General features: G+C 46.3%; 4 protein-coding genes across 11 annotated transcripts in view; 2 read left to right on the forward strand and 2 right to left on the reverse strand.

Moving 5' to 3' along the window:
• The first annotated feature begins 21,752 nt into the window (after positions 1–21,752).
• Positions 21,753–30,117, forward strand: LOC129813287 (enhancer of rudimentary homolog). The gene is made up of 4 exons (XM_055865610.1): positions 21,753–21,844; positions 28,714–28,801; positions 28,955–29,075; positions 29,644–30,117. Exons 1-4 carry the CDS (start codon positions 21,842–21,844, stop codon positions 29,744–29,746), a joined length of 315 nt encoding a protein of 104 aa, XP_055721585.1. The 5' UTR covers positions 21,753–21,841; the 3' UTR covers positions 29,747–30,117.
• A 2,065-nt stretch (positions 30,118–32,182) lies between these two features.
• On the forward strand, positions 32,183–70,820 carry si:ch211-168d23.3 (BRD4-interacting chromatin-remodeling complex-associated protein). Of its 3 annotated transcripts, XM_055865613.1 has the most exons (16): positions 32,183–32,898; positions 34,711–34,940; positions 40,759–40,874; positions 41,055–41,097; positions 42,105–42,173; positions 44,477–46,047; positions 52,168–52,405; positions 52,929–53,690; positions 56,635–57,844; positions 58,977–59,209; positions 61,221–61,276; positions 61,677–61,825; positions 62,351–62,445; positions 63,237–63,339; positions 64,814–65,495; positions 65,538–70,820. In XM_055865613.1, exons 2-16 carry the CDS (start codon positions 34,920–34,922, stop codon positions 66,199–66,201), a joined length of 6,012 nt encoding a protein of 2,003 aa, XP_055721588.1. In that variant the 5' UTR covers positions 32,183–32,898; positions 34,711–34,919; the 3' UTR covers positions 66,202–70,820. The 3 variants fall into 3 exon arrangements, with proteins under 3 accessions (XP_055721588.1, XP_055721587.1, XP_055721589.1); XM_055865612.1 differs by having other exon boundaries at positions 64,814–70,820; XM_055865614.1 differs by having other exon boundaries at positions 40,829–40,874; positions 64,814–70,820.
• Positions 70,821–78,935: 8,115 nt separating this feature from the next.
• exd2 (exonuclease 3'-5' domain containing 2) lies at positions 78,936–104,521 on the reverse strand. 2 transcript variants are annotated; one of them, XM_055865616.1, is made up of 11 exons: positions 104,412–104,521; positions 102,953–103,581; positions 102,513–102,641; positions 100,940–101,067; positions 97,018–97,144; positions 95,994–96,319; positions 88,516–88,622; positions 86,044–86,179; positions 85,736–85,898; positions 84,431–84,633; positions 78,936–81,746 (listed from the first exon to the last, which is right to left on the reverse strand). In XM_055865616.1, the coding sequence occupies exons 2-11, from the start codon at positions 103,352–103,354 to the stop codon at positions 81,530–81,532; spliced, it is 1,938 nt and encodes a 645-aa protein (XP_055721591.1). In that variant the 5' UTR covers positions 103,355–103,581; positions 104,412–104,521; the 3' UTR covers positions 78,936–81,529. The 2 variants fall into 2 exon arrangements, with proteins under 2 accessions (XP_055721591.1, XP_055721590.1); XM_055865615.1 differs by having other exon boundaries at positions 102,926–103,581.
• Positions 104,522–114,567: 10,046 nt separating this feature from the next.
• The window catches only part of numb (NUMB endocytic adaptor protein), a 73,580-nt gene continuing 43,968 nt past the window's right edge, over positions 114,568–144,179 (reverse strand). For 2 of the 5 annotated variants that reach the window (XM_055865618.1, XM_055865617.1), the window contains exons 5-12: positions 143,976–143,993; positions 142,812–142,886; positions 136,735–136,875; positions 124,400–124,601; positions 123,679–123,993; positions 119,693–119,851; positions 116,503–116,664; positions 114,568–115,366 (exon numbers count right to left, since the gene is read on the reverse strand). In XM_055865618.1, coding sequence (XP_055721593.1) covers positions 114,630–115,366; positions 116,503–116,664; positions 119,693–119,851; positions 123,679–123,993; positions 124,400–124,601; positions 136,735–136,875; positions 142,812–142,886; positions 143,976–143,993 — 1,809 coding nt within the window. In that variant the 3' untranslated portion in view covers positions 114,568–114,629. The remainder of the gene's footprint in view (positions 115,367–116,502; positions 116,665–119,692; positions 119,852–123,678; positions 123,994–124,399; positions 124,602–136,734; positions 136,876–142,811; positions 142,887–143,975; positions 143,994–144,179) is intronic. The other 3 variants (XM_055865620.1, XM_055865619.1, XM_055865623.1) reach the window with 3 other exon arrangements.

A 144,179-nucleotide genomic window follows, 5' to 3' on the forward strand; every position in this document is an offset into this window, starting at 1 on the left:
TCAGTTAGTTAGTGAACAGAGACGATCAGTTAGTTAGTGAACAGAGACAATCAGTTAGTTAGTAAACAGAGCGGTTATTTTGGGTTTTAAAAAACAGGAAACCACCAGAGCCCATACAAAGACTATTTATATGAAAACTACCTCCATGTGTTTCCAGAACCGCCCCCCCCCCCCCCCCCCCCACGTCTCTTTCAGGGGTGAGGTTCCTCTCCTCTCTTTGGTTTGAGGTTGTTTTACGAGCACAGTGATTTTAGCTTCAACTCGTTTTTAGGCAGAAAACAAACGGTTATTATGGCCAGCACAGTAGTACCTAGCAACACAGCCTCACATTCAATTCAGCCATACATGTACATAATGCATTTCAGCAAATTTCGTGCGTAGGTTGGGCTGTACCTAGAGGTACATCTGGTCTGTGGAATTATGGGTAAAAAATCACATTTTTTAATTTGTCGCATACGCCAAATACCTTACCCGTGAAATGCTTACTTACAAGCCCTTAAACCATCAATTCAAGAGCCACTATGAGATTTTTCCCTCCGCATGTAAACAGAATGAGCAATATAACATTCTCAATAAAGACCAATGGTAGCTGTCTGTAACGATCGTCTTCGGGAGAAAGAGAGGAGGACCAAAGCGCAGCGTGGTAAGTGTTCATGATGATGTTTTTAATTCAACTCAGAACACTAAACAAAACAATAAACGATGTGAACAAACGAAACAGTACCGTGTGTCGACAAACACTGACACGGAAGACAAACACCCACAAACCAAAAACACAAAACAGGCTACCTAAATATGGTTCCCAATCAGAGACAACGACTAACACCTGCCTCTGATTGAGAACCATATCAGGCCAAACACAGAAACAGACAAACTAGACATACAACATAGAATGCCCACTCAGATCACACCCTGACCAACCAAAACATATAAACATACAAAGCAAACTATTGTCAGGGCGTGACAATGTCAAATATTCATCAAGATCTTTATTACTATCTTTCTCTTCAATTACATTTTTTTGTTGTTGAATCGTTTACTCGATCGTAAGAGCTTGGAACTTTGATACATTTGTACAGTTTGGGACCTGGACGTTTTCCCGAAATTATGTCATTGAAATTTAAGGGAATTAAGTCATCAAATTGTAGAGAAAGCATGTATTGGTCTCTGATGAAAGACCAAGTAAGACAGTAGTACTATAAAGTCGTCATCACTCAGACTTGGGTCTATGATAGCTAGAGGGGGAAGACTCGGGTCTATGATAGCTAGAAGGGGAAGACTTAGGTCTATGATAGCTAGAAGGGGAAGACTTGGGTCTATGATAGCTAGAAGGGGAAGACTTGGGTCTATGATAGCTAGAAGGGGAAGACTTGGGTCTATGATAGCTAGAGGGGGAAGACTTGGGTCTATGATAGCTAGAAGGGGAAGACTCGGGTCTATGATAGCTAGAAGGGGAAGAGTCGGGTCTATGATAGCTAGAAGGGGAAGACTCGGGTCTATGATAGCTAGAAGGGGAAGACTTAGGTCTATGATAGCTAGAAGGGGAAGACTTGGGTCTATGATAGCTAGAAGGGGAAGACTCGGGTCTATGATAGCTAGAAGGGGAAGACTTAGGTCTATGATAGCTAGAAGGGGAAGACTTGGGTCTATGATAGCCAGAGGGGGAAGACTCGGGTCAATGATAGCCAGAGTAAGGAATGGGGATGAGGGAGAGAGCAATCAGGGTCCATATTCACAAAGTGAATCATACTCTATGACTAAGTAGAATAGCCATTGTCCATTTTTGCCATGTCTATCCTATGTATCCCCCAAAGACTATAAATAATGAAACTCTGTGGTTGCCAAGTGTCCATCTGATCTCCTGTATACCCAAAGCAGTTCCACGGCCGGGCCTGGCTCAATGCCCATCAGTGATGTAATCCTCTGTTTTTTGGGCGTGTCTTGATCTCCTTACGCCGCCGTCTGAGCGTGCATGGCATAGAGATGGATAGAGGGTGCATTTGATGGTAATCTAGTATCTGGGTATTCAACTCTTACCCTACAAGGTCCAGAGTACAGCTAATTTATTTGTTCTAGCGGATTGTTAATATCACCCCACCTGGTGTCCCAGGTCTAAATCAGGCCCTGATCATTAATATCACCCACCTGGTGTCCCAGGTCTAAATCAGGCCCTGATCATTAATATCACCCACCTGGTGTCCCAGGTCTAAATCAGGCCCTGATCATTAATATCACCCACCTGGTGTCCCAGGTCTAAATCAGGCCCTGATCATTAATATCACCCACCTGGTGTCCCAGGTCTAAATCAGGCCCTGATCATTAATATCACCCACCTGATGTCCCAGGTCTAAATCAGTCCCTGATCATTAATATCACCCACTTGGTGTCCCAGGTCTAAATCAGCCTAGTTTAAATAAAGGTTACATTACAACAACAGCAAAAATATATAGAAAAATGAAAAGGGGGAGAATTAAAGGGGGAAAAAAGAAGTGGAACTGGCTTAGAGGTCCAGATGTGAATGAGGGCTCTAGTATATCTCTACAGAACAGGACCTCACGTGTTCACGCACCAGGGGTGTGGTTATCGTCGGGCAGTGAACACATGATCACCCAATCCAGTATCAGATTTACATTTACATTTACATTTAAGTCATTTAGCAGACGCTCTTATCCAGAGCGACTTACAAATTGGTACATTCACCTTATGATATGTTTTTTTGTTTGTTTGTGTGTGCCTAATCAACACTATCACACTTACCAACCAACCCAGCCACTGTCATTTGATAGATGCTCAAGCTTTCGTTTGAGGATCTTCCAAACTGGCTGTTACTAACTACAGGGTTTATTTGATTTCCTGTAGAACACCATGTGAGCACAATGACAGTGTCCCAAATGGCACACTATTACCTATTTAGTGCACTACTTGTAGGGTATCGGGTGCCAGGTGGGACTATAGGCCCTGGTCAAAAGAAAGTGCACTATATAGGGGCTAGGGTACCATTTGAGACACTCACGCGGTACCCTTTTTAAATGTCTCCGTTACGGTTTACCTCAGAGCTCTCCAGCCCTGTTCCCAGAGAGATACCCTCCTGTAGGTTTTCACTCCAGCACTGTTCCCAGAGAGCTACCCTCCTGTAGGTTTTCACTCCAGCACTGTTCTCAGAGAGCTACCCTCCTGTAGGTTTTCACTCCAGCCCTGTTCCCAGAGAGCTACCCTCCTGTAGGTTTTCACTCTAGCACTGTTCCCAGAGAGCTACCCTCCTGTAGGTTTTCACTCCAGCACTGTTCAAGCGCACCTGATTCCAATAATTAGCTGGTTAAAAAGATGAATCAGGTTAGTTACAACTGGGGTTGGAGCAAAAACCTACAGGAGGGTTGCTCTCCAGGAACAGGGTTGGAGAGTCCTGGTGTAAACCTACAGGAGGGTAGCTCTCCAGGAACAGGGTTGGAGAGTCCTGGTGTAAACCTACAGGAGGGTAGCTCTGCAGGAACAGGGTTGGAGAGTCCTGGTGTAAACCTACAGGAGGGTAGCTCTCCAGGGACAGGGTTGGAGAGTCCTGATGTAAACCTACAGGAGGGTAGCTCTCCAGGGACAGGGTTGGAGAGCCCTAGTTTGGTATACCTCATAAACCATGGTGGCCACAAGGATGGGCCCTCTGCTAGAATCCACAGTCCCCACATCCTCTCCTCATAGAAATCCCCAATCTGCTGTCTTGGTCATTACATCTAAATACAGCTTTGTAGTTTTATAGTACACACTAAGCCACATAATTTAAGTTCACATTGGAATTACTTTACTTTACATTCATCCCATCCTTGACGTCGGTTAAAATGCACAAACACACACACACACACACACACACACACACACACACACACACACACACACACACACACACACACACACACACACACACACACACACACACACACACACACACACACACACACACACACACACAAATATATTATACAGTCTATACATTTAGAAGATCAAACCACACCAACCCTACATGACATGCCAAACCGCTGTCCTAATTCATTTGAACAACTCAACCCCCCCCCCCCCCCCCACCCCCCCAAAAAAACAGTAATTTTTCCTTTTTGCATATAACACAATCCATCCTTATTTTTTTCCGACATTTTACCCACTTTCTCCCATCCGTCTAATAACCCACCCTAACCTTCTCACCCACCGTCAACCCTTCCATGCTCCCTTTCACACAGTTCCTTCTCCCTCTCCGTTGATTGTTTCCAGTTCGTTGCCCCAGTAGGATTATTCCTCTCTCTCCCCCAGATCCTCAGAGCCCATTTCAACCGCCATCTCCTTCGCTCTTTCACACAGTTCCTTCTCCCTCTCCGTTGATTGTTTCCAGTTCGTTGCCCCTGTGGGATTATTCCTCTCTCTCCCCCAGATCCTCAGAGCCCATTTCAACCGCCATCTCCTTCGCTCCTTCTCACAGTTGCTTGCTGAGTTTGCGTGCCTGTCTCTCCTTGGCGTCGAAGGCGTACTTGGTGTCCTGTAGTCGTTCTATAATCTCCTTGGCTTCCTTCATGTCCAGAGTTAGCTGATTATATTTCTCCAGAAGCTCCTGGTTCTCTCGGCGGAGGTCTACCACCAGCTGGCTGAGATCCTCACTCTGCTTCCCACAGTGGAGCTTCAGAGCCTCCATCTCCATCAGGGTCAACTCCATACGCTTCACCAGACCCTCCAGCTTGTCCTTCGACGACATCTTGTTGTCCTTTGTTGGGTCAAAGCTTCTTCTCAAGCTTTCTTGTACTCAACGTGTAGACGGAGAGTTTCTACAGGTGATCGTTCAGTTTGTTTTCGTCAAGCTTCGTGATAAGCTTTCTTGCACTTGTATAGAGGTTCTTGAATTCCTCACTTTTGTGGCCTAAGCTTCTGCAGGTGGTCGCCTGATTTGGCGGAAAAGACAAAAGGTGTCGACGAAAGCTGCTATCCCAGGTGGTAAATTAGGATATTCGTCTCCTCTCAGGTAGACCAACGTCTGTGATGGTACACTGTCCTGTCCTGTTCCGGGGGGGGGGGGGGGGGGGGGACTATTTAAAGACTAATCCCCTAGTACCTGCGTGGCTCACATGGGCCGCTCCCTCCTCCATCCCTCTATCTCTAATCCCGTTAGTGGAGAGCTATCCTGGGCCACGGCCCACGTAGGGTTACACGTAGACAGACATCACAATGACAGTCACAGCCCTTACAGGACCTACTCCCTCCCACAACGAGTCTGATCAGAGCACATTCTGTCTACAGAGGAAACTGTCACACCCCTGTCCTACCAACAGCCTAGTCCATCTACAGAGGAAACTGTCACACCCTGTCCTACCAACAGCCTAGTCCATCTACAGAGGAAACTGCCCCCTCCCAGAGAGAATGACAGCTTACTTCTTATAGCCTGCGCCTGAACCAGACAGCACTAAGAGGTAGAAGGGGCAGAGGGCATGTGAGAGTTAAAAGGAAGCCATGATAGCCAAATGTAAATCAAGATGTTCATATGGAGTGTGAAAGAAAAAGTGAGTCTCACGAACTCACTCTTCTTCGCCAACTCGTATGAGCGTAGCGCCTCCACATTTGGATGTCGCCGCTGTCCTATTCTGGGCCGGGTACCAGGCTGACTTTTGGGTTTCCAGTGACTTCCCAGTACTGTCTCAATGGATTGGTAGGAGGGCCCAGTACTGTCTCAATGGTTTGGTAGGAGGTCCCAGTACTGTCTCAATGGTTTGGTAGGAGGTCCCAGTACTGTCTGAATGGTTTGGTAGGAGGTCCCAGTACTGTCTGAATGGTTTGGTAAGAGGTCCCAGTACTGTCTCAACGGTTTGGTAGGAGTTCCCAGTACTGTTTCAATGGTTTGGTAGGAGTTAATCCCCTAGTACCAACACCAGGTTGTGTCACAGCCGGCTGTGACCGTGAGATCACAAGGGCGGTGTACAATTGGCCAGCACCATCTGTAAAAAAAAATGTAATAGTACATTTACATAAGAATTCAGACCCTTTTTACTCAGTACTTGGTTGAAGCACCTTTGGCAGCGATTACAGCCTCGAGTCTTCTTGGGTATGACGCTACGAGCTTGGCACAGCTGAGTTTGGGGAGTTTCTCTCATTCTTCCCTCCCCACAGGTGTGATTACTACCTCTGTGGGCTTAGAGCTTGGGAGTACTTGGGAGTATGGCTAGACGAGTACTTGGGAGTATGGCTAGATGGTACACTGTCCTTCTCTCAGCACATATCAAAGCTGCAGGCTATGGTTAAATCTAGACTTGGTTTCCTCTATTGTAATCGCTCCTCTTTCACCCGAGCTGCCAAACTAAACCTGATTCAGATGACCATTCTACCCATGCTAGATTACGGAGACATAATTTATAGATCAGCAGGTAAGGGTGCTCTCGAGCAGCTAGATGTTCTTTACCATTCGGCCATCAGATTTGCCACCAATGCTCCTTATAGGACACATCACATACTCCACTGTAAATTGGTCATCTCTGTATACCTGATGCAAGACCCACTGGTTGATGCTTATTTATAAAACCCTCTCAGGCCTCACTCCTCCCTATCTGAGATATCTACTGCAGCCCTCATCCTCCACATACAACACCCATTCTGCCAGACACATCCTATTAAAGGTCCCCAAAGCACACACATCCCTGGGTCGCTCCTCTTTTCAGTTCGCTGCAGCTAGCGACTGGAACGAGCTGCAACAAACACTCAAAATTGACAGTTTTATCTCAATCTCTTCATTCAAAGACTCAATCATGGACACTCTTACTGACAGTTGTGGCTGCTTTGTGTGATGTATTGTTGTCTCTACCTTCTGGCCCTTTGTGCTGCTGTCTGTGCCCAATAATGTTTGTACCATGTTTTGTGCTGCTACCATGTTGTGTTGTCATGTGTTGCTGCCATGATGTGTTGTCATGTGTTGCTGCCTTGCAATGTTGTCAAGTTGTGTTGCTACCATGCTGTGTTGTCATGTGTTGCTGCCATGATGTGTTGTCATGTGTTGCTGCCTTGCAATGTTGTCAAGTTGTGTTGCTACCATGTTGTGTTGTCATGTGTTGCTGCCTTGCTATGTTGTCATGTTGTGTTGCTACCATGTTGTGTTGTCATGTGTTGCTGCCTTGCTATGTTGTCATGTTGTGTTGCTACCATGTTGTGTTGTCATGTGTTGCTGCCTTGCTATGTTGTCATATTGTGTTTCTGCCTTGCTATGTTGTCGTCTTAGGTCTCTCTTTATGTAATGTTGTGTTGTTTCTCTTTTCGTGATGTGTGTATAGTCCTATATTTATTTATTTTATACATAAACTCAGCAAAAAAAGAAACGTCCTCTCACTGTCAAATGCGTTTATTTTCAGCAAACTTAACATATTTAAATATTTGTATGAACATAACAAGATTCAACAACCGAGACATAAACTGAACAAGTTCCACAGATGTGACTAACAGAAATGGAATAATGTGTCCCTGAACAAAGGGGGGGGGGGGGGGGGGGGGGGGGTCAAAATCAAAAGTAACAGTCAGTATCTGGTGTGGCCACCAGCTGCATTAAGTACTGCAGTGCGTCTCCTCCTCATGGACTGCACCAGATTTGCCAGTTCTTGCTGTGAGATGTTACCCCACTCTTCCACCAAGGCACCTGCAAGTTCCCAGACATTTCTGGGGGGAAATGGCCCTAGCCCTCACAAATCCTCTGCAGATGCTCTCAAGCACTGTCAGGTTGGATGGGGAGCGACGCTACACAGCTATTTTCAAGGCCTCTCCAGAGATGTTCGATTGGGTTCAAGTTCGGGCTCTGGCTGGGCCACTCAAGGACATTCAGAGACTTGTCCCGAAGCCACTCCTGCGTTGTCTTGGCTGTGTGTTTAGGGTTGTTGTCCTGTTGGAAGGTGAACCTTCACCCCAGTCTGAGGTCCTGAACGCTCTGAAGCAGGTTTTCATCAAGGATCTCTCTGTACTTTGCTCCATTCATCTTTCCCTCGATCCTGACTAATCTCCCAGTCCCTGTCACTGAAAAACATCCCCACGGCATGATGTTGCCGCTACCACCATGCTTCACCGTAGGGATGGTGCCAGGTTTCCTCCAGACGTGACGCTTGGCATTCAGGCCAAAGAGTTAAATCTTGGTTTCATCAGACCAGAGAATCTTGTTTCTCATGGTCTGAGAGTCTTTAGGTGCCTTTTGGCAAACTCCAAGTGGGCTGTTGTGCCTTTTACTGAGGAGTGGCTTCCGTCTGGCCACTGATTGGTGGAGTGGTCATCTTTCTGGAAGGTTTTCTCATCACCACAGAGGAACTCTGGAGCTTTGTCAGAGTGACCATCGGGTTCTCGGTCTCCTCCTTGACCAATGATTTATATGCCTTGTATACTGTTGTTCAGGGCAGCTCTCATTGTTTTATTTTGCTGCGGAGCCCCTAGTCCTGCTCAACATGCCTCAGATAGCCCCTTATTCCCACCCCACCCACACATGCGGAGACCACACCTAGCTTATCTGGCGCCTCTAGAGATGCAACCTCTGTCATCATCACTCAACGCCTAGGTTTACCTCCACTGTACTCGCACCCTACCATACCCTTGTCTGTACACTATGCCCTGAATCGATCCTACCACACCCAGACATCTGCTCCTTTGATTCTGTTCCCGAACGCACTAGACGACCAGTTCTTATAGTCTTTAGCCGTATCCTTATCCTACTCCTCCTCTGTTCCTCTGGTGATGTAGAGGTTAACCCAGGCCCTGCAGCCCCCAGCATCATTCCCATTCCCCAGGCGCTCTCATTTGTTGACTTCTGCAACAGTAAAAGCCTTGGGTTCATGCATGTTAACATCAGAAGCCTCCTCCCTAAATTTGCTTTATTCACTGCTTTAGCACACTCCGCCAACCCTGATGTCCTAGCCGTGTCTGAATCCTGGCTTAGGAAGGCCACCAAAAATTCTGAAATTTCCATCCCCAATTACAACATTTTCCATCAAGATAGAACTGCTAAAGGGGGCGGAGTTGCAATCTACTGTAGAGATAGCGTGCAGAGTTCTGTCATACTATCCAGGTCTATGCCCAAACAGTTCTAGCTTCTACTTTTAAAGATCCATCTCTCCAGAAATAAGTCCCTCACTGTTGCCGCTTGTGATAGACCCCCCTCAGCTCCCAGCTGTGCCCTGGACACCATATGTGAATTGATCTAGCTTCAGAGTTTGTTAACACCCCGGCCGTCCTACAATCTAAGCTAGATGCCCTCAATCTCACACAAATTATTAAGGAACCTACCAGGTACAACCCCAAATCCGTAAACATGGGCACCCTCTTAGATATCATCCTGACCAACTTGCCCTCTAAATACACCTCTGCAGTTTTCATGGTTATTCCACCCCACCCCCCCACAGTCTTTCCTCTGCCCCCACCCCAAAGGATATTTATTTATTCATTCATCACTGCCACAGTTATGTATATAGTCCTAGTTCTATTGTTTTTAAACACCATTTTTTCATTATTTTTTATTTCACTTGGTCCTGCATGTTTGATTTTGGAGCCTAAGATTTTCTACCCTGCTATCACATCGGCAACCCCGTACATGTGACCATTAAACAATCCGAATCAAGCCTCGACTGGTGCACCAAGCATCACACACCATCATCAGAATTCCAATATGTTTAAATATATTCCACATGTTAGTGTTCCAACTATCTTACAACTGGGGCGTGGTCATTTCATGACTAAATCTTGAGTTTCTATTGGACAAATTCGGTTAAGTCCCTCCCTGGTTTCATTCCGTTTAAGAAACATTTTGCAACATAATCGACAGGAAGGAATACACTCCTGACTTGTTAATAACATGCTGTTGTTGTTACCAAACAAAATGCCTCTCGACATTAAATAACAATATTGTAACTAAGGGAAAGTGTTCTTCTCTCTCAAAACTCATACATTCTTCAAGAAATACTACCATTGTTTTTATTCTTGATTTTTATTTTTTTTCAAAGGAACATTTGAAATTAATAACCTAATAACTTAATAACATAATGCACATCATCGTTTGCATGTGGAGACAAAGACAAGCCAACGTCATAATTTCCCAGAAAGGAAAGAAAACAATCTCAGCACAATGACATCATCTCTTCATCATGACATCATCTCTTCATCATGACATCATCATGATGTCATCTCTTCATCATGACATCATCTCAGCACAATGGCATCATCTCTTCATCATGACATCATCTCAGCACAATGACATCATCTCTTCATCATGACATCATCTCAGCACAATGACATCATCTCTTCATCATGACATCATCTCAGCACAATGACATCATCTCTTCATCATGACATCATCTCAGCACAATGACACCATCTCTTCATCATGACATCATCTCAGCACAATGACATCATCTCAGCACAATGACATCACGGTACTGCTACTCTCTGTTCATCATATATGCAGTCCCTTTAACCATATCTACATGTACATACTACCGCAATCAGCCTGACTAACCGGTGTCTGTATGTAGCCTCTCTACTGTATATAGCCTATCTACTGTATGTAGCCTCTCTACTGTATATAACTTCTCTACTGTATATAACCTCTCTACTGTATATAGACTCTCTACTGTATGTAGCCTCTCTACTGTATATAACCTCTCTACTGTATATAGACTCTCTACTGTATGTAGCCTCTCTACTGTATATAACCTCTCTACTGTATATAACCCCTCTACTGTATATAGCCTTGCTACTGTATATAACCTCTCTACTCTATATAGCCTTGCTACTGTATGTAGCCTCTACTGTATTTAGCCTCTCTACTGTATATAGCCTCGCTACTGTATATATCCTCTCTACTGTATATAACCTCTCTACTGTATATAACCACTCTACTGTATATAGCCTCTTTAATGTATATAGCCTCTCTACTGTATATAGCCTCTCTACTGTATATAGCCCCTCTACTGTATATAGCCTCTCTACTGTATATAGCCTTTCTACTGTTATTTTTCACTCTTTTTACTGTTGTTTTTATTTCTTTACTTACCTATTGTTCATCTAATACCTTTTTTGCACTATTGGTTAGAGCCTGTAAGTGAGCATTTCACTGTAAGGTCTACTACACCTATTGTATTCAGCATTTCACTGTGAGGTCTACTACACCTGTTGTATTCAGCATTTCACTGTAAGGTCTACTACACCTGTTGTATTCAGCATTTCACTGTAAGGTCTACTACACCTGTTGTATTCAGCATTTCACTGTAAGGTCTACTACACCTGTTGTATTCAGCATTTCACTGTAAGGTCTACTACACCTGTTGTATTCAGCATTTCACTGTAAGGTCTACACACACCTGTTGTAGTCAGCATTTCACTGTAAGGTCTACTACACCTGTTGTATTCAGCATTTCACTGTAAGGTCTACTACACCTGTTGTATTCAGCATTTCACTGTGAGGTCTACTACACCAGTTGTATTCAGCAGTTCACTGTAAGGTCTACTACACCTGTTGTATTCAGCATTTCACTGTAAGGTCTACTACACCTGTTGTATTCAGCATTTCACTGTAAGGTCTACTACACCTGTTGTATTCGGCGCACGTGACAAATAAACTTTGATTTGACCTCTTGTCTCAGGTGCAGGTCTCTCTGCAGCAAAGCATTTAACCTGATGCAACATTTAGGCCCAGTTTCCCCAGACCCATATTAAGCCTAATCCTGGAGTAAAAAAAAATATTTCAAAATGGGGGAATTGTTTTTTTTGTTGTTATCCAGGAAACCTGCCCCCTGAAGATCTAGTTAGTGTGCCTCATTCAGTGCTACACCAGTCATGATCAACTTGTTTGCTTTCCCTTTAAAAAGCAGAACAGGAGAAGCCCTGTCCCAATACATTTGGTTTGTCATGCCTCAGAGTGAGCAGAAATAGAACAGGCAGCCAGGCAACAAGAGAGGTACGGTAGACTTCTACACATGATATAGAGTATACACAATAACAGTGAACCTTGTTAGTAAGTATTTCGCAGCACTATGTACTTTTATGTATTTTATACGACAAATAAAAAAAACTTTTAAACTTATGAATCTAATGTAGATCAATCAATATAGCCTGGTCCCAGATCTGTTTGTGCTATATCACGTTAATTCCTTGTTAGTCATCGTCATTGCAAAACACTTGGGACCAGGGTCTAGTATCAACAGAGTCTAGATTTAGACGTAACTCTGAGAGGACAAAACATGGCCGAACAAACCGTTGTGAGTGTGTGTGTGTGTGTGTGTGGGGGCGAGGGGGGGGGTGTTGAGGCTGGCGACAAAACTCAAAGCTGTTATATAAAAAATGCTGTTCTAAAACAGTTAAGTTTCAAAATATCTTATTGAGTAAAAAGCAGCATTGTGTGGGGGAGGGGGGGGATCAGGCCAGCATCACTGTGTAAAACTCACAGGGCTTTGGTTTCGTGGTCTGAGTGGTTGACTGAGTGGACAAAAAAACAAAACAATTACTCCTGGGATGCAGGACACACGGCAACACTATGTTCTATGGAGTGCACTCCTTTTGAGCAGTGCCCTAGGCACTATATAGGGAATAGGGTTCCATAGAGCTCTGGCCTAAAGTAGTGCACTATATAGGGAATAGGGTTCCATAGAGCTCTGGCCTAAAGTAGTGCACTATATTAGGGAATAGGGTGCCCGTTCAGGGCACGGCTCTGGAGTTCTGACGGATGGACAAACCGAAATTCTATGCTATTGAACTGGAACGATGAAAAAAAGGTTTACCCGTTATTCTAATTACCATCAGTCACATCACCATGTCATGTGACAGGTCAAGGCCTAAACCGTTAGTTCAACAAAGTCCCCTTTTTGTTAAAAAAGTCCCCTCTGAAGTCCTTTTTCAGGCGGTCGGTCGTTGGAGAGTGCCAGGGTTCTTCTCCACCTCTGTTTTGGGTGTTTGTGTGCGTCTCCAAGACGACATTAGAACAGCATGACGATAGTAACCATAGAAATAGAGTTATCATTCTACACAGAACAAAATAAAACATCAACACTTATTTCTCTCCAATGTTGTGCACACATTTGTTTACATCCCTCTTAGTGAGCATTTCTCCTTTGCCGAGATAAATCCATCCACCTGAGAGGTGTGGCATATCAAGAAGCTGATTAAACAGCATGATCATTACAAAGGTGTACCTTGTGCTGGGGACAAATAAAGGCCACTCTAAAATGTGCAGTTTTGTCACACAACACAATGCCACAGATGTCTCAAGTTTTGAGGGAGCGTGCAATTGGCATGCTGACTGCAGGAATATCCACCAGAGCTGTTGTCAGAGAATTTAATATTAATTTCTCTACCATGAGAATATTTGGCAGTACGTCCAACCGGCCTCAAGAGCGCAGACCACGTGTAACAATGCCAGCCCAGGACCTCCACATCCTGCTTCTTCACCTGTGGGATCATTTTTGGGGGAGGGGGCTTTTTTGTAGGGAAAAACTCATTCTGATTGGCTCCCCAGTGGCTGGGCCTGGCTGTCAAGTGGGTCGGCTACGCCCCTGCCCAAATGTGAAATCCATAGATTAGGGTCTAATGGATTCATATCAGTTGACCGATTGTCCTCACGTGAACTGTAAACTCGGTAAAATCGTTGAAATTGTTGCATGTTGCGTTTATATTTTGGTACAGCTCTGTGGTGATGGTACGCACTCCTGTACAACGTGACCTCGCCGTGACCTCCCTATAACTTTAGAGGACTGTCTGTGGTGAAAACATGCAGCTTCGGGAAGAGGGAGGCATATACATCACATTTTAAAACGAGGACAGTATGAACCAATCTAAAGCCATCACGGTTAAGACCTTGAACCACAACAAGAGATGCCGTGGGGTCTGGGGGACCTGGATGAAACCTGGCACCATCCCTACGATGAAGCAAGGTGGTGGCAGCATCATGCTGTGGGGATGTTTTTCAGCAGCAGGGACTGGGAGACTAGTCAGGATTGAAGGAAAGATGAACGGAGCAAAGTACATAGAGATCCTTGATGAAAACCTGCTCCAGAGCGCTCAGGACCTCAGACTGGGGTGAAGGTTCACCTTCCAACAGGACAACGACCCTAAGCACACAGCCAAGACAACGCAGGAGTGGCTTCGGGACAAGTCTCTGAATGTCATTGAGTGGCCTAGCCAGAGCCTGGACTTGAACCCGATTGAACGTCTCTGGAGAGACCTGAAAATAGCTGTGCAGGAACGCTCTCCATCCAACCTGACAGAGCTTGAGAGGATCTGCAGAGAAGAATGGGAGAAACTCACCAAATACAGATGTGCCAAGCTTGTAGCGTCATAACCCAAGAAGACTCAAGGCTGTAATCGCTGCCAAAAGGGGCTTCAACAAAGTAGTGAGTAAAAAAAAAACAGTTTTTAGAGATAAAAAGAAGAGAGAGGTGTGTTACTGTGGGAATGAGTAGTTGTGTACTCACGATGAGTATGGCTACGAAGCTGGCCAGAGTAGTGTTCCAGTCTCCACTAGCTGCAGCGGAGGCCTTCACCACCAGCATACTGTAGAAGATAAACTCTCCTGGACCCAGCTTCACTCCCCCTGGGAAACACAACCATGTTATACCACACTGATCCTAACCTGTAACCCTGTAACCCCGTAACCATGTAACCCTGTAACCCTGTAACCCTTAACCATGTAACCCTGTAACCCCGTAACCCTGCAACCCCGTAACCCTGTAACCCTGTAACCCCGTAACCCTGTAACCCTGGAACCCCGTAACCATGTAACCCTGCAAACCCGTAACCCTGTAACCCCTAACCCTGTAATCCCGTAACCCTGTAACCCCCTAACCATGTAACCCTGTAACCCCATAACATGTAACCCCGTAACCCTGTAACCCCCTAACCTCGTAACCCTGTAACCCCATAACCCTGTAACCCCGTAACCCTGTAACCCCATAACATGTAACCCTGTAACCCCATAACATGTAACCCTGTAACCTCGTAACCCTGTAACCCTGTAACCTCGTAACCCTGTAATTCCCTAACCCTGTAACCCCGTAACCCTGTAACCCCATAACATGTAACCCTGTAACCCCATAACATGTAACCCTGTAACCCCATAACATGTAACCCTGTAACCCCATAACATGTAACCCTGTAACCTCCTAACCATGTAACCCTGTAACCCCGTAACCATGTAACCCTGTAACCCCGTAACCATGTAACCCCGTAACCATGTAACCCTGTAACCCCGTAACCCTGTAACCCTGTAACCCCCTAACCATGTAACCCTGTAACCCCATAACATGTAACCCCGTAACCCTGTAACCCCTAACCCTGTAACCTCGTAACCCTGTAACCCCATAACATGTAACCCCGTAACCCTGTAATCCCCTAACCCTGTAACCTCGTAACCCTGTAACCCCATAACATGTAACCCTGTAACCCCATAACATGTAACCCTGTAACCCCATAACCATGTAACCCTGTAACCCCATAACCATGTAACCCTGTAACCCTGTAAACCTGTAACCCCATAACATGTAACCCCGTAACCCTGTAACCCCTAACCCTGTAACCTCGTAACCCTGTAACCCCATAACATGTAACCCCGTAACCCTGTAACCCCATAACATGTAACCCTGTAACCCCATAACCATGTAACCCTGTAACCCCATAACCATGTAACCCTGTAACCCTGTAACCCCATAACATGTAACCCCGTAACCCTGTAACCCCTAACCCTGTAACCTCGTAACCCTGTAACCCCATAACATGTAACCCCGTAACCCTGTAACCCCATAACATGTAACCCCGTAACCCTGTAACCTCCTAACCATGTAACCCTGTAACCCCATAACATGTAACCATGTAACCCTGTAACCCCATAACATGTAACCCCATAACATGTAACCCTGTAACCCCATAACATGTAACCCCGTAACCCTGTAACCCCTAACCCTGTAACCCCATAACATGTAACCCTGTAACCCCATAACATGTAACCCCGTAACCCTGTAACCCCCTAACCTTGAAACCCTGTAACCCCATAACCATGTAACCCTGTAACCCTGTAACCCTGTAACCCCATAACATGTAACCCTGTAACCCTCTAACCCCATAACCATGTAACCCTGTAACCCCATAACCATGTAACCCTGTAACCCCATAACCATGTAACCATGTAACCCCATAACCATGTAACCCTGTAACCCTGTAACCCTGTAACCCCATAACATGTAACCCCGTAACCCTGTAACCCCCTAACCCTGTAACCCTGTAACCCCATAACCATGTAACCCTGTAACCCCATAACCATGTAACCCTGTAACCCCATAACATGTAACCCCGTAACCCTGTAACCCCCTAACCTCGTAACCCTGTAACCCCGTAACCCTGTAACCCAATAACATGTAACCCTGTAACCCAATAACATGTAACCCTGTAACCCAATAACATGTAACCCTGTAACCCCATAACATGTAACCATGTAACCCTGTAACCCCCTAACCATGTAACCCTGTAACCCCCTAACCTGTAACCATGTAACCCCCTAACCTGTAACCATGTAACCCTGTAACCCCATAACATGTAACCCTGTAACCCTGTAACCCTGTAACCCCCTAACCATGTAACCCTGTAACCCCCTAACCTGTAACCATGTAACCCTGTAACCCCATAACATGTAACCCTGTAACCCCCTAACCATGTAACCCTGTAACCCCCTAACCTGTAACCATGTAAGCCTGTAACCCCATAACATGTAACCCTGTAACCCCCTAACCCTGTAACCCTGTAACCTCGTAACCCTGTAACCCCCTAACCATGTAACCCTGTAACCATGGAACCCCGTAACCATGTAACCCTGTAACCCCATAACATGTAACCCCGTAGCCCTGTAACCCCATAACATGTAACCCTGTAACCCCATAACATGTAACCCTGTAACCTCGTAACCCTGTAACCCTGTAACCTCGTAACCCTGTAACCCCGTAACCCTGTAACCCCATAACATGTAACCCTGTAACCCCATAACATGTAACCCCGTAACCCTGTAACCCCCTAACCTTGTAACCCTGTAACCCTGTAACCCTGTAACCCCATAACATGTAACCCTGTAACCCCATAACATGTAACCCCGTAACCCTGTAACCCCCTAACCTTGTAACCCTGTAACCCCGTAACCCTGTAACCCCCTAACCATGTAACCCTGTAACCCCCTAACCTGTAACCATGTAACCCTGTAACCCCATAACATGTAACCCCATAACTCCCTAACCATGTAACCCTGTAACCCCCTAACCTGTAACCATGTAACCCTGTAACCCATAACATGTAACCCTGTAACCACCTAACCCTATAACCCTGTAACCCTGTAACCTCGTAACCCTGTAACCCCCTAACCATGTAACCCTGTAATCCCCTAACATGTAACCCTGTAACCCCCTAACCTGTAACCATGTAACCCTGTAACCCCATAACATGTAACCCTGTAACCCTGTAACCCTGTAACCTCGTAACCCTGTAACCCTTTAACCCTGTAACCTCGTAACCCTATAACCCTGTAACCCTGTAACCTCGTAACCCTGTAACCCCCTAACCTGTAACCATTTAAGCCTGTAACCCCATAACATGTAACCCTGTAACCCCCTAACCCTGTAACCCTGTAACCCTGTAACCTCGTAACCCTGTAACCCTGTAACCATGTAACCCCGTAACCATGTAACCCTGTAACCCCATAACATGTAACCCCGCAACCCTGTAACCCCATAACATGTAACCCTGTAACCCCATAACATGTAACCCTGTAACCTCGTAACCCTGTAACCCTGTAACCTCGTAACCCTGTAACCCTGTAACCCTGTAACCCCATACATGTAACCCTGTAACCCCCTAACCCTGCAACCCCGTAACCCTGTAACCATGTAACCCCGTAACCCTGTAACCATGTAACCCTGTAACCATGTAACCCTGTAACCCCGTAACCCTGTAACCCCGAAACCCTGTAACCCTGTAACCCCATAACCCTGCAACCCCGTAACCATGTAACCCTGTAACCCTGTAACCCTGTAACCCCATAACCATGTAACCCTGTAACCCTGTAACCCTGTAACCCCCTAACCATGTAACCCTGTAACCCTGTAACCCTGTAACCCCATAACCATGTAACCCTGTAACCCTGTAACCCTGTAACCCCATAACCATGTAACCCTGTAACCCCATAACCATGTAACCCTGTAACCCTGTAACCCCATAACCATGTAACCCTGTAACCCTGTAACCCCGTAACCCTGTAACCCTGTAACCCCATAACCATGTAACCCCATAACCATGTAACCCTGTAACCCCATAACCATGTAACCCCATAACCATGTAACCCTGTAACCCCATAACATGTAACCCTGTAACCCCATAACCATGTAACCCTGTAACCCTGTAACCCTGTAACCATGTAACCCTGTAACCCCATAACCATGTAACCCCATAACCATGTAACCCTGTAACCCTGTAACCCTGTAACCATGTAACCCTGTAACCCTGTAACCCCATAACCATGTAACCCCATAACCATGTAACCCTGTAACCCTGTAACCATGTAACCCTGTAACCCCATAACCCTGTAACCCTGTAACCATGTAACCCTGTAACCCTGTAACCCTGTAACCCTGTAACCCTGTAACCCCATAACCATGTAACCCTGTAACCCTGTAACCCTGTAACCCTGTAACCCTCTAACCCTGTAACCCTGTAACCCTCTAACCCTGTAACCCTGTAACCCTCTAACCCTGTAACCCTGTAACCCTCTAACCCTGTAACCCTGTAACCCCATAACCCTGTAACCCTGTAACCCTGTAACCCTCTAACCCTGTAACCCTCTAACCCTGTAACCCTCTAACCCTGTAACCCTGTAACCCTCTAACCCTGTAACCCTGTAACCCTGTAACCCTGTAACCATGTAACCCTGTAACCCTGTAACCCTGTAACCCTCTAACCCTGTAACCCTTTAACCCTCTAACCCTGTAACCCCATAACCATGTAACCCTGTAACCCTGTAACCCCATAACCCTGTAACCCTCTAACCCTGTAACCCCATAACCCTGCAACCCCGTAACCCTGTAACCCCATAACCATGTAACCCTGCAACCCCGTAACCCTGTAACCATGTAACCCCATAACCATGTAACCCTGTAACCCCATAACCATGTAACCCTGTAACCCTGTAACCCTGTAACCCCATAACCATGTAACCCTGTAACCCTGTAACCCCGTAACCCTCTAACCCTGTAACCCTGTAACCCTGTAACCCCCTAACCCTGTAACCCTGTAACCCCATAACATGTAACCCTGTAACCCTGTAACCCCGTAACCCTCTAACCCTGTAACCCCGTAACCATGTAACCCTGTAACCCTCTAACCCTGTAACCCCGTAACCATGTAACCCTGTAACCCCGTAACCCCGTCACCATGTAACCCCAACTCTATCCAAAACAACATACTCTGTAGAAGATGAAGCCTTCCACACCCAGTTTCACAATACTAAAAAAACAGATGATACCCCCCCTCCCCCTCCCCCCCCCCCCCCAATTCTGTCCCGTCATGTTGACAGATTCAAATGTCCTGCTGGCAGAGCCTCTGGCTGTTTGTGTGATACCATAACATTGTAACATACTCACAGGACAACACCACAGACATACAGTGGCCTTCAGGAAGTATTCAGACCCCCTTGACTTATTCCACATTTTGTTGCGTTACAGCCTAAATTCAAAATAGATTAAATATATTTTTCTCTCTCACCCATCAACACACAAAACCCCATAATGACAGTGAAAACATGTTAAGACATTTTTGAAAATGAAATAGAGAAATCTCTCATTTACATAACTATTCAAACCAGTCAATACATGTTAGAATCACCTTTGGCAGCGATTACAGCTGTGAGTGTTTCTGGGTAAGTCTTTAAGAGCGATTACAGCTGTGAGTGTTTCTGGGTAAACCTCTAAGAGTGATTACAGCTGTGAGTGTTTCTGGGTAAACCTCTAAGAGTGATTACAGCTGTGAGTGTTTCTGGGTAAACCTCTAAGAGTGATTACAGCTGTGAGTGTTTCTGGGTAACTCTCTAAGAGTGATTACAGCTGTGAGTATTTCTGGGTAACTCTCTAAGAGTGATTACAGCTGTGAGTGTTTCTGGGTAACTCTCTAAGAGTGATTACAGCTGTGAGTGTTTCTGGGTAAACCTCTAAGAGTGATTACAGCTGTGAGTGTTTCTGGGTAACTCTCTAAGAGTGATTACAGCTGTGAGTATTTCTGGGTAACTCTCTAAGAGTGATTACAGCTGTGAGTGTTTCTGGGTAACTCTCTAAGAGTGATTACAGCTGTGAGTGTTTCTGGGTAAGTCTCTAAGAGTGATTACAGCTGTGAGTGTTTCTGGGTAAACCTCTAAGAGTGATTACAGCTGTGAGTATTTCTGGGTAACTCTCTAAGAGTGATTACAGCTGTGAGTCTTTCTGGGTAACTCTCTAAGAGTGATTACAGCTGTGAGTGTTTCTGGGTAACTCTCTAAGAGTGATTACAGCTGTGAGTGTTTCTGGGTAACTCTCTAAGAGTGATTACAGCTGTGAGTGTTTCTGGGTAAGACTCTAAGAGTGATTACAGCTGTGAGTGTTTCTGGGTAAGACTCTAAGAGTGATTACAGCTGTGAGTGTTTCTGGGTAACTCTCTAAGAGTGATTACAGCTGTGAGTGTTTCTGGGTAACTCTCTAAGAGTGATTACAGCTGTGAGTGTTTCTGGGTAACTCTCTAAGAGTGATTACAGCTGTGAGTGTTTCTGGGTAACTCTCTAAGAGTGATTACAGCTGTGAGTGTTTCTGGTTCAGAGCGGTGTCTGCGGTACAGAGCGGTGTCTGCGGTACAGAGCGGTGTCTAGATGTCAGTCCCCCAGGAAATAACATCCTATATGAATTCTACAGACCCTAGTGATTAATCTCAACCTAAACTGAGACTTCTGCACCTATAATAGTTTTCTCTTTATAAGCCAATATGTATTTCATATAGAGTGTATCCCCTTACGAAAGAATATTGCAGTCAGAGTGCAGTATAACTGCAGTTCAGCTGTTTTCTGTCCTGTTAAGCATTCAAAATGTAACCACTACTTTTGGGTGTCAGGGAAATTGTATGGAGTAAAAAGCACACAATTTTCTTTAGGAATGTAGTGGAGTAAAAGTAAAGGTTGTCAAAAATCTAAATAGTAAAGTACAAATACCCTAAAAAACACTTAAGTAGTAATTTAAAGTATTTTTACTTAAGTACTTTACACCACTGCTTTTACTGCAGTTTCAAAACTGCAATCTTTTTTGTTGTTGTAAGGGTTGCAAGGGGAGCATTGATTTGCCCTTGGAACATGTTTAAAATACACATTTTATACAAATGTCACTTAAATATGAATTATTGTTAATGTTTAGACAATTATTTTTCATACGGTATATCATGAATAAATGCAGGTTAAATACCCCTTTTTTTTACTATTACGTGGGCGAGTTTCATTTTGAAATTACCGAAATTCCGTGACCCGGAAGTACTTTCTTGGCCGAGACGGTTTCCTAGATAGCACAGCCACAAAGTCAAAATTGGCTATATCTTAAAAATGTATAAAAACAAAAATAATTTGATTTTTGGTCTTAATTTAAGGCTAGAGTTAGACATAAGGTTAGCCGTGTGGTTAAGGTTAGGTTTTAAATACCATTTTAAGAACATACATTTATTAAATAGGCGGGGTTTATGACTTTGTGGGTGTGGTAACTAGTGACGAGACGCTGATATCGAGTAGAACAAGATACCTTACTTACGCCAAGACCGCGGTGAAGGAATTATCCAAAACATGGTTAGTTTTTGTTTGTTTTAAAATAGCATGTCTAAATTTGTGTTCAAGTGGTTTTCCAGAGTAAAAAAAAAAAAGAGTGGATTGCTAGCTAACCTTTTTGAAATGTTGCGTGCATGTCAATCAACGGATGCTAACTAGCGCGTTAGCTAGCTTGCGAATGTTAGTTTAGTGAGTTGTTTTTAAACGTCTTGGTCATAAACCAGTCTGACATATTATATGGCGTTGTATTAATCTTCATTAATCTTGTTGTAGTCTGCGTGTTCATTGACATGTCTGTGTTAAATTCCGAGTTACGCTAGTTCCAGTACTAACGTTTAGTTAGTGACAACAATAATTGTATCAATGGGGGATGGTAGCAAACAGATACCTGGCTTTTGGTCCTGTGTTGCAGGATGATCCAGCTCATAACTTTAACTGAGGTCGTCTAGAAATATTAATTTACTGAAATTAAAGCATTTTATTGATCTTCAAAGTAATATACAGTTCTACTCGTTACTCAAAGTTAGTGTTAGTCCAAAGGCCGGCAGATGGCGATGTTGAGTCGTGTCATTTAACCGTCCGAAGGAAATGTATGCAGCCGGTGTGGTGAGAACTTGATCGGTTGAAATACCAGCGCTCACTTCAAAAAATGCTCCGTAAGCTACGCCGAAGTGGACAGAGCTAACCATGTTCCACTGGGACACTTTTAAATATTGTGAAAGCCTCTAATTTTACAATGGGTCCGCCGTGGTTCTGTGTATTCAGGTTATGCTAATATTTGAGACCAGTGTATTGCAGTTAATTTAGTCTTTGACTTAAGGCAAGTATCTGTGAGTAGTAGACCTAAAACAGGAGAAACAACGAGTCCCAGACAGTTCACAATAGAATATACCAGAGAGGGATTGTTGTTTACTACCTAAATTATTGGGACCCTTACAAAACAAGAGAGCAGTTTTGAAAGTGCAGTAACTGCAGTCGACTGGTATTTTGGACGCAGTAATTACCGAATTATTAATTTGCAGTTGATCTCCAATTATACTGCACTGTAACTGCAGCTATACTACAAAATGAATGCAGTAAAAATAAACGTATTTTGGATGCAGTATTTGCAGTTATACTGCACTCTGGCTGCAATCTTTTTCTGTAAAGGGATCTGGTTAATTTGGAATACATTCAAAATATAAATGGAGAGATAAATAAATGGTGTATTTGAAAAGATGAGCCTGGCTGAGAATAGAACATTCTGTTTTCTGCCTGAGGGTGGCGCTGTTTACCACCATTTCTCAAAGTCCATAATGAACCTATACTCTCCATTGTCTTACTTACTACAGCAACAACTTTATTATTTGCCCTTTTATAGAAAATCTTTTTATATATATTTTTTTTTAAATAACGACTCAAAGGTGTGTGACCATTAACATTGGCTGCATATCTATTGTCGTTCTCCCAAAGTGTGGACGTAAACATTAAAAAAAATATGTATTTAACTAGGCAAGTCAGTTAAGAACAGATTCTTATTTACAATGACGGCCTACACCGGCCAAACCCGGACGACGCTGGGCCAATTGTGCGTCGCCCTATGGGACTCCCAATCACGGCCGGTTGTGATACAGCCTGGATTTGAACCAGGGTGTCTGTAGTGACGCCTCTAGCACTGAGATACAGTGCCTTAGACCGCTACGCCATATTTCTTCTCATCTCAGGGATTTAACAATGGCTTGAAGTAGCTCAATCCAATGTTTGGATATCCATGAGGAGAGGGATGGACAATTGGTATGCAGCCATTGATTTCAGGTGGCTTCATCAACAGACGGGCTGTGTCCCAAAGGGCACCATATTCCCTATACATAGTGCACTAATGCTGACCAAGGCCCTTAAGGCTGTGGTCAAAAGTAGTACATTATACAGAGAGAAGTTGTAGGCAATAGGGTGCCCTTTGGAACGCATTCTGCCTGTTGAGCCCCACCCAGCCTAAAGGAAACCATTTTTCCATCCCCACCCAGCCTATAGGAAACCATTTCTCCATCCCCACCCAGCCTATAGGAAACCATTTCTCCATCCCATTCCCCCCAGTTAAGCCCCACCCAGCCTATAGGAAACCATTTCTCCATCCCATTCCCCCCAGTTCAGCAAACAAAGGGGAGAGGCTGTGACTAAGTTCATTTTATTTAACTGTCAATGACTATTTGATAAAGTACATTTTTTTTGTAGGTTTAATAAAACTGAATCCATCTTTTCATTGATGGATTAGTCAACCGACTGAACATTCTTGTACCAGTGAGAGGAATTAGTTACATTGTGTTGCCATTCAGCCTCATCTAGCCTTGATATGGAATAACGGAGACAATACCTCTCTGCTTTAGGAAATCATTTTGGGAGGAAAGTATCACTCCCAGTTTGCACAAATCTTTATTTGCCGTTTGTTACCATCTTTATTAATAACAGAGTTACAGACTAGAGGTCGACCGATTAATCGGAATGGCCGATTAATTAGGGCTGATTTCACGTTTTCATAACAATCGGAAATCTGTATTTCTGAACACCGATTTGGCCGAATATTAAAAATAAAAATAAACTTATTTTATTTAACTAGGCAAGTCAGTTAAGAACACATTCTTATTGTCAATGACAACCTAGGAACAGTGGGTTAACTGCCTTGTTCAGGGGCAGAACGACAGATTTTTACCTTGTCAGCTCAGGGATTCAATCTTGCAACCTTACAGTTAACTAGTCCAACGCTCTAACCACCTGCCTTACATTGCACTCCACGAGGAGACTGCCTGTTACACGAATTCAGTAAGAAGCCAAGGTAAGTTGCCAGCTAGCATTAAACTTATATTATAAAAAACAATCAATCAATCATAATCACTAGTTAAATACACATGGTTGATGATATTTCACGTTTTCATAACAATCGATAGGAATGCCTAGGATAGGATAAAGTAACCCTTCTAACCCCCCCCCCCCGTAAAAGATTTAGATGTACTATGGTAAAGTGGTTGTTCCACTGGATATCATAATCATTCCACCCTGCATACCACTGATGGCTTGCTTCTGAAGCTAAGCAGGGTTGGTCCTGGTCAGTCCCTGGATGGGAGACCAGATGCTGCTGGAAGTGGTATTGGAGGGCCAGTAGGAGGCACTCTTTCCTCTGGTCTAATATCCCAATGCCCCAGGGCAGTGATTGGGGACACTGCCCTGTGTGTAGGGTGCCGTCTTTCGGATGGGACGTAAAACGGGTGTCCTGACTCTCTGAGGTCATTAAAGATCCCATGGCACTTATCGTAAGAGTAGCGGTGTTAACCCCGGTGTCCTGGCTAAATTCCCAATCTGGCCCTCAAACCATCATGGTCACCTAATAATCCCCAGTTTACAATTGGCTCATTCATCCCCCTCCTCCCCTGTAACTATTCCCCAGGTCGTTGCTGCAAATGAGAACGTGTTCTCAGTCAACTTACCTGGTAAAATAACGGTAAAATAAAATAAATAAATAAGGTGAATGCACCAATTTGTAAGTCTGCTAAATGACTTAAACTAGTAATATTTGACATTTATCTAGCGTGTCCTGTGTTGCATATAATCGATGTGGTGCGCATTCGCGAAAAAGGTACCTAACCATAAACATCAATGCCTTTCTTAAAATCAATATACAAGTATATATTTTTAAACCTGCATATTTATCTAAAGGAAATTCATGTTAGCAGGCAATATTAACCAGGTGAAATTGTGTCACTTCTCTTGCGTTCATTGCACGCAGAGTAAGTGTATATGCAACAGTTTGGGCTGCCTAATTTGCCAGTTTTACGTAATTATGACATAGCATTGAAGGTTGTGCAATGTAACATGAATATTTAGACTTATGGATGCCACCCGTTAGATAAAATACGGAACGGTTCAGTATTTCACTGAAAGAATAAACGTCTTGTTTTCGAGATGATAGTTTCCGGATTCGACCATATTAATGACCTACGGCTCGTATTTCTGTGTGTTATTATCTTATAATTAAGTCTATGATTTGATAGAGCAGTCTGACTGAGCGGTGGTGGGCAGCAGCAGGCTCATAAGCATTCAATCAAACAGCACTTACGTGCGTTTTGCCAGCAGCTCTTCGCTGTGCTTCAAGCATTGAGCTGTTTATGACTTCAAGCCTATCAACTCCCGAGATTAGGCTGGTGTAACCGATGTGAAATGGCTAGCTAGTTAGCGGGGTGCGTGCTAATAGCGTTTCAGACGTCACTCGCTCTGAGTCTTGGAGTAGTTATTCCTCTTGCTCTGCAAGGGTAATGATGCTTCGAGGCTGGCTGTTGTCGATGTGTTCCTGGTTCGAGCCCAGGTAGGAGCGAGGAGAGGGACGGAAGCTATACTGTTACACTGGCAATACTAAAGTGCCTATAAGAACATCCAATAGTCATAGGTTAATGAAATACAAATGGTATAGAGAGAAATATTCCTATAATAACTACAACCTAAAACTTCTTACCTGGGAATATTGAAGACTCATGTTAAAAGGAACCACCAGCTTTCATATGTTCTGAGCAAGGAACTTAAACGTTAGCTTTCTTACATGGCACATATTGCACTTTTACTTTCTTCTCCAACGCTGTTTTTGCATTGTTTAAACCAAATTGAACATGTTTCATTATTTATTTGAGGCTAAATTGATTTTGATGTATTATATTAAGTTAAAATAAGTGTTCATTCAGTATTGTTGTAATTGTCATTATTACAAATAAATTTAAAAAATCAGCCGATTTAATCGGTATCGGCTTGTTTTGGTCCTCCAATAATCGGTATCGGCGTTGAAAAATCATAATCGGTCGACCTCTAATGATAATGCACATACCCATGGCGCAAGGATCTGCACACAATTCCTGGAAACTGAAAATGTCCCAGTTCTTCCATGGTCTGCATACTCACCAGACATGTCACCCATTGAGCATGTTTGGGATGCTCTGGATCGACAGCGTGTTCCCGCCAATATCCAACATCTAAACACAGCCATTGAAGAGGAGTGGAACAACATTCCACAGGCCACAATCAACAGCCTGATCAACTCTATGTGAAGGAGATGTCGCTCTGCAAGAGGCAAATGGTCAGACCAGACACTGACTGGTTTTCTGATCCACGCCCCTACCTTAAAGGTATCTGTGACCAACGGATGCATTTCTGTATTGCCAGTTATGTGAAATCCATAGATTAGGGTCGTAAGAATTTATTTTATATGTATTTCACCTTTATTTAACCAGGTAGGCTAGTTGAGAACAAGTTCTCATTTACAACTGCGACCTGGCCAAGATAAAGCAAAGCAATTCGACACAAACAACAGCACCGAGTAATGAATGTGCTTCAGTTGACTGATTTCCTTTATACAAACTGTAACTCAGTAAAATCTTAGAAATTGTTGCTTTTTGCGTTTTTTATTTTATTTCTCAGTATAATTAGAACAGATGAAAGTTATTCACCTATCGATCTTCCGGGTTCACAGACTGGCGGGAGCTACCAACGGGCTGGCGCGCACAAGGGCACATTACAACAATTAATCTAGTTTCTATTCTTGTCACTCATCTCTAACAACATCAATACATTTTACTTATTGTTTCCATATAGAGTATACTGAGTTTAAATTCACTAGCTTTCCCCGGTGGGGTTGTCAAATGTTTGCCTGTCGACAGTACCTCTGAACTTAGCACCTCTGAACAGTGTTGGCAGTCCATAGCTGTGTTTGAATACCCATACTAACATACTTTATACTACATACTTGATGAGTATATTCTACAATACTTTATACTATTAGTTCATTTTAGTATACTGTAAACGAAAGGTATTGTTTCAGTTGAGCGTACTAGCGCTTTGCCTGTCTACCGGAAGTTGGTGCTGTTGCTATGCAACCTCTTGCTAGCATGTTAGCATAACAAATTACTAACGTTAGCTAAACATTTTACGGTTTCGGGTGTGTTTTGAATTGACCATCTCGAGTTTTGTAAATCCAGAGCGTTGTCAAATTGTCCGTTCGTAAATCTAGAGCGTTCAGGCAGCTCTGGCTGAGGAGTAGGGTTGATCCCAGCGTTCAACTTTGAACGTTTCTTCAAGTGCAGTCGCAAAAAAACACCAAGTGCTATGATGAAACTGGCTCTCCTGAGGACCGCCACCGGAAAGGAAGACCCAGAGTTACCTCTGCTGCGGAGGACAAGTTCATTAGAGTTAACTGCACCTCAGATTGCAGCCCAAATAAATGCTTCAGGGTTCAAGTAACAGACACATCTCAACATCAACTGTTCAGAGGAGACTGGGTGAATCAGGCCTTCATGGTTGAATTGCTGCAAGGAAACCACTACTAAAGGACACCAATAAGAAGAAGAGACTTGCTTTGGCCCAGAAACACGAGCAATGGACATTAGACCGGTGGAAATCTGTCCTTTGGTCTGATGAGTCCAAATGTAATATTTTTGGTTCCAACCGCCGTGTCTTCGTGAGACGCAGAGTAGGTGAACTGATGATCTCCGCATGTGTGGTTCCCACCGTGAAGCATGGAGGAGGAGGTGTGATGGTATCGGGCTGCATTGCTGGTGACACTGTCTGTGATTTATTTAGAAATCAAGGCACAATTAACCAGCATGGCTACCACATCATTCTGCAGCGATACACCATCACATCTGGTTTGGGCTTAGTGGGACTATCATTTGTTTTTCAACAGGACAATTACCCAACACACCTCCAGGCTGTATAAGGGCTATTTGACCAAGAAGGAGAGTGATGGAGTTCTGCATCAGATGACTTGTCCTCCACAATCACCCAACATCCCAATTTGAAATGAATGATAGTTAGTCTCCACCTGTTTTTGTTTAGGAAGCATGTGACCAATAACATGGGATAATGTGTTGTTGTTGCAGTCTCACACGATCCTGTTGGTCCAGCCCACCAAGAGGCCAGAGGGACGGACGTATGCCGATTATGAATCGGTCAACGAGTGCATGGAAGGTAAATTTGACGGCCACCTAAAATGACAGAGAAGGATATAGAACCCACATCGTCTGTGAGACAGTACTTGACCTAAAAAACAATGTGAAGGAACATTTTTTAAATGCCGTTAGATGGTCAACCAGCTTAATCTAGAAAATCTCTTTTTCTCAGGTGTGTGTAAGATGTACGAGGAACACCTAAAGAGAATGAACCCAAACAGTCCATCCATCACCTATGACATCAGTCAACTGTTTGACTTCATCGATGACCTGGCTGACCTCAGCTGCTTGGTGTAAGTTCTGGTGACGTTCCAGGAAGTCCTGGTGACGTTCCAGGAAGTCCTGGTGACGTTCCAGGAAGTCCTGGTGACGTTCCAGGAAGTCCTGGTGACGTTCCAGGAAGTCCTGGTGACGTTCCAGGAAGTCCTGGTGACGTTCCAGGAAGTCCTGGTGACGTTCCAGGAAGTCCTGGTGACGTTCCAGGAAGTCCTGGTGACGTTCCAGGAAGTGTGAAACTTGTCTGTCTAGGCAACCTGGATCGTCTCCCAGTCCTAGTTATTGTTCTTTCGTCTGAATGAATCTGTCTGAATGATATCAAATTCCATACCTTTTTAAATTTTGGGGGGTTTGAAAATTAATTTATTAATAACCTGGCTATTTTAATTTGCGTTAAGAGTTGTTGTAAGGGTATTATGCATGCCTATAATGTCTTAGTTCACTATAACACCAGCGTTAGATCTGCAGGCATTAAGTGAAGTTTCAACCTCACTTCTGTTAAGAAACATCCTAGGGTTGAGGATTTCTATAGCCTCATAAGGCTACATTTTAATGGGGACACTCCGTCTCTCTTTCTCCTCCTAGGTACCGCGCGGACACGCAGACGTACCAGCCGTACAACAAGGACTGGATCAAGGAGAAGATTTACGTGCTGCTGCGGCGTCAGGCCCAACAGGCTGGGAAATGAGACTTACAGCCCTTAGTTCCAGGCTGACTGCACTGCAGACGCCAGATAGCACAACATGTCACCACGTCATAAAATACAGCAATCTGATGACGACTGCGTATTCAATGACATTGGGTTGATGCAGTGCAACGTCTGCAATGTAGTCTGCCTGGAACGTGACCAATCTATGAAGGAAGAGGTCGTGGGGGGGGGGGGTCGGGCATTTGATAGGAACGGAGAAGGGTTGAGTTATAAGTTGTCTCAGTGAGAACTTTTCTAGGAGGATGGGGTGAAGTGTGTTTTTATTTTTTGAAATGTTTATTTAAAATAGTTTCCCCTTTATGAAGATGTCCTTTGTCTTTACTTAAATAAAATAAAAACAGCAAGAAATACTCTTGTTTTTTTGTGTTACTGTTAAATGTTTGTTCTGTACTCATAGAGATGACTTGTCCACTGTGGCCTTCTTTGAATTCCTACTAAACTCGGCAATAAAAAAGAAACGTCCCTTTTTCAGGAGCCTGTCTTTTCAAAGATAATTTGTAAAAATCCAAATAACTTCACAGATCTTCATTATAAAGGGTTTAAACACTGTTTCCCATGCTTGTTCAATGAACCATAAACAATTAATGAACATGCACCTGTGGAACGGTCGTTAAGACACTAACATCTTAGACTAAGCAATTAAGATCACAGTTATGAAAACTTAGGACACTAACGAGGACTTTCTGCGGACTCTGGAAAAACACCAAAAGAAAGATGCCCAGGGTCCCTGCTCATCTGCGTGAACGTGCCTTAGGCATGCTGCAAGGAGGCATGACGACTGCAGATGTGGCCAGGGCAATAAATTGCAATGTCCGTACTGTGAGACGCCTAAGACAGCGCTACAGGGAGACAGGACAGACAGCTGATCGTCCTCGCAGTGGCAGACCACGTGTAATAACACCTGCACAGGATCGGTACATCCGAACATCACACCTGCGGGACAGGTACAGGATGGCAACAACAACTGCCCGAGTTACACCAGGAACGCACAATCCCTCCATCAGTGCTCAGACTGTCCACAATAGGCTGAGAGAGGCTGAACTGGGGCTTGTAGGCCTGTTGTAAGGCAGGTCCTCACCAGACATCACCGGCAACAACGTTGCCTATGGGCACAAACCCACCGTCGCTGGAACAGACAGGACTGGCAAAAAGTGCTCTTCACTGACGAGTCGTGGTTTTGTCTCACCAGGGGTGAAGGTCGGATTCGCGTTTATCGTCGAAGGAATGAGCGTTACACCGAGGCCTGTACTCTGGAGCGGGATCGATTTGGAGGTGGAGGGTCCGTCATGGTCTGGGGCGGTGTCACAGCATCATCGGACTGAGCTTGTTGTCATTACAGGCAATCCCAACACTGCGTTACAGGGAAGACATCCTCCTCCCTCATGTGGTACCTGACATGCTGACATGACCCTCCAGCAGGACAATGCCACCAGACGTACTGCTCGTTCTGTGTGTGATTTCCTGCAAGACAGGAATGTCAGTGTTCTGCCATGGCCAGCGAAGAGCCCAGATCTCAATCCCATTGAGCACGTCTGGGACCTGTTGGATCGGAGGGTGAGAGCTAGGGCCATTCCCCCCAGAAATGTCTGGGAACTTGCAGGTGCCTTGGAGGAAGAGTGGGGTAACATCTCACAGCAAGAACTGGCAAATCTGGTGCAGTCCATGAGGAGGAGATGCACTGCAGTACGTAATGCAGCTGGTGGCCACACATTTGCTGCTGATTGGTTTATTATGGGGGAAGGTCTGTCAGTCAGTGGCTATTTGATGCTGATTGGTTTATTATGGGGGAAGGTCTAACAGTCAGTGGCTATTTGATGCTGATTGGTTTATTATGGGGGAAGGTCTGTCAGTCAGTGGCTATTTGATGCTGATTGGTTTATTATGGGGGAAGGTCTGTCAGTCAGTGGCTATTTGATGCTGATTGGTTTATTATGGGGGAAGGTCTGTCAGTCAGTGGCTATTTGATGCTGATTGGTTTATTATGGGGGAAGGTCTGTCAGTCAGTGTCTATTTGATGCTGATTGGTTTATTATGGGGGAAGGTCTAACAGTCAGTGGCTATTTGATGCTGATTGGTTTATTATGGGGGAAGGTCTAACAGTCAGTGGCTATTTGATGCTGATTGGTTTATTATGGGGGAAGGTCTGTCAGTCAGTGGCTATTTGATGCTGATTGGTTTATTATGGGGGAAGGTCTGTCAGTCAGTGGCTATTTGATGCTGATTGGTTTATTATGGGGGGAGGTCTGTCAGTCAGTGGCTATTTGATGCTGATTGGTTTATTATGGGGGAAGGTCTGTCAGTCAGTGGCTATTTGATGCTGATTGGTTTATTATGGGGGAAGGTCTAACAGTCAGTGGCTATTTGATGCTGATTGGTTTATTATGGGGGAAGGTCTGTCAGTCAGTGGCTATATGATGCTATGTTTTAATTGCGCTGCATGTGTCATTTGGAAATGTTTCAAAAGTCATTGATGCCTTTAAAACGAATCATTCATTGTAAATGTCTGCAACATGATCTGATTTTAGACCGTCGCTACTGTTTGGACGGAATATATGAGAAATCAGACCACTAGCGGAATTATAGGTATATAAGATTTCGATTTTTTTTAAATTTAACCTTTATTTAACTGGGGAAGTCAAATCTTTATAGGACAGGTATTTCCATTGGCTTCCGTAGTCCTCATACATGCATAGTGAAATACCTCCGCGATGAGAGAAAATTATCCAAGAGAGCTGGGGGATATTTAAAGTAGCGTTTGTAGAACGTCCGCATGATGACATGAGCGACACGAGAGAGCGAGAGAGTGAACATGCAGCCTTCCCATCTCTTCTTCACCACTGAAGGACGTAGCGGCAGCTGGGCCACATCTCTTCTTCACCACTGAAGGACGTAGCGGCAGCTGGGCCACATCTCTTCTTCACCACTGAAGGACGTAGCGGCAGCTGGGCCACATTGCTGCCTTCTACTGTTTTCTACCTTTTGTGTTCTGGTCGGCTCTCTCTCTCACTCTTGTTTCGCACCCACCCCAGTCCCACCCCTCCTCTTAGCATCTCAAAAGACCACTGAGAGAGAATCGATGGCGCAGAGGCCCGCCTTGCTGACAGGACAATAAAACCACAAAAGAAGAAAGGGTGAGTTTTTTTTTCCTAAGTTGAATTGCGGGAATTTTCTCTAATGGCAGAAGGAGACTGTGGACGAAGGAGTCTGTGGCTATATTTACACGGCATCCTTTGTTGTTTTCCGCTGCCCCCCCCCCCCCCCTCTCTCACCTCTCGAAAGAAATAAGCATCACCAGCAGCACCTCACCATCCATAGCAACTATCTGTACATTATTTTAGATGTGAGATCTAACTCTCACTCCCAAATGTACAGTGTATAGCCTATGCAAAATATAACGATAAAACACCAGTATATTATTTAAGAAATATTTAGAGCAACATTTAAATTGTGCGGGATGGTTCGAGGTCGGTCGTTTTTAATTCAATGCTCGCTGCGGTAACGTTTTACCGCGGCGGGTGTGTGTGTGTGTTGTGGTTGTAAACAAAACAAAAAAAATATGACAGATCGTTGGAGGAGGTCGGTCTATTTTAAGGGACCTCCCCTGGAAATTGAGCGAGAGGGGTAGGAAATGGAACGAGTAGCCTAATGTTGTTACAATGTGTTATGGGTTAATTCGCACTCGTTTCTCAAAACAGCTCGCTTAAGGAGGGGGGGGGGGGGGTTCGTCATCTCCACTATAATCGCCCAGAATAATCTGTTTTTATATAGGATATTATTTTTCTCACCTACATTTTAAAGCCCATAACATAGGAGCATGACATATAAGCAGAATCATATGAACCATTTCCCACAACATAAAAGATGATGTTAAATGTCATTGATATAGTCTGTTATTGTGTGGTTACTGTTTCTACGGGTCATTGATATGGTCTGTTATTGTGTGGTTACTGTGTCTACAGGTCATTGATATGGTCTGTTATTGTGTGGTTACTGTGTCTACAGGTCATTAATATGGTCTGTTATTGTGTGGTTACTGTGTCTACAGGTCATTGATATGGTCTGTTATTGTGTGGTTACTGTTTCTACAGGTCATTGATATGGTCTGTTATTGTGTGGTTACTGTGTCTACAGGTCATTGATATAGTCTGTTATTGTGTGGTTACTGTGTCTACAGGTCATTGATATAGTCTGTTATTGTGTGGTTACTGTGTCTACAGGTCATTGATATAGTCTGTTATTGTGTGGTTACTGTGTCTACAGGTCATTGATATGGTCTGTTATTGTGTGGTTACTGTGTCTACAGGTCATTGATATGGTCTGTTATTGTGTGGTTACTGTGTCTACAGGTCATTGATATAGTCTGTTATTGTGTGGTTACTGTGTCTACAGGTCATTGATATGGCCTAATGGAAACCCATTCATGTCTGCTATCACCCTACACATCTGTTGCACTTGGCTGTAATGTATCACACATACACACAGCAATGTGTTGGGGCTACCGAGTAGATCAGCGGTCTAAGGCACTGCATCTCAGTGCTAGATGCGTCACTACAGACCCTGGTTCGATTCCAGGCTGTATCACAACCAGCCGTAATTGGGAGTCCCATAGGGCGGCGCACAATTGGCACTGAGTCGTCCGGGTTTGGCCGGGGTAGGTCGTCAATGTAAATAAGAATTTATTCTTAACTGACTTGCCTAGTTAATTAAAGGTTAAATAAAAAATAAAAATAAATGTTTTGGATGCCACACATAATATATTTGGTTGTTGTCATTTCTTTAGAATACAGTAACCAAATTGCAGATTAATTACGAGAGAAGTCAGGAGAGGACAAAGCCCGGACTGTTGTAGTTAACAGACATGGGTCTAAAGCAGGAGACTGGTGCTGTAAGACTTTGGTAGTAACCTTAAACAACCTCTCAACGTGGCCATGTTGTGCCCTTAGGACCTGCACTGCCTTAGTCCGCTCCGTTGTGAGAACCAGTGATGCCCCGTCAGACCGAGGACCTGCCCCACTGTCCTGCCTCCTCAACTGGACACCGCTTTGCTGCCAACCCCCTAATCTCCTGGAGCCTCTGGAGCTTCTGAATCGTCAAACCCCAAGGCAGAGGTTCCCATGAGGCCCCCCAGGAGAACTCAGCGTGACACCTCTGTATGGGGCCTCCAGCATATAAAGTAGGTCTGCGTCCATCCGTGCCCTTCACACCACAAATATAGTATGTCTCACACTCTGTTAGACCACTGAAGGAGGAAGGCTATGGGGTGCCCTTCACAACACAAATATAGTATGTCTCACACTCTGTTAGACCACTGAAGGAGGAAGGCTATGGGGTGCCCTTCACAACACAAATATAGTATGTCTCACACTCTGTTAGACCACTGAAGGAGGAAGGGTATGGGGTGCCCTTCACACCAGATTTATACAGTACCAGTCAAAAGTTTGGACACACCTTCTCATTCCAGAGTTTTTCTATATTTTTTTTAAATATTTTCTACATTTTAGAATAATAGTGAAGACTTCAAAACTATGAAATAACACATATGGAATCATGTAGTAACCAACAAAAAGTGTCAAACAATTCTAAATATAGTTTATATTTGAGATTCTTCAAATAGCCACCCTTTGCCTTGATGACAGCTTTGCACACTCTTGGCATTCTCTCAACCAGCTTCACCTGGAATGCATTTCAATTAACAGGTGTGTCTTGTTAAAATTTAATTTGTGGAATTTTTTTCCTCTTAATGCATTTGAGATAATCAGTTGTGTTGTGACAAGGTAGGGGGGGGGGGGGGGGGTATACAGAAGATAGCCATGACCCCTAGTCCATATTATGGCAAGAACAGCTCAAATAAGCAAAGAGAAACGACAGTCCATCATTACTTTAAGACATGAAGATCAGTCAATGCGGAACATTTTAAGAACTTTGAAAGTTACTTCAAGTGCAGTCGCAAAAACCATCAAGAGCTATGATGAAACTGGCTCTCACGAGGACCGCCACAGGAATGGAAGACCCAGAGTTACCTCTGGTGAGGACATGTTCATTAGAGTTACCAGCCTCAGAAATTTCAGCCCAAATAAATGCTTCACAGAGTTCAAGTAACAAACACAAACATCTCAACATCAACTGTTCAGAGGAGACTGCGTGAATCAGGTCTTCGTGGTCTAATTGCTGCAAAGAAACCACTACTAAAGGACACCAATAAGAAGAAGCGACTTGCTTCGGCCAATAAACACGAGCAATGGACATTAGACCGATGGAAATTTGTCCTTTGGTCTGTAGTCCAAATTTGAGATTTTTGGTTCCAACTGCCGTGTCTTTATGAGATGTGGTGTGGGTGAACGGATGATCTCTGCATGTGTATTTCCCACCATGAAGCATGGAGGAGGTGTTGTTATGGTGTTGGGCTGCTTTGCTGGTGACACTGTCTGTGATTTATTTAGAAATCAAGGCACACTTAACCAGCATGGCTACCACAGCATTCTGGAGTGTTACGCCATCCCATCTGGTTTGGGCTTAGTGAGACTATCATTTGTTTTTCAACAGGACAATGACCCAACACATCTCCAGAATTTGTAAGGGCTATTTGACCAAGGAGTGCTACATTAGATGACTTGGCTTCCACATTCCCCCGACCTCAACCAAATTGAGATGTTTTGGGATGAGTCGGACAGCAGAGGGAAGGAAAAGCAGCCAACAAGTGCTCAGCATATGTGGGAACTCCTTCAAGACTGTTGGAAAAGCATTCCAGGTGAAGCTGGTTGAGAGAATGCCAAGAGTGTGCAAAGCTGTCATCAAGGCAAAGGGTGGCTATTTGAAGAATATAAAATATAAAATATATTTTGATTTGTTTAACACTTTTTTGGTTGCTACATGATTCCATATGTGTTATTTCATAGTGGTGATGCCTTCACTATTATTCTACAACGTAGAAAATGGTAAAAATAAAGAAAAACCCTTGAATGAGTAGGTGTTCTAAAACTTTTAACCAGGAGTATAGATATCCCTAAAATGACGACTGCGGTGTACAACATAGAAGCTTATCAGGTTCTGATCATCTTACAATGCGTCTTCACTTGAGATTGACCCCCCGACCCCCCCCCCCCCCCCGACTGCTAATCAATCAGTTCTTTATTCTCCAGGTTCCGTTTTGTCATCAAAATGGACAACCTTGCAATGAGTGACATGTATCCATTGTGATTTTCCCTGAACTTTCCCTGCTGACCTCGTTAATGAGCAAAACTTGATAAGGATCTTCCCATTTTGGCCCTAATGTCTCTGTTACATATTTTTTCTACCATCACCCACTCTCCTGGTACTACATCATACCCCCCTCGGGAGTTATTCCCCACGCCCTCCTTTACTTGTCTGTCTATGATTTAACTTACTGCATTAGAAAGTTCTATTCAATAGTTAACTTCTCTGGGATAGGGGGCACTATTTTCACGTCCGGATGAAAAGCGTGTTCATAGTAAACTGCCTGCTACTCAGGCCCAGAAACTAAGATATGCATATTATTAGTATATTTGGATAGAAAACACTCTGAAGTTTCTAAAACTGTTTGAATGATGTCTGTTAGTATAACAGAACTTATTTGGCAGTCGAAACCCCGAGGACAAACCATTTCGAATTTGTTTTTGTGGTCACTCTTTTCATTGGGAATCCAGATTTCTAAGGAAATCTCTTGCAGTTTCTTGCAGTTCCTATCACTTCCACTGGATGTCATCAGTCTTTAGAAATTGGTTGAGGTTTTTCCTTTGTGTAATGAAGAAGTAACACTGTTCAGAATGAGGCTCGAGGGCGACTGCACTTGAGGCTCGAGGGAAGTGTACTCTTTGTTAGAGGCGCGTGACCTGACAGCTAGCTACACTTTTTTTTCCCCTCCGATATTAAACACAGATCATCCCGTCTTAAATTTGATCGATTATTTGCGTCAAAAAATACCTAAAGTTGTATTACAAAAGTAGTTTGAAATGTTTGGACAAAGCTTACAGGTAACATATGAGATATTTTGTAGTCACGTTGCGTAAGTTGGAACCGGTGTTTTTCTGGATCGTTTTTCTGGATCAAACTCGCCAAATAAATTGACATTTTGGATATATATCGACGGAGTTAATCGAACAAAAGGACCATTTGTGATGTTTAAGGGACATATTGGAGTGCCAACAGAAGAAGCTCGTCAAAGGTAAGGCATGAATTATATCTTTATTTCTGCGTTTTGTGTCGCGCCTGGAGGGTTGAAATAGGATCGTCTGTTTGTTTACTGGGGTGCTGTCCTCAGATAATAGCATTGTTTGCTTTCGCCGTAAAGCCATTTTGAAATCTGACATGTTGGCTGGATTCACAACAAGTGTAGCTTTAATTTGGTGTATTGTATGTGCGATTTCATGAAAGTAAAATTTTTATAGTCATTTATTTGAATTTGGCGCTCTGCATTGGATGTTGGCCGGTGGGATGCTAGCGTCCCACATATCCCAGAGAGGTTAAGCATTGTGTCACTCATAAAATGTATATCTGCTTTTCTCAAATCTAACGTGCCTGGTAGTGACATGGGTCGACCTCAAACAGACTCAACCCTGTGGTTTTGTTATGTGTTGCCCGTATACTACATAACACCGTAGGCAATGCATCCGGCCATGCTATCCCTTTGAAGTCTCTCTTTCACCACTCTATTTGTGCCTGTCCACTCGATTTAGGATGGTAAAGGGCAGTGTAGTTGTCTATGTTCAGAAGACGAGCTACCTCCTGACACACTTTTCCTGTGAAAATGAGTGCCTTGTTCGGGATCTAATTGTTCCGGAAATCCCCATCTGGGAATGATTTCTGGAATCAGAATTTTAGCTGTGTGTTGTGCAGTTCCTTTCTTAGTAGGGTAGGCTTTAACCCATCGTGAGAAACTATCAACAAACGACCAGCACGTCTTCATGTCCTTTACATTTGGGCAGCGTGATATAATCAAGCTGTAGATGTCTGATGGGTCCTGGTGACGCTCGTCGTGTCTGTACTTTCACTCGTCCCTTGGTGGTGTTTTCCACACAAACGTTGCAATTCGCCACGACAGCCTCAGTCTCTTTTCCGCACACCAGGATTCCACCATTTGCCCACAAAACAATAAACTATCTTGTCCATGTGTCCCAAATTGTGGATCTGTTCACCACGTAGGGTAAGAGTGCATTTGGCGCTACATGTCTCCGGTTGTATTTTCACACACCTTCTTGATTGAGTTTGCACCTTGCAATCATCCATTCCTACACTTCATCTTTTGGTACACTGTTTTTGACACGCCCTGATCAGTTTCACCTGTCCCTGTGATTGTCTCCACCCCCCTCCAGGTGTCTCTTATTATCCCCAGTGTATTTATCCCTTTGTTTCCTGTCTCTCTGTCCCAGTGTATTTATCCCTGGGTTTCCTGTCTCTCTGTGCCAGTGTATTTATCCCTGTGTTTCCTGTCTCTCTGTGCCAGTGTATTTATCCCTGTGTTTTCTGTCTCTCTGTGCCAGTGTATTTATCCCTGTGTTTCCTGTCTCTCTGTACCAGTGTATTTATCCCTGTGTTTCCTGTCTCTCTGTGCCAGTGTATTTATCCCTGTGTTTCCTGTCTCTCTGTGCCAGTGTATTTATCCCTGTGTTTCCTGTCTCTCTGTACCAGTGTATTTATCCCTGTGTTTCCTGTCTCTCTGTATCAGTGTATTTATCCCTGTGTTTCCTGTCTCTCTGTGCCAGTGTATTTATCCCTGTGTTTCCTGTCTCTCTGTGCCAGTGTATTTATCCCTGGGTTTCCTGTCTCTCTGTGCCAGTGTATTTATCCCTGTGTTTCCTGTCTCTCTGTATCAGTGTATTTATCCCTGGGTTTCCTGTCTCTCTGTGCCAGTGTATTTATCCCTGGGTTTCCTGTCTCTCTGTGCCAGTGTATTTATCCCTGGGTTTCCTGTCTCTCTGTCCCAGTGTATTTGTCCCTGTGTTTCCTGTCTCTCTGTGCCAGTGTATTTATCCCTGTGTTTCCTGTCTCTCTGTACCAGTGTATTTATCCCTGTGTTTCCTGTCTCTCTGTACCAGTGTATTTATCCCTGTGTTTCCTGTCTCTCTGTGCCAGTTCGTCTTGTATGTTTACAAGTCAACCAGCGGTTTTCCCGGTTCTCCTGCTTTTTTGCATTCTCCTTTTTCTAGTCCTCCCGGTTTTGACCCTTGCCTGTTTCTGGACTCTGTACCCGCCTGCCTGACCATTCTGCCTGCCTTGACCACGAGCCTGTCTGCCACTCTGTACCTCCTGGACTCTGATCTGGTTTGGACCTTTTTGCCTGTCCACGACCATTCTCTTGCCTACTCCTTTTGGATGAATAAACATTATAAGACTCCAACCATCTGCCTCCTGTGTCTGCATCTGGGTCTCACCTTGTGCCTTGGTAGCTTTACATGTCTATAATGTGTTGCAACGTATCCAAGGTGTATCTCCGAACCAGTTTAGGTGACAGAGGTGTTCTCTTGGCATCTCTGTCAGACAGATCATTACTTTTACTCTCGTCTGTAAAGATTTTCCCCGTGTGTTTTCATTTTCAAAAAATGGCAACTTGTCCAGGTAACTGGAGAGCATTCAGTAGAGCCCTCACCTCTGGTCCGTTCTTCACAGGAACTCCCAGTGATGTCACGAATCCTCTGTTTTTTCGTTATTTCCGCAAAAAAATCCTGGGTAAGGCCGAAAGCCTACATCGAGTGTGTGTAGATATTAGCTGTTTTACATGATTCTGTCAAAGCCACCAGTTCCGCCACCTGTTCGGATGTTCCTGCAGGTAACGTGTCACTATCACATTATCCATTGTAGTAACTACCCAGCCTGCCCCCCCCCCCCCTCCCTCCATAATGTACAATAAAATCTATCTTTTGATATTGGATAAAGTTTTCTCAGCAACCACTTCTTCTTCTAAGTATGATTTTTCTACCGAATGATGAAGTGTGCTCCGATGCTGTGGCTACTTCAAAGCATCTCAATGTCACCAGGTGCCGAAGATGCATCTAGAACGAGAGAGAGAACTATGTGATGTGACCTTCTCCTCCTCCTCTCCTTCAGTTGACATGGAGAATGAAGACGGGACGTGTCTACTTGATGTTTTGTGGTGAGTGCTGCTGACAAGATTTCTCTGCAACAAAAAAAGGACTTTGGTTGCTGATATAGAAATGAAATGAGTTTGATACTCTGAGATAGCATGTTTAATCAGCCAGTCCTCTTCTAAGATTATATTATATTATATATTATATTATATTTTATATTTAACCCTGTTCTATTTTCCATTCAGTGATCCCCAGGCCTTAAATAACTTCCTTCATGGAACCAATGAGGTAATCATTTCTCTTATTATCCAGCGTACATTGACAATGCCAAATGTATTATTGATTTATCAATAGCTGTAGGTGTTGTTTATGGTTACAAGAACGATGAAAAGACAACTTTTGTTGTCACAGAGAACCAGAGAAAATAGCAAATCGGAATACTAGTTTAGTAGGATCTCTATGGCCAGAACTGTCTGTCTGTCATCTCTATGGCCAGAACTGTCTGTCATCTCTATGGCCAGAACTGTCTGTCATCTCTATGGTCAGAACTGTCTGTCTGTCTGTCATGTCTATGGTCAGAACTGTCTGTCTGTCATCTCTATGGCCAGAACTGTCTGTCATCTCTATGGCCAGAACTGTCTGTCATCTCTATGGCCAGAACTGTCTGTCATCTCTATGGTCAGAACTGTCTGTCATCTCTATGGTCAGAACTGTCTGTCATCTCTATGGTCAGAACTGTCTGTCATCTCTATGGTCAGAACTGTCTGTCATCTCTATGGTCAGAACTGTCTGTCATCTCTATGGTCAGAACTGTCTGTCTGTCATCTCTATGGTCAGAACTGTCTGTCTGTCATCTCTATGGTCAGAACTGTCTGTCATCTCTATGGTCAGAACTGTCTGTCATCTCTATGGTCAGAACTGTCTGTCATCTCTAGGGTCAGAACTGTCTGTCTGTCATCTCTAGGGTCAGAACTGTCTGTCATCTCTATGGTCAGAACTGTCTGTCTGTCATCTCTATGGTCAGAACTGTCTGTCTGTCTGTCTGTCATGTCTATGGTCAGAACTGTCTGTCTGTCATCTCTATGGTCAGAACTGTCTGTCTGTCATCTCTATGGTCAGAACTGTCTGTCTGTCATCTCTATGGTCAGAACTGTCTGTCTCTATCTCATCAATATAATAGTATTGTAAACCTTGTGAATATGATATGATATATTCTGAACGTCTCTCAGTATGATCATGGTATTGTCTCTCTGTTTCACCAGTATGATCATGGTATTGTCTCTCTGCTTCACCAGCTGCAGAATGATGACCTGCTCATTACCTGTTCCTCTGGAGAGCCTTCCTCCCTCTTCACTGACACCCCGGTGAGTCTCCCTCCCTCTCTCTCTCTCCCTCTTCACTGAGCCTGCAGTGAGTGTCCATCCCTCTCTCCTTCCCTTTTTCCATTGCTCTCTCCCTCCCCTTTTTCATCCCTCTCTCCCCCATCCCTCCCTCCTTCCTCACTGATCCCCTGGTGAGTCTCCCTCCCTCCCTCTTCACTGACCCCCTGGTGAGTCTCCCTCCCTCCCTCTTCACTGACCCCCTGGTGAGTCTCCCTCCCTCCTCACTGATCCCCTGGTGAGTCTCCCTCCCTCCCTCTTCACTGACCCCCTGGTGAGTCTCCCTCCCTCCCTCTTCACTGACCCCCTGGTGAGTCTCCCTCCTCACTGATCCCCTGGTGAGTCTCCCTCCCTCCCTCTTCACTGACCCCCTGGTGAGTCTCCCTCCCTCCTCACTGACCCCCTGGTGAGTCTCCCTCCCTCCTCACTGACCCCCTGGTGAGTCTCTCTCCCTCTTCACTGACCCCCTGGTGAGTCTCTCTCCCTCCCTCTCTCTCTCTCTCCATCCCTCCCTCCCTCTTCACTGACATCCTGCTGAGTCAGCCTCTGTATGCACAGACAAACCCACTCCTACAAAAAAAATATGCTATCTAGAACATAAAAGGGTCGTCTGGCTGTCCCCATAGGAGAACCCTTTTAAGAAACCTTTCTGGTTCCTGCAAGAACCCTTTCGGGTGGCAAGTTGCCTAGTGTTTAAGAGCATTGGCCCGTAAACGAAAGGCAGCGGGTTTGAATCCTCGAGCCGTAGGTGAAAAATATGTCTTGCTAAATTAAATAAATTACTAAAATGTTAACTGTAAATGTTCCAGGTAGAACCCTTTCCACAGAGGGTTCTACATGGAGCCCAAAAGGGTTCTACCTGGAACCAAATAGGGTTCTCCTATGGGAACAGCCAGAGAACCCTTTCTGAACTCTTTTTTCTAAGAGTTCAAATCAAGGACTAGCCGTTGCCCATTATTTATCCCTCACACTAACTCTAGGATCATTCTGATGTTCTCCTGCTCTTAGGATCATTCTGATGTTCTCCTGCTCTAGGATCATTCTGATGTTCTCCTGCTCTTAGGATCATTCTGATGTTCTCCTGCTCTAGGATCATTCTGATGTTCTCCTGCTCTAGGATCATTCTGATGTTCTCCTGCTCTAGGATCATTCTGATGTTCTCCTGCTCTAGGATCATTCTGATGTTCTCCTGCTCTAGGATCATTCTGATGTTCTCCTGCTCTTAGGATCATTCTGATGTTCTCCTGCTCTTAGGATCATTCTGATGTTCTCCTGCTCTTAGGATCATTCTGATGTTCTCCTGCTCTTAGGATCATTCTGATGTTCTCCTGCTCTTAGGATCATTCTGATGTTCTCCTGCTCTAGGATCATTCTGATGTTCTCCTGCTCTAGGATCATTCTGATGTTCTCCTGCTCTAGGATCATTCTGATGTTCTCCTGCTCTAGGATCATTCTGATGTTCTCCTGCTCTAGGATCATTCTGATGTTCTCCTGCTCTAGGATCATTCTGATGTTCTCCTGCTCTTAGGATCATTCTGATGTTCTCCTGCTCTAGGATCATTCTGATGTTCTCCTGCTCTTAGGATCATTCTGATGTTCTCCTGCTCTTAGGATCATTCTGATGTTCTCCTGCTCTAGGATCATTCTGATGTTCTCCTGCTCTAGGATCATTCTGATGTTCTCCTGCTCTTAGGATCATTCTGATGTTCTCCTGCTCTTAGGATCATTCTGATGTTCTCCTGCTCTAGGATCATTCTGATGTTCTCCTGCTCTTAGGATCATTCTGATGTTCTCCTGCTCTAGGATCATTCTGATGTTCTCCTGCTCTAGGATCATTCTGATGTTCTCCTGCTCTTAGGATCATTCTGATGTTCTCCTGCTCTTAGGATCATTCTGATGTTCTCCTGCTCTTAGGATCATTCTGATGTTCTCCTGCTCTTAGGATCATTCTGATGTTCTCCTGCTCTTAGGATCATTCTGATGTTCTCCTGCTCTTAGGATCATTCTGATGTTCTCCTGCTCTAGGATCATTCTGATGTTCTCCTGCTCTAGGATCATTCTGATGTTCTCCTGCTCTAGGATCATTCTGATGTTCTCCTGCTCTTAGGATCATTCTGATGTTCTCCTGCTCTTAGGATCATTCTGATGTTCTCCTGCTCTTAGGATCATTCTGATGTTCTCCTGCTCTTAGGATCATTCTGATGTTCTCCTGCTCTAGGATCATTCTGATGTTCTCCTGCTCTAGGATCATTCTGATGTTCTCCTGCTCTTTTATCTCCCTCCCTCAGAGCCCAATGTCTCTGTTGGCAGATGACATCACCACCTCGCAGGACATCCCCCCTGCAGAATGCGTTGACCTGTCCTTCCTGGAAGAGGCTCTACTGGGGGGGTCCCCCGAGGGAGGGGGGGAGAAAAGAGAAGAGGAAGAGCAGGAGGAAGAGGAAGTTCCACCCTGTGACATTCTCCAGCAGAGTCTTCAGGAGGCTGACATCACAGAGCACACTATGGCACAGGAGGCGGGGCTCGGCCAACCAGGGTCTGGGGAGGGCCACACCCTGTCTCTCTACACACCTGGCCCCCCACTCCTCCTCCCTCCTGCTGCCGTGCCGTTCCTCTCCAAAACCCTAGCCTTCCCTCACCCTGGCCCCCCCACCCTGCAACACAGGGACACCCAGGCTGCGGTGGAGCCTCCCCAACCATCCCTGCTGGCCGTGGGACCAGGCTGCCCCTCCTTGAAGCCTGCTGCTCCCCAGCTGATGGGCCTCCTCCCTGGGAACATCTTTCCCGCACCCCCACCAGAGACTTCCTTCTCCCTGACCCCAGCACAGGCCTCCAACAGCTCATTTTCCCTCATCCAGAAGGCAGTTCCTAGCCTGACAGGGCGCCCCCTACTGGCCCCAACCCTCAGAGCGGCTGCAGTTCCCGGGATTTTTCTCCAGAGAGGGCCCCTGCAAATCCAGCACAAGCTGCCTATCAACATCCAACCGCGACTTGTTCAGATCAGCCCTAAGCCTCCTGACCCTGGTTGTCCTGGTCAGAAACCCTCCCCAGGTCTCACCTTCCTCCCTGGGACGCCCTCGTCAAACATCCTTCTGTCCCCCCGTCCTCCCCAGCCCAAGCCTGCCCAACACCTCACTGCCCCCCACCTCACCAAGCCCCAGCCTGTCAGCCTGCAGCTGGTCAACCAGGGAGGAGGCTCCTTCCTGATCCAGCCTCAGGGTCTCTTCCATGGCCAGAATCAGTTCCTCCTGCCCGCCCAATCCCCTGTCACCCTGTCCCAGCTCCCTGGCCAATCCCCTGTCACCCTGTCCCAGGTGCCCGCACAATCCCCTGTCACCCTCTCCCAGCTCCCTGGCCAATCCCCTGTCACCCTCTCCCAGCTCCCTGGCCAATCCCCTGTCAACCTGTCCCAGCTTCCTGGCCAATCCCCTGTCACCCTGTCCCAGCTGCCCGCCCAATCCCCCGTCACCCTGTCCCAGCCTGGCGGTTCCGCACGGCCCCTGTTCACCTCTGGCCACCAGGGAGCAACGGTCCAGTCTGTCCAGGGTATGACACCCTCCATGGGCCACCACCTGGTAGATGGGTCCCAGATCCTGACGGCCGTGCCCCACCACAGACAGCTCAACTTCAACCCCCACACAGTCTTCAGCACCACCTCAACAGGCCAGCTCTCCCTCCGCCAGGGAACCCTGCTCTCCGGGCCCCTGCAGTTGCAGTCAGGGTCCCCTACTGTCTTCCAGATGCCAGCCCAGTTGACGGGTGCCTACAATCCCCAGGGGCCCCAGGGACAAGGGTGTCCAGGCCAGCATGCCACCCTGCTCCATAGCCCTGCTCTAGGGAGCCACATCACCCTGATGCAGTGAGTGTGATATATAGAGACATGAGTCCCAATTGGCTCCCTATTCCATACAGGGCCTAGTGAATGTCTACACACCCCTTCCACAGTTCACACATTTTACTGCCTTAAAATATAATCAAAAAAGGGATTACATTTTTTTTTTTTTATCTTACTGATCGACACAACTGGTTCCACATTTTTCAAAGTAAAAGAAAAAGTATAGAAATGAATGAATAGAAAATAAAAGATATCTTGATTGCGTATGTCTTCACCCCCCCCCCAGAGTTCATACTTGGTAGAAGCACCTTTGGCAGCCATTACAGCTGTGAATCATTTTTAATAAGATTCTACCAACTCTGCACAACTCTTAGGGCAACATATATATCCATTGTTTTTGTTATAATTGCTCAAAGCACAGTAAATTTGGTTGGGAATCAGTGATAGACAGCAATATTCTAACCTTGTCTCTGTTAAAAAAAAAATCTATTTAAAATCATCCACAATGTTTACAACAAGGCCCTTAACCTCTCTACGGTATGTGGGACGGTAGCGTCCCACCTCGTCAACAGCCAGTGAAACTGCAGGGCGCCAAATTCAAAACAATAGAAATCCCATAATTTAAATTCCTCAAACAAACAAGTATTTTACACCATTTTGAAGATACACTTGTTGTAAATCCAGCCAAAGTGTCCGATTTCAAAAAGGTCTTATGGCGAAAGCACATCAAACGATTATGTTAGGTATGAGCCAAGTCACAGAAAAAGACAGCCATTTTTCCAGCCAAAGAGAGGAGTCACAAAAAGCAGAAATGGAGATAAAATGAATCACTAACCTTTGATGATCTTTATCAGATGACACTTATAGGACTTCATGTTACACAATACATGTATGTTTTGTTCGGTAAAGTTCATATTTATATAAAAAAATCTGAGTTTAGGCGGGACGCTACTGTCTCACTTGGCAAAAAGCCAGAGAAAATGCAGAGCGCCAAATTCAAATTAATTACTATGAAAATTACTATAAAAATCTAACTTTCATTAAATCACACATGAAAGATACCCAATTATAGCTACACTTGTTGTGAATCCAGCCAACATGTCAGAATTCAAATAGGCTTTTCGGGCGAAAGCAAACGATGCTATTTTCTAAGGATAGCACCATTGTAAACAAAGAGAGATAAGCTATTTTCAACGCTGCAGGCGCGACACAAAACACAGAAATAAAAATATAATTCATGCCTTACCTTTGACGAGCTTCTGTTGTTGGCACTCCAATATGTCCCATAAACATCACAAATGGTCCTTTTGCTCGATTAATTCCGTCAATATATATCCAAAATGTCCATTTATTTGGCGCGTTTGATCCAGAAAAACACAGGTTCCAACTTGCTCAAACGTGACTACAAAATATCTCAAAGGTTACCTGTAAACTTTGCCAAAACATTTCAAACTACTTTTGTAATACAACTTTAGGTATTTGTTAACGTTAATAATCGATAAAATTGAAGTCGGGATGATCTGTGTTCAATACAGGATTAAAACCAACTATAGCTAGCTTTCTGGTCACGCGCTTCTATCTAACAGGACACTTCAAGTGACTCTCGTTCAAGATGGCTGTACTTCTTCATTACACAAAGGAATAACCTCAACCAATTTCTAAAGACTGTTAACATCCAGTGGAAGCGGTGGGAACTTTAAAAAAAAATTTATTTCACCTTTATTTAACCAGGTAGGCTAGTTGAGAACAAGTTCTCATTTGCAACTGCGACCTGGCCAAGATAAAGCATAGCAGTGTGAACAGACTACAACACAGAGTTACACATGGAGTAAACAATAAACAAGTCAATAACATGGTAGAAAAAAAGAGAATCTATATACAATGTGTGCAAAAGGCATGAGGTAGGCAATAAATCGAATAATTACAATTTAGCAGATTAACACTGGAGTGAAAAATCATCAGATGATCATGTGCAAGTAGAGATACTGGTGTGCAAAAGAGCAGTAAAGTAAATAAATAAAAGCAGTATGGGGTGAGGTAGGTAAATTGGGTGGGCAAGAAGGTCGCTGGCAGTTTAATTTGGGCATGCTTTTCATCCAAAATTCCGAATGCTGCCCCAAGTAATACTGCAAAACATCATGGCAAAGAGACATTTCTGTCTTAAATGAAAAACTTTAAGTTCCCTTTCAGTCAGTCAATTTCGGTACAGCATACTATGGGGATCGTACTCTCACGACTTTAGTTAAAGGATCTACAATCACACCTGACAAGGCCAATTAAATCTGTGCCTGGCTGGAACGCCCGGCCTTCCTTCAAGTATTCCGCTCTTCACCTCGGTGTGAACAGGAACGATTCATGCTATTAAAATAAACAATTGTAACATGAGACTGTCTTAATTGCGCCAACTAAACTGTCCCTTAGTGGTAGAGCGTGCTCACCCTCTAAAATGTTTATTTATTTAACTAGGCAAGTCATTTTAGAACAAATTATTATTTACAATGACGGCTTACTGGGGAACAGTGGGTTAACTGCCTTGTTCAGGGGCAGAACGACAGATTTTTACCTTGTCAGCTCGGGGATTCGATCTAGCAACCTTTCAGTTACTAGTCCAACCACTAGGCTACCTGCCTCCCCACTCTAACCACTAGGTTACCTGCCTCCCCCCTCTAACCACTAGGTTTAACAACTTAACGCTACGTATACTAAACAAGAATGCTACCCAAGGAACTCCACTGTGGGGAGGCAGTAATAGCTACGCTCTCTTTGGGGCGACGCGATGTCCCCGGTTGTCTGAACTTGAATGCAGATCTTTTATCCCTCTCTCTCAGGAAAGTTGGGACCCTTTCTCTCTCTCAGGAGAGTTGGGACCCTCTCTCTCTCAGGAGTCTCCCAGGTATTGGACATTTTTGGCCAACGTAGATCTTTACGCATCGCAAGAAAATGCCCAAAAAAATTCACGATGAGGAACCCGAGTGACCTGTTGGGAAACAGACACTCTGGCGCAACAGTGGCCTTGGACCGTCTTTTATGCATTTCTGCCAGTGGTTTCAGATGCAGCCCACATTGGAGAGGGTCCGCCGGGAGGGCTTACCATTGATTCTTGTGGCTCCCCGTTGGCCCAGGCAGCCTTGATTCTTGTGGCTCCCCGTTGGCCCAGGCAGCCTTGATTCTTGTGACTCCCCGTTGGCCCAGGCAGCCTTGATTCTTGTGGCTCCCCGTTGGCCCAGGCAGCCTTGATTATTGTGGCTCCCCGTTGGCCCAGGCAGCCTTGATTCTTGTGACTCCCCGTTGGCCCAGGCAGCCTTGATTCTTGTGGCTCTCCGTTGGCCCAGGCAGCCTTGATTATTGTGACTCTCCGTTGGCCCAGGCAGCCTTGATTCTTGTGACTCTCCGTTGGCCCAGGCAGCCTTGATTCTTGTGAGTCTCCGTTGGCCCAGGCAGCCTTGACTCTTGTGAGTCTCCGTTGGCCCAGGCAGCCTTGATTCTTGTGACTCCCCGTTGGCCCAGGCAGCCTTGATTCTTGTGGCTCCCCGTTGGCCCAGGCAGCCTTGATTCTTGTGGCTCCCCGTTGGCCCAGGCAGCCTTTGTTCGCAGAGATCATTCGCCTTCTAGTTGGGGACCAATGGAAACTCCTGTTTGCGAAGGGACCTGTTTGTTTGAGGAACATGTGCAGGCTTGGCAAGCGAGGCCGGGGATTTGCTTCATATGGGCATGGCCCCTGAGAGGGCCAGTCTGATTCCTAGAGGTATATCTTCCAGAATGTTATTGCTACCGTTCAGTCTGCAAGGGAGGCCTCCACGAGAGGGCTGTATGTGTATGTGGCATGTGTTTTGAGTTCTGGTGCCAAGATAAAGGACTTGTTCCTTTTCAGTGCTCTCTGAAGGACATCCTTATATTCCTACAGGAGCTTTTGGAGCAGGGGTGGGCATTCTCTACGTTAAAAGTGTACATGGCTGCCATCAGCTTGTCATGTGGGAATTGATGGAGCCTTCCCGGGGACCTTACCCCCTGGTTGTGCGGTTCCTGAAAGGTCTCGGACCGGTCTCTAAACCTATTGCGCCCACATGGGACTTGGAACTGGTTTTGGAGGCCCTGTGGGTGGCTCCCTTTGAGACTCTAAAGAGCTAAACCAACCCCACCTTCATTTTATATTAAATTACAAAATGTTTTATACTTTCTTTGACTCTGAAAATGTGAAGCCGGTTGTGTAGATCAGTAGGATTTTTTTTTTAAATTTGTACAAGCGATGTGTAGACGTTCAATAGAACCCTATGGGTCCTGGTCAAAAGTAGTGCACTACTTAACAGAATCCTATGGGCTCTGGTCAAAAGTAGTGCACGACTTAACAGAATCCTATGGGCTCTGGTCAAAAGTAGTGCACTACTTAACATAATCCTATGGGTTCTGGTCAAAAGTAGTGCACTTTACAGGGAATAGGGCGCCATTTGGGATGCAGAGGACAATTTTAACAACACTACTACTACACCCTTTAACAACACTACTACTACTACTACACCCTTTAACAACACTACTACTACTACTACACCCTTTAACAACACTACTACTACTACTACACCCTTTAACAACACTACTACTACTACTACACCCTTTAACAACACTACTACTACTACTACACCCTTTAACACTACTACTACTACTACTACTACACCCTTTAACAACACTACTACTACTACACCCTTTAACAACACTACTACTATTACTACACCCTTTACCAACACTACTACTACACCCTTTACCAACACTACTACTACACCCTTTAACAACACTACTACACCCTTTACCAAACACTACTACTACACCCTTTAACAACACTACTACTACTACTACACCATTTAACAACACTACTACTACACCATTTAACAACACTACTACTACTACTACTACTACACCATTTAACACTACTACACCCTTTAACACTACTACTACACCCTTTAAAAACACTACTACTACTACACCCTTTAACAACACTACTACTACTACTACACCCTTTAACAGCACTACTACTACTACACCCTTAAACAACACTACTACTACTACACCCTTTAACAACACTACTATTACTACTACACCCTTTAACAACACTACTACTACTACTACTACACCCTTTAAAAAATACTACTACTACACCCTTAAAAAATACTACTACTACACCCTTTAACACTACTACTACACCGTTTATAAACACTACTACTACACCCTTTAAAACACTACTACTACTACACCATTTAACAACACTACTACTACTACTACACCATTTAACAACATTACTACTACTACTACACCATTTAACAACACTACTACACCCTTTAACACTACTACTACACCCTTTAAAAACAGTACTACTACACCCTTTAAAAACACTACTACTACACCCTTTAAAAACACTACTACTATTACTACACCCTTTAACAACACTACTACTACTACTACTACTACACCCTTTAACACTACTACTACTACTACTACACCATTTAACAACACTACTACTACACCCTTTAAAACATACTACTACACCCTTTAACAACACTACTACTACACCCTTTAACACTACTACTACTACACCCTTTAACAACACTACTACTACTACACCCTTTAACAACACTACTACTACACCCTTTAACAACACTACTACTACTACACCCTTTAACAACACTACTAATACACCCTTTAACACTACTACTACTACACCCTTTAACAACACTACTACTACTACACCCTTTAACAACACTACTACTACACCCTTTAACAACACTACTAATACACCCTTTAACAACACTACTACTACACCTTTTAACAACACTACTACTACACCCTTTAACACTACTACTACTACACCCTTTAACAACACTACTACTACACTACTACTACTACTACACCATTTAACAGCACTACTACTACACCCTTTAAAAACACTACTACTACTACTACACCCTTTAACACTACTACTACTACACCCTTTAACAACACTACTACTACTACTACTACACCCTTTACCAACACTACTACTACACCGTTTAACATTACTACTACTACTACTACACCCTTTAACAACACTACTACTACTACTACTACACCCTTTAACAACACTACTACTACACCCTTTCACTCTGTCTTCCTCAACAGCTCTGGGATGCAGCTCACCTCAACCCACCCAGACAGTCACATGACCTCCATTTCCATCCTCAACACCACCCCTCCTGCTGTAGTACAGGGCCTGCCCTTCACCCCCCAGACCTCCAGATCCCTAGGGGGCGTTACAGAGGGACAGATCAGTGTTCAGCAGGCGTCTGTAGTGTTGCTGCCTGACAGAGCTGGCCATGAGGAGAGGAGGGAAGAAGCGACGTCCCCACACCTGCCTCAGGTGAGAAGTCAACACTTGATTAAAGAGGTGGGGTTTCAGGTGTCTCCGGAAGGTGGTGATTGACTCCGCTGTCCTGGCGTCGTGGTGGAACAAACTCCCTCACGACGCCAGGACAGCGGAGTCAATCACCACCTTCCGGAGACACCTGAAACCCCACCTCTTTAAGGAATACCTAGGATAGGATAAAGCAATCCTTCTGCCCCCCCCCCCCCCCCCTTAAAAGATGTAGATGCACTATTGTAAAGTGGCTGTTCCACTGGATGTCATTAGGTGAATGCACCAATTTGTAAGTCGCTCTGGATAAGGGCGTCTGCTAAATGACTTAAATGTAAAATGTAAATGTGATTGATTAATTGGTTGGTTGGCTGGCTGGTTGATTACTTGATTTGTTAATTGATTGCTGTTCAGTTAATTGATTGGTAAATTGATATATCCTCCTAAGTCAAATGCTAGGTGGGTCTAGTAACCTAGCAAAACAAATGTACACCAGAACATTCTCTAATCAGTTTGTTGTTCCCCTCAGTCGACAAGGCACCTTTTCCAGCAGCATGCCTCTCTCCAACCCTTCACCGCCAGTCTCCAGTCCACTTCTCCCCCTGTAATGACCCTCTTACAGACCCCGCTGGAGGCCCCACAGGCCCTGGACCCACCTGGTATGCTACCCAAATACCTGCTAGACCAAGTTGGGACGTTACACAAACACCTGCTGGACCCGGTCGGGACGTTACCCAAACACCTACTGGACCCGGTCGGGACGTTACCCAAACACCTGCTGGACCCGGTCGGGACGTTACCCAAACACCTGCTGGACCCGGTCGGGACGTTACCCAAACACCTGCTGGACCCGGTCGGGACGTTACCCAAACACCTGCTGGACCCGGTCGGGACGTTACCCAAACACCTACTGGACCCGGTCGGGACGTTACCCAAACACCTACTGGACCCGGTCGGGACGTTACCCAAACACCTGCTGGACCCAGTCGGAACGTTACCCAAACACCTACTGGACCCGGTCGGGTCGTTACCCAAACACCTACTGGACCCGGTCGGGTCGTTACCCAAACACCTACTGGACCCGGTCGGGACGTTACCCAAACACCTGCTGGACCCGGTCGGGACGTTACCCAAACACCTGCTGGACCCGGTCGGGACGTTACCCAAACACCTACTGGACCCGGTTGGGTCGTTGCCTAAACACTTGCGGGACCAGACGGAGACAGGGACAAAACCAGGGGTGGAGAAGGTTCACAGCCCCATCCAGGCCTTCATCCATCATCTACAACAGGTCAACCAGCCTTTATGCTCTCTATTGACTTATAGGGACAATCAGCAGATGCTCCATCCATTTGTTGATGTATAAATGAATGATACAGTGGCAAGAAAAAGTATATGTGAACCCTTTGGAATTACGTGGATTTTTTTTTGCATAAATTGGTGATCAAATCTTCATCTAAGTCACAACAATAGACAAACACAGTCTGTTTAAACTAATAACACAGAAATTATTGTATTTTTCTTGTCTATATTGAATACATCATTTAAACATTCACAGTGTAGGTTGGACAAAGTATGTGAACCCCTAAGCTAATGACTTCTCCAAGAGCTAATTGAAGTCAGGAGTCAACTAACCTGGAGTCCAATCAATGAGACGAGATTGGAGATGTTGGTTAGAGCGGCCTTGTCCTATAAAAAACACACAAAATTTGAGTTTGTTATTCACCAGAAGCATTGCCTGATGTGAACCATGCTTCGAACAAAAGAGATCTCAGATTAAGAATTGTTGACTTGCATAAAGCTGGAAAGGGTTACAAAACTATTTCTAAAATCCTTGATGTTCATCAGTCCACAGTAAGACAAATTGTCTATAAATGGAGAAAGTTCAGCACTGTTGCTACTCTCCCTAGAAGTGGCCGTCCTGCAAAGATGACTGCAAGAGCACAGCGCAGAATGCTCAGTGAGGTTAAGAAGAATCCTAGAGTGTCAGCTAAAGACTTACAGAAATCTCTGGAACATGCTAACATCTCTGTTGACGAGTCTACGATACGTAAAACACTAAACAAGAATGGTGTTCATGGGAGGACACCACGGAAGAAGCCACTGCTGTCCAAAGAAAACATTGCTGCACGTCTGAAGTTTGCAAACGTGCACCTGGATGTTCCACAGCGCTACTGGCAAAATATTCTGTGTACAGATGAAACTACAGTTGACTTGTTTGGAAGGAACACACAACACTATGTGTGGAGATGAAAATGCACACAACATCAAAACCTCATCCCAACTGTAAAGTATGGTGGATTGAGCTTCATGGTTTGGGGCTGCTTTGCTGCCTCAGGGCCTGGACAGCTTGCTATCGTCGACGGAAAAATGAATTCCCAAGTTTATCAAGACATTTTGCAGGAGAATGTAAGGCTATATGTCCGCCAATTGAAGCTCAACAGAAGTTGGGTAATGCAACAGGACAACGACCCAAAACACAGAAGTGAATCAACAACAGAATGGCTTCAACAGAAGAAAATACAGCTTCTGGAGTGGCCCAGTCAGTGTCCAGACCTCAACCTTCTGGAGTGGCCCAGTCAGTGTCCTGACCTATTGAGATGCTGTGGCATGACCTCAAGAGAGCAGTTCACACCAGACATCCCAAGAATATTGCTGAACTGAAACAGGAGTGGTCCAAAATTCCTCCTGAACCGTTGTGCAGGTCTGATCCGCAACTACAGAAAACGTTTGGTTGAGGTTATTGCTGCCAAAGGAGGGTCAACCAGTTATTAAATCCAAGGGTTCACAGACTTTTCCCACCCTGCACTGTGAATGTTTACACGGTGTGTTCAATAAAGACATGAAAACGTATAGTTGTTTGTGTGTTATTAGTTTAAGCAGACTGTGTTTGTCTATTGTTGTGACCTAGATGAAGATCAGATCAAATTTTAGGACCGATTTATGCAAAACAAAATACAGGTATTTCCAAAGGGTTCACATACTTTTCTTGCCACTGTATGTACCCATTGATTCTTGAAGAATTTAACGTTTAAATGCCTCGTGAGCTTAGTTCAACTGTCGTTCCCCACGAGAAGCTGAAAATAAAAGCTGGTTTTACTGTTGGTAAATAATGTACACTACCGTTCAAAAGTTTGGGGGTCACTTAGAATTGTCCTTGTTTTTGAAAGAAAAGCAATTCCATTTAAAATAACATCAAATTGATCAGAAATACAGTGTAGACATTGTTAATGTTGTAAATTACTATTGTAGCTGGAAACGGCAGATTTAACATCTTAATATTGTCTTTTTATTGGCCAGTCTGAGATATGGCTTTTTCTTTGCAACTCTGCCTTTTTATTGGCCAGCATCCCGGAGTCGCCTCTTCACTGTTGACATTGAGACTGGTGTATTGTGGGTACTATTTAATGAAGCTGCCAGTAGTACACAGTGTTGTACGAGATCTTCAGTTTCTTGGCAATTTCTCACATGGAATAGCCTTCATTTCTCAGAACAAGAATAGACTGACGAGTTTCAGAAGAAAGGTCTTTGTTTCTGGCCATTTTGAGCCTGTAATCGAACCCACAAATGCTGATGCTCCAGATACTCAACTAGTCTAAAGGTGGCCAGTTTTATTCCTTCTTTAATCGGTGCAACAGTTTTCAGCTGTGCTAACACAATTGCAAAAGGGTTTTCTAATCAATTAGCCTTTTAAAATGATAAACTTGGATTAGCTAACACAATGTGCCATTGGAACACAGGAGTGATGGTTTCTGATAATGGGCCTCTGTACGCCTATGTAGATATTCCATAAAAAATCTGCCATTTCCAGCTACAACAGTCATTTACAACATTAACAATGGTCTACACAGTATTTCTGATCAATTTGATATTTAAAAAAATGGACAACAAAAAAAACGTGCTTTTCTTTCACAAACAAGGGCATTTCTAAGTGACCCCCAACCTTTGAACGGTAGTGTAGATGTAAACAAACAATGTATAGCCTCAAAACATGGGTAAAACTACAATGTTGATATCATGGATGATCAGTCCTTGCATCCCATAGCTCTATGAATTTGAGTGGTTACATTTCTCTAGCCCCATCCCTCAGCTTTTTTATCAATAACAGGGTTGTGTTTTGAACTGCTGATTGTCACTTTAAAAGGTTTATTGATTAAATGTTGAAGATATTGTCTTGATTTATACATAACATAACCTTATTGTTTTCCTTCATCGCACCACAATTTCTACCATAGCAAGCACTTACCCCTCCCAATCCCTCCCCATCACCTGAGATCCTGGCTGGGACTGTGTCAGTGGAGGATCACACTGTCTCCGCTGTGGCCAGTGAGATGGAGGAGGCCTCTCCACCCAGCCAGCCAGCAGTTCTAGGACAGGCAGGAGCCCAGTCTGCGATGCCTCTCAGCCCTTGTGTGTTGGTGGCCTATCCAGCTTCACTACACCCATCTCCTACCCTGCTATGCCACTCTCCTACCCTGCTATGCCAATCTCCTACCCTGCTATGCCAATCTCCATCTGAGCAGGGTTTAGTGAGAACACTCCCGAATGGGCAGGGCTTAGGGTCCACACCCTTTACTAGGCAGGGCTTAGGGTCAACACCCCAACAAGACAGTTTATCTTCCCCACCAAGTGGGGCCACCTCCCGGGGACTGGCTGGATCTGGATCTGGGTCTGGAAGTGCCGTCCCTCAAACCCAGACTGCAGTTTACAGAAGCCCCTCCCCTCTGCCTGTCAGCGCCTCCCCCCAGCTCCAGACTGCAGTGTTCAGAAGCCCCTCCCCTCTGTCTGTCAGCACCTCCCCCCAGCTCCAGACTGCAGTGTTCAGAAGCCCCTCCCCTCTGCCTGTCAGCGCCTCCCCCCAGCTCCAGACTGCAGTGTTCAGAAGCCCCTCCCCTCTGCCTGTCAGCACCTCCCCCCAGCTCCAGACTGCAGTGTTCAGAAGCCCCTCCCCTCTGCCTGTCAGCACCTCCCCCCAGCTCCAGACTGCAGTGTTCAGAAGCCCCTCCCCTCTGCCTGTCAGCACCTCTACTCAGCTCCTGACTGCAGTGTTCAGAAGCCCCTCCCCTCTGCCTGTCAGCACCTCCCCCCAGCTCCAGACTGCAGTGTTCAGAAGCCCCTCCCCTCTGTCTGTCAGCACCTCCCCCCAGCTCCAGACTGCTGTGTTCAGCAACCCCAGCCCCTCTCCTCTACCTGTCTGTGTGCATCAGCAGCAGCCTGACCCCCTCCTAGTGCAGCCTGACCCCCTCCTAGTGCAGCCTGACCCCCTCCTAGTGCAGCCTGACCCCCTCCTAGTGCAGCCTGACCCCCTCCTAGTGCAGCCTGACCCCCTCCTAGTGCAGCCTGACCCCCTCCTAGTGCAGCCTGACCCCCTCCTAGTGACTCCCAGCTCCTATGGAGAACAGGCTAACCAGCACCGTGCTGTCCAACAGCACACAAAGCAAAGCAGTGAGTCTGACCACACAGAGGCTGCAACCCAGATGGCACCCTATTCCCTATATAGTGCACTACTTTTGACCAGAGTCCTATGGGAATAGGGTGCCATTAGGGAAGCACACAGAGTATTAATACAAATCATCATGCAACAATTCTAACAATGCTACTCCCGTTCACAATCTTCCTAACCCACTCCTCTCACTCTGTCTCCCTGCCTCACACCCATCATCACCACCACCATCACCCCCATCATCATCATCACCATCACCATCATCATCATCACCATCATCACCATCATCACCATCATCACCATCACCACCATCATCACCATCACCACCACCATCATCATCATCATCATCACCACCATCATCACCACCACCACCACCACCATCATCACCACCATCATCATCATCATCACCACCACCACCATCATCACCACCATCATCATCATCATCACCACCACCACCACCATCATCACCACCATCATCACCACCATCATCATCACCACCACCACCCCCCCCATCATCACCATGATCACCATCACTACCATCATCACCATCCCCATCATCATCACCCCCATCATCACCATCATCACCACCATCATCACCACCACCATCATCATCATCACCATCACTACCATCATCATCACCACCATCACTACCATCACCCCCATCACTACCATCACCCCCATCACTACCATCATCAACAACACTACCATCATCAACAACACCATCATCAACAACACTACCATCATCAACAACACCATCACCACCATCACTACCATCATCAACAACACCATCACTACCATCATCAACAACACCATCACTACCATCATCAACAACACCATCACCACCATCATCAACAACACCATCACTACCATCATCAACAACACCATCACCACCATCATCAACAACACCATCACCACCATCACTACCATCATCAACAACACCATCACCACCATCACTACCATCATCAACAACACCATCACCACCATCACTACCATCATCAACAACACCATCACCACCATCATCAACAACACCATGACCACCATCACCCCCATAATCATCACTACCATCATCAACAACACCATCACCACCATCATCATCACCCCAACCACCATCATCATCTGTATTATAATGCTCAGAACCACCAGCTGCCTTGGCCATGGATGTGGAGGGTAAAGCCTTTACTCTTGATGTCCATCCACCTTCTCCCAGACCCCAGTGGCCACTAGGCCCCCACACAGTCCAGGGGCCCAACACAGTTCGGTGGCTCCACACTGTCCAGGAGCCACAGTACGACCAGGGGCCCCAATCCCACAGAGAGCAGGACCAGTGGCTCAGAGCAGTTCAGACAGCCCAACAGTCAAAGACAAAGGTGAGAAACAATCAAGTTTGCATTTGAAATGGACCCTATTCCCTATATAGTGCACTACTTTTGACCAGGGCCCTATGGAACCCTATTCCCTCTATAGTGCACTACTGTTGACCAGAGCTTTATGGGCCCTGCTTCTGGCCCTCGAGGTCCTGTTGAAGGGAATATGGTTCCATTTCAGATGTGTCCATTCTCAGATTCTAGGCCTTTCATCCAGTATATTGGTCTGAAACCACAATACTCTTCAAAAACCACTATACTTCTCAGATTCTAAAACCACAATACTACTACTCAGATTCTAAAACCACAATACTACTACTCAGATTCTAAAACCACTATACTACTACTCAGATTCTAAAACCACTATACTACTACTCAGATTCTAAAACCACTATACTACTACTCAGATTCTAAAACCACTATACTACTACTCAGATTCTAAAACCACTGTACTACTCAGAATCTAAAACCACAATACTACTACTCAGATTCTAAAACCACAATACTACTACTCAGATTCTAAAACCACAATACTACTACTCAGATTCTAAAACCACTGTACTACTACTCAGATTCTAAAACCACTGTACTACTCAGAATCTAAAACCACAATACTACTACTCAGATTCTAAAACCACAATACTACTACTCAGAATCTAAAACCACAATACTACTACTCAGAATCTAAAACCACTATACTACTACTCAGATTCTAAAACCACTATACTACTACTCAGATTCTAAAACCACTATACTACTACTCAGATTCTAAAACCACAATACTACTACTCAGATTCTAAAACCACTATACTACTACTCAGATTCTAAAACCACTATACTACTACTCAGATTCTAAAACCACTATACTACTACTCAGATTCTAAAACCACTATACTCCTACTCAGATTCTAAAACCACCATACTACTACTCAGATTCTAAAACCACTATACTACTACTCAGATTCTAAAACCACTATACTCCTACTCAGATTCTAAAACCACTATACTACTACTCAGATTCTAAAACCACTATACTACTACTCAGATTCTAAAACCACAATACTACTACTCAGATTCTAAAACCACAATACTACTACTCAGATTCTAAAACCACAATACTACTGCTCAGATTCTAAAACCACAATACTACTGCTCAGATTCTGAAACCACAATACTACTACTCAGATTCTGAAACCACAATACTACTACTCAGATTCTAAAACCACAATACTACTACTCAGATTCTAAAACCACAATACTACTACTCAGATTCTAAAACCACAATACTACTACTCAGATTCTAAAACCACAATACTACTACTCAGATTCTAAAACCACAATACTACTACTCAGATTCTAAAACCACAATACTACTACTCAGATTCTAAAACCACAATACTACTACTCAGATTCTAAAACCACAATACTACTCCTCAGATTCTAAAACCACAATACTACTCCTCAGATTCTAAAACCACTGTACTACTACTCAGATTCTAAAACCACAATACTACTACTCAGATTCTGAAACCACGATACTCTTCATTCTACTCAGCTTCTAAAACCACGATACTACTCAGATTCTAAACCACTATACTACTCAAATTCTGAAACCACTATACTACTCAAATTCTAAAACCACTATACTACTCAGATTCTAAACCACTATACTACTACTCAGATTCTAAAACCACAATACTACTACTCAGATTCTAAAACCACAATACTACTACTCAGATTCTAAAACCACAATACTACTACTCAGATTCTAAAACCACTATACTACTACTCAGATTCTAAAACCACTATACTACTACTCAGATTCTAAAACCACTATACTACTACTCAGATTCTAAAACCACTATACTACTACTCAGATTCTAAAACCACTATACTACTACTCAGATTCTAAAACCACAATACTACTACTCAGATTCTAAAACCACGATACTCTTCATTCTACTCAGATTCTTCAATCTCCAGTAAACCTAAGGTCATATCTCATCCATACCAGGTGTCCGGTCCTGTGGCGAAGGAGAGGGAGCAGAGACTGACTGATGCAATGTGCAGGTAAGAAGCAGGACACGTCAGGTAATCACTCTCTGATGTTGACGACGTCTATATCGCATGACGATGAAGTGCAGTACCAAAAAAGTATCTGAGGTGTGAAAGAAGGATAGATACTCTGCAGTTTTATTGTGCAACGGTTCAACCTTAAAGGGATAGTTCAGGATATTTGGCAATGAAGTCATAGCCCTAACCTTAGTTAGCATTTGCTCATTAAACTACCTCTAACTTCCTTCATATTGGATGCAGAGACATACAAATGGTATCCATGAGTTCAACTGACTCTGGGGAAGTAGATAAAACGTCTTTTTAAAATCTGCAGGAGCATTCACCAGAGTTATCGATCCTCTGGCGACTTTTACGTTCTTGAACCCTAAACTAGTGTCTGCGATTTCATCCTCAGGCTCCAGCAGCAGCTGTGTCAGGACCAGGGACCGGTCCAGAGCCCTTACATCTGTTCTCCCTTCTCCTCATTGGGGGAGGCTGTGACACACCTGTTACCATACCACACCTGTGCCGGACACCTGCCTAGTCAGGACGACTTCAATTTAGGTCAAAACACTGCTTTTAATTCATTCTGTAGAGACTGTCAGTACACTCTTAGAAAAAAAGGATTCCAAAAAGGAACCCTTTGTGGAAAGGATTCTACATGGAACCCAAAAGGGTTTTACCTGGAACCCAAAAGGGTTTTACCTGGAACCCAAAAAGGGTTTTACCTGGAACCCAAAAAGGGTTTTACCTGGAACCCAAAAAGGGTTTTACCTGGAACCCAAAAAGGGTTTTACCTGGAACCCAAAAGGGTTTTACCTGGAACCCAAAAGGGTTTTACCTGGAACCCAAAGGGGTTTTAAAAGGGTTTTAACTGGAACCCAAAAGGGTTTTAACTGGAACCCAAAAAGGGTTTACCTGGAACCCAAAATGGTTCTTAAAAAAGTTATCCCATGGGGACAGCTGAGCAACCCTATGATGTTGTAGATATAACTTTTTTTCTAAGAATGTAGTAAAGGCGGGGGCTTGATGCCATTATCAGTCTCTGTATCTGTGATTATTGACGTGTCCCCCTCTCTCTCTCTCCAGTGGACAAGCAGTTTGACACTGTGTCAGGGTTTCTACTGAAACGCACCAAGGACATGCTCAACAAATACAGACAGCTACTGCTGGGGGAGGCACTGGTATGACACTGCTCTCACACGTCTATATTTCCCATTCCCCCCCCCCCCCCCTCTTAAATCATATCGCAACTGTCTTTGCTAAAAAGTTATCATTTGTTTTCTTCTGTATTTTGCTTTTAAGTTTTGGAGTTCCTCAAGGGTCAGTTCTAGGACCGCTACTGTTTTCAATTTTATATGCTACTGCTTGGTGATGCTATTCGGAAACACGATGTGAATTTTCACTGATACACGGACAATACAAAGCTGGTGACGCAGACTTTATAAGTAGATGTGTTTTGGTTGCGTTTCCGATTTATTTTGTTCCCAATAGAAATGAACGGTAAATAATGTATTGTGTCATTTTGTAGTGACTTTTATTTTAGATAAGAATAACACTTCTACATTAACACTTCTACATTAATGTAGATGCTACCATAATTACAGATAAGCCTGAATGAATCGTGAATAATGGTGAGTGAGAAAGTTAGACGCACAAATATCACAAATACTATTTTAATACACGTGTAAGTGAATTTGGCCCAATACTTTTGGTCCCCAAAAATGGGGGGGGAAACTATGTACAAAAAGTGCTATAATTTCTAAACTGTTCACTTGATATGGATGAAAATACTCTCACATTAAATCTGACGGTCTGCACTTTAACTTTCTAGTCATTGGTTCATTTCAAATACAACATTTTGGAGTTTTATATCCAAAAAAAGAAAACATACTTCAATGTCCCAATAATTACAGAAAGCACTGTATCACACACACTGTATGTACCAATGTCCCCCATTTATCAATATCAACAGCAGGTGATGCCGTCGGCAGAGATGGTGATGCTGGATCGTCTGTTCCTCCAATCAGAGAGGTTTTCCCTGGGGGAGGACCGGCACAGGGCCCGTAGAGACCCAGGTTAGTGCCGTGGGGGAGTGGAGATGCACTATATATATATATATATATATATATACAGCAGTATGTGGACACCCCTTCAAATCAGTGGATCTGGCTATTTCAGCTACACCTGTTGCTGTGTTTAAAATCGAGCAGACATCCATGCAATCTCCATGGACAAACACTGGCAGTAGAATGGCCCTTACTGAAGAGCTCAGTGACTTTCTGAAGAGCTCAGTGACTTTACAACAAGTCAGTTCTTCAAATGTCTGCTCTGATAGAGCTGAAGTGGAAACGTCTAGGAGCAACAACGGCTTAGCCGCAAAGTGGTGGGCCACACAAGCTCACAGAACGGGGTTTAGTGGATGCCAAAAGAACACTACCTGCCCCAATGCATAATGGCAACTGTAAAGTTTGGTGGAGGGAAATAATGGTCTGGGGCTGTTTTTCATGGTTCGGGCCCCTTAGTTCCAGTGAAGGGAAATCTTAACGCTACAGCATATAATGACATTCTAGACAATTCCGTGCTTCCAACTTTGTGGCAACAGTTTGGGGATGGCCCTTTCCTGTTTCAGTGTGATAATGCCCCTGTGCACAAAGCGAGGTCCATACAGAATTTGTTTATTGAGATCGGTGTGGAAGAACTTGACTGGCCCGCACAGAGCCCTGACCTCAACCCCATTGCACACCTTTAGGATGAATTGGAACGCCGACTGTGAGCCAGGCCTAATCACCCAACATCAGTGCCCGACCTCACTAATGCTCTTGTGGCTGAATGGAAGCAAGTCCCCACAGCAATGTTCCATAATCTAGAGGAAGCTTTCCCAGAAGAGTGGAGGCTGTTATAGCAGCAAAGGGGGGGACCAATTCAATATTAATGCCCATGATTTTGGAATGAGATGTTCAACGAACAGGTGTCCACATACTTTTGGTCATGTAGTGTGCGTACAGGTATAGGTACACAGGTACAGGTGTAGTGTACCTACAGGTGTACAGGTGTAGTGTACCTACAGGTGTACAGGTGTAGTGTACCTACAGGTGTACAGGTGTAGTGTACCTACAGGTGTAGTGTACCTACAGGTGTACAGGTGTAGTGTACCTACAGGTGTACAGGTGTAGTGTACCTACAGGTGTACAGGTGTAGTGTACCTACAGGTGTAGTGTACCTACAGGTGTACAGGTGTAGTGTACCTACAGGTGTAGTGTACCTACAGGTGTACAGGTGTAGTGTACCTACAGGTGTAGTGTACCTACAGGTGTACAGGTGTAGTGTACCTACAGGTGTACAGGTACAGGTGTAGTGTACCTACTGGTGTACAGGGGACCTATCTACTGGGCTAAAAGTGAAGCACTGTGATGTTTAACCAGAAACCTTTAATGTTGGTGCAGTCTTTCTTTGAAGTTAAATGAGGTCTTCCGTGAACACAGTCAGTCAGTGTTATGTAAATGCACCGGCGTGTCTCCCCTTGTACCTTCATGCTTTGATCTTCCACAGAGTCCTTCCTGATGACCCTGCATGCATCTGAGTCCTCCAGCTCCAGGTCATCCCGTGTGGGGCTGGATCGGTCTGGTAGCCCCCCCTCCCCCCCGGCTTGGACCAGACTCTCCGACCGACCCCCGGGACTCAGGACCTACCACTCCACCAGCCGCGGAGGCCTTAGGCTCACCATCAAACACAAGGCTGGATCCAGGATGGTGGTTCACAACTCAGCCTGTGACACCGTGCACGCTACCGCCCCCTCTGGCCACAAGCGGTACCACACCGGCCAACTGATCAATGGGAGTGGTGATCTGACTGAGCAGGGCTCCTCCCATAGGACCTCCTGCCATCCAATCGATGAGATGTCGAACGGAGCCCTGCCCTCCAAAGCAGTAGAGGACATCCCACACGGTCACCATAGTGACAGCAGGGAATCTGTAGTACAGATTCAGACAGCAGCACTGGGTTCACAATATATACGTTCCCCAAACTCCCTTACTATGCCGAGCTTAGACCCACAGACTGCCTGTCTAGAGCCTCCCTCTCCAGACCCTGGAGAGATGAGTACCCCCAAACTGAAACGCTTCAGGCCCACGCTTCCGGACCTCCCATCCCAGGCGGACAGGCACAGCTACAGGCCCCAGCCTTTTCCCCAGACCAGCGACAGGCCCCAGCCTCTTCCCCAGACCAGCTACAGGCCCCAGTACAGGCCCCAGCCTCTTCCCCAGACCAGCGACAGGCCCCAGCCTCTTCCCCAGACCAGCGACAGGCCCCAGCCTTTTCCCCAGACCAGCGACAGGCCCCAGCCTTTTCCACAGATCAGCTACAGGCCCCAGCCTTTTCCACAGACCAGCGACAGGCCCCAGCCTCTTCCCCAGACCAGCTACAGGCCCCAGCCTTTTCCCCAGACCAGCGACAGGCCCCAGCCTTTTCCCCAGACCAGCGACAGGCCCCAGCCTTTTCCCCAGACCAGCGACAGGCCCCAGCCTTTTCCACAGACCAGCGACAGGCCCCAGCCTTTTCCCCAGACCAGCGACAGGCCCCAGCCTTTTCCCCAGACCAGCGACAGGCCCCAGCCTCTTCCCCAGACCAGCGACAGGCCCCAGCCTCTTCCCCAGACCAGCGACAGACCCCAGCCTCTTTCCCAAACTAGCTACAGGCCCCAGTCTCTTTCCCAGACCAGCTACAGGCCCGAGGCTAGTCCTAGTCCCCAACCCCCCCTGCCAGAGGACAACACCCTCAGTGAACACCTGCAGAGTGCCATCGACAGCATCCTGGAACTGCAGCGCCTGCAGGGTCCCACGGCTGCAGTCCAGCCCCGGATCCAGGGGGCATGCCCGGCTGCAGGCCCCGCCTCCCTACTGGACCAGACCATCACTAGCATCCTACAAGGAAACCTCTAGACTAGAGACTCCTGAGAGGGACACCTGGAGGGGAAAGATCTCAGCTTGTTTCAAAACGTTCTGGTTTAACCAAGCTAGGAGGACGAGGGGTAGACTAGGCACAAAAAAACAACAGGAAATGCAGAGAAATTTACACCAAGCATTATCTTCTAGATACTTCATTTGATGTACATGTGAGATTAAATCTAATTCAGTAGGAGATATACCGTGTCAGTGGTAGTTTGAGGATCACGACGCCAGGTGTAACCGAACCGTCATCATATTTATAAGTAACAGTGAGAAACAGAGCAACAGACTGAGATTATTCATTTTATACTTTTGTTTAAAAAAAAAAAAAATATGTTCAAATGTGAATTATTATTATTTTTTGCTTTATATATTACTAAGAAAATCCTATACAGTGTATTATTTCAATAATCTGTGCCAACTGTTTTAAAATGTGATTATTGGGTTTCTGAAGAGCAGGAAAGTTGTCTTCGTGTGAATCTCTGTGCCTGGGGGTAGATGGTGAGTTTGAGTGAGTCAGTGTTTTTAGGAACATTGTGAATGACCTGATGATTCTTTCTTTCAACATAACGGTTTAACCCCAAACGGACAGACTGTCGAACCCCAAAGAAACTTATGTTCATCTGGGGTGTATTCACTACGAACAAGCGGAAGCAAAACACGGGAGGGGAAACACCTACCTGACTTCTGTCCAATAGAACCTCTTGTTTCGGTTGCAAAATGTTTTCTGTTGCAAAAAAACAAAACGTTTTGCTGTGGTGTGCACTAATGAATACACCCCTGAATACACCAGCAAAAATGGCAACTTTGCATCTCTGAATGTATCCCATACATTCACACAGGAGCCTGTCAAGAGTCACAGCGAAAAGAGAAGAGATCTGACGCAGGGTGTGAAAGATAGTCCTGCTTTTCGAGAAAAAGAAAAATGGACGTTTTTTCATTCACGCTGGATTCTAACTGTGATTTGAATGTCTTTTCTTTTGGTTAAAAGATGAGAACAGATCCCAAACTTCTTAACAAGCAAGCAATAAGAGGAGAGGGTTTCTGCGTGAGGGTTCTGTAGTGTAGTGAGAGGTCTACAGGTCTCCAAGTACGTCCAAAATGACACCCTTATTCCCTATCAAAACTAGTGTACTACATAAGTAATAGGATGCCATTTGGCACACGCCCGGCACCAGAGACGGACCGGAGCTCACCTGCATCGTCTACCAGCCTTGGACCAAAAACTAGGAGAATCATCAGCTTTATACAGTTGAAGTAGGAAGTTTACATACAACCTTAGCCAAATACATTTAAACTCATTTTTTTTTTTTTTTTTTTACAATTCCTGACATTTAATTCTAGTAAAAATTCCCTGTTTTAGGTCAGTTAGGATCACCACTTTATTTTAAGAATGTGAAATGTCAGAATAATAGTAGAGAGAATGATTTATTTCAGCTTTTATTTCTTTCATCACATTCCCAGTGGGTCAGAAGTTTACATACACTCAATTAGTATTTGGTAGCATTGCCTTAAAATTGTTTAACTTGGGTCAAACGTTTCGGGTAGCCTTCCACAAGCTTCCCACAATAAGTTGGGTGAATTTTGGCCCATTCCTCCTGACAGAGATGGTGTAACTGAGTCAGGTTTGTACGCCTCCTTGCTCGTACACACTTTTTCAGTTCTGCCCACAAATTTTCTATGAGATTGAGGTCAGGGCTTTGTGATGGCCACTCCAATACCTTGACTTTGTTGTCCTTAAGCCATTTTGCCACAACTTTGGAAGTATGCTTGGGGTCATTGTCCATTTGGAAGACCCATTTGCGACCAAGCTTTAACTTCCTGACTGATGTCGCTTCAATATATCCACATAATTTTCCTGCCTCATGATGCCATCTATTTTGTGAAGTGCTCCAGTCCCTCCTGCAACAAAGCACCCCCACAACATGATGCTGCCTCCCCCGTGCCTCACGGTTGGGATGGTGTTCTTCGGCTTGCAAGCCTCCCCCTTTCTTTTCCAAACATAACGATGGTCATTATGGCCAAACAGTTCTATTTTTGTTTCATCAGACCAGAGGACATTTCTCCAAAAACTACGATCTTTGTCCCCATGTGCAGTTAGAAACCGTAGTCTGTTTTTTTTATGGTGGTTTTGGAGCAGTGGCTTCTTCCTTGCTGAGCGACCTTTCAGGTTATGTCGATATAGGACTCGTTTTACTGTGAATATAGATACTTATGTACCTGTTTCCTCCAGCATCTTCACATGGTCCTTTGCTGTTGTTCTGGGATTGATTTACACTTTGACTTGTGGAGGTCTACAAATTTTCTCCTGAGGTCTTGGCTGATTTCTTTTCATTTTCACATGATGTCAAGCATGAGTTTGAGTTTGAAGGTAGGCCTTGAAATACGTCCACAGGTACACCTCCAATTGACTCAAATGATGTCAATTAGCCTATCAGAAGCTTCTAAAGCCAAGACATAATTATCTGGAATTTTCCAAGCTGTTTAACGGCACGGTCAACTTAGTATATGTAAACTTCTGACCCACTGGAATTATGATACAGTGAATTATAAGTGAAATAATCTGACTGTAAACAATTGTTGGAAAAATGATGTCATGCACAAAGTAGATGTCCTAACCGACTTGCCAAAACTTTAGTTTGTTAACGAGACATTTGTGGAGTGGTTGAAAAACGAGTTTTAATGACTCCAACCTAAGTGTATGTAAACTTCAGACTTCAACTGTATATTACTCTGAATTAGGCTGTTTATGTTTATCCTGTATGTTCAAGGCTGAATAATTACTTAAGACACAAATGTGGGGTAAAAAAACAACGTAAAAGCAGTCACTGTTTGGCTTGTACACTTGACAATCTATCATTCATGTGGGGTAGTGTTACACATTTTCAATACTGTTTTTAATTGAGATGTTTGTCTTTATAATATGTCTACCAGTACTCTATTGACCTCTAAACTGAGAGCCCTGAATATGTGAAAGTCAAAGCAATGCATTTTCTGTGTGTAAACTTTTACTCCGGAAACCATTTAAGAGAATTGGGGGAAATTCACCTTTTGGTAGTTCAGGGTTTTTAAAATCACACACAGTTCCACTGTATTGAACAAAATGTGAAATCTGGTATGCAGTAATATTGTTTATACTACAGTGCTGCTAGGCAACGCGATAATTCAGTAGTTCATAGTGATACCAACAGGAGGAATTGATCGATCCAAGGCTTTTTATACCAACAGGGGGGGGGGAATTGATCGATCCAAGGCTTGTTATACCAACAGGGGGGGAATTGATCGATCCATGGCTTGTTATACCAACAGGGGGGGTACTGATCGATCCAAGGCATGTTATACCAACAGGGGGGGTACTGATCGATCCAAGGCATGTTATACCAACAGGGGGGGTATTGATCGATCCAAAGCTTGTTATACCAACAGGAGGGGGTACTGATCGATCCAAGGCTTGTTATACCAACAGGGGGGGTACTGATCGATCCAAGGCTTGTTATACCAACAGGGGGGGTACTGATCGATCCAAGGCTTGTTATACCAACAGGGGGGGAATTGATCGATCCAAGGCTTGTTATACCAACAGAGGGATTTGATTGGTCCAAGGCTTGTTATACCAAGAGGGATTTGATTGGTCCAAGGCTTGTTCAGTAAATTCCATCTATAGAGCTGACGTGATTCTAGCTGCTCTTTTCTATACCGACCCAAAAAAGATAAATTGCAACATGTAAAAGGTGTTGGTCTCATGTTTCATGAGCTGAAATAAAAGATCCCAGAAATGTTCCGTATGCCGGAGTATTTCTGTCTGAAATAAAAGCTCTTTTGTGGGAGAAAAACTCATTCTGATTGGCTGGGCCTAGTTTCCCACGTGGGTGTGCCTGGCACCCCAGTGGGTGGGTTTATGCCTTCAAGGCCCATCCATGGCTGGACCCCTGCCAAGTCATGTGAAATCCATAGATTAAGTCGAACTTATTTCAATTGACTGATTTCCATATATAAAACATAGTAGAATCATTTGACATCTTTGCATTTATATATTTTTTGTTCAGAATACATAGCATATTTCCATCTGAAACGTGCCTCACGTTCATAGTTGTGTCCTCAAGACATTCCACTGTTACGTCTGTTGAGCAGCACTGAACCAAACAAAAACGTTTTTTTACTGTTTTGAATTGAAGAACATTTGGGGCAAATGAGGGAATTTCTGCTGGTTGAGCCATTTTTTTGTAACGTATTTTTGTTTGTTGTTTTGACTGAACTGCAAAACTAGAAGGTGTGATTAGACAGCCCATAAGGCCCTGGTCAAAAGTAGAGCACTGTACAAGGGAAAAAAAGGGGTGTACATTTGAGACAGCACCATGTTATATACCGATTCAACACAAAAAGACAGAAACCATTTGACTAACAGATTGTTTTTAATGGCAATATCAAGAGGCCTTAACACCACAACAGGGGATTGTAGAAACTTCATTAATGTGGACAACATCCAACTAAAAGACTCCTGGGAGCTAAACGACATGAGAAGCGATTCGTTCATTTACAAAATGTAAAAGGACAACGCTTTTGTACAACATTTTTTTTACAGACTATTAAAAATGATTTTGTATTAAAAACAAGTGTTCATTTTGTTTTTCTTGTTCAAATGAACTGATGGGGGGGGGGGGACCACCAACTCATTCTATGGAATGCAGGCTGTAGGTTTAATCACCAAGCCGTCACAAATCAATTGCTAGCACATGTTTTATATCAAGAATGAGATGGGGGGGGGGGGGGGGGACGACCACCATCTCATTCTTGATATGAAACATGTAGATGCAATGTATTTAACTGAACACTATGGTAGAAAAATTACAAGATTATGTTATAATACTGTTAATGCATCAAAATCAGGTTTTTCAGTACTCTCATCTGTGTGAGTGAGTTGGGCCTCTGGCGCTTGGCGCTAGCAATTGATTTGTGACGGCTTGGTGATTAAACCTACAGCCTGCATTCCATAGAATGAGTTGGTGTTCGGGACCCGAGCTAGAGATAGCCTGGAGGAGTAAAACAAACCCCTCGTTGTTTCTAAATCATCTTGGCGTCTGAGAAACACGAAAACGCACAAGATAGCTTGTGACGCACCGAGCTGCAGGGAAGGGGTGGAATCAGCCATGACTAAGCATTTTTAGTGTCAGCTATATAGAAAAAGACCCATGATTCCTTCTGTAAGGTTGGGTTATCAAACAATCAATGATGGGTGGTTGTTGATCAGCTTCATTATTGCAATTCTTAAAAATCAAATCAAGATTAATTGTTTGTAGAAATAACAAAGTCTCTCACTTAACTTCACTAGGGTAGGGGGCAGCATTTGGATTTTTGGATGAAAAGCGTGCCCAAAGTAAACTGCCTGCTACTCAGGCCCAGAAGCTAGGATATGCATATAATTGGTAGATTTGGATAGAGAACACTAAAGTTTCCAAAACTGTTAAAATAATGTCTGAGTATAACAGAACTGATATGGCAGGCAAAAACCTAAGGAAAATCCATCCAGGAAGTACTATTATTTTGAAAGGATGTTTTTCCATTGAAAGCCTATCCACCATACAAAGACTTAGGACCCAGTTCACAATCTCTATGGCTTCTCCTACACGTGGCCAGTCTTTAGCCATTGTTTCAGGCTTTTACTCTGAAAAACGAGGGAGATACAGCACTTTCAATGAGTGGACAGTGGACATTTCCAGACATGAGTCCAGCGCGTGATCGGGAGAGCGCCTTTCTTGTTTCTCCTTTTCTATTGACGAAGCTATTGTCCGGTTGAAATATTTTTGGTTATTTATGACAAAAACAACCTGAGGATTGATTTTAAGAACAAGTGTATCTTTAATTCTATGTAAAACATGTATCTTTCATCAAAGTTTATGATGAGTATTTATGTTATTTGACGTGGCTCTCTGCAATTTCTCCGGATATTTGAGGCATTTCTGAACATGGCGCCAATGTAAACTGAGGTTTTTGGATATAAATATGAACTTAATCGAACGAAACATATGTATTGTGTAACATGAAGTCCTATGAGTGTCATCTGATGAAGATCAAAGGTTAGTGATTCATTTTATCTCTATTTCTGCTTTTTGTGACTCCTGTCTTTGGCTGGAAAAATAGCTGTTTTTCTGTGATTTTGCAGTGACCTAACATAATCGTGTGGTGCTTTTGAAAAAGCCTATTTGAAATTGGACACTTTGGTGGGATTAACAAGATTACCTTTAAAATAAGATACATGTATGTGTTTGAGGAATTTTAATTATGAGATTTCTATTTGAATTTTGCGCCCTGCACTTTCACTGGCTGTTGTCAAATCATCCCGTTAACGGGATTGCAGCCATAAGTTAATGCAACCGCTGTGTCAGATTTCAAAAAGCTTTACGGCAAAAGCACAACATTCAATAATATGAGAACAGCGTTCAGCCACAAAAGGAAGCCATACAGTTACCCGCCAAATTGTGCAGTCAACAAAACTCATACTCAAGCATTTCGTATACATTGTTTGTCTTCAGAAAGGCAGTGAGTTGCTGCGCAACAGCTTTTTCTAAAATTTTGAGAGGAATGGAAGATTCGATATAGGCCGATAGTTTTTTATATTTTCCGGGTCAAGGTTTGGCTTTTTCAAGAGAGGCTTTATCACTGCCACTTTTAGTGAGTTTGGTACACATCCGGTGGATAGAGAGCTGTTTATTATGTTCAACATAGGAGGGCCAAGCACAGGAAGCAGCTCCTTCAGCAGTTTAGTAGGAATAGGATCCAGTATGCAGCTTGAAGGTTTAGAGGCCATGATTATTTTCATCATTGTGTCAAGAGATATAGTACTAAAACACTTAAGTGTCTCTCCCGATCCCAGGCCCTCGCAGAGCTGTGCAGATCCAGGACAGCTAAGCCCTGGAGGAATACGCAGATTCAAAAAGGAGTCCGTAATTTGCTTTCTAATGGTCATGATCTTTTCCTCAAAGAAGTTCATGAATTTATTACTGCTGAAGTGAAAGCCATCCTCTCTTGGGGAATGCTGCTTTTTAGTTAGCTTTGCAACAGTATCAAAAAGAAATTTTGGATTGTTCTTATTTTCCTCGATTAAGTTGGAAAAGTAGGATGATCGAGCAGCAGTGAGGGCTCTTCGGTACTGCACGGTACTGTCTTTCCAAGCTAGTCGGAAGACTTCCAGTTTTGTGTGGCGCCATTTCCGTTCCAATTTCCTGGAAGCTTGCTTCAAAGCTCGGGTATTTTCTGTATACCAGGGAGCTAGTTTCTTATGACAAATGTTTTTCGTTTTTAGGGGTGCAACTGCATCTAGGGTATTGCGCAAGGTTAAATTGAGTTCCTCAGTTAAGTGGTTAACTGATTTTTGTCCTCTGACGTCCTTGGGTAGGCAGAAGGAGTCTGGAAGGGCATCAAGGAATTTTTGTGTTGTCTGAGAATTTATAGCACGACTTTTGATGCTCCTTGGTTGGGGTCTGAGCAGATTATTTGTTGCGATTGCAAACGTAATAAAATGGTGGTCCGATAGTCCAGGATTATGTGGAAAAACATTAAGATCTACAACATTTATTCCATGGGACAAAACTAGGTCCAGAGTATGACTGTGGCAGTGAGTAGGTCCAGAGACATGTTGGACAAAACCCACTGAGTCGATGATGGCTCCGAAAGACTTTTGGAGTGGGTCTGTGGACTTCTCCATGTGAATATTAAAATCACCAAAAATTAGAATATGATCTGCTATGACTACAAGGTCTGATAGGAATTCAGGAAACTCAGAGAGGAACGCTGTATATGGCCCAGGAGGCCTGTAAACAGTAGCTATAAAAAGTGATTGAGTAGGCTGCATAGATTTCATGACTAGAAGCTCAAAAGACGAAAACGCCATTTTTTTTTTTGTAAATTGAAATTTGCTATCGTAGATGTTAGCAACACCTCCGCCTTTGCGGGATGCACGGGGGATATGGTCACTAGTGTAACCAGGAGGTGAGGCCTCATTTAACACAGTAAATTCATCAGGCTTAAGCCATGTTTCAGTCAGGCCAATCACATCAAGATTATGATCAGTGATTAGTTCATTGACTATGACTGCCTTTGAAGTGAGGGATCTAACATTAAGTAACCCTATTTTGAGATGTGAGGTATCACGATCTCTTTCAATAATGGCAGGAATGGAGGAGGTCTTTATCCTAATAAGATTGCTAAGGCGAACACCGCCATGTTTAGTTTTGCCCAACCTAGGTCGAGGCACAGACACAGTCTCAATGGGTATGGCTGAGCTGACTACACTGACTGTGCTATTGGCAGACTCCACTAAGCTGGCAGGTTGGCTAACAGCCTGCTGCCTGGCCTGCACCCTATTTCATTGTGGGGCTAAAGGAGTTAGAGCCCTATCTATGTTGGTAGATAAGATGAGAGCACCCCTCCAGGTAGGATGGAGTCCGTCACTCCTTAGCAGGTCAGGCTTGGTCCTGTTTGTGGGTGAGTCCCAGAAAGAGGGCCAATTATCTACAAATTCTATCTTTTGGGAGGGGCAGAAAACAGTTTTCAACCAGCGATTGAGTGCTGAGACTCTGCTGTAGAGCTCGTCACTCCCCCTAACTGGGAGGGGGCCAGAGACAATTACTCGATGCCGACACATCTTTCTAGCTGATTTACACGCTGAAGCTATGTTGCACTTGGTGACCTCTGACTGTTTCATCCTAACATCGTTGGTGCCGACGTGGATAACAATCTCTCTATACTCTCTACACTCGCCAGATTTAGCTTTAGCCAGCACCATCTTAAGATTAGCCTTAACGTCGGTAGCCCTGCCCCCTGGTAAACAGTGTATGATCGCTGGGTGATTCGTTTTAAGTCTAATACTGCGGGTAATGGAGTCGCCAATGACTAGGGTTTTCAATTTGTCAGAGCTAACGGTGGGAGCCTTCGGCGTCTCAGACCCCGTAACGGGAGGAGTAGAGACAAGAGAAGACTCAGACTCAGACTCCGACTCGCTACATAATGGGGAAAACCGGTTGAAAGTTTCTGTCGGCTGAATGAGCGACACCGGTTGAGCATTCCAACAGCATTTCCCTCCAGAAGCCATGAGAAAGTTGTCCGGCTGCGGGGACTGTGCGGGGGGATTTATACTAACGTTACTATCTGTACTTACTGGTGGCACAGACGCTGTTTCTTCCTTTCCTACACTGAAAATACCCTTGCCTAACGATTGCGTCTGAAGCTGGGCTTGCAGCACAGCTATTTTCGCCGTAAGGCGATCGTTCTCCTGTATATTATGAGTACAGCGACTGCAATTAGAAGACATCATGTTAATGTTACTACTTAGCTTCGGCTGTTGAAGGTGTTGACGAACCATGTCCAGATAAAACGTCCGGAGTGAAAAGGTTGAATGAGGGAAAAAAGTTGCGATGGAAAAACTAAAAATATAAAACGGTAATTAAAAACAGAAACAAAACAAAAAACGTAAAGTTGTCAGCAACGAAATGCTTCAGTCTGGTTTTAGACCCCATCATAGCACTGAGACTGCACTTGTGAAGGTGGTAAATGACCTTTTAATGGCGTCAGACCGAGGCTCTGCATCTGTCCTCGTGCTACTAGACCTTAGTGCTGCCTTTGACACCATCGATCACCACATTCTTTTGGAGAGACTGGAAACCCAAATTGGTCTACACGGACAAGTTCTGGCCTGGTTTAGATCTTACCTGTCGGAAAGATATCAGTTTGTCACTGTGAATGGTCTGTCCTCTGACAAATCAACTGTACATTTCGGTGTTCCTCAAGGTTCCGTTTTAGGACCACTATTGTTTTCACTATATATTTTACCTCTTGGGGATGTTATTCGAAAACATAATGTTAACTTTCACTGCTATGCAGATGACACACAGCTGTACATTTCAATGAAACATGGTGAAGCCCCAAAATTGCCCTCGCTAGAAGCCTGTGTTTCAGACATAAGGAAGTGGATGGCTGAAAACTTTCTACTTTTAAACTCGGACAAAACAGAGATGCTTGTTCTAGGTCCCAAGAAACAAAGAGATCTTCTGTTAAATCTGACAATTCATCTTGATGGTTGTAAAGTCGTCTCAAATAAAACTGTGAAGGACCTCGGCGTTACTCTTGACCCTGATCTCTCTTTTGACGAACATATCAAGACTGTTTCAAGGACAGCTTTTTTCCATCTACGTAACATTGCAAAAATCAGAAATTTTCTGTCCAAAAATGATGCAGAAAAATTAATCCATGCATTTGTTACTTCTAGGTTAGACTACTGCAATGCTCTACTTTCCGGCTACCCGGATAAAGCACTAAATAAACTTCAGTTAGTGCTAAATACGGCTGCTAGAATCCTGACTAGAACCAAGAAATTTGATCATATTACTCCAGTGCTAGCTTCCCTACACTGGCTTCCCGTTAAGGCAAGGGCTGATTTCAAGGTTTTACTGTTAACCTTTAAAGCGTTACATGGGCTTGCTCCTACCTATCTTTCCGAGTTGGTCCTGCCGTACATACCTACACGTACGCTACGGTCACAAGACGCAGGCCTCCTAATTGTCCCTAAAATTTCTAAGCAAACAGCTGGAGGCAGGGCTTTCTCCTATAGAGCTCCATTTTTATGGAACAGTCTGCCTACCCATGTGAGAGACGCAGACTCAGTCTCAACCTTTAAGTCTTTACTGAAGACTTATCTCTTCAGTAGGTCATATGATTGAGTGTAGTCTGGCCCAGGAGTGTGAAGGTGAACGGAAAGGCTCTGGAGCAACGAACCGCCCTTGCTGTCTCTCCAGGGCCGGTTCCCCTCTCTCCACTGGGATTCTCTGCCTCTAACCCTGTTACTGGGGCTGAGTCACTGGCTTGCTGGTGCTCTTTCATGCCGTCCCTAGGAGGGGTGCGTCACTTGAGTGGGTTGAGTTACTGAAGTGAACTTCCTGTCTGGGTTGGCGCCCCCCCCCTGGTTGTGCTGTGGTGGAGACCTTTGTGGGCTATACTCGGCCTTGTCTCAGGATTGTAAGTTGGTGGTTGAGGATATCCCCTAGTGGTGTGGGGGCTGTGCTTTGGCAGAGTGGGTGGGGTTATATCCTTCCTGTTTGGCCCTGTCCGGGGGTTTCTTCGGATGGGGCCACAGTGTCTCCTGACCGCTCCTGTCTCAGCCTCCAGTATTTATGCTGCAGTAGTTTATGTGTCGGGGGGCTAGGGTCAGTTGGTTATACCTGGAATACTTCTCCTGTCTTATCCAGTGTCCTGTGTGAATTTAAGTATGCTCTCTCTAATTCTCTCGTTCTCTCTTTCTCTCGGAGGACCTGGGCCCTGGACCATGCGTCGGGACTGCCGCCCGTGGTGACTCCTTGCTGTCCCCAGTCCGCCTGGCCTTGCTGCTATTCCAGTTTCAGCTGTTCTGCCTGCGGTTATGGAACCGCCACCTGTCCCAGACCTGTTGTTTTTCAACTCTTAATGATCAGCTATGAAAAGCCAACTGAAAATTATTCATGATTATTATTTGACCATGCTTGTCACTTATGAACATTTTTGAACATCTTGGCATAGTTCTGTTATAATCTCCACCCGGCACAGCCAGAAGAGGACTGGCCACCCCTCATAGCCTGGTTCCTCTCTAGGTTTCTTCCTAGGTTTTGGCCTTTCTAGGGAGTTTTTCCTAGCCACCGTGCTTCTACACCTGCATTCTAGCTGTTTGGGGTTTTAGGCTGGGTTTCTGTACAGCACTTCGAGATATTATCTGATGTACGAAGGGCTATATAAAATAAAATTGATTGATTGATCATAAAAAGCATTATAAATCTTCACTTACCTTTGCTGATCTTCGTCGGAATGCACTCCCAGGACTCCCACAAGAAATGTTCGTTTTGTTCGATAATGTCCATCATTTATGTCCAAGTAGCTACTTTTGTTAGCGCGTTTAGTACACATAGCCAAACGCTCGCGCAGGTCTAGGCGAACGTCGGACGAAAACTTCAAAAAGTTATTACAGGTCGAAGAAACTTGTCAAACTAAGTATAGAATCAATCTTTAGGATGTTGTTATCATAAATAATCAATGACGTTCCAACCGGAGAATTCCTTTGTGTCTGTAGAAGTATTGGAACGCAAGACGATATCATGTGGAATGCGCGTGACCAGGACCTGGCTCTCTGCCAGACCACTGACTCAAACAGCTCCCAACCGGCTCAACATCACAGTAGAAGCTTCATTCAACGTTCTACAGACTGTTGACATCAGTGGAAGCGCAAACAGATCCATATCCTACAGTGTTTTCAATAGGCGATGAGTTGAAAATCGACCAACCTCAACGAACATTTGTGTAACATGGAGTCCTGGGAGTGCCACGAGATGAAGATCAAAGGTCAGTGATTAATTTAAATCGATATTTCTGACTTTTGTGAGTCCTCTCCTTGGCTGGAAAATGTCTGTATGGTGTTCTGTGGCTAGGCGCTGTTTTAACATAACCGCATGGTGTGCTTTCGCCGTAAAGCCTTTTTGAAAATCGGACACTGTGGTTGGATTAACAAGAAGTTTATCTTTAAAATGGTGTATAATACCTATATGTTCGAGGAATTTTAATTATGGGATTTCTGTTTGAATTTGGCGCCCTGTCATTTTACTGGCTGTTGTCGAGGTGAGACGCTAGCGTCCCAATGATACCAGAGAGGTTAAAGAATTTCACGCCAATGCTACAATCCATCCACTCTGAATAATCAAAACCAGCCTCACAAGTAGACAAATGTGATCTTTTATTTTACAATATTAGGGAAACAGAACAGCTTCTGCGGGGGTTACATCTGGACAAATGTAAATAAAAGAAAAAGCTGCTGGTTTCTTTAAGTTAAACAATTCTCAATTTAACCAAAAAACGCAATTGTCGTCATGCTCAAGAACATGAAAATCTCTGCACGCGTTAACAGGTTAGCCGCTCTGCACGCGTTAACAGGTTAGCCGCTCTGCACGCGTTAACAGGTTAGCCGCTCTGCACGCGTTAACAGGTTAGCCGCTCTGCACGCGTTAACAGGTTAGCCGCTCTGCACGCGTTAACAGGTTAGCCGCTCTGCACGCGTTAACAGGTTAGCCGCTCTGCACGCGTTAACAGGTTAGCCGCTCTGCACGCGTTAACAGGTTAGCCGCTCTGCACGCGTTAACAGGTTAGCCGCTCTGCACGCGTTAACAGGTTAGCCGCTCTGCACGCGTTAACAGGTTAGCCGCTCTGCACGCGTTAACAGGTTAGCCGCTCTGCACGCGTTAACAGGTTAGCCGCTCTGCACGCGTTAACAGGTTAGCCGCTCTGCACGCGTTAACAGGTTAGCCGCTCTGCACGCGTTAACAGGTTAGCCGCTCTGCACGCGTTAACAGGTTAGCCGCTCTGCACGCGTTAACAGGTTAGCCGCTCTGCACGCGTTAACAGGTTAGCCGCTCTGCACGCGTTAACAGGTTAGCCGCTCTGCACGCGTTAACAGGTTAGCCGCTCTGCACGCGTTAACAGGTTAGCCGCTCTGCACGCGTTAACAGGTTAGCCGCTCTGTACGTGAAGGCCATCATTCTTTACTGACCAATGAATCTAATCACTCAGGCTACCTATACATACAAGCTGGTCCTTATCTCAATGTGAAACGATTAGGAGGGGGGGGGGGGGGGGGGGGGTTGGAATGGAACTGTTGTAGAGGAATGAAGATGTCCTGATTTTAATCTCTTCTAATGAGGGGAAGAGTCACACTAAAACATGTGACATGAGGTGTCCTGATTAGAGAGAGAGAGACAGAACACATCCATGACCAACATAGGGAATAGGGTGCCATTGGGATGTATCCCATGTAGTGCACTACCCCAAAGGGCTCTGATGTAAAGTAGTGCACCATGTAGAGCATATGGTGCAATATGGGATGCATCCAGACAGTACAGGAGGAAGTGGTCACGTCGCCAAGCCAACCGTTCTACGCTCGACATTGTCCTACTGAACCTGAGAATGGCTGTGACTGAAATGGAACCTTAAATCACTATATGTATATATAAAAAAAACGCACTGCCTTATGGGTCCCGTGTCATTTGCGACGCATCCAATGGCTGGTGGTCATATCATAATGTCTGATCTGTTGAAGATAAACAACGATGGGAACCTCAAAAACGTGTCGTCGAATTACAGTTACCTTCGGCAAAGCGAACCGTTGACTTCTGCACATACACAAATGCATAGGAATGATCATTAGGGCTGAAAACCTGCAGGGGGAAATTATAATTTATATTTAATGACAATTAAGAGCAGGTTTCAGCGTAGTCTAAAATACATGATTTTCTGAAATTGGTGAAAACCACATTTCACATTTTTTATATATTGATTATACATTAGGGCTGGTTTCCTGGTTCCAGATTAAATCTAGTCCTGGAGAGAATCTCCATTTAAATGGATGTTTAAGACCAGGACAAGCCAATCTGTCTGGGAAACCAAACCACAGTGTTGGTTAAAAAAAAGTGTCCATATGCAATATAATTTCATCATGAATCCTGCAGCATTGGACCAGGATGGTGTTCTTCATACTGGACTTATTTTACCTGTCAGAACCAAGGCGGTCTTGTCCATCTTCTCAGGCTCCAGCTAGGCCGTACCTCTGTCAGAACCAAGGCGATCTAGTCCATCTCCTCAGGCTCCAGCTAGGCCGTACCTCTGTCAGAACCAAGGCGATCTAGTCCATCTCCTCAGGCTCCAGCTAGGCCGTACCTCTGTCAGAACCAAGGCGATCTAGTCCATCTCCTCAGGCTCCAGCTAGGCCGTACCTCTGTCAGAACCAAGGCGATCTAGTCCATCTCCTCAGGCTCCAGCTAGGTCGTACCTGAAATGACTCTAGACACTACATGGTACACCCATGTGGGCCCTGGTCTAAAGTACTGCCCTTTATAAAGAAGAGGGGTACCATTTCAGCCAATGGTCTCTGCTCGTCTCTGGCTCCAGTTCATTGGAGGGTCTGTATGGGACGTTTTGAGTTCAAGCAAAGTCCATAAGTGCCCGCTCGATCCATAAGTCTATCCAAGTCTCTATGTCTGACACTCAACATGTATGCCACCATATCGGAACAGGGTGACAGACTGCCTCGTCACAGCCGTAGGTGAGACTACCGTCAGACACCGTAGTCAGTCAGCTCTCTGTCAATAATGTAGCTTCTGTTTTAACTGCTAAAACAGTGATCCAGAGAAGCTGATGGATAGAGAGCGAGAGAGAGAGAGAGAGAACGAGAGGGAGATGGAGCCCTGGGTACCAATCCATGTCATTAGACTCCTTGTCATGCCAAACTGCCTGGCCTTTCAGGTTAAAAGCAGACTGTAGTTCAGTTAAGCTGGATGAGGAGATCCTCGCCGTATTTGCGTAGGAACTTGCTGTGATTGTGGCTGACGGACCAGAGAGGAGGGAGGTAGCGCGGCGTCATGGTAGACAGGAAGTGCTGCCTCCAGTGGCGTTCTAGGCCCATTAACCCCTTCAGACCCTGCTTGGCGTGCGCCTGCACCACCTTCAGCCCGTGGGGAACGTAACTCTCATTGAAGATCCTGAGAGGGGGACAGGGGTGAAGAGAGGACTTACATTTACATTTTTACATTTTAGTCATTTAGCAGACACTCATATCCAGAGCGACTTACAGTAGAGTGTAAATGTAATAAAATGTATGCATACTGACACAAGGCTTTCCCTACCGGCCAAACCCTCCCTAACCCGGACGACGCTATGCCAATTGTGCGTCGTCCCACGGACCTCCCGGTTGCGGCCGGCTGCGACAGAGCCTGGGCGCGAACCCAGAGACTCTGGTGGCGCAGCTAGCAATGCGATGCAGTGCCCTTGACCACTGCGCCACCCGGGAGGTCAGTGGCCACACATTTCATTTTTATAAACAATCATAAAAATTCATAGTTTATAATACACTGCTCAAAAAAATAAAGGGAACACTTAAACAACACAATGTAACTCCAAGTCAATCACACTTCTGTGAAATCAAACTGTCCACTTAGGAAGCAGCACTGATTGACAATAAATTTCACATGCTGTTGTGCAAATGGAATAGACAAAAGGTGGAAATTTTAGGCAATTAGCAAGACACCCCCAATAAAGGAGTGGTTCTGCAGGTGGTGACCACAGACCACTTCTCAGTTCCTATGCTTCCTGGCTGATGTTTTGGTCACTTTTGAATGCTGGCGGTGCTCTCACTCTAGTGGTACTATGAGACGGAGTCTACAATCCACACAAGTAGCTCAGGTAGTGCAGTTCATCCAGGATGGCACATCAATGCGAGCTGTGGCAAAAAGGTTTGCTGTGTCTGTCAGCGTAGTGTCCAGAGCATGGAGGCGCTACCAGGAGACAGACCAGTACATCAGGAGACGTGGAGGAGGCCGTAGGAGGGCAACAACCCAGCAGCAGGACCGCTACCTCCGCCTTTGTGCAAGGAGGTGCACTGCCAGCGCCCTGCAAAATGACCTCCAGCAGGCCACAAATGTGCATGTGTCAGCATATGGTCTCACAAGGGGTCTGAGGATCTCATCTCGGTACCTAATGGCAGTCAGGCTACCTCTGGCGAGCACATGGAGGGCTGTGCGGCCGCACAAAGAAATGCCACCCCACACCATGACTGACCCACCGCCAAACCGGTCATGCTGGAGGATGTTGCAGGCAGCAGAACGTTCTCCACGGCGTCTCCAGACTCTGTCACGTCTGTCACGTGCTCAGTGTGAACCTGCTTTCATCTGTGAAGAGCACAGGGCGCCAGTGGCGAATTTGCCAATCTTGGTGTTCTCTGGCAAATGCCAAACGTCCTGCACGGTGTTGGGCTGTAAGCACAACCCCCACCTGTGGACGTCGGGCCCTCATACCACCCTCATGGAGTCGGTTTCTGACCGTTTGAGCAGACAGATGCACATTTGTGGCCTGCTGGAGGTCATTTTGCAGAGCGCTGGCAGTGCACCTCCTTGCACAAAGGCGGAGGTAGCGGTCCTGCTGCTGGGTTGTTGCCCTCCTACGGCCTCCTCCACGTCTCCTGATGTACTGGTCTGTCTCCTGGTAGCGCCTCCATGCTCTGGACACTACGCTGACAGACACAGCAAACCTTTTTGCCACAGCTCGCATTGATGTGCCATCCTGGATGAACTGCACTACCTGAGCCACTTGTGTGGGTTGTAGACTCCGTCTCATAGTACCACTAGAGTGAGAGCACCGCCAGCATTGAAAAGTGACCAAAACATCAGCCAGGAAGCATAGGAACTGAGAAGTGGTCTGTGGTCACCACCTGCAGAATCACTCCTTTTTTGGGGGTGTCTTGCTAATTGCCTAAAATTTCCACCTTTTGTCTATTCCATTTGCACAACAGCATGTGAAATTTATTGTCAATCAGTGCTGCTTCCTAAGTGGACAGTTTGATTTCACAGAAGTGTGATTGACTTGGAGTTACATTGTGTTGTTTAAGTGTTCCCTTTATTTTTTTGAGCAGTGTATATGCCACAGACTGTTATCCAACGTGACAGTACATTTAGAGTATGTGCACGTGATCTCTGTGGGACTTGAACCCACAACCTTTGCATAGCTAGCTCCTCAACAACCTCTCTCACCGTCTCCAGGCCTGTAGCCCTCTGCAGTGAGTGGTGATATCTACCTCCAGTCTACCCCCTCGGTCTCACCGCGTCTCCAGTCTACCCTCTCGGTCTCACCGCGTCTCCAGTCTACCCCCTCGGTCTCACCGCGTCTCCAGTCTACCCCCTCGGTCTCACCGCGTCTCCAGTCTACCCCCTCGGTCTCACCGCGTCTCCAGTCTACCCTCTCGGTCTCACCGCGTCTCCAGTCTACCCCCTCGGTCTCACCGCGTCTCCAGTCTACCCCCCTCGGTCCTCACCGCGTCTCCAGTCTACCCCCTCGGTCTCACCGCGTCTCCAGTCTACCCCCTCGGTCTCACCGCGTCTCCAGTCTACCCCCTCGGTCTCACCGCGTCTCCAGTCTACCCCCTCGGTCTCACCGCGTCTCCAGTCTACCCCCTCGGTCTCACCGCGTCTCCAGTCTACCCCCTCGGTCTCACCGCGTCTCCAGTCTACCCCCTCGGTCTCACCGCGTCTCCAGTCTACCCCCTCGGCCTCACCGCGTCTCCAGTCTACCCTCTCGGTCTCACCGCGTCTCCAGTCTACCCTCTCGGTCTCGCCGTGTCTCCAGTCTACCCTCTCGGTCTCACCGTGTCTCCAGTCTACCCTCTCGGTCTCACCGTGTCTCCAGTCCAGCAGCACTCTGCAGGGTGTCTGTCGTCAGCTCCCCGTCGGGGTCGTTGAAGAAACTCCGGATGACTTCCTGCAGCTCGTCTCTCCGGGGCCCAGGGAGCCCCTCCCCCGCAGTCAGGAGGGCACGGGCTGCAGAACGAACCTTCCTGCGGTCAGAGTCCTCCAGGAGCCGCACGCCCTCCTCACAACCCTCGGGGTACAAATTAATCCATACAGTTGAGTAGAGCAATACTAATTTGACCAAGTCAGAGTATTAAAATTATATACATCCGTTTAAAAAAAATGGTGAGCCAACATGTTTTCAGCACTTTAATTTCATGACTGATCAAAACTCATGACTCCCTTGTCCCTAGACATCAAACATATGGTGAGCAATATGTTTATGATCTCCCGCCCCCCCCCCTACCCCCCCCAAACACCACCTCCCGGGCCCCTACCCCCCCCCCCCCAAACACCACCTCCCGGGCCCCTACCCCCCCCCCCCCAAACACCACCTCCCGGGCCCCTACCCCCCCCCCCCCCCAAACACCACCTCCCGGGCCCCCTACCCCCCCCCAAACACCACCTCCCGGGCCCCTACCCCCCCCAAACACCACCTCCCGGGCCCCGACCCCCCCCAAACACCACTCCCGGGCCCCTACCCCCCCCAAACACCACTCCCGGGCCCCTACCCCCCCCAAACACCACCCTCCCGGGCCCTACCCCCCCCCAAACACCACCTCCCGGGCCCCTACCCCCCCCAAACACCACCTCCCGGGCCCCTACCCCCCCCAAACACCACCTCCCGGGCCCCTACCCCCCCCCAAACACCACCTCCCGGGCCCCTACCCCCCCCCAAACACCACCTCCCGGGCCCCTACCCCCCCCCAAACACCACCTCCCGGGCCCCTACCCCCCCCCAAACACCACCTCCCGGGCCCCCTACCCCCCCCCAAACACCACCTCCCGGGCCCCTACCCCCCCCAAACACCACCTCCCGGGCCCCTACCCCCCCCAAACACCACCTCCCGGGCCCCTACCCCCCCCAAACACCACCTCCCGGGCCCCTACCCCCCCCAAACACCACCTCCCGGGCCCCTACCCCCCCCAAACTCCACCTCCCGGGCCCCTACCCCCCCCCAAACACCACCTCCCGGGCCCCTACCCCCCCCCAAACACCACCTCCCGGGCCCCTACCCCCCCCAAACACCACCTCCCGGGCCCCTACCCCCCCCCAAACACCACCTCCCGGGCCCCTACCCCCCCCAAACACAACCTCTCTCCCCCCCGCCCACCCCTCCCCGCCCCCCTACCTGGGGGGCAGCGTGTTCATCAGCCAGCTGCTGCTTCAGGAAGCCATCGTGGACATTGGAGGCAGCGTGACAGGAAGTACACAGCAGCAAGATGTCATGGGAGTTGTGGTCTTTCATCTCCGTGGGAAAGTGACGTCTGTACTCATGAGGAACGATGTTCTTCCTGTATGGGTAAGAAGAGGGGGGGGGGTGATGAATAACAGGGGTGTATTCATTAGTGCACAAACTGTAGCAAAGTGTTTGGCAATAAAAAACAATGGTAATAAAAAAACAAATGTTTAGGTTAGTGCCACACAGGTTCTCCTCACCTGATATAAGAGTCGTTCTTACCACACACCACACACAGGTTCTCCTTGGCAGTCAGGTAGTAGTCCTGCTGGGACTCTGGACGTCCCGACGGCTCAAACAAGAGACGCACGATGAACGGATCCTCACTCTGCAGCACTGGAGACGGAGAGAGAGAGAGAGTAGAGATGGGAGAGAGAGAGAGAGAGAGAGAGTAGAGATGGGAGAGAGAGAGAGAGAGAGAGAGTAGAGATGGGAGAGAGAGAGAGAGAGAGTAGAGATGGGAGAGAGAGAGAGTAGAGATGGGAGAGAGAGAGAGTAGAGATGGGAGAGAGAGAGAGAGAGAGAGAGAGAGAGTAGAGATGGGAGAGAGAGAGAGAGAGAGAGAGAGAGTAGAGATGGGAGAGAGAGAGAGAGAGAGAGAGAGAGTAGAGATGGGAGAGAGAGAGAGAGAGAGAGAGAGTAGAGATGGGAGAGAGAGAGAGAGAGAGAGAGAGAGTAGAGATGGGAGAGAGAGAGAGAGAGAGAGAGAGAGTAGAGATGGGAGAGAGAGAGAGAGAGAGAGAGAGAGTAGAGAGGGGAGAGAGAGAGAGAGAGAGAGAGAGAGTAGAGATGGGAGAGAGAGAGAGAGAGAGAGAGAGTAGAGATGGGAGAGAGAGAGAGAGAGAGAGAGAGAGAAGAGATGGGAGAGAGAGGAGAGAGAGAGAGAGAGAGAGTAGAGATGGGAGAGAGAGAGAGAGAGAGAGAGAGAGTAGAGATGGGGAGAGAGAGAGAGAGAGAGAGAGAGAGTAGAGATGGGAGAGAGAGAGAGAGAGAGAGAGAGAGTAGAGATGGGAGAGAGAGAGAGAGAGAGAGAGAGTAGAGATGGGAGAGAGAAGAGAGAGAGAGAGAGAGTAGAGATGGGAGAGAGAGAGAGAGAGAGAGAGAGTAGAGATGGGAGAGAGAGAGAGAGAGAGAGAGAGTAGAGATGGGAGAGAGAGAGAGAGAGAGAGAGAGTAGAGATGGGAGAGAGAGAGAGAGAGAGAGAGAGTAGAGATGGGAGAGAGAGAGAGAGAGAGAGAGAGTAGAGATGGAGAGAGGAGAGAGAGAGAGAGAGTAGAGATGGGAGAGAGAGAGAGAGAGAGAGAGGTAGAGATGGAGAGAGAGAGAGAGAGAGAGAGAGTAGAGATGGGGAGAGAGAGAGAGAGAGAGTAGAGATGGAGAGAGAGAGAGAGAGAGAGTAGAGATGGGATAGAGAGAGAGAGAGAGAGAGTAGAGAGTAGAGATGGGAGAGAGAGAGAGAGAGAGAGAAGAGATGGGAGAGAGAGAGAGAGAGAGAGAGTAGAGATGGGAGAGAGAGAGAGAGAGAGAGAGTAGAGATGGGAGAGAGAGAGAGAGAGAGAGAGTAGAGATGGGAGAGAGAGAGAGAGAGAGTAGAGATGGGAGAGAGAGAGAGAGAGAGTAGAGATGGGAGAGAGAGAGAGAGTAGAGATGGGAGAGAGAGAGAGAGTAGAGATGGGAGAGAGAGAGAGTAGAGATGGGAGAGAGAGAGAGTAGAGATGGGAGAGAGAGAGAGTAGAGATGGGAGAGAGGAATTTACTGTCAACTTCAAAAATCAAGTGAACTAGGGTTTTGTAAAAAAGTACATTTTTAAACCACATTTAACAGGATGAAACTAACAATGTATTCCAATTAAATGTTCATTCATATAAGAATACTTGGCAGGTTTTGGGCCAGGCAGTGCTGTATACTTGGCGGGGTTTAGGGCCAGGCAGTGCTGTATACTTGGCGGGTTTAGGGCCTGGCAGTGCTGTATACTTGGTGGGTTTAGGACCAGGCAGGGCTGTATACTTGGCGGGTTTAGGGCCTGGCAGTGCTGTATACTTGGTGGGTTTTGGGCCAGGCAGGGCTGTATACTTGGTGGGTTTTGGGCCTGGCAGGGCTGTATACTTGGTGGGTTTAGGGCCTGGCAGGGCTATATACTTGGTGGGTTTAGGGCCTGGCAGGGCTGTATACTTGGCGGGTTTAGGGCCAGGCAGGGCTGTATACTTGGCGGGTTTAGGGCCAGGCAGGGCTGTATACTTGGTGGGTTTAGGGCCTGGCAGGGCTGTATACTTGGCGGGTTTAGGGCCTGGCAGGGCTGTATACTTGGCGGGTTTAGGGCCAGGCAGGGCTGTATACTTGGTGGGTTTAGGGCCAGGCTGGGCTGTATACTTGGTGGGTTTAGGGCCAGGCAGGGCTGTATACTTGGTGGGTTTAGGGCCAGGCAGGGCTGTATACTTGGTGGGTTTAGGGCCAGGCAGGGCTGTATACTTGGTGGGTTTAGGGCCAGGCAGGGCTGTATACTTGGTGGGTTTAGGGCCAGGCAGGGCTGTATACTTGGTGGGTTTTGGGCCAGGCAGGGCTGTATACTTGGTGGGTTTTGGGCCAGGCGGTGCTGTATACTTGGCGGGTTTAGGGCCAGGCGGTGCTGTACACTTGGTGGGTTTTGGGCCAGGCAGGGCTGTATGGTGTACCTCCTATTCCTTTATCCAGGTACCACTTGGCCTTCTTCTTGTCACAGGTACAGAGGGGTTGTCCATCTGGGGCATGGAGGAAGCAGTTGTCATAAAGAGGGGACTTCCTGTAAACAGTGGAGGAGGATCCTGGTCAGTCACTACACTGGACACAGAGCTGCCCTAACGTGGCGAGGATAAACAGTGGAGGATCCTGGTCAGTCACTAGACTGGACACAGAGCTGCCCTAACGTGGCGAGGATAAACAGTGGAGGATCCTGGTCAGTCACTACACTGGATACAGAGCTGCCCTAACGTAGCGAGGAAAAGTCCAATACCAAGCAAAACCTGCAACTGCTGCCTAAGTAACAGTTTAACTTTAGTCCGTCCCCTCGCCCCGACCCGGGCGTGAACCAGGGACCCTCTGCACACAACAAGTCACCCACGAAGCATCGTTACCCATCGCTCCACAAAAGCCGCGGCCCTTGCAGAGAAAGGGGAACAACTACTTCAAGGTCTCAAAGCGAGTGACGTCACCGATTGAAACGCTATTAGCGCGCACCACCGCTAACTAGCTAGCCATTTCACATCGGTTACACCTAGGGGTTAGGTTGCACCAGTTGTGTCCTAAAACTATACTTGTTCCACCACCTGGGCGTAAGCCCTTCTATGAGCCACGACTGGGCCTCGATTCTACACCTAGTAGGGAACAGGTATAGGGTGTTCACTTCAGATCACTTTTAGCATGATTAAAAAATAGCTTTGTATATTTCCCAAAGGATGAGAGTCTCCTGTTCATATCTCACAAACCTCCGCAGGCTTTTTGGAGTTGCCTACGCCCGAGTCAATAGCAAAATAACACACTTGATTTATGCTACATTTTAAACTGGGTGTTTCGAGCCCTGAATGCTGATTGGCTGACAGCCGGGGTATATCAGACAGTACACCACAGGTATGACAAACCATTTATTTTTACTACTCAGTAATGGCAGTAAGGCACCTCGGGGGCTCGTGGTATATGGCCAATATACCACGGCAAGGGGCTGTATATTCGGGCGCGTTGTCGTGTCTAAGAACAGCCGTGGTATATTGGCTATATATCACAACCCCTCGTGGCTTAATTATAAAATTCAAAATCTTTCTGATCAGTAATAGATCAGCATGGAGATAAAATATAGCCTACAGAGGAAGATTGTGAAACAAAAATCATGAACTCCTCCATTTAGCTAACATTTCACCACCTAATTGTTACCAAATATCCTAATCTGATTCAGTTTAAAACAAAATCTGACAATGATTGATTGATCAAGACGTCAGGCGGGTATCAAAGCAGCACGATGACGCCGTCCCAATCAAAACGGTGCTGAAATTACAGTTGAGCACACGTGGCTATTGCTTCAATGGCATTACCCTACTTTATTTCCAATATTTTTTGCCAATCGGTGATATTGATTGCCACAGTAAATGATGTATTGATTCTTCCAGTTGTGCTTAGCGCCGATCAAAACCGATAGCGACATTACCCAAAATAGTACGCAGCATCCTCTGGATATGTACGCAACAAAAAGTTAAACGTTCACCTCCTGCTAGCATTTCTGTCAAGCCGTCTCCGCATACAGTCCGACGCCTACGTTCGAGACATCCAATATATGCACCACACCGAACGCACAGAAACCGCAGTTTTATTTAAATTAGGCAAGTCAGTTAAGAACAAATTCTTATTTGCAAACGCTGCAAGGTAAAACGCAGCGTTCCATTGGAAATGGAATCTACCTCAATGAATGCAATGTCGAGGCGTTTAACGAGAAAAATCGACATAACGATGTAATAAGTAAAATGTTGTTTTCCATCAAAATAGTATTGCGCGCTAACATGACTAATAAAAGGCATTTGAATATCAAGAGAAAATATAATACGCGCTTATAAAAATCAGCAGATTGTTTCCCATCAATGGATATTGATTTAATTCGTTTGACTGCTGAGTGTAAATAAATCCCTGCCCTTATGCGCAGGTGAATAAGTCATTAAAACTCGTTTCTCAACCACTCCACAAATTTCTTGTTAACAAACTATAGTTTTGGCAAGTTGGTGAGGGCATCTACTTTGTGCATGACACAAATCATTTTTCCAACAACTGTTTACAGACAGATTATTTCACTTATAATTCTCTGTATCACAATTCCAGTGGGTCAGAAGTTTACATAGACTAAGTTGACTGTGCCTTTAAACAGCTTGGAAAATTCCAGAAAATTATGTCATAGCTTTAGGAGCTTCTGATAGGCTAATTGACATCATTTGAGTCAATTGGCGGTGTACCTGTGGATGTATTTCAAGTCCTACATTCAAACTCAGTGCCTCTTTGCTTGACATAATGGGAAAAAAGAAAATCAGCCAAGACCTCAGAAATAAAATTGTAGACCTCCACAAGTCTGGTTCATCCTTGGGAGCAATTTCCAAATGCCTGAAGGTACCACGTTCATCTGTACAAACAATAGCACACAAGTATAAACACCATGGGACCACGCAGCCGTCATACCACTCAGGAAGGTGACGCGTTCTGTCTCCTAGAGATGAACGTACTTTGGTGTGAAAAGTGCAAATCAATCCCAGAACAACAGCAAAGGACCATGTGAAGATGCTGGAGGAAATTGGTACAAAAGTATCTATATCCACAGTAAAACGAGTCCTATATCGACATAACCTGAAAGGCCGCTCAGCAAGGAAGAAGCCACTGCTCCAAAACCACCATAAAAAAAGCCAGACTACGGTTTGCAACTGCACATGGGGACAAATATCATACATTTTGGAGAAATGTCCTCTGGTCTGATGAAACAAAAATAGAACTGCTTGGCCATAATGACCATCGTTATGTTTGGAGGAAAAAGAGGGAGGCTTGCCAGCCGAAGAACACCATCCCAACCGTGAAGCACGGGGGTGGCAGCATCATGTTGTGGGGGTGCTTTGCTGCAGGAGGGACTGGTGCACTTCACAAACTAGATGGCATCATGAGGCAGGAAAATTATGTGGATATATTGAAGCAACATCTCAAGACATGTCAGGAAGTTAAAGCTATGTCACAAATGGGTCTTCCAAATGGACAATGACCCCAAACACACTTCCAAAGTTATAGCAAAATGGCTTAAGGACAAAGTCAAGGTATTGGAGTGGCCATCACAAAGCCCTGACCTCAATCCCATAGATATTTGTGGGCAGAACTGAAAAAGCGTGTGCGAGCAAGGAGGCCTACAAACCTGACTCAGTTACACCAGCTCTGTCAGGAGGAATGGGACAAAATTCACCCAACTTAGTGGCAAGCTTGTGGAAGGCTACCCAAAACGTTTGACCCAAATTAAACAATTTAAAAAGGCAATGCTACCAAATACTAATTGAGTGTATGTAAACGTCTGACCCACTGGGAATGTGATGAAAGAAATAAAAGCTGAAATAAATCACTCTACTATTATTCTGACATTTCACATTCTTAAAATAAAATGGTGATCCTAACTGACCTAAAACAGGGATTTTCTACTAGGATTAAATGTCAGGAATTATGAAAAAAATGAGTTTAAATGTATTTGGCTAAGGTGTATGTAAACTTCCTACTTCAACTGTCAATCAATCTAACAGGAGAGTTTGAGGAATGAAAGCCGGACAAAATGATCAATAAATATCTGCGTCAGAAACACTTGGAGAACTTTATGCTATTTTCAGGCTATTGTGCCGTTATTATGTGGCAGACTACAAACCATAATAAAAATGGCCCATTTGCGAGATTGACTTGTCATTTCAATAGGCATACGTCTTCTAAAATCTGGGTTTATGATTATAATTCAATTTTGCCACGATTTGGTTATCTAGATGCAGGTAGTCTATAGCCCCCGAGAAGCCTACAGTAGCCTAGGCAAGATGTAAAATCAACGATTTAGCAGTTTGCTTGGATCAAATTGACAGACTCATTTATCTAACAGGAACAGCAAGGTGATTGAGGTAAGAAGAAGTGCTTCCTGTTACCCAATAGCCTGCTGGAAAAGGCGACTGTGGATGAGGTCGTAATTTAATTTACTGAATCATATATTTAATTATACAGACAGGGGGAACGGAACTTTCACTGGGGACGGGACAACGACATAAACCCCTCCCACATTCTGAAATTGCATTTTTGTCCAACCCCCCCCCAGATTTGTCGTTGGAAGGTGATACAAAACGAGGAAATGGAGTGCTTTAGAACCACGTGGACATCTCCGAGCGGTCGGGTCCGTCTGGATACATACACCCGGTCCCTCTCCACCATACTGCAGCGCTCAGTCTCAACATACACCCGGTCCCTCCCCACGATACGACTCACTCAGCAACAGGCTGCCTCACTAGCTAATCGTCTGTAGGTCACAGTGAAATATATATATATTTTTTAAAGAAAAACGCACTTGCCGCCACGATGCTATTTTAAAAAGTAGACCAAAACATCCACAACAAATACACTTTCACCTGCTAAAAGAAAACCGCAGCCACGGCAACCCGGTTGAGAACAGCAACGAGGACGGCAACAGTCTAGCAACGGTCGCCGCATAGCAACCATCATTGTGACGCGCCACATCTCCAGAATGTGCACCGCTTACGCAGGACCGAGCTACGGCTCGTCTTATTTTGGGTTGGTGCAAAAATATAAGTTCTGAACAAAGTCGACTTTGCATTTAAGATCAACTTGTTTTTACACATAACTGGTGCAACCGGGCCACAGATGTTCAACACTCATGTTTTACGCAACAGGAGAATTCATCTTTACTATGAAAGTGAGAAAATGGCAATGAAAATAACACTGCCAACTGTCGTTTAAAAAATGTCTGCAACACCTGTACAGACTAGCCCCCCCCCACAGACTACCCCCCCTAGAGACTACCCCCCCTACAGACTACCACCCCTACAGACCTGTACAGACTAGCCCCCCCCCCCTACAGACCTGTACAGACTAGCCCTCCTAAAGACTAGCCCCCCTACAGACTAGCCCCCCCCCTACAGACTAGCCCCCCCCCTACAGACTAGCCCCCCCCCCCACAGACCTGTACAGACTAGCCCCCCCCCTACAGACTACCCCCCCTACAGACCTGTACAGACTAGCCCCCCCCCCTACAGACTAGCCCCCCCCACAGACTTGTACAGACTAGCCCCCCCCCCTACAGACTACCCCCCCTACAGACCTGTACAGACTAGCCCCCCCCCCTACAGACCTGTACAGACTAGCCCCCCCCCTACAGACCTGTACAGACTAGCCCCCCCCCTACAGACTACCCCCCCTACAGACCTGTACAGACTAGCCCCCCCCTACAGACTACCCCCCCTACAGACCTGTACAGACTAGCCCCCCCCCCTACAGACCTGTACAGACTAGCCCCCCCCTACAGACTACCCCCCCTACAGACCTGTACAGACTAGCCCCCCCCCTACAGACTACCCCCCCTACAGACCTGTACAGACTAGCCCCCCCCCCTACAGACTTGTACAGACTAGCCCCCCCCTACAGACCTGTACAGACTAGCCCCCCCCCCCCTACAGACTACCCCCCCTACAGACCTGTACAGACTAGCCCCCCCCCCCCTACTGACCTGCACAGACTAGCCCCCCCCCACAGACCTGTACAGACTAGCCCCCCCCTACAGACTAGCCCCCCCCCCCCCCTACAGACCTGTACAGACTAGCCCCCCCCTACAGACTAGCCCCCCCCACAGACCTGTACAGACTAGCCCCCCCCACAGACCTGTACAGACTAGCCCCCCCCTACAGACTACCCCCCCCCCCCCCTACAGACCTGTACAGACTATCCCCCCCCCCCTACAGACTACCCCCCCTACAGACCTGTACAGACTAGCCCCCCCCCTACAGACCTGTACAGACTAGCCCCCCCCCCTACAGACCTGTACAGACTAGCCCCCCCCCCTACAGACTACCCCCCCTACAGACCTGTACAGACTAGCCCCCCCCCTACAGACTACCCCCCCTACAGACCTGTACAGACTAGCCCCCCCCCCCTACAGACCTGTACAGACTAGCCCCCCCCCTACAGACTACCCCCCCTACAGACCTGTACAGACTAGCCCCCCCCCTACAGACTACCCCCCCTACAGACCTGTACAGACTAGCCCCCCCCCCTACAGACTTGTACAGACTAGCCCCCCCCTACAGACCTGTACAGACTAGCCCCCCCCCCCTACAGACTACCCCCCCTACAGACCTGTACAGACTAGCCCCCCCCCCTACAGACCTGCACAGACTAGCCCCCCCCCACAGACCTGTACAGACTAGCCCCCCCCTACAGACTAGCCCCCCCCCCCCTACAGACCTGTACAGACTAGCCCCCCCCTACAGACTAGCCCCCCCCACAGACCTGTACAGACTAGCCCCCCCCACAGACCTGTACAGACTAGCCCCCCCCTACAGACTAGCCCCCCCCCCCCCTACAGACCTGTACAGACTAGCCCCCCCCCCTACAGACTACCCCCCCTACAGACCTGTACAGACTAGCCCCCCCCCCCTACAGACCTGTACAGACTAGCCCCCCCCCTACAGACTACCCCCCCTACAGACCTGTACAGACTAGCCCCCCCCCCCCCCCCCCACAGACCTGTACAGACTAGCCCCCCCCCCCCCACAGACCTGTACAGACTAGCCCCCCCCCCCCCCCCCCCACAGACCTGTACAGACTAGCCCCCCCCCCTACAGACCTGTACAGACTAGCCCACCCCCCCTACAGACCTGTACAGACTAGCCCCCCCCCCCCCCCTCCCCTACAGACCTGTACAGACTAGCCCACCCCCCCCCCTACAGACTAGCCCACCCCCCCTACAGACCTGTACAGACTAGCCCACCCCCCCTACAGACCTGTACAGACTAGCCCACCCCCCCTACAGACCTGTACAGACTAGCCCACCCCCCCCACAGACCTGTACAGACTAGCCCACCCCCCCTACAGACCTGTACAGACTAGCCCACCCCCCCTACAGACCTGTACAGACTAGCCCACCCCCCCCTACAGACCTGTACAGACTAGCCCACCCCCCCTACAGACCTGTACAGACTAGCCCACCCCCCCTACAGACCTGTACAGACTAGCCCACCCCCCCTACAGACCTGTACAGACTAGCCCACCCCCCCTACAGACCTGTACAGACTAGCCCACCCCCTCTACAGACCTGTACAGACTAGCCCCCCCCTCCTACAGACCTGTACAGACTAGCCCCCCCCCTCCTACAGACCTGTACAGACTAGCCCCCCCCCCCCTACAGACCTGTACAGACTAGCCCACCCCCCCCTACAGACCTGTACAGACTAGCCCACCCCCCCTACAGACCTGTACAGACTAGCCCACCCCCCTACAGACCTGGACAGACTACCCCCCCCTACAGACCTGTACAGACTAGCCCACCCCCCCTACAGACTAGCCCACCCCCCCTACCCACCTGTACAGACTAGCCCACCTGTACAGACTAGCCCACCCCCCTACCCACCTGGCAGAGTAGCCCACCCCCAGCGGTTTTCTCTTGTTGTTCCTCCTGGGGTCTGGAACTTGCTGGTCCTCAGACTCTGGGCTTTCAAAAACAGACTGCTGGAGCTTCCTCCTCCTCCTCCTCTCTCCATCCACGCTTTTCCCTCCATCCTCACACTCTCCTCCACCACGCCCCCTGAAGGGTGTGTCCACCAGGCCCTGGCAGCAATTGGCCAGCTGGGAGTAGCCACTCCCAGAGTCAGGTGAGGGCGTGGTGTTTGAGTGGAGGCCGAGCAGGCGGAAGAAGAGGGCGATGGATACCTGTGCATCCCGGGCTGCGTAGGTCATCTGAAGGTCAGGGGAGAGAGCGAGAGGTTGTGGCGTTAATGAGAAGATAATCATCTCTGCATGTTTGAGGGCATCAGTTTGAGGAAGTAAAAAAGGCACAGAACGGCTAATATTGATCACATCAATGAGAAGATATTTGGGATGTGGGTCGATCTGTAGAGCAGTTCATTTGTACAGTCCAACTGCAAAGCTGATCTTCAACGTGCACAGTAACAACGTGTCACATCCTGTTTAAACTAACACCAGTAGTGTACGCGTTCTAACGTGTCACATCCTGTTTAAACTAACACCAGTAGTGTAGACATTTTAACAACGTGTCACATCCTGTTTAAACTAACACCAGTAGTGTACGCGTTCTAACGTGTCACATCCTGTTTAAACTAACACCAGTAGTGTAGACATTTTAACAACGTGTCACATCCTGTTTAAACTAACACCAGTAGTGTACGCGTTCTAACAACGTGTCACATCCTGTTTAAACTAACACCAGTAGTGTAGACATGTTAACAACGTGTCATATCCTGTTTAAACTAACACCAGTAGTGTAGACATTTTAACAACGTGTCACATCCTGTTTAAACTAACACCAGTAGTGTACGCGTTCTAACAACGTGTCATATCCTGTTTAAACTAACACCAGTAGTGTACGCGTTCTAACAACGTGTCACATCCTGTTTAAACTAACACCAGTAGTGTACCTGTTGTAGGGTCAGCGGGTCAGCCTCCCAGTCACTACAGCGCAGCTCCAAGGATTTCTCCAGAGAGACGTTGAGCAGGTCGGCTGCCAGAGACTTCAGACTCAGACCGTTATTCAACACTACCTTCCTGCACAGAAACACATACAGACTTTGCTGACGACACGGTGGTAAGCCTGATCACCGGCGACGACGAGCCAGCGTATAGGGAGGTCAGAGACCTGGCAGCGTGGTCAACCTCTATCTCTCAACGTCAGTAAGACCAAGGAGCTGATCGTGGACTACAGGAAACGAGGGGGGGGTGAGCACGCCGCCATCCACAGGCGTTCAGAGGTCGAGAACATCAACTTCCTCGGTGGCAAAATCACTAAAAACTTTAAATGGTCCAAACACACGTGCAACAGTCGTGAAGATACGACAGTGCCCCCCCTCCCCTAAAGGACTCAGCACCTAAAGGACTCTCAGACCATGAGAAACAATATTCTGCGATCTGATGAAACCAAGATTTTACTCTTTGGCCTGAATGCCAAGCGTCACGTCTGGAGGAAACCTGGCACCATCCCTATGGTGAAGCATGGTGGTGGCAGCTTCATGCTGTTGGGATGTTTTTCAGCAACAGGGACTTGGAGACTAGTCAGGATTGAAGGAAAGATGAACAGAACAAAGTACAGAGAGATCCTTGATGAAAACCTGTTCCAGAGCACTCAGGACCTCAGACTGGGGCGAAGGTTCACCTTCCAACAGGACAACGACCCTAAGCACACAGCCAAGACAACGCAGGAGGGGCTTCGGGACAAGTCTCTGAATGTCCTTGAGTGGCCCAGCCAGAGCCCGGACTTGAACCCGATCGAACATCTCTGGAGAGACCTGAAAATAGCAGTGCAGCGACGCTCCCCATCCAACCTGACAGAACTTGAGAGGATCTGCAGAGAAGAATGGGAGAAACTCCCCAAATACAGGTGTGCCAAGCTTGTAGCGTCAAACCCAAGAAGACTCAAGGCTGTAATCATTGCCAAAGGTGCTTCAACAAAGTACTGAGTAAAGGGTCTGAATACTTATGTAAATGTGATATTTCAGTTTAATACATTATGGGGTATTGTGTGTAGATTGAGGGGGGGAAAAACAATTTAATCAATTTTAGAATAAGGCTGTAACGTAACAAAATGTGGAAAAAGTCAAGGGGTCTGAATACTTTCCGAATGCACTGTACGCTGCTGTTTATCATATATCAAGACACCCAGTCCCCTTACCCCTATACATATCTACCTCCATCACTCCAGTATCCCCTTACCCCTATACATATCTACCTCCATCACTCCAGTATCCCCTTACCCCCTATACATATCTACCTCCATCACTCCAGTATCCCCTTACCCCCTATACATATCTACCTCCATCACTCCAGTATCCCCTTACCCCTATACATATCTACCTCCATCACTCCAGTATCCCCTTACCCCTATACATATCTACCTCCATCACTCCAGTATCCCCTTACCCCTATACATATCTACCTCCATCACTCCAGTATCCCCTTACCCCCTATACATATCTACCTCCATCACTCCAGTATCCCCTTACCCCTATACATATCTACCTCCATCACTCCAGTATCCCCTTACCCCTATACATATCTACCTCCATCACTCCAGTATCCCCTTACCCCCTATACATATCTACCTCCATCACTCCAGTATCCCCTTACCCCTATACATATCTACCTCCATCACTCCAGTATCCCCTTACCCCCTATACATATCTACCTCCATCACTCCAGTATCCCTGTACATTGTTAATATGGTACTGACCCTGTATATAGTATGATTACCCCTATACATATCTACCTCCATCACTCCAGTATCCCTGTACATTGTTAATATGGTACTGACCCTGTATATAGTCACCTTACCCTTATACATATCTACCTCCATCACTCCAGTATCCCCTTACCCCTATACATATCTACCTCCATCACTCCAGTATCCCCTTACCCCCTATACATATCTACCTCCATCACTCCAGTATCCCCTTACCCCTATACATATCTACCTCCATCACTCCAGTATCCCCTTACCCCCTATACATATCTACCTCCATCACTCCAGTATCCCCTTACCCCTATACATATCTACCTCCATCACTCCAGTATCCCTGTACATTGTTAATATGGGACTGACCCTGTATATAGTCACCTTACCCCTATACATATCTACCTCCATCACTCCAGTATCCCTGTACATTGTTAATATGGTACTGACCCTGTATATAGTCATCTTACCCCTATACATATCTACCTCCATCACTCCAGTATCCCCTTACCCCTATACATATCTACCTCCATCACTCCAGTATCCCCTTACCCCTATACATATCTACCTCCATCACTCCAGTATCCCCTTACCCCTATACATATCTACCTCCATCACTCCAGTATCCCCTTACCCCCTATACATATCTACCTCCATCACTCCAGTATCCCCTTACCCCTATACATATCTACCTCCATCACTCCAGTATCCCCTTACCCCTATACATATCTACCTCCATCACTCCAGTATCCCCTTACCCCTATACATATCTACCTCCATCACTCCAGTATCCCCTTACCCCTATACATATCTACCTCCATCACTCCAGTATCCCCTTACCCCCTATACATATCTACCTCCATCACTCCAGTATCCCCTTACCCCTATACATATCTACCTCCATCACTCCAGTATCCCTGTACATTGTTAATACGGTACTGACCCTGTATATAGTCACCTTACCCCTATACATATCTACCTCCATCACTCCAGTATCCCTGTACATTGTTAATATGGTACTGACCCTGTATATAGTCACCTTACCCTTATACATATCTACCTCCATCACTCCAGTATCCCCTTACCCCTATACATATCTACCTCCATCACTCCAGTATCCCCTTACCCCCTATACATATCTACCTCCATCACTCCAGTATCCCCTTACCCCTATACATATCTACCTCCATCACTCCAGTATCCCCTTACCCCTATACATATCTACCTCCATCACTCCAGTATCCCCTTACCCCTATACATATCTACCTCCATCACTCCAGTATCCCTGTACATTGTTAATACGGTACTGACCCTGTATATAGTCACCTTACCCCTATACATATCTACCTCCATCACTCCAGTATCCCTGTACATTGTTAATATGGTACTGACCCTGTATATAGTCATCTTACCCCTATACATATCTACCTCCATCACTCCAGTATCCCCTTACCCCTATACATATCTACCTCCATCACTCCAGTATCCCCTTACCCCCTATACATATCTACCTCCATCACTCCAGTATCCCCTTACCCCTATACATATCTACCTCCATCACTCCAGTATCCCCTTACCCCTATACATATCTACCTCCATCACTCCAGTATCCCTGTACATTGTTAATATGGTACTGACCCTGTATATAGTCACCTTACCCCTATACATATCTACCTCCATCACTCCAGTATCCCGGTACATTGTTAATACGGTACTGACCCTGTATATAGTCACCTTACCCCTATACATATCTACCTCCATCACTCCAGTATCCCTGTACATTGTTAATATGGTACTGACCCTGTATATAGTCTCCTTACTTTCAATTTCCTGTGTTTTTGTCCTCCTTTATGTTATTTTTAGTCCTACATTGATATCGACTACTGCGTTGTTGGGTTTAGAGTTAGCAACAAAGGCATCTCGCTGTACTTGTGCACGTGACATTAAAACTCGAAGACGCTTCTCTCAGACAACCACTGACCAACAGTCTGACAGTATTATGCGACAGGAAATTATCAACTATAAAAAAAAAAAAAACGGAGCATTACGTACTGCATGTGCCAGTCAATTCTGAGAGGAAATTATTAAAAATAGACAGAACAACTAGTAAATGGTACCTTTGTCGTAGTGCAAGGTATCTTATATCCACAGTAGACCCCAGCGCCAGGCCATAGTCTCGTGTCAGACGCTTCCCGTCCTCATAGCAGCCCACACCCACCTTCAGGATGTGAGGGTCGCTGAGGACCTATATAACAAACACAATACAGAACAAAAACAATACATGCCATCAAAAGCCACTTACAACAGTGAGTAGGGAAGGGGAAAGTCTATACAGTTATATACACTACATGATCAAAAGTATGTGGACGCCTACTGGTCAAACGTCGCATTTCAAAATCACAGGCATTAATATGGAGTTGGTCCCCCCCCTTTGCTGCTATAACAGCCTCCACTCTTCTGGGAAGGCTTTCCACTAGATGTTGGAACATTGCTGTGGGGACTTGCTTCCATTCAGCCACAAGAGCATTAGTGAGGTTTGGGCACTGATGTTGGGCGATTAGGCCTGGCTCGCAGTCGGCGTTCCAATTCATCCCAAAGGTTTTCGATGGGGTTAAGGTCAGGGCTCTGTGCAGGCCACTCAAGTTCATCCACACCGATCTCGACAAACCATTTCTGTATTGACCTCGCTTTGTACAAGAGGGCATTGGCATGCTGAAACTGTTGCCACAAAGTTGGAAGCACAGAATTGTCTAGAATGTCATTGTATGCTGTAGCGTAAAGATTTCCCTTCACTGGAACTAAGGGGTCCGACCATTAAAAACAGCCCCAGACTATTATTCCCCCTCCACCAAACTTTAGTTGGCAGTAAGCATTGGGGCAGGTAACATTCTCCTGGCCTCTGCCAAACCCAGATTAGACTGCCAGATGAAGCGTGATTCATCACTCCAGAGAACGCGTTTCCTCCGCTCCAGAGTCCAATGGCGGCGAGCTATTACACCACCCCAGCCGACGCTTGGCATTGTGCATGGTGATCTTATGCTTGGTGATCTCAGCCATGGAAACCCATTTCACGAAGCACCCGACAAACAGTTATTGTGCTGACGTTGCTTCGAGGTAAGTTTGTAACTCGGTAGTGATTTGAAGGCCATGTAGTGTGTGTATGTATGCATGCATGTATGTATATTTTGATGTAAAAACACTACAATACCGCTATTTAATTTTTGCGCTAGTTGGCTGTACCAAAACGGTAATGTTTTTCCTTAATAGCTTGTTCTCCATCTTTTTTTAAATAGCCAATTTGTTTTCAGCACTTTTATTTCCATGAGGGATCAAAACTGGTTCTCATGTCTCTCTCTCATCCCTCTGCAGCAGACATATGGTGAGCAATACATGTGGACCGTCAAATCATAATAAAATCCCAGTATTCAATCACAATACATCTAGAATCGTGAGAAACGCAATATGGCATCGAAAGGTCCCTTAGTGGGAGCGTCACGTCGCATCGAGAGGTCCCTCAGTATGGTGATAATATTGTATAGTGAGGTCATATCGTGAGGTCCCCTTGTAATTCCCAGCCCTAATAGTGAGTACATTTATTTTGATATTGGTGGCCCCAGCGGGAATCTAACCTACCATACTGTCATTTTAAAAACACCATTCTGAGCCACAGAGGACCACATATGAGCCTACCTCTTTCAGGGTGAGTGGCAGGTCCTGCTGGCCACCATGGAACTGCTGCAGCCTCACCAACACACACAGACCAGAGTAGGAAGCCATCTGGAGTAAAGAGACCGTTGACGTCTTACCCTTCACTGACACCTGGGGACATCGGGAAGAACAGAGAGGAGAGGGAAGAACAGAACAGACAGGGAAGAACAGACAGGGAAGAACAGACAGGGAAGAACAGAGAGGGAAGAACAGAGAGGGAAGAACAGAGAGGGAAGAACAGAGAGGGAAGAACAGAGAGGGAAGAACAGAGAGGGAAGAACAGAGAGGGAAGAACAGAGAGGGAAGAACAGAGAGGAGGGAGAGATGACATCAGAGATAAAATGAACATAGCACAAATGGGATGATATGTTTAAAAACATGCAGGGCAAACTTACACCCAGGACCTTAGTTTGACTCTTTACCCATTCACAGTCCAGGCCGAGGACGGGGTAGACTGACAGATCCTTTTGCAGCATGGGCCACAGCTGCTCCCACTCCTTCTCAGAGCTTACCATCACCGGCTGCACCGCCAAGGCTTGGTCAACAAGGGGTAGCACAGCAGGCAGGGGGAGGACCAGACTTTGACCCGAGGATAGCTGGGTCTGCTTAGACTGGATTTGGGACACCACTGGCTTCTTACACTCCAGAACCACAGGCTCTGGTTCCACAGGTAAGGGACAAGAGCTGACCCTTACCTGACCCTGAGCAGGAAGCTGTTGCTTCTTTGTCCGTAGAGCTCTCTGTCGCCATAGCAACAGGCCACCCAAGGTGGCTCCCAACAGGGTAACCACAGCAGCAGTTAGGGCACTTTGTCTAGTAGCCATCTTGGGTTTCAGAGGTGCAGAGCTTATTTGGTTAGAGCTGGTTGGTTGAGAAGTGTTGTAAATGAGCTTAGGTAGGTAGACCTACACCCCAAGTTGCAGTCCGATTTGAAGTTTGGTCATAGAGACTTTGGGGATATAGTGTCAGCATTGGGGCACATCTTTTGTTGATGTCGTTATCCGTGTGAAGAGGCTATTGGTTAGTAGGCTCTGGGCAGACACCGTATCCCCTAGGAGACAATCAGCAATAACGGTTACGTTACATATCAATCTGAACCTACGCAAACTGTCAAAAAACACATTGTCCATAGGATGAATCAAAGAATGGCAAAGCAGTAGAATCATAACTTCACTTGTCCAACAATGCCACGTTATAATATATGTTTGCTGCGCGTTTGAGTGTCACAGCAGAGCATATGATAACTAAGACAGCATTGCGCAATTCACTGCCATTGTTTACAAGCGCGGCTAACTAGCTGGTACTAACGACGTTGTTTGACATGTATGTTTGGCAGCTACTGATAAGCATTACTAATTGATATCCGGATGTTTGCGAGCACTGGACGACTGACGCCGTTAGAAAGATAGTGTTCTGAAAATGAGATGAGGGTCAGTCAATATCGCTAACTAGGTACTATAGTTAGCAAGCAAACACCGGGCTGGCTAGCTAGCTAGCCAACAGCTAATGCAGCTTCACGTCGAGGCCGAGGAGCTATCTAGCCTAACAACGTAGCCTGCTAGGTACTTCATTGAACGCGTAAGCGAGACCGAAAGTAATGCGCACAATCTAAATGTAAATAACAATTCGTTTGTTGTTGATGTTGCGGGGTTGTCACTAACTAGCATGAGCTTGTTATAGCGCACACCTTCCTCAGTTAAGTTTAGCTTAACGTGGTAGCTAACGTTAGCTTAATACAATAGCTAGCTTGCACAGCCACCGTTAGATTGACTAGCCAACTAGCTACCTAACGTTAGCCTACGTCAGTAACGTGAGTGACATTTGCAATTTGTTTCCCGCATGACTTTCTGCGTGCTATGCTTATTCCAAGCCTTTACCTACCTTGGCATTTCACGTCCACATCATAACCCTGTGCTCTCTGCATATGTCCACCGGTTGATTTCTAGGTGTTGACGTTCTGCTTCCGGCTCTATTTATTATGATGGATGGCGGACGTTGTCATGGCGCCCCTACGCAGTGTCAGGGAGGGGAGAATTAATACGTCAATTAATTAACCAATTAATTATGATTTATTATCCAATCAAACACAATTACTTACGTTGGATACGATTGACTTGGAAGTTAAAAAAATATGACCTCCCTGCAATTTCCGATTGATTTAGTTACAGTATTTGTGATGTGTTGTATGCACATATTTAATAATTAATTCTGTCTTCTGGGAAAAAAAGCTCCTTCTGATAAAAAATATCTGTTCAATCGAATGGCGTCTTTACTCCAATATTACAGTGTAGATGTTGAATTTTTACCTGGTAAAGTTGCTGACTCAATATATGAAAATCACTAGCGGAGTCAGATAGAAGATGGTGGCTGCAGTGGAGAGTAGCCGTCTTATGTACTCCTGATCAATTCTGCTATTTCGTATGTTTTCTTACGCCAAACTTTTTTTTTTGTACATAATGTCTCCGCCATCATTTCCTATGACCCGAAAACAGCATCTGGACATCAGAACAGGGATCACTAACCTCAATTTGTATCAACATTTCTACTTCAACGAGTCAGCAATTCTGGACGTTCTGCTTACCCAATCACCGGGACTCAAAAATAAAGGGCGGTATCCTGACGAGACTCCGTCGGTGAGCAAATAGAACAGAGGGCATTGGTGGTCTATTTGGCGAAAGTGCAGTCACTGGAGAATAAACTGGATGAGCTCCGTTCGAGACTATCCCATTAACGGGACCTGAAAAACGGTAATATTCTGTGTATCTCAGAGTCGTGGCTTAACGAGGACATGGATAATATATACCTCGCTGGTCTTTCTCGTTGTCAAGCCCGGAAGGCAGACTCGGGTAAGACGAAGGGAGGAGGGGTGTGTCTCTTTGTAAACAACAGCTGGTGTGCGATCTCTTATGTTATGGAAGTCTGCTTGAGGTGGAGTTTCTCATGATAAGCTGTAGACCACACTATTTACCAAGGAAGTTTTCATCTATATTTTTCATAGCTGTCTATTTACCACCACAAATGCTGCCACTAAGACCGCCCTCAATGAGCTGTATAGGGTCATAAGAAAACAAGAAAATGCACATCCAGAGGCTGCGTTTCTCGTGGCCGATGATTTTAATGCAGGGATACTGGAATCAATTTTACCATATCACTTTTACTTCACACACAGAAACGCCTATACAAGGATCTCACTCGCCCTCCCTTTGGCAAAATCAAGCCATAACTCTATCCTCCTGCTTCCTGCTTACAAGCAAAAACTCTAAGAATATATCAGTGATGCGCTCAATACGTAAGTGGTCAGATGAAGCTAAGAAACATCATTTAGCAGATGCTCTTATCCAGAGCAACTTATACCCTGACTACACCGTTGCAAAATAAATGTAGGAATCTATGTTATTCAAATATTGCACTCACACTGCTCGCGCACGTCAACGAGCGTCTGCGTTGCCAAGGGCTAAAATAGAAGTCATTCCTATTTCTGACGCAGATCGCGCTGCAAGTCCTGCCACTCCCATCTCCTCATTGGTTTATAGAAGCAGGTACCCACGTGCCATCTCCTCATTGGTTATACCCACGTGGGTGATTGAAAGACGAACTGCGTTGCCGGTTGTCGTGGTAATACTATGAAAGTTTAGATGCCAATCACCATATAAGTTCAAAGATGAAACAGCCTGGAAGGAGGCGAGATGACTAGAAACGATTTGGTTGACCGTTTTTATGTGTGGATTAATTGTCGGAGTAGAGGACCTTGTGCATTTCAGGTAAAATAACAACCTAATGTTTATATCCCGTAGCACTCACATCTATAGCCATGAAGTGCTTTAAACGGCTGGTCATGGCTCACATCAACGCCATCATCCCAGACACCCTGGATCCTCCCATCCACATCGCTGGGGCTGTAGTGGAGTGAGTTGAGAGCTTCAAGTTCCTCGGTGTCCACATCACTAATGATCTATCATCATACACACACACCAACACATTCGTGAAGAGGGCAGGACAACACCTCTTCTTCCTCAGGAGACTGAAAAGTTTTGGCATGAGTCCTCAGATCCTCAAAATGTTCTACAGCTGCATCATCGAGAGCATCCTGACTGGTTGCATCACTGCCTGCTATAGCAACTGCTCGGCATCCGACCGTAAGGCGCTACAGAGGGTAGCGCGTACAGCCTAGTACATCACTGGGGCCAAGCTTCCTGCCATCTAGGACCTATATATTAGGCGGTGTCAGAGGAAGGCCCAAAAAATGGTCAAAGACTCAAGTCACCCAAGTCATAGACTGTTCTCTCTACTACTGCACGGCACCGAAGCACCAAGTCTAGGTCCTAAAGGCTCCTCAACAGCTTCTACCCCCAAGCCATAAGACTGATGAACACCTAATCAAATGGCCACCTGGACTATTTACATCTACTGAAATTGCATCCCAAATAAAAGTAACAGACACATCTGTGTGAATCAGGCCTTCATGGTCAAATTGCTGCAAAGAAACCACTACTAAAGGACACCAATAAGAAGATGAGACTTGCTTGGGTCAAAAAACCTGAGCAATGGACATCAGACGAGTGGAAAGTTGTCCTTTGGTCTGGAGTCCAAATTGTAGATTTTTGGTTCCAACCCGTCATGTCTTTGTGAGACGCAGTGTGGGGGAATGGATGATCTCCGCATGTGTATTTCCCACCGTAAAGCATTGTTGTGATTTGACTTTCATTAATCTGAATATTTAATCCACTAACTGTGTTTAATTGTTAACCAATTAAATTAAAAATGTAACAATTAAGTCAACAATTAATAAATCACATAACAATTAACTCATTAGGAATTTGGGGCACCACAGAAGAAGTTGTATAACGAGTTACCATCTCCTGAATTAAACTCTAATGGTATATGTTATATATCGATAACAGCCACTTATTAATCATGACCTCATATCAGTCTCATTCTGAACAGTCGTAACCCTCTTGGATCTGCAAGAACCCCAACCCTTTGCTCATCATTCGGGACAGTACTACACAAATTGATTTAATTATTTATTTACTAACTAAATAATAACACAGAATACACATACACACTTACATGAGACAAAGGTCCCTAGTGGACTGACAAGATATGACGGCTTGTTACACAGAGATGGAGAAGGGGGTGGGGAAAAATAGATAGAGAAAAAGGGACATTTATTGTGGATACATTCTAGGACTGTCTTCACATTAATCATATACCTTGCACACGAACCGTCGCTCGTTTGGTTAAGAAATAATATATGTACGTAAATGTCTTCCTTAGTCATGCATCTCCATGAAAAGGGTTCCGTTGGGCCTTCTCCCAAATTAAGTGTAAGGCTCTGATTGTCCACCAGAGGTCACAATGTCCTTCCTTTTTAGTTGTAGGTGGCTTCAATGCCTTGTCCTGTAGCCTTTAAAGCACCATCCTGTTAATTCTGCTTTACTTTCACCCGTTCTGGAAAAGTGGTCCTCTGAAGATAGCTAATCAGCCTGTCGATGATCCCCATGATGACGGGTGATGAGAGCAGTGTAGTCGACGATGGTTTGATGAGAGTAACAGGATAGTCCTACCTAAATTCACCTTCTTAGATACAATACAACTACTCAGCCGTAACATTGATTTTTAGAGAGGCTACTTTGTCGTCTTCACCTCGTGTTGATTTTCAGTGTCGTAACCAATGGTTACGGACCATTGGTCCTAAGCTGCAGCTTGAGTCCTTCTGTTCTGGTAGGTGATGTTATCTTCTTCACCTTGTGTTGAGATTCAAAGTTTCATTTCAGACATGTAGCTCTCGCTTAACGTTTCCTGGTCTGATAAGTTCATTTTTACCTAGTCCTTTTAAGCACTCTGGTCGAAAATGGGCAGTTCCATCACGCTGACAAGCTCTCTGACCTCACTCGGGGCGTGGCTACTTAATGTGCAAAGTATTCTCAAAACAATGAATCTTATTAGAAAACTAAAATCACATGCCTATCTTAAAAATACTTATCGTTTTTCATATTATCTACACCAAGTATTGGATGGAAACTTGACATTCAGTGTGTACACTTTCTAAATTACAGTATTTTCGTTATATCATTGTTAAGGACATCACAAAATAGACAGTTTTCCACATGTTTGAAATATTTGTTTGAAAGTTCACTCTTTAGATGTTAAGAGTTTTTGGCTGACAAAAGTCTCTCTCTTAAAGACATTCCGATTCCAATACTGAAGGGTAGAGAGAGAAAGTTTCCCCCCTCTAGAGATTTACAGCAGGGTATGAAGGGTGACCATCCAGAAGCTCACCCTCTATTCTCTGTGGGAGAGAGAGAGAGAGACCTGGTTACTGTCTCCCCCCCATCATTCTGATCTGTCCATTCTGATCCTCATAGGAAAGTCATGACAGCACATAGGATGAGGTGTTATGGTGTGTGGGGTGCTTTGCTGGTGACACTGTCTGTGATTTATTTAGAATTCAAGACACACTTAACCAGCATGGCTACAACAGTATTCTGCAACAATACGCCATCACATGTGGTTTGGGCTTAGTGGGACTATCATTTGGTTTTCAACAGGACAATGACCCAACACACCTCCAGGCTGTGTAAGGGCTATTTGACCAAGAAGGAGAGTGATGGAGTGCTGCATCAGATGACCTGGCCTCCACAATCCCCCGACCTCAACGGAATCGAGATGGTTTGGGATTAGTCGGACCGCAGAGTGAAGGAAAAGCAACGAACAAGTGCTCAGCATATGTGGGAATTCCTTCAAGACTCTTGAAAAAGCATTCCAGGTGAAGCTGGTTGAGAGAATGCTAAGATTGTGCAAATCTGTCATCAAGGCAAAGCGTGGCTACTTTGAATAATCTCAAATATGAAATATATTTTGATTTGTTTAACACTTTTTTGGTTACTACATGACTCCATGTGTTATTTCATAGTTTTGATGTCTTCACTATTATTCTACAACGTAGAAATAGTAAAAATAAAGAAAAACCCTGGAATGAGTAGGTGTTCTAAAACTTTTGACCGGTAGTGTGTGTATATACAGTTGCAGTCGGAAGTTTACATACACCTTAGCCAAATACATTTAAACTCAGTTTTTCATGATTCCTGACATTTAGTCCCAGTAAAAATCCCTGTCTTAGGTCATTTAAGATCACCACTTCATTTAAGAATGTGAAATGTCAGAATATAAGTAGAGAGGGATTTATTTCAGCTTTTATTTCTTTCATCACATTCCCAGTGGGTCAGAAGTTTACATACACTCAATTAGTATTTTGTAGCATCGCCTATAAATTGTATAACTTGGGTCAAACGTTTCGGGTAGCCTTCCACAAGCTTCCCACAATAAGTTGGGTGAATTTTGTCCCATTCCTCCTGATAGAACTGGTGTAACTGAGTCAGGTTTGTAGGCCTCCTTGTTCGCACACGCTTTTTCAGTTCTGCCCACAAATTTTCTATGGGACAGGTCAGGGCTTTGTGATGGCCACTCCAATACCTTGACTTTGTTGTCCTTAAGCCATTTTGCCACAACTTTGGAAGTATGCTTGGGGTCATTGTCCATTTGGAAGACCCATTTGTGACCAAGCATTAACTTCCTGACTGATGTCTTGAGATGTTGCTTCAATATATCCACAATTTTCTTCCTCATGATTCCATTTATTTTTGTGAAGTGCACCAGTCCCTCCTGCAGCAAAGCACCCCCACAACATGATGCTGCCACCCCCGTGCTTCACATTTGGGATGGTGTTCTTCGGCTTGCAAGCGCCCCCCTTTTTCCTCCAAACATAACGATGGTCATTATGGTCAAACAGTTCTATTATTGTTTCATCAGACCAGAGGACATTTCTCCAAAAAGTACGATCTTTGTCCCCATGTGCAGTTGCGAACCGTAGTCTGGCTTTTTTTAATGGTGGTTTTGGAGCAGTGGCTTCTTCCTTGCTGAGCGACCTTTCAGGTTATGTCGATATAGGACTTGTTTTACTGTGAATATACTTTTGTACCGGTTTCCTCCAGCATCTTCACAAGGTCCTTTGCTGTTATTCTGGGATTGATTTGCACTTTTTGCACCAAAGTACGTTCATCTCTAGGAGACAGAATGCGTCTCCTTCCTGAGCGGTATGATGGCTGCGTCCCATGGTGTTTATACTTGTTCATCTGTACAAACAATAGTACACGTGGTACCTTCAGGGGTTTGGAAATTGCTCCCAAGGATGAACCAGACTTGTGGAGGTCTGCAATTTATTATTCTGAGGTCTTGGCTGATTTCTTTTGATTTTCCCATGATGTCAAGCAAAGAGGCACTGAGTTTGAAGGTAGGCCTTGAAATACATCCACGGGTACACCTCCAATTGACTCAAATGATGTCAATTAGCCTATCAGAATCTTCTAAAGCCATGACATCATTTTCTGGAATTTTCTAAGCTGTTTAAAAGCAGTCAACTTAGTGTATTTAAACTTCTGACCCACTGTAATTGTGATACAGTGAATTATAAGTGAAATAATCTGTCTGTAAACAATTGTTGGAAAAATAACTTGTCATGCACAAAGTAGATGTCCTAACCGACTTGCCAAAATTATAGTTTGTTAACAAGAAATGTGTGGAATGGTTGAATTACAAGTTTTAATGACTCCAACCTAAGTAAACTTCCGACTTCAACTAATATATATAAAATATTTTTTATCTTTGTTAAAGTAAGTAAGTAAGAATTTCACTGTTAAAGGCGCTACATTGTCAAACCATCTGCATTGGCCGTGCATCATTTACAGTGATATGGCCTGTGTATTCATACTTCTGTTGCTTTACGACGCAGCGCAGAGCTGTTGTCAAGGAAGTGAGTTTGTGTATATACAGGACCTCCCGCCCCCACCTTACAATCAACCAATCGTGTCAATGCTGGGCGATATGGAGCCCTCCGCATTGTTCCGAAATTTGGGAGGCGCACATGGATGTGGTAAGGAGCTCAATTTGGCCTCTGCATTCCCCCGGAGGTTCCGCAATTGCGTCACACTCTCGCCATACAGAGCCTCCAACCACATTTTCGGATCAAGCAAAAATCGGATTTTATTCAACACCCGTTGTTTAAAAAAAAGCATGTGACAAATAACATTTGATTTGAAAGGCCTCATGAATACATAAAATAACACAACCAAAAACGTGTAGTTTCCACCACCATCAATTTATTCAATCTTTTTAGCTTGAAACTGTTCTGGAAAGAATTGGAATAAAAACAATGAAATAATTACAAAATGGAAAATTAAAAACTTGATCAGATAACAGATCATATTCACAGGCTTGATAAAAAAAGAAAAGTGTGGCAGATGAGAGTGAGAGACATTGTATTCCCTATACGGTGCACTGCTTTTAACCAGAGCCCTGGTAGTATAGCTACAGTATAGAGTTTCCATTTGTGACACACAAACAGATCAATCTCTCGTTCTACTGCAAACCGCTGGATTCAGAACCACAGTTCTGTCCTTTTGTCACAGATAAGGCTGGAGGAGGATTCCTGCATTTCCTGTTTAGTTTTCCAACCAGGATTTCTGGACACCGGGAGATTTAGGGGAAAGTTACTGGAATTTTGCAACCCTCTGTGGAAGAGGAGCCACAAATATCCATTACTATAGCTAGATCTATGACTGACCCGTCCATACATTACCTGTGGTCCATCATTCATCACTGTGGTCAAATACATTACCCACAGCCATGACCTGTGGTCCATCATTCATCACTGTGGTCAAATGATCAACTACTACAGTGCTTGTGCAAATAAAAAAATGGGAGATCTGTCAATCAATCATTTTCATTGAAAAATATAATTTAAGGAGAAAAATTAGGAGATGACACTGTCCAAAGTGTTAAAATACAGAAGAACAAATATTACCAGAAAAATAAAACAATGACAATGAAGACAGAGGAAGTTGAATGTAGTTAAGTACTCGTTAGTACTATCGAGTACTAACAAGGGCCATTGAGTACTAACAAGGACCATTGAGTACTAACAAGGGCCATTGAGTACTAACAAGGGCCATTGAGTACTAACAAGTACTCATGAGTACTAACAAGGGCCATTGAGTACTAACAAGGACCATTGAGTACTAACAAGGACCATTGAGTACTAACAAGGACCATTGAGTACTAACAAGTACTCATGAGTACTATCGAGTACTAACAAGGGCTATCGAGTACTAACAAGGACCATTGAGTACTAACAAGTACTATATGAGTCCTATCGAGTACTAGACAAGTACTATTGTAGTAAGGAGACTTGAGAGAGCAGAGCTGCAGTAAGCAGAGGCAACCTGGGGTGTAAATTCATTAGTGGAACATCGTACCAAACGTTTCCTTCAAAACGGAAAAAAAAGTTTTGCAAATCGAAATAATGAGTTTCTATTGGAGAAATTCAGGTAGGTCCCGCCCAGTTTCCCCATTCCGTTTGGTTCCTAGTGAATACACACTTGGATAGCCCCTCTACTATCACCACAACCGCTTCTGCCCACTGGCTCCACATTAAATGGTTGCTGCAATGAGGCTGGATTATTTACAGTGAGATGCACATCAACGACAATAAGACAGAATTATTTTTGTTTTTTTAAAGAAGTAAAACAGTTGTCCCTTCAAACAAACACATGTCTTCTCTTTCCATCGTCCAAAAAAATCAGACTACTGCCGTGAGCTGTGTTGCTGTGTATATTTTTATATTCTTAACAGATTTGATGTTATGTATAATATAATTGCTTGTATACACGTTACACATCCACTCATTCTCATTGTAGCTAGCTAGCCTCTGTGCCTTTGGCAAAGATTACCATACAACTCTTCTGTTAAAATTTCCAAAGCTATTTTAAAATATACCTTAATGCATAAAAATAAAGATTTTGGCATTTTCTCACTTCTGATTTTGAAGTTTTATATGAGAATCTCTGGTCTGGAAGCTCAGTTCTCTTCCAGTGCTGCAGTCCTTCTGCCTGCCAGGTGGTCGGGAGAGCAAATCATACTCCAGCCACCTGGGGGCGCTGTGAGCTGGACCAGGAGAGGGAGGCAGGGGGGTAGGAACCCTTAGTACAGTCATTATGGTCTCCCTAGAGCTGCGAGGGCTAGTTGGGTCTGGGGCTGACTGGTCGGGGCTGACTGGGTGACTGGTCGGGGCTGACTGGGTGACTGGTCGGGGCTGACTGGGTGACTGGTCGGGGCTGACTGGGTGACTGGTCGGGGCTGACTGGGTGACTGGTCGGGGCTGACTGGGTGACTGGTCGGGGCTCTAGTACTCCACAGGGTTATCATGTCCACCCAAAGAAAAGAAACCCACAATATAATGACATGCCTGGTAAGCAGCAGCACCTCAGTAATTCCGTCTCTCCATGACCTCTGTGCTGCCAGCAGCTTCACCCCAACTTATAGATGCGCCCATCCATTGCCCTCCTCCTCCCCAGTCCTCCCCAATCCTCCCCCTCCCCAGCCCTCCTCCTCCCCAGTCCTCCTCTCTCCTCTTCACTCAGGTCCCCCCACTAAGCCAGACCAGGCAGATGGAGAGAGTGGCTATATCTCCTCCTCAGTCCTCCCTAATTCTCCCCAGTCCCCCTCCTCCCCAGTCCTCCTCCTCCCCAGTCCTCCTCCTCCTCAGTCCTCCCCAGTCCTCCTCCTCCTCCCCAGTCCTCCTCCTCCTCCTCCCCAGTCCCCCTCCTCCCCAGTCCCCCTCCTCCCCCTCCCCAGTCCTCCTCCTCCCCAGTCCACCCTAGTCCTCCTCCTCCCCAGTCCTCCTCCCCAGTCCCCAGTCCTACTCCCTAGTCCTCCCCCTCCCCAGTCCTCCTCCCCCTCCCCAGTCCTCCCCTCCCCAGTCCTCCTCCTCCCCTCCCCAGTCCTCCTCCTCCTCCCCAGTCCTCCTCCTCCTCCCCAGTCCTCCTCCTCCTCCCCAGTCCTCCTCCTCCTCCCCAGTCCTCCTCCTCCCCCTCCCCAGTCCTCCTCCTCCTCCCCAGTCCTCCTCCCCCTCCCCAGTCCTCCCCTCCCCAGTCCTCCTCCTCCTCCCCAGTCCTCCCCTCCCCAGTCCTCCTCCCCCTCCCCAGTCCTCTTCCTCCCCTCCCCAGTCCTCCTCCTCCCCTCCCCAGTCCTCCTCCTCAGTCTCTAGAGCTGGATCTCAAAGGTTGTGTGGAGCTCAGAGGAGAAGGGGTTAGTGGGCGAAGGCGTGGTGTGCTGGCGGGACTGACTCTCCAGGGAGGCCCACTTGGCCTCGAAGGGGTCGGCCGCGGGTTGGAGCTGCGGGGGCAGGGGAGGGGCCGGGGAGGACTGAGGGGGCAGGAAGGGAGGGGCCCAGTTGTCGGCTCCGCCCCCATTGAAGGCTACACTCCCATTGGGTGGCTGGAGGTGGACAGGCAGGGGCATAGAGGGCTGCTGGTGGGGGTTGTTGTAAGGATCATACTGGGGGACGGGGTACGCCTGGGGCTGGGGGGTTGAACCAAACAAATAGGCTACCATCTGAGAGGAAGTGATGCCCACCACGGGCACACTGGGGTGGGCATAGGGCAGCCCGTTGGACATTGGGTGGGCAGGCTGGCGAGGGGGCAGGGAGGACATGAAGGCCACAGGAGCAACAGATGGCACAGGCATGGGGGCAGAGAAGGGCTGGCCTGTGGGTAATGTGGTTGAGAATGCCTGGGTTGGGATGGTGGACACGGCTGGGGGGTTGGGGGTGAGGAACTGTTGGAAGGAGGGTGTGGACGCGGGCTGCAGAGCGCAGATAGACTTGGTGACCTCCTCGAGCCAGCGGTCAGCCTCTGACGGCGTGCGGCGGTGGGATAGGTGCGATGGGGACGCCGTGGTGGAGGGTGGAGCTACAATCACTGGGGTTGTCCAATCACCTCCTGTTGGAGGAAACACCAGAGAATGTTTGGGAGTGACTAATTATCACAGAATTGTAGATATAATTGTGTGACAACAGCTATAAAGAGCATTATCAATAGATTTGATTGACGACATGACGTCGCTAACTTGCTAAACACTCTTCCCATGTCAGACCTGCTGTGGAATCCGTCAGGCTGGTTAGTGTTTCGCTATCCTGCCTTTTCTAAAACATGCAGAACAACCCGTCTGTGTTCTGGTCTGGTGTCTCAGTCCATAGATACAGAACCAGTCTGTGTTCTGGTCTGGTGTCTCAGCCCATAGATACAGAACCAGTCTGTGTTCTGGTCTGGTGTCTCAGCCCATAGATACAGAACCAGTCTGTGTTCTGGTCTGGTGTCTCAGTCCATAGATACAGAACCAGTCTGTGTTCTGGTCTGGTGTCTCAGTCCATAGATACAGAACCAGCCTGTGTTCTGGTCTGGTGTCTCAGTCCATAGATACAGAACCAGCCTGTGTTCTGGTCTGGTGTCTCAGTCCATAGATACAGAACCAGTCTGTGTTCTGGTCTGGTGTCTCAGTCCATAGAAACCAGCCTGTGTTCTGGTCTGGTGTCTCAGTCCATAGATACCGAACCAGTCTGTGTTCTGGTCTGGTGTCTCAGTCCATAGAAACAGAACCAGCCTGTGTTCTGGTCTGGTGTCTCAGTCCATAGATACAGAACCAGTCTGTGTTCTGGTCTGGTGTCTCAGTCCATAGATACAGAACCAGCCTGTGTTCTGGTCTGGTGTCTCAGTCCATAGAAACAGAACCAGTCTGTGTTCTGGTCTGGTGTCTCAGTCCATAGATACAGAACCAGTCTGTGTTCTGGTCTGGTGTCTCAGTCCATAGATACAGAACCAGCCTGTGTTCTGGTCTGGTGTCTCAGTCCATAGAAACAGAACCAGCCTGTGTTCTGGTCTGGTGTCTCAGTCCATAGATACAGAACCAGTCTGTGTTCTGGTCTGGTGTCTCAGTCCATAGATACAGAACCAGTCTGTGTTCTGGTCTGGTGTCTCAGTCCATAGATACAGAACCAGTCTGTGTTCTGGTCTGGTGTCTCAGTCCATAGAAACAGAAGAACCACAGTAGTAACCAATGCTTCTAAATCTATCCGTACCTGGGTGTGTGGAGGAAGAGGCAGAGGAGGTATGTTGCCCTGCTTGGCAGTGGGGGCTTGGGAGCTTGGCCCAGGGGTTAGTGTCTCGAGCAGGTAGTGGAGGGGGCAGTGCTGGAGAGTTAGCAGCAGCAGCAGGAGGAAAGGCAGGACCGGTACCGTTCCCTACGGCAGAGTGAATAGCAAACAGAACAGCAGAGAGAGTAAATAGCAGTAGTACAGACAGCATGTTGTATGTAGACGTGGTAGTATTAGAGGAACAGGTGCAGCAAATGAACAACTGAAGTCTTATACAGTGCATTGGGAAAGTATTCAGACCCATTGACTTTCTCCACATTTTGTTGCGTTACAGCCTTATTCTAAAATTGATTAAATTGTTTTTTTCCCCCTCAATCTACACACAATACCCCATAATGACATCACAATACCCCCTAAATGACATCACAATACCCCCATAATGACATCACAATACCCCATAATGACATCACAATACCCCATAATGACATCACAATAACCCATAATGACATCACAATAACCCATAATGACATCACAATAACCCATGACGACAAAGCAAAAACAGGATTTTAGACATTTTTGCAAATGTATAAAAAATATAAAATAATGAAATAACACATTTACATAATTATTCTGACCCTTCACTCAGTACTTTGTTGAAGCATCGATTACAGCCTCGAGTCTTCTTGGGTATGATGCAACAAGCTTGGCACCCCTGTATTTGGGGAGTTTCTCCCATTCTTCTCTGCAGATCCTCTCAAGCTCTGTCAGGTTGGATGGGGAGCGTTGCTGCACTGCTATTTTCAGGTCTCTCCAGAGATATTCGATCGGGTTCAAGTCCGGGCTCTGGCTGGGCCACTCATTCAGAGACTTGTCCTGAAGCCACTCCTGTGTTGTCTTGGCTGTGTGCTTAGGGTCGTTGTCTTGTTGGAAGGTGAACCTTCATCACAGTCTGAGGTCCATAGCTCTCTGGAGCAGGTTTTCATGAAGGATCTTTCTGTACTTTGCTCTGTTCATCTTTCCCTCGATCCTGTCTAGTCTCCCAGTCCCTGCCACTGAAAAACATCCTCACAGCATGATGCTGCCACCACCATGCTTCACCGTAGGGATAATGCCAGGTTTCCTCCAGACGTGACGCTTGACATTCAGCCCAAAGAGTTCAATCTTGGTTTCATCAGACCAGAGAATCTTGTTTCTCAAGCGGGCTGTCATGTGCCTGTCATGGTCCCGTGTGGCTCAGTTGGTAGAGCATGGCGCTTGCAACGCCAGGGTTGTGGGTTCAATTCCCACGGGGGGACCAGGGTTCAATTCCCACGGGGGGACCAGGATGAATATGTATGAACTTTCCAATTTGTAAGTCGCTCTGGACAAGAGCGTCTGCTAAATGACTTAAATGTCTGCTAAATGACTTAAATGTAACTGAGGAGTGGCTTCCGCCTGGCCACTCTACCATAAAGGCCTGCATAGATGGCCAGCTCTAGGAAGAGTCTTGGTGGTTCCAAACTTCTTCCATTTAAGAAAGACACGTGTGTGCCTTTCAAAACCATGTCCAATCAATTAAATTACCAATTGATTTTACCACAGGTGGAGTCCAATCAAGTTGTAGAAACACCTCAAGGATGATCAATGGAAACAGGATGCACCTGAGCTCAATGTCGAGTCTCATAGCAAAGGGTCTGAATACTTATGTAAATAAGGTATTTGTTTTTTGTTTTTAATACATTCGCTAAAATGTAAACAGGATGCCACAATAGATCTATCATTCTCATTGAAAGCCAGTCTAAGAAGAGGTAGATCTGTTCTATGTAAGTTATAGATCTATCATTCTCATTGAAAGCCAGTCTAAGAAGAGGTAGATCTGTTCTACGCGTTATAGATCTGTCAATCTCATTGAAAGCCAGTCTAAGAGGTAGATCTGTTCTATGTAAGTTATAGATCTATCATTCTCATTGAAAGCCAGTCTAAGAAGAGGTAGATCTGTTCTATGCGTTATAGATCTGTCAATCTCATTGAAAGCCAGTCTAAGAAGCTGTAGATCTGTTCTATGTAAGTTACAGATCTGTCATTCTCATTGAAAGCCAGTCTAAGAAGCGGTAGATCTGTTCTATGTGCGCGATTTCTATGCTTCCCGATCTTAAGTTTAGTTTTTCCAAGTTTAGGTTTTTGTGACTTTTACATTCCGTTTTGTACACCAGCTTCAAAAATAAGAAAATATTATATTTCTGGTTATTGAAAATATATTTCACAGCAGGTTTAGATAATATAATGATTCTATACACATTGCTTGTTTTGCCACAAACTGTAATTAGGCAAATTATTTATTAATTTTAGCAACATGGAAACGATGTGTGACACACGCACACAGACACAGTGTTCCACACACACACACACAGACACAGTGTTCCACACACACACACACAGACACAGTGTCACACACACACACAGTGTCCCACAGACAGTGTCACACACACACACAGTGTCCCACAGACAGTGTCACACACACACACACACACACACAGAGAGTCACACACACACACACACACAGAGAGTCACACACACACACACACACACACACACACACACACACACACAGAGTCACACACACACACACAGAGTCACACACACACACAGAGTCACACACACACACAGAGTCACACACACACACAGAGTCACACACACACACAGAGTCACACACACACACACAGAGTCACACACACACACACAGAGTCACACACACACACAGAGTCACACACACACACACACACAGAGTCACACACACACACAGAGTCACACACACACACAGAGTCACACACACACACAGAGTCACACACAGAGTCACACACAGGCACACACACAGGCACACACACAGGCACACACACAGGCACACACACAGGCACACAGGCACACAGGCACACACACACACACAGGCACACACACACACACAGGCACACACACACACACAGGCACACACACACACAGACACACACACACACTGTCACACACACACACACACAGACACAGTGTCACACACACACACAGACACAGTGTCACACACACACACAGTGTCACACACACACACAGTGTCACACACACACACAGTGTCACACACAGTCACACACACACACGCAGTAGTAGTGTAATTTCGCGTAGCAACAGTTGAATCTGTCAGTGTAGTTACCTCTCTGAGCCCCTGGGGGCGCTACAGGTGACTGTGGGGAAGAAGCTGGTCGGGGCATGGGGGCCTGGGAGAAGGGGTCTTCAGGAGGCCCACTGAAGGCTGAGGCTATCTGGGTACACAACGAGCTGATGCTGTCCCCCTCTCCCTCCATCTCCGGGACTGGACATGGAACACAAGAAAATAACATTTAAAACGTTTCACCTTACCGTATTTCACCTTACCGTATTTCACCTTACCGTATTTCACCTTACCGTATTTCACCTTACCGTATTTCACCTTACCGTATTTCACCTTACCGTATTTCACCTTACCGTATTTCACCTTACCGTATTTCACCTTACCGTATTTCACCTTACCGTATTTTCAACATACTAGGGTTGTTGTCATTTCATCCTGACTGTATTTAAATGTTTAACTGGTTAATTAGTCACGTCAAACATAACAATAATACTGTGATAGGTGTTTCTATTTGTCCTATTTCACACAATGTTTGAATTAGAAATGGTGTTTTGTTGCATACCCCAAATCCCTGAGACACCTGCAGAGAGTTGGGGGTCACGGCCAGTGTCAGGCCTCGATAAATACTTCACTGGAGCGAATTAAAGTTCCTTGTTCACCCCACCGCCCCGTCGGCTCTGAGATTCAAACCAGCAACCTTTTTGGTTAATGGCCCAATGCTGTAACGTCTCGATCACACCGCCGACGTTGCGTTTTAGGTACACCAGACAAACATTAATTTCCAATGGAACGCTGCATTTGCCTTGCAGCATTGCGTTGAAGAGGTAGTTGCAGTGGGTTCAGTGTGGTTCTATGTGTTTGACAGAAATAGTAGCAGAAGGTGAATGTTGAAGCGTTGGGACACATATCCAGTAAAAATGTGGGATTCCATCGTGAACAAGATGGCGCCGAAGAACATGGCTGACGTTTTACATTCTCCCAACCAAATGTGCTAATTCGGTATTTTTAATTTTTTGCATTTCGTGTAACTTATTTTTTTTTTTTTTTACTTATTGTGTACATAATGTTGCTGCTACCGTCTCTTATGACTGAAAAGAGATTCTGGACATCAGAAAAGCGATTACTCACCGCGGACTGGAAGAAACATTTTCCTTTAACGAGTCCGACTGGAACAGGCCCAGATCCACGCAAAGAAAAGACGCAGGAAAAAGGGACCGCAGATCGGGGATCCTTCTGAGAATCCGTAGGCGAGCAAGTAAACTCCCATTGCCATACGTTTTTCTTGCTAACGTGCAATCATTAGAAAATAAAAATGGATGACCTACGATTAAGATGATCCTACCAACGGGACATTAAAAACTGTAACATCTTATGTTTCACCGTGACGTGGCTGAACAAAGAAACGGACCATATGGAGCTGGCGGGATTTTCCATGAACCGGCAGAACAGAGACGCTACCTCTGGTAAGACGAGGGTTGAGGTGTGTGTGTCTTTTTGTCAATAACAGCTGGTGTGCGATATCTAATATTAAAGAAGTCTCGAGGTATTGCTCACCTGAGGTAGAGTACCTTATGATAAGCCGTCGACCACACTATCTACCAAGAGAGTTCTCATCTGTATTATTCGTAGCCGTCTATTTACCACCACAGAACGAAGCACTAAGACCGCTCTCAACCAGCTCTATTCCGCCATAAGCAAAGAAGAAAATGCTCACCCAGAGGTGGCGCTCCTAGTGGCCGGGGACTTTAATGCAGGCAAACTTAAATCAGTTTTACCACATTTTTACCAGCATGTCACATGCGCAACCAGAGGGGGAAAAAACCATAGACCACCTTTACTCCACAGAGACGCGGACAAAGCTCCCCCTCCCTCCATTTGGCAAATCTGACCATAATTCTATCCTCTTGATTCCTGCTTACAAGCTAAAATTAAAGCAGGAAATACCAGTGACTCGCTCACTACAGAAGTGGTCAAATTACTTGAAATACTACACTACAGGACTGTTTTGCTAGCACAGACTGGAATATGTTCCGGGATTCATCCAATGGCATTGAAGAGTACACCACCTCAGTCACCCGCTTCAACAGTAAATGCACCGACGACAACGTCCCCACAGTGACTGTACGTACATATCACAACCAGAAGCCATGTATTACAGGCAACATCAGCATCGAGCTAAAGGCTAGAGCTGTCGCTTTCAAGGAGCGGGAGACTAATCCAGACGCTTATAAGAAATCCCGCTATGCCCTCAGACGAACCAGGATTAAGATTGAATCCTACTACACCGGCTCTGACGCTCGTTGGATATGGCAGGGCCTTAAAACTATTATGGATACGAAAGGGAAACCCAGACGTGAGCTTCCCAGTGATGCGAGGCTACCAGACAAGCTAAATGCCTTTTATGCTCGCTTCGAGGCAAGCAACACTGAAGCATTCACGAGAGCACCAGCTGTTCTGGATGACTGTGTGATAACGCTCTCAGTAGCCGATATGAACAAAACCTTTAAAAAGGTCAACATTCACAAGGCCGCAGGGCCAGACAGATTACCAGGACGTGTACTCAAAGCATGCGCGGACCAACTGTCAAGTGTCTTCAATTACATTTTCAACCTCTCCCTGACCGAGTCTGTAATACCTACATGTTTCAAGCAGACCACCATAGTCCCAGTGCCCAAGGAAGCGAAGGTAACCTGCCTAAATGATTACCGCCTCGTGGCACTCACGTCGGTAGCCATGAAGTGCTTTGGAAGGCTGGTCATGGCTCACATCAACAGCATCCTCCTGGACACCCTAGACCAACTCCAACATTGGGGCCCCTCAGGGATGCGTACTTAGTCCCCTCCTGTTCTCCCTGTTCAACCACGACTGCGTGGCCAAACACGACTCCAATACCATCATTAAGTTTGCGGACGACAATAGTGCTAGGCCTGATCACCGAAAACGATGAGACGGCCTATAGGGAGGAGGTCAGAGACCTGGCAGTGTGGTGCCAGTACAACAACCTTTCCTTTAATGTGATCAAGACAAAGGAGCTGATCGTCGACTACAGGAAAAGGAGGAGCGAGCACGCCCCCCATTAACATCGACAGGGCTGTAGTGGAGCGGGTCGAGAGTTGGTGTCCACATCACCAACGAACTATCATGGTCCAAACATACCAAGACAGTCGTGAAAAGGGCACGACAAAACCTTTTCCCCCTCAGCAGACTGAAAAGATCTGGCATGGGTCCCCAGATCCACAAAAAGTTCTACAGCTGCACCATCGAGAGCATCCTGACCAGTTGCATCACCGCCTGGAATGGCAACCGCTCGGCATCTGACCATAAGGCACTACAGAGGATAGTGCGAATGGCCCAGTACATCACTGGGGCCAAGCTTCCAGCCATCCAGGACCTATATAATAGGCGGTGTCAGAGGAAAGCCCATAAAATTGTCAGAGACTCCAGTCACCCAAGTTATAGACTGTTTTCGGCAAGCGGTACCGGAGCGCCAAGTCTAGGACCAAAAGGCTCGTCAACAGCTTCTACCCCCAAGCCATAAGACTGCTGAACAATTAATAAAATTGCCACCGGACAATTTACATTGACAACCCCCCCACCCCTCCCTTTTGTACACTGCTGCTACTCGCTGTTTATTATCTATGCATAGTCACTTCACCCCCACCTACATGTACAAATTACCTCAACTTGCCTGTACCCCTGCACACTGACTTGGTACCGGTACCCCTGTATATAGCCTCGTTATTCTTATTGTGTTACTTTTTATTATTACTTTTTTATTTTAGCCTACTTAGTAAATATTTTCTTAACTCTTCTTGAACTGCACTGTTGGTTAAGGGCTTGTAAGTAAGCATTTCATGGTAAGGTCTACACCTGTTGTATTCGGCGCATGTGACTAATAAAGTTTGACTTGATTTGACTCCAGAATTTCTTACGCAACATTAATGCAATGATGCCGTCTGTCTGATGGGAGGCGGTAACCTGGAGGCTACCTGCTACAGGGAACAATGCTAATGTAAAGGGGGCAGTACCCGTGTTCTTCATGGGGAAGTCAGACTTCCTCTGCATGGTAGAGGGCAGATCGTTCATCCTGAGGGACAGCTGACGTTTGAAGGGAGAAGAGTTGTTGTTGAGGGCAGGGAACCCTCTGAAGGAACCCTGTCTGGCCAGGGCCTCCACTGGAGCGTGTCTACGGGGGATAACCTGGGGGCCCTGGGTGCTCTCCATGCCCAGGGGAGGAGAGGAGGAGGGGGACGGGGGCCCTGGTAGAGGAGCCACAGCCAGGTTCACCACACCCACGCTGGGGCCAGAGGAGAGAGGCATTGCGGACTTGACATCACTCTCCGCTGTGGGAAGAGGAAGAATGTAAAGGGGACAATATTACATCCATCATGTAGACAAGGGGTTGGCAAAAGGCCCCAAAAAGTTAATTTTAGTTTTTGGTCAAAAAAGACAGTAAAAATCCCCATGTATTCAGCTAAAAATGAGGGAAATGTAGAAAATAGGTTTAAGTAGTCTCAACGAATTTAAAAAAGAGATATGTGATCACGTCTGAATGTACTCGAGGTATAAAAATATATATATTTTCAAATAAAAATCTCTTTATAGGCTTAGTTATTGTTATTTGCAGTGTACAAATTAATAGAATGATGCTCCAGCTTCCTGACCATCTGCTCGGACAGTTAAATCTGGTTGCCTACCTCTGATGTAGACGCTGGGCTACGATAAGCACACACACACACACACACACACCTTTCTTGTCCTGTAACTGCCTCATGGCCTCTTCTCGCTCCGCGGCTTCCGTCGCCGTGGTAACTCGGAACGAGCCCTCCCTGGTGAAGGTGGTTCTGTTGGCGTCGAAGGTTGCCGTGACACCACACTCCTTCTCTCTCTTCTGTTTCCTCTCCAGACAGGCAGCGAAGGCACAGCCCACTGCGTGGCTCAGACGCTCTCCCTTAATACCACGTTAATAACACGTTAATACCATGTTAATAACACAGCCCACTGCGTGGCTCAGACGCTCTCCCTTAATACCACGTTAATAACACGTTAATACCACGTTAATACCACGTTAATACCACGTTAATACCACGTTAATAACACAGCCCACTGAGTGGCTCAGGTTAGGGTCTGGTTTAGGGGTTAGGGTCTGGTTTAGGGGTTAGGGTCTGGTTTAGGGGTTAGGGTCTGGTTTAGGGGTTAGGGTCTGGTTCAGGGGTTAGGGTCTGGTTCAGGGGTTAGGGTCTGGTTCAGGGGTTAGGGTCTGGTTCAGGGGTTAGGGTCTGGTTCAGGGGTTAGGGTCTGGTTCAGGGGTTAGGGTCTGGTTCAGGGGTTAGGGTCTGGATTAGGGGTTAGGGTCTGGATTAGGGGTTAGGGTCTGGTTTAGGGTCTGGTTTAGGGTCTGGTTTAGGGTCTGGTTTAGGGTCTGGTTTAGGGTCTGGTTTAGGGTCTGGTTTAGGGGTTAGGGTCTGGTTTAGGGGGTTAGGGTCTGGTTTAGGGGGTTAGGGTCTGGTTTAGGGGGTTAGGGTCTGGTTTAGGGGGTTAGGGTCTGGTTTAGGGGGTTAGGGTCTGGTTTAGGGGGTTAGGGTCTGGTTTAGGGGTTAGGGTCTGGTTTAGGGGTTAGGGTCTGGTTTAGGGGGTTAGGGTCTGGTTTAGGGGGTTAGGGTCTGGTTTAGGGGGTTAGGGTCTGGTTTAGGGGGTTAGGGTCTGGTTCAGGGGTTAGGGTCTGGTTCAGGGGTTAGGGTCTGGTTCAGGGGTTAGGGTCTGGTTTAGAGGTTAGGGTCTGGTTTAGGGGTTAGGGTCTGGTTTAGGGGTTAGGGTCTGGTTTAAGGTCTGGTTTAGGGGTTAGGGTCTGGTTTAGGGGGTTAGGGTCTGGTTTAGGGGGTTAGGGTCTGGTTTAGGGGGTTAGGGTCTGGTTTAGGGGGTTAGGGTCTGGTTTAGGGGGTTAGGGTCTGGTTTAGGGGGTTAGGGTCTGGTTTAGGGGGTTAGGGTCTGGTTTAGAGGTTAGGGTCTGGTTTAGGGGTTAGGGTCTGGTTTAGGGGTTAGGGTCTGGTTTAGGGGTTAGGGTCTGGTTTAGGGGGTTAGGGTCTGGTTTAGGGGGTTAGGGTCTGGTTTAGGGGGTTAGGGTCTGGTTTAGGGGGTTAGGGTCTGGTTTAGGGGGTTAGGGTCTGGTTTAGGGGTTAGGGTCTGGTTCAGGGGTTAGGGTCTGGTTCAGGGGTTAGGGTCTGGTTCAGGGGTTAGGGTCTGGTTCAGGGGTTAGGGTCTGGTTTAGGGGTTAGGGTCTGGTTTAGGGGTTAGGGTCTGGTTTAGGGGTTAGGGTCTGGTTTAGGGGTTAGGGTCTGGGTTAGGGTCTGGTTTAGGTGTTAGGGTCTGGTTTAGGGGTTAGGGTCTGGTTTAGGGGTTAGGGTTAGGGTTAGGGTTAGGGTTAGGGTTAGGGTTAGGGTTAGGGTTAGGTGTTAGGGTCTGGTTTAGGGGTTAGGGTCTGGTTTAGGGGTTAGGGTCTGGTTTAGGGGTTAGGGTCTGGTTTAGGGGGTTAGGGTCTGGTTTAGGGGTTAGGGTCTGGTTTAGGGGTTAGGGTCTGGTTTAGGGGTTAGGGTCTGGTTTAGGGGGTTAGGGTCTGGTTTAGGGGGTTAGGGTCTGGTTTAGGGGTTAGGGTCTGGTTTAGGGGTTAGGGTCTGGTTTAGCGGTTAGGGTCTGGTTTAGGGGTTAGGGTCTAGTTTAGGCGTTAGGGTCTGGTTTAGGGGTTAGGGTCTGGTTTAGGGGTTAGGGTCTGGTTTAGGGGGTTAGGGTCTGGTTTAGGGGGTTAGGGTCTGGTTTAGGGGGTTAGGGTCTGGTTTAGGGGGTTAGGGTCTGGTTTAGGGGGTTAGGGTCTGGTTTAGGGGGTTAGGGTCTGGTTTAGGGGGTTAGGGTCTGGTTTAGGGGTTAGGGTCTGGTTTAGGGGTTAGGGTCTGGTTTAGGGGTTAGGGTCTGGTTTAGCGGTTAGGGTCTGGTTTAGGGGTTAGGGTCTGGTTTAGGGGTTAGGGTCTGGTTTAGGGGTTAGGGTCTGGTTTAGGGGTTAGGGTCTGGTTTAGGGGTTAGGGTCTGGTTTAGGGTCTGGTTTAGGGGTTAGGGTCTGGTTTAGGGGTTAGGGTCTGGTTTAGGGGGTTAGGGTCTGGTTTAGGGGGTTAGGGTCTGGTTTAGGGGGTTAGGGTCTGATTTAGGGGGTTAGGGTCTGGTTTAGGGGGTTAGGGTCTGGTTTAGGGGTTAGGGTCTGGTTTAGGGTCTGGTTTAGGGGTTAGGGTCTGGTTTAGGGGTTAGGGTCTGGTTTAGGGTCTGGTTTAGGGGTTAGGGTCTGGTTTAGGGGTTAGGGTCTGGTTTAGGGGTTAGGGTCTGGTTTAGGGGTTAGGGTCTGGTTTAGGGGTTAGGGTCTGGTTTAGGGGTTAGGGTCTGGTTTAGAGGTCTGGTTTAGGGGTTAGGGTCTGGTTTAGGGGTTAGGGTCAGGTTTAGGGGGTTAGGGTCTGGTTTAGGGGGTTAGGGTCTGGTTTAGGGGGTTAGGGTCTGGTTTAGGGGGTTAGGGTCTGGTTTAGGGGGTTAGGGTCTGGTTTAGGGGGTTAGGGTCTGGTTTAGGTGTTAGGGGGTTAGGGTCTTGTTTAGGGGTTAGGGGGTTAGGGTCTGGTTCAGGGGTTAGGGTCTGGTTCGGGGGTTAGGGTCTGGTTCGGGGGTTAGGGTCTGGTTTGGGGGTTAGGGTCTGGTTTAGGGGTTAGGGTCTGGTTTAGGGGTTAGGGTCTGGTTTAGGGGTTAGGGTCTGGTTTAGGGGTTAGGGTCTGGTTTAGGGGTTAGGGTCTGGTTTAGGGGTTAGGGTCTGGTTTAGGGGTTAGGGTCTGGTTTAGGGGTTAGGGTCTGGTTTAGGGGGTTAGGGTCTGGTTTAGGGGGTTAGGGTCTGGTTTAGGGGGTTAGGGTCTGGTTTAGGGGGTTAGGGTCTGGTTTAGGGGGTTAGGGTCTGGTTTAGGGGGTTAGGGTCTGGTTTAGGGGGTTAGGGTCTGGTTTAGGGGGTTAGGGTCTGGTTTAGGGGTTAGGGGGTTAGGGTCTGGTTTAGGGGTTAGGGGGTTAGGGTCTGGTTTAGGGGTTAGGGGGTTAGGGTCTGGTTTAGGGGTTAGGGGGTTAGGGTCTGGTTTAGGGGTTAGGGGGTTAGGGTCTGGTTTAGGGGTTAGGGGGTTAGGGTCTGGTTTAGGGGTTAGGGGGTTAGGGTCTGGTTTAGGGGTTAGGGGGTTAGGGTCTGGTTTAGGGGTTAGGGGGTTAGGGTCTGGTTTAGGGGTTAGGGGGTTAGGGTCTGGTTTAGGGGTTAGGGGGTTAGGGTCTGGTTTAGGGGGTTAGGGTCTGGTTTAGAGGGTTAGTGTCTGGTTTAGAGGGTTAGTGTCTGGTTTAGAGGGTTAGGGTCTGGTTTAGGGGTTAGGGTCTGGTTTAGGGGTTAGGGTCTGGTTTAGGGTTAGGGTCTGGTTTAGGGGGTTAGGGTCTGGTTTAGGGGGTTAGGGTCTGGTTTAGGGGGTTAGGGTCTGGTTTAGGGGGTTAGGGTCTGGTTTAGGGGGTTAGGGTCTGGTTTAGGGGGTTAGGGTCTGGTTTAGGGGGTTAGGGTCTGGTTTAGGGGGTTAGGGTCTGGTTTAGGGGGTTAGGGTCTGGTTTAGGGGGTTAGGGTCTGGTTTAGGGGGTTAGGGTCTGGTTTAGGGGGTTAGGGTCTGGTTTAGGGGGTTAGGGTCTGGTTTAGGGGGTTAGGGTCTGGTTTAGGGGTTAGGGGGTTAGGGTCTGGTTTAGGGGTTAGGGGGTTAGGGTCTGGTTTAGGGGTTAAGTGTTAGGGGGTTAGGGTCTGGTTTAGGGGTTAAGTGTTAGGGGGTTAGGGTCTGGTTTAGGGGGTTAGGGTCTGGTTTAGGGGGTTAGGGTCTGGTTTAGGGGGTTAGGGTCTGGTTTAGGGGGTTAGGGTCTGGTTTAGGGGGTTAGGGTCTGGTTTAGGGGGTTAGGGTCTGGTTTAGGGGGTTAGGGTCTGGTTTAGGGGTTAGGGTCTGGTTTAGGGTCTGGTTTAGGGGTTAGGGTCTGGTTTAGGGGTTAGGGTCTGGTTTAGGGGTTAGGGTCTGGTTTAGGGGGTTAGGGTCTGGTTTAGGGGGTTAGGGTCTGGTTTAGGGGGTTAGGGTCTGGTTTAGGGGGTTAGGGTCTGGTTTAGGGGGTTAGGGTCTGGTTTAGGGGGTTAGGGTCTGGTTTAGGGGTTAGGGGGTTAGGGTCTGGTTTAGGGGGTTAGGGTCTGGTTTAGGGGGTTAGGGTCTGGTTTAGGGGGTTAGGGTCTGGTTTAGGGGGTTAGGGTCTGGTTTAGGGGGTTAGGGTCTGGTTTAGGGGGTTAGGGTCTGGTTTAGGGGTTAGGGGGTTAGGGTCTGGTTTAGGGGTTAGGGGGTTAGGGTCTGGTTTAGGGGTTAAGTGTTAGGGGGTTAGGGTCTGGTTTAGGGGTTAAGTGTTAGGGGGTTAGGGTCTGGTTTAGGGGGTTAGGGTCTGGTTTAGGGGGTTAGGGTCTGGTTTAGGGGGTTAGGGTCTGGTTTAGGGGGTTAGGGTCTGGTTTAGGGGGTTAGGGTCTGGTTTAGGGGGTTAGGGTCTGGTTTAGGGGGTTAGGGTCTGGTTTAGGGGTTAGGGTCTGGTTTAGGGTCTGGTTTAGGGGTTAGGGTCTGGTTTAGGGGTTAGGGTCTGGTTTAGGGTCTGGTTTAGGGTCTGGTTTAGGGTCTGGTTTAGGGGTTAGGGTCTGGTTTAGGGGGTTAGGGTCTGGTTTAGGGGGTTAGGGTCTGGTTTAGGGGGTTAGGGTCTGGTTTAGGGGGTTAGGGTCTGGTTTAGGGGGTTAGGGTCTGGTTTAGAGGTTAGGGTCTGGTTTAGGGGGTTAGGGTCTGGTTTAGGGGGTTAGGGTCTGGTTTAGGGGGTTAGGGTCTGGTTTAGGGGGTTAGGGTCTGGTTTAGGGGGTTAGGGTCTGGTTTAGGGGGTTAGGGTCTGGTTTAGGGGGTTAGGGTCTGGTTTAGGGGGTTAGGGTCTGGTTTAGGGGGTTAGGGTCTGGTTTAGGGGGTTAGGGTCTGGTTCAGGGGGTTAGGGTCTGGTTCAGGGGTTAGGGTCTGGTTCAGGGGTTAGGGTCTGGTTCAGGGGTTAGGGTCTGGTTCAGGGGTTAGGGTCTGGTTCAGGGGTTAGGGTCTGGTTCAGGGGTTAGGGTCTGGTTTAAGGTCTGGTTTAGGGTCTGGTTTAAGGTCTGGTTTAGGGTCTGGTTTAGGGGTTAGGGTCTGGTTTAGGGGGTTAGGGTCTGGTTTAGGGGTTAGGGTCTGGTTTAGGGGTTAGGGTCTGGTTTAGGGGTTAGGGTCTGGTTTAGGGGTTAGGGTCTGGTTTAGGGGTTAGGGTCTGGTTTAGGGGTTAGGGTCTGGTTTAGGGGTTAGGGTCTGATTCAGGGGTTAGGGTCTGGTTTAGGGGTTAGGGTCTGGTTTAGGGGTTAGGGTCTGGTTTAGGGGTTAGGGTCTGGTTTAGGGGTTAGGGTCTGGTTTAGGGGTTAGGGTCTGGTTTAGGGGTTAGGGTCTGGTTTAGGGGTTAGGGTCTGGTTTAGGGGTTAGGGTCTGGTTTAGGGGTTAGGGTCTGGTTTAGGGGTTAGGGTCTGGTTTAGGGGTTAGGGTCTGGTTTAGGGGTTAGGGTCTGGTTTAGGGTCTGGTTTAGGGGTTAGGGTCTGGTTTAGGGGTTAGGGTCTGGTTTAGGGGTTAGGGTCTGGTTTAGGGGTTAGGGTCTGGTTTAGGGGTTAGGGTCTGGTTTAGGGGTTAGGGTCTGGTTTAGGGGTTAGGGTCGGGTTTAGGGGTTAGGGTCTGGTTTAGGGGTTAGGGTCTGGTTTAGCGGTTAGGGTCGGGGTTAGGGTCGGGGTTAGGGGTTAGGGTCGGGGTTAGGGTCTGGTTTAGGGGGTTAGGGTCTGGTTTAGGGGGTTAGGGTCTGGTTTAGGGGGTTAGGGTCTGGTTTAGGGGGTTAGGGTCTGGTTCAGGGGGTTAGGGTCTGGTTCAGGGGTTAGGGTCTGGTTCAGGGGTTAGGGTCTGGTTCAGGGGTTAGGGTCTGGTTCAGGGGTTAGGGTCTGGTTCAGGGGTTAGGGTCTGGTTCAGGGGTTAGGGTCTGGTTTAGAGGTTAGGGTCTGGTTTAGGGGTTAGGGTCTGGTTTAGGGGTTAGGGTCTGGTTTAGGGGTTAGGGTCTGGTTTAAGGTCTGGTTTAGGGGTTAGGGTCTGGTTTAGGGTCTGGTTTAGGGGGTTAGGGTCTGGTTTAGGGGGTTAGGGTCTGGTTTAGGGGGTTAGGGTCTGGTTTAGGGGGTTAGGGTCTGGTTTAGGGGGTTAGGGTCTGGTTTAGGGGGTTAGGGTCTGGTTTAGGGGTTAGGGTCTGGTTCAGGGGTTAGGGTCTGGTTCAGGGGTTAGGGTCTGGTTCAGGGGTTAGGGTCTGGTTCAGGGGTTAGGGTCTGGTTCAGGGGTTAGGGTCTGGTTTAGAGGTTAGGGTCTGGTTTAGGGGTTAGGGTCTGGTTTAGGGTCTGGTTTAGGGTCTGGTTTAGGGTCTGGTTTAGGGTCTGGTTTAGGGGGTTAGGGTCTGGTTTAGGGGGTTAGGGTCTGGTTTAGGGGGTTAGGGTCTGGTTTAGGGGGTTAGGGTCTGGTTTAGGGGGTTAGGGTCTGGTTTAGGGGGTTAGGGTCTGGTTTAGGGGGTTAGGGTCTGGTTTAGGGGGTTAGGGTCTGGTTTAGGGGTTAGGGTCTGGTTTAGGGGTTAGGGTCTGGTTTAGGGTCTGGTTTAGGGTCTGGTTTAGGGTCTGGTTTAGGGTCTGGTTTAGGGGGTTAGGGTCTGGTTTAGGGGGTTAGGGTCTGGTTTAGGGGGTTAGGGTCTGGTTTAGGGGGTTAGGGTCTGGTTTAGGGGTTAGGGTCTGGTTTAGGGGGTTAGGGTCTGGTTTAGGGGGTTAGGGTCTGGTTTAGGGGGTTAGGGTCTGGTTTAGGGGTTAGGGGGTTAGGGTCTGGTTTAGGGGTTAGGGGGTTAGGGTCTGGTTTAGGGGTTAAGTGTTAGGGGGTTAGGGTCTGGTTTAGGGGTTAAGTGTTAGGGGGTTAGGGTCTGGTTTAGGGGTTAAGTGTTAGGGGGTTAGGGTCTGGTTTAGGGGGTTAGGGTCTGGTTTAGGGGGTTAGGGTCTGGTTTAGGGGGTTAGGGTCTGGTTTAGGGGGTTAGGGTCTGGTTTAGGGGGTTAGGGTCTGGTTTAGGGGGTTAGGGTCTGGTTTAGGGTCTGGTTTAGGGGTTAGGGTCTGGTTTAGGGGTTAGGGTCTGGTTTAGGGGTTAGGGTCTGGTTTAGGGGTTAGGGTCTGGTTTAGGGTCTGGTTTAGGGTCTGGTTTAGGGTCTGGTTTAGGGTCTGGTTTAGGGTCTGGTTTAGGGTCTGGTTTAGGGTCTGGTTTAGGGTCTGGTTTAGGGTCTGGTTTAGGGGGTTAGGGTCTGGTTTAGGGGGTTAGGGTCTGGTTTAGGGGGTTAGGGTCTGGTTTAGGGGGTTAGGGTCTGGTTTAGGGGGTTAGGGTCTGGTTTAGGGGGTTAGGGTCTGGTTTAGGGGGTTAGGGTCTGGTTTAGGGGGTTAGGGTCTGGTTTAGAGGTTAGGGTCTGGTTTAGAGGTTAGGGTCTGGTTTAGGGGGTTAGGGTCTGGTTTAGGGGGTTAGGGTCTGGTTTAGGGGGTTAGGGTCTGGTTTAGGGGGTTAGGGTCTGGTTTAGGGGGTTAGGGTCTGGTTCAGGGGTTAGGGTCTGGTTCAGGGGTTAGGGTCTGGTTCAGGGGTTAGGGTCTGGTTCAGGGGTTAGGGTCTGGTTCAGGGGTTAGGGTCTGGTTCAGGGGTTAGGGTCTGGTTCAGGGGTTAGGGTCTGGTTCAGGGGTTAGGGTCTGGTTCAGGGGTTAGGGTCTGGTTTAAGGTCTGGTTTAGGGTCTGGTTTAGGGTCTGGTTTAGGGGTTAGGGTCTGGTTTAGGGGGTTAGGGTCTGGTTTAGGGGTTAGGGTCTGGTTTAGGGGTTAGGGTCTGGTTTAGGGGTTAGGGTCTGGTTTAGGGGTTAGGGTCTGGTTTAGGGGTTAGGGTCTGGTTTAGGGGTTAGGGTCTGGTTCAGGGGTTAGGGTCTGATTCAGGGGTTAGGGTCTGGTTTAGGGGTTAGGGTCTGGTTTAGGGGTTAGGGTCTGGTTTAGGGGTTAGGGTCTGGTTTAGGGGTTAGGGTCTGGTTTAGGGGTTAGGGTCTGGTTTAGGGGTTAGGGTCTGGTTTAGGGGTTAGGGTCTGGTTTAGGGGTTAGGGTCTGGTTTAGGGTCTGGTTTAGGGGTTAGGGTCTGGTTTAGGGGTTAGGGTCTGGTTTAGGGGTTAGGGTCTGGTTTAGGGGTTAGGGTCTGGTTTAGGGGTTAGGGTCTGGTTTAGGGGTTAGGGTCTGGTTTAGGGGTTAGGGTCTGGTTTAGCGGTTAGGGTCGGGGTTAGGGTCGGGGTTAGGGTCGGGGTTAGGGTCTGGTTTAGGGGGTTAGGGTCTGGTTTAGGGGGTTAGGGTCTGGTTTAGGGGGTTAGGGTCTGGTTTAGGGGGTTAGGGTCTGGTTCAGGGGTTAGGGTCTGGTTCAGGGGTTAGGGTCTGGTTCAGGGGTTAGGGTCTGGTTCAGGGGTTAGGGTCTGGTTCAGGGGTTAGGGTCTGGTTCAGGGGTTAGGGTCTGGTTCAGGGGTTAGGGTCTGGTTTAGAGGTTAGGGTCTGGTTTAGGGGTTAGGGTCTGGTTTAGGGGTTAGGGTCTGGTTTAGGGGTTAGGGTCTGGTTTAGGGGTTAGGGTCTGGTTTAAGGTCTGGTTTAGGGGTTAGGGTCTGGTTTAGGGTCTGGTTTAGGGGGTTAGGGTCTGGTTTAGGGGGTTAGGGTCTGGTTTAGGGGGTTAGGGTCTGGTTTAGGGGGTTAGGGTCTGGTTTAGGGGGTTAGGGTCTGGTTTAGGGGGTTAGGGTCTGGTTTAGGGGTTAGGGTCTGGTTTAGGGGTTAGGGTCTGGTTCAGGGGTTAGGGTCTGGTTCAGGGGTTAGGGTCTGGTTCAGGGGTTAGGGTCTGGTTTAGGGGTTAGGGTCTGGTTTAGAGGTTAGGGTCTGGTTCAGGGGTTAGGGTCTGGTTCAGGGGTTAGGGTCTGGTTCAGGGGTTAGGGTCTGGTTCAGGGGTTAGGGTCTGGTTTAGAGGTTAGGGTCTGGTTTAGGGGTTAGGGTCTGGTTTAGGGTCTGGTTTAGGGTCTGGTTTAGGGTCTGGTTTAGGGTCTGGTTTAGGGTCTGGTTTAGGGGTTAGGGTCTGGTTCAGGGGTTAGGGTCTGGTTTAGAGGTTAGGGTCTGGTTTAGGGGTTAGGGTCTGGTTTAGGGGTTAGGGTCTGGTTTAGGGGTTAGGGTCTGGTTTAGGGGTTAGGGTCTGGTTTAGGGGTTAGGGTCTGGTTTAGGGGTTAGGGTCTGGTTTAGGGGTTAGGGTCTGGTTTAGGGTCTGGTTTAGGGTCTGGTTTAGGGTCTGGTTTAGGGGGTTAGGGTCTGGTTTAGGGGGTTAGGGTCTGGTTTAGGGGGTTAGGGTCTGGTTTAGGGGGTTAGGGTCTGGTTTAGGGGTTAGGGTCTGGTTTAGGGGTTAGGGTCTGGTTAGGGTCTGGTTTAGGGTCTGGTTTAGGGTCTGGTTTAGGGGTTAGGGTCTGGGTTAGGGTCTGGTTTAGGGGTTAGGGTCTGGTTTAGGGGTTAGGGTCTGGTTTAGGGGTTAGGGTCTGGTTTAGGGGTTAGGGTCTGGTTTAGGGGTTAGGGTCTGGTTTAGGGGTTAGGGTCTGGTTTAGGGGTTAGGGTCTGGTTTAGGGGTTAGGGTCTGGTTTAGGGGTTAGGGTCTGGTTTAGGGGTTAGGGTCTGGTTTAGGGGTTAGGGTTTGGTTTAGGGGTTAGGGTTTGGTTTAGGGGTTAGGGTCTGGTTTAGGGGTTAGGGTCTGGTTTAGGGGTTAGGGTCTGGTTTAGGGGTTAGGGTCTGGTTTAGGGGTTAGGGTCTGGTTTAGGGGTTAGGGTCTGGGTTAGGGGTTAGGGTCTGGTTTAGGGGTTAGGGTCTGGTTTAGGGTCTGGTTTAGGGGTTAGGGTCTGGTTTAGGGGTTAGGGTCTGGTTTAGGGGTTAGGGTCTGGTTTAGGGGTTAGGGTCTGGTTTAGGGTCTGGTTTAGGGGTTAGGGTCTGGTTTAGGGGTTAGGGTCTGGTTTAGGGGTTAGGGTCTGGTTTAGGGGTTAGGGTCTGGTTTAGGGGTTAGGGTCTGGTTTAGGGGTTAGGGTCTGGTTTAGGGGTTAGGGTCTGGTTTAGGGGTTAGGGTCTGGTTTAGGGTCTGGTTTAGGGGTTAGGGTCTGGTTTAGGGGTTAGGGTCTGGTTTAGGGTCTGGTTTAGGGGTTAGGGTCTGGTTTAGGGGTTAGGGTCTGGTTTAGGGGTTAGGGTCTGGTTTAGGGGTTAGGGTCAGGTTTAGGGGGTTAGGGTCAGGTTTAGGGGGTTAGGGTCTGGTTTAGGGGGTTAGGGTCTGGTTTAGGGGGTTAGGGTCTGGTTTAGGGGGTTAGGGTCTGGTTTAGGGGGTTAGGGTCTGGTTTAGGGGGTTAGGGTCTGGTTTAGGGGGTTAGGGTCTGGTTTAGGGGGTTAGGGTCTGGTTTAGGGGGTTAGGGTCTGGTTTAGGGGTTAGGGTCTGGTTTAGGGGTTAGGGTCTGGTTTAGGGGTTAGGGTCTGGTTGAGAGGCTAGGGTCTGGTTGAGAGGTTAGGGTCTGGTTTAGGGGTTAGGGTCTGGTTTAGAGGTCTGGTTTAGGGGTTAGGGTCAGGTTTAGGGGTTAGGGTCTGGTTTAGGGGGTTAGGGTCTGGTTTAGGGGGTTAGGGTCTTGTTTAGGGGTTAGGGGGTTAGGGTCTTGTTTAGGGGTTAGGTTCTGGTTTAGGGTCTGGTTTAGGGGTTAGGGTCTGGTTTAGGGGTTAGGGTCTGGTTTAGGGGATAGGGTCTGGTTTAGGGGTTAGGGTCTGGTTTAGGGGTTAGGGTCTGGTTTAGAGGTTAGGGTCAGGTTTAGGGGGTTAGGGTCTGGTTTAGGGGGTTAGGGTCTGGTTTAGGGGGTTAGGGTCTGGTTTAGGGGGTTAGGGTCTGGTTTAGGGGGTTAGGGTCTGGTTTAGGGGTTAGGGTCTGGTTTAGGGGTTAGGGTCTGGTTTAGGGGTTAGGGTCTGGTTTAGGGGGTTAGGGTCTGGTTTAGGGGTTAGGGGGTTAGGGTCTGGTTTAGGTGTTAGGGGGTTAGGGTCTGGTTTAGGTGTTAAGTGTTAGGGGGTTAGGGTCTGGTTTAGGTGTTAAGTGTTAGGGGTTAGGGTCTGGTTTAGGGGGTTAGGGTCTGGTTTAGGGGGTTAGGGTCTGGTTTAGGGGGTTAGGGTCTGGTTTAGGGGGTTAGGGTCTGGTTTAGGGGGTTAGGGTCTGGTTTAGGGGGTTAGGGTCTGGTTTAGGGGGTTAGGGTCTGGTTTAGGGGGTTAGGGTCTGGTTTAGGGGGTTAGGGTCTGGTTTAGGGGGTTAGGGTCTGGTTTAGGGGGTTAGGGTCTGGTTTAGGGGGTTAGGGTCTGGTTTAGGGGGTTAGGGTCTGGTTTAGGGGGTTAGGGTCTGGTTTAGGGGGTTAGGGTCTGGTTTAGGGGTTAGGGTCTGGTTTAGGGGTTAGGGTCTGGTTTAGGGGTTAGGGTCTGGTTTAGGGGTTAGGGTCTGGTTTAGGGGTTAGGGTCTGGTTTAGGGGTTAGGGTCTGGTTTAGGGGTTAGGGTCTGGTTTAGGGGTTAGGGTCTGGTTTAGGGGTTAGGGTCTGGTTTAGGGGTTAGGGTCTGGTTTAGGGGTTAGGGTCTGGTTTAGGGGTTAGGGGGTCAGGTTTAGGGGTTAGGGGGTCAGGTTTAGGGGTTAGGGGGTCAGGTTTAGGGGTTAGGGGGTCAGGTTTAGGGGTTAGGGGGTCAGGTTTAGGGGTTAGGGGGTCAGGTTTAGGGGTTAGGGGGTCAGGTTTAGGGGTTAGGGGGTCAGGTTTAGGGGTTAGGAGGTTAGGGTCTGGTTTAGGTGTTAGGGGGTCAGGTTTAGGGGTTAGGAGGTTAGGGTCTTACCGAGTCCTTGATAGCCATGAAGCAGTGGCAGATCCAGCGTCTAGTAGTTCCATCTCTACAGATGTAGGAGAACGCTCTCTCAAAGTTCCTGTCCGGAGCGCAGAACGATACTTTCTCTATTGTCTGGTCTAGGATCAGGTCCTACAGAGGAGAGACATCATTACACTGACTATTTCAGCATTACCTCAGGGGTGTATTCATTAGTTAGAAACCGGTTACTCAAAACGAAAAATGTTTTGCTACGAAAACTAGACATTTTATTGGACAAATTCAGATAGATCCTTCCCTGTTCCGTTCTGTCTGGTTCCTAGTGAATAAACGCCAGGACTTACAGAGGGGAGATATTATCCTGATTAACACAATACCCTGAATGTCATTACAATATGATCAAACACATCCTATCCAGATGTACTTTCAATGTAAAGGAACGTAGATAGGACATGTGAGTGATGTTACAAGTACCAGAAGGACGTATGGATACTCGTACCAGAAGGACGTATGGATACTCGTACCAGAAGGACGTATGGATACTCGTACCAGAAGGACGTAAGGATACTCGTACCAGAAGGACGTAAGGATACTCGTACCAGAAGGACGTAAGGATACTCGTACCAGAAGGACGTAAGGATACTCGTACCAGAAGGACGTATGGATACTCGTACCAGAAGGACGTAAGGATACTCGTACCAGAAGGACGTAAGGATACTCGTACCAGAAGGACGTAAGGATACTCGTACCAGAAGGACGTATGTATACTCGTACCAGAAGGACGTAAGGATACTCGTACCAGAAGGACGTAAGGATACTCGTACCAGAAGGACGTAAGGATACTCGTACCAGAAGGACGTATGGATACTCGTACCAGAAGGACGTAAGGATACTCGTACCAGAAGGACGTAAGGATACTCGTACCAGAAGGACGTAAGGATACTCGTACCAGAAGGACAAAAGGATACTCGTACCAGAAGGACGTAAGGATACTCGTACCAGAAGGACGTAAGGATACTCGTACCAGTAGGACGTATGGATACTCGTACCAGTAGGACGTAAGGAGACTCGTACCAGAAGGACGTAAGGATACTCGTACCAGAAGGACGTAAGGATACTCGTACCAGAAGGACGTAAGGATACTCGTACCAGAAGGACGTAAGGATACTCGTACCAGAAGGACGTAAGGATACTCGTACCAGAAGGACGTAAGGATACTCGTACCAGAAGGACGTATGGATACTCGTACCAGAAGGACGTAAGGATACTCGTACCAGAAGGACGTAAGGATACTCGTACCAGAAGGACGTAAGGATACTCGTACCAGAAGGACGTAAGGATACTCGTACCAGAAGGACGTATGTATACTCGTACCAGAAGGACGTAAGGATACTCGTACCAGAAGGACGTAAGGATACTCGTACCAGAAGGACGTATGGATACTCGTACCAGAAGGACGTAAGGATACTCGTACCAGAAGGACGTAAGGATACTCGTACCAGAAGGACGTAAGGATACTCGTACCAGAAGGACAAAAGGATACTCGTACCAGAAGGACGTAAGGATACTCGTACCAGAAGGACGTAAGGATACTCGTACCAGTAGGACGTATGGATACTCGTACCAGTAGGACGTATGGAGACTCGTACCAGAAGGACGTAAGGATACTCGTACCAGAAGGACGTAAGGATACTCGTACCAGAAGGATGTATGGAGTGTTAGTTACTTCATAATATGTTGTTGTATGTGTCGAACTGCTTTGCTTTATCTTGGCCAGGTCGCAGTTGTAAACGAGAACTTATTATCAACTTGCCTACCTGGTTAAACAAAGGTAAAAAAAAAAAAATTAAATAATGCTTCTGGCTTGACACAATAAGTCTCCATGTGATATTGGCTTCATCCAGCAGGTGGCAGCAGTTGAATAGGGACATGCTGTGCTAATGGTCCATCAAGGAGTTTTCTATAGCAGGTGTACTGGAGTATATAACCAGATACAAAAAAAAGGAGGAACCTTTGGGTCGACAAAACGTTTACAAGTTCATACATTAAAAAAAAAAAAAAAAAAAGTGAAACTTTTGCAAGTCAACAGGGGTGTAAGAGTTTCCTCTTTTGCGAAAGCCAAACTTCCACAAAGCATTTCCTCTGGCTGTTTTAACACGCTGTGGCGGTCATGAAATGTCGTCAGCTGGTGATTGTCAAGAAAACAACTGGCGGTCTCACGACAACGGACCTTTAATATAAACACACGTAGAATCTGGACCTTTAATATAAACACACATAGAATCTCCTGGCCTCAACACGAGCCACCGATGCAGACCTTTAATATAAACACACGTAGAATCTGGACCTTTAATATAAACACACATAGACTCTCCTGGCTTCCTACAAGCCACTGATGCAGACCTTTAACTAATATAAACACACATAGAATCTGGACCTTTAATATAAACACACGTAGAATCTCCTGGCCTCAACACGAGCCACTGATGCAGACCTTTAACTAATATAAACACACATTGAATCTGGACCTTTAATATGAACACACTTAGAATCTACTGGCCTCAACACGAGCCACTGATGCAGACCTTTTGAAACATCTACATTATTAAAAAGTCTTAATTAATCCATGTAATATAGCCTTCACCTTCACAATAAATCCATTATTTATTTTTAGACAGGTCTAAAGAAATATGATATGAAGAAAATGTAGACTATTATCAGAAGAACAGAATATCATACTCTGAGTTGTCCTTATGTTAGGTCCAGATCTGGCTATACCATATGGCTGTGGTCTACACTAGTTCATTTAGCAGACAAGATTTGCTCAGAATTCCATGGTATTATTTTATATTATGAAGAATATAATGGAAGGACACTGAATATAATAGAAAGGATATTTTCTCCAAGCGATTTGAGGAAGTGCAGACATGCGGCTATTCTGTGTTGAGCGGTTAATAAAGAAACAGGTCCTCCTATCTGCTTAATGTAGAGTTACTAATGTAACTTTTTAGTTGTTCTTACAAACGTTGGGCTGATATGTTTGGAGGGTTAATACATCCTAAGGCTTCATGATGCAACTAATGATGATTTTAAAAAAAGTCGCATGAAAGGCATGAGTTCTGCTTTGGTTTTTTTTGCGCAGGCTGTACACACTTCATCAGTCTCTCACTCATAATTTGACAAGCACTTGATAATGCCGCGAATTTCCCGGCGGCATCCCCTTTGTGTGGCCGTAATGCACCCTAAAACATATCCATGCCTTTTCCAGGCCAGTGGTCACTGTACCCTTCTCCCTGAGTGCTGCGCGCTCCGAAGCACCTCTCATCTCCCTCACACGGCTCTCCATCACGTGATCGGGTCTTAATCACAGGCTACAAGTGAAGAAGGACACGTCGGGGACGCAACTGCGCGCGTCCTTATCCAATCCCGAGGTGCACGTTGAAAATATTGGAAGAACTGTCAACATTCACTTTTCGTCAGCCAACAAGATGAGTAGGCCTAACGAACAGCAAAAGCACTAGCCTATGTCAATCTACTATCCCCCAAAGTACAAATGTTGACCTATTCTATTATGGGCGAGAAGTAAATATTCCAGACCTAGTCTGGGACAGTTGTGGGACCCTGACAACCACTAGAACCAATGACGCCACAGATCAGAACGTTTAGCTTAAAATGCTGATTAACTATTCGTCTATTTCTTCACATTATGAACGCAGAAACACGCACGAGGCGGTAGGCTATAAGCGCAAAATGTTCCAATAGCAGGCAAACACCATTCTCAAAAAGTGACCACAAAATGCAATTATGCATTTAATGCTTTTATTATAAAAAGGTGCATTTTTAATGGTGAAAATTATCTTCCCTAAACTTGAAACTCACGCACCGCATTCGGGAAAGTATTCAGACCCCTTGACTTTTTCCACATTTTGTTACATCACAGCTTTATTCTAAAATGAAATTTAACAAAAAAATCCTAAATCTACACACAATAACAAAGCGAAAACAGGTTTATAGACTTTGTTTTACAAATGTATTAAAAATAAAAAACAGAATTATTCAGATCCTTTTCTATGAGACTTGAAATTGATCTCAGGTGCATCCTGTTTCCATTGATCATCCTTGAGATGTTTCTACAACTTGATTGGAGTCCACCTGTGGTAAATTCAATTGATTGGACATGATTTGGAAAGGCACACACCTGTCTATATAAGGTCCCACAGTTGACAGTGCATGTCAGAGAAAAAACCAAGCCATGAGGTCAAAGGAATTGTCCGTAGAGCTCAGAGACAGGATTGTGTCGAGGTACAGATCTGGGGAAGGGTACCAAAATATTTCTGCAGCATTGAAGGTCCAAGAACACAGTGGCCTCCATCATTCTTAAATGGAAGAAGTTTGGAACCACCAAGACTCTTCCTAGAGCTGGCCGCCTGACCAAACTGAACAATCGGGGGGGGGGGGGGTGACCAAGAAGCTCTAGAGTTCCTCATTGGAGACGGGAGAACCTTCCAGAAGGACAACCATCTCTGCAGCACTCCACCAGTCAGGCCTTAATGGGTGAGTGGCCAGATGGAAGACACTCCTCAGTAAAAGCCACGACAGCACGCTTGGAGTTTGCCAAAAGGCACCTAAAGGACTCTCAGACCATGAGAAACAAGATTCTCTGGTCTGATGAAACCAAGATTGAACTCTTTGGCCTGAATGCCAAGTGTCACATCTGGAGGAAACCTGGCACCATCCCTACGGTGAAGCATGGTGGTGGCAGCATCATGCTGTGGGGATGTTTTCAGCGGCAGGGACTGGGAGACTAGTCAGGATTGAGGGAAAGATGAACAGAACAAAGTACAGAGAGATCCTTGATGAAAACCTGCTCCAGAGTGCTCAGGACCTCAGACTGGGGTGAAGGTTCACCTTCCAACAGGACAATGACCCTAAGCACACAGCCAAAACAATGCAGGAGTGGCTTCGGGACAGTCTCTGAATGTCCTTGAGTGGCCCAGCCAGAGCCTGGACTTGAACCCGATCGAACATCTCTGGAGAGACCTGAAAATAGCTGTGCAGCGACGCTCCCCATCTAACCTGATAGAGCTTGACAGGATCTGCAGAGAAGAATGGGAGGAACTCTCCAAATACAGGTGTGCCAAGCTTGTAGCGTCAAACCCAAGAAGACTCAAGGCTGTAATCGCTGCCAAAGGTGCTCCAACAAAGTACTGAGTAAAGGGTCTGAATACTTTTGTAAATCAGTTTTTATTATTATAAATTAACACAAAAAAAACGTTTTTGCTTTGTCATTATGGGGTATTGTGTGTAGATTGATGAGGAAAAAATGAAATGTAGTCAATTTTATAATAAGGCTGTAACGTAACAAAATATGGAAAATGTCAAGGGGTCTGAATACTTTCCGAATTCACTGTATATCAGCAAGGCTCTACACCCGTTGTAAAGCGGATGAATATGCGTAATTTTAAGAAGTTATTTGGCCACTTTAGTGATACAAACTTTATCAAAACATACTATGGGCCAGGCTACATGAGATGTGCGACTATGATTAGAAAGAGTTGCAAAAAAAAAGGTATGCATTGCTTCTTGCCTTACTCTGGGCATAGGCTAATATTGTCACCCATCAGACTATTCTTGATTTCAATCTTGTATTTACATATACTAAATCATTTGTGTGTGAAATTTGTTTGGATTTAGAATATACCATTATCATGCACCTGTCTCGAAACAGGGGGAAATACATGTCATCTTTGCACTTAAACAGCGACTGGAGGACGCTTTTCCCGCGGTTCATTTTCCTGCCCGCCAGGTAGGCTATACTCCTGTTGTAAAGAGAAGCAATGTGCTTAATATCAGGAAAATTGAGAAATAAATATAGTAGACATAGCCTATTGAAAGCTGATGGAATCCTCCTCTTTTTAATAGAGGCCATCACTCTGTTTTCTCACGCTATTGCATAGCCTATAGAAATGTTGCGCAACATGAGCTCATGGGCGCTCAAGAAGTGCTTGATTAGATATTCAATCAAACACTATGCCCGCGTGGGTGTGTGAGACCTAGCTGTTCAGACAGCATAGCAAGAGATCCCTTACCTTAGTTTTGTCATCTACCACACGGAGACCGTCTGCTGAGACCCACAGCACCGCTCTCACTGCCTTCTTCCCTGCCTGCAGACAAAAAGACACACACAGAGATGACAGAGACACAGAGAGATGACAGAGAGACAGAAACGACAGAGAGACAGAAACAAAGCTGACAGAGACACAGATGAGAGATACACAGAAACAGAGATGACAGAGACAGAATCATATGCGAGAGACAGACACAGATGACAGAGACAGAAATGACAGAAACAAAGCTGACAGACACAGATGAGAGAAATACAGAAACAAAGCGGACAGACACAGATGACAAAAACAGAGATGAGAGAGAGAGACAGAAACAGAGATGAGAGAGAGAGACAGAAACAGAGATGAGAGAGAGAGACAGAAACAGAGATGAGAGAGAGAGACAGAAACAGACGTGAGAGAGAGACAGAAACAGACGTGAGAGAGAGACAGAAACAGAGATGAGAGAGAGACAGAAACAGAGATGAGAGAGAGACAGAAACAGAGGTGAGAGAGAGACAGAAACAGAGGTGAGAGAGAGACAGAAACAGAGGTGAGAGAGAGACAGAAACAGAGGTGAGAGAGAGACAGAAACAGAGGTGAGAGAGAGACAGAAACAGAGGTGAGAGAGAGAGAGACAGAAACAGCGGTGAGAGAGAGACAGAAACAGCGGTGAGAGAGAGACAGAAACAGCGGTGAGAGAGAGACAGAAACAGCGGTGAGAGAGAGACAGAAACAGAGGTGAGAGAGAGACAGAAACAGAGGTGAGAGAGAGACAGAGACAGAGATGAGAGAGAGACAGAAACAGAGATGAGAGAGAGACAGAAACAGAGATGAGAGAGAGACAGAAACAGAGATGAGAGAGAGACAGAAACAGAGATGAGAGAGAGACAGAAACAGAGATGCGAGAGAGACAGAAACAGAGATGCGAGAGAGACAGAAACAGAGATGCGAGAGAGACAGAGATGCGAGAGAGACAGAAACAGAGATGCGAGAGAGACAGAAACAGAGATGAGAGAGAGACAGAAACAGAGATGAGAGAGAGACAGAAACAGAGATGAGAGAGAGACAGAAACAGAGGTGCGAGAGAGACAGGGAGAGTTACAGAGATGAGAGAGAGACGGAGAGAGACACACATATGTCACGCACACAAACACAAATCCCAACCTGGAAACAGAGGAAAAACAACTGAAAGTCAAACATTGTAAAGAAAGGTTAGGAGAGAGGAAGTCATGAGTAGGTGTTGTGTTGTGAGTACCCAGACTGGAATGAGGAAAAGACAGGAAGTCATGGAGTAGGTGTTGTGAGTACCCAGACTGGAATGAGGAAGAGAGAGGAAGTCATGGAGTAGGT

The sequence above is a fragment of the Salvelinus fontinalis genome, chromosome 16 (assembly GCF_029448725.1).
Source record: "Salvelinus fontinalis isolate EN_2023a chromosome 16, ASM2944872v1, whole genome shotgun sequence".
Lineage (NCBI taxonomy): Eukaryota > Metazoa > Chordata > Actinopteri > Salmoniformes > Salmonidae > Salvelinus > Salvelinus fontinalis.

Excerpts from the sequence above, each read along its gene's own strand:
- LOC129813287 (XM_055865610.1), top strand. Across the intron at positions 28,802-28,954 it reads GGTCAACGAGTGCATGGAAG|GTGTGTGTAAGATGTACGAG; the intron begins GTAAATTTGACG and ends TCTTTTTCTCAG. Across the intron at positions 29,076-29,643 it reads GCTGACCTCAGCTGCTTGGT|GTACCGCGCGGACACGCAGA; the intron begins GTAAGTTCTGGT and ends TTCTCCTCCTAG.
- si:ch211-168d23.3 (XM_055865612.1), top strand. The coding sequence starts at position 34,920 with ATGGGGCCTCCAGCATATAAA. Across the intron at positions 41,098-42,104 it reads TCCTTCATGGAACCAATGAG|CTGCAGAATGATGACCTGCT; the intron begins GTAATCATTTCT and ends CTGCTTCACCAG. Across the intron at positions 52,406-52,928 it reads CGTCCCCACACCTGCCTCAG|TCGACAAGGCACCTTTTCCA; the intron begins GTGAGAAGTCAA and ends TGTTCCCCTCAG.
- exd2 (XM_055865615.1), bottom strand. The coding sequence starts at position 103,354 with ATGGCTACTAGACAAAGTGCCCTAACTGCTGCTGTGGTTACCCTGTTG. Across the intron at positions 96,320-97,017 it reads ACCCGCTGACCCTACAACAG|ATGACCTACGCAGCCCGGGA; the intron begins GTACACTACTGG and ends CCTGACCTTCAG. Across the intron at positions 84,634-85,735 it reads ATGAACACGCTGCCCCCCAG|GGTTGTGAGGAGGGCGTGCG; the intron begins GTAGGGGGGCGG and ends TTGTACCCCGAG.